This window comes from Protomyctophum bolini (assembly GCF_963924005.1).
Source record: "Protomyctophum bolini genome assembly, chromosome: 3".
NCBI lineage: Eukaryota > Metazoa > Chordata > Actinopteri > Myctophiformes > Myctophidae > Protomyctophum > Protomyctophum bolini.
In genome coordinates, this window is record NC_137864.1 from 30,990,441 (window position 1) to 31,134,619 (window position 144,179).

General features: G+C 41.0%; 10 protein-coding genes and 1 long non-coding RNA gene across 17 annotated transcripts in view; 10 read left to right on the forward strand and 1 right to left on the reverse strand.

Moving 5' to 3' along the window:
- The first annotated feature begins 1,451 nt into the window (after positions 1-1,451).
- On the forward strand, positions 1,452-11,351 carry psen2 (presenilin 2). The gene is made up of 11 exons (XM_080759416.1): positions 1,452-1,564; positions 1,914-2,083; positions 2,643-2,851; positions 3,756-3,897; positions 4,855-4,922; positions 5,255-5,475; positions 5,966-6,064; positions 6,670-6,738; positions 8,480-8,602; positions 8,753-8,868; positions 9,430-11,351. Exons 2-11 carry the CDS (start codon positions 1,949-1,951, stop codon positions 9,583-9,585), a joined length of 1,338 nt encoding a protein of 445 aa, XP_080615542.1. The 5' UTR covers positions 1,452-1,564; positions 1,914-1,948; the 3' UTR covers positions 9,586-11,351.
- A 632-nt stretch (positions 11,352-11,983) lies between these two features.
- On the reverse strand, positions 11,984-13,871 carry dpy30 (dpy-30 histone methyltransferase complex regulatory subunit). The gene is made up of 5 exons (XM_080759278.1): positions 13,760-13,871; positions 12,948-12,988; positions 12,771-12,818; positions 12,281-12,423; positions 11,984-12,168 (listed from the first exon to the last, which is right to left on the reverse strand). Exons 1-5 carry the CDS (start codon positions 13,767-13,769, stop codon positions 12,096-12,098), a joined length of 315 nt encoding a protein of 104 aa, XP_080615404.1. The 5' UTR covers positions 13,770-13,871; the 3' UTR covers positions 11,984-12,095.
- A 448-nt stretch (positions 13,872-14,319) lies between these two features.
- On the forward strand, positions 14,320-27,860 carry spast (spastin). The gene is made up of 17 exons (XM_080759247.1): positions 14,320-14,911; positions 16,686-16,769; positions 17,017-17,100; positions 17,833-17,919; positions 18,389-18,579; positions 18,825-18,955; positions 19,336-19,429; positions 19,791-19,865; positions 20,899-20,970; positions 21,825-21,900; positions 23,475-23,566; positions 23,890-23,969; positions 24,087-24,129; positions 24,316-24,395; positions 25,287-25,357; positions 26,345-26,385; positions 26,548-27,860. Exons 1-17 carry the CDS (start codon positions 14,548-14,550, stop codon positions 26,671-26,673), a joined length of 1,791 nt encoding a protein of 596 aa, XP_080615373.1. The 5' UTR covers positions 14,320-14,547; the 3' UTR covers positions 26,674-27,860.
- An 11,374-nt stretch (positions 27,861-39,234) lies between these two features.
- On the forward strand, positions 39,235-45,946 carry LOC308312771 (visual pigment-like receptor peropsin). Its single transcript, XM_080759481.1, has 6 exons — positions 39,235-39,500; positions 40,935-41,140; positions 43,424-43,523; positions 43,956-44,060; positions 44,587-44,810; positions 45,052-45,946. The coding sequence occupies exons 1-6, from the start codon at positions 39,368-39,370 to the stop codon at positions 45,550-45,552; spliced, it is 1,269 nt and encodes a 422-aa protein (XP_080615607.1). The 5' UTR covers positions 39,235-39,367; the 3' UTR covers positions 45,553-45,946.
- A 1,498-nt stretch (positions 45,947-47,444) lies between these two features.
- LOC308313514 lies at positions 47,445-48,427 on the forward strand. Its single transcript, XR_013963886.1, has 3 exons — positions 47,445-47,499; positions 47,607-47,682; positions 48,337-48,427. It is a non-coding gene; the product is annotated as an uncharacterized lncRNA (long non-coding RNA).
- A 1,654-nt stretch (positions 48,428-50,081) lies between these two features.
- Positions 50,082-56,156, forward strand: LOC308309647 (uncharacterized protein). Of its 2 annotated transcripts, XM_080755557.1 has the most exons (9): positions 50,082-51,111; positions 51,261-51,328; positions 51,744-51,807; positions 52,278-52,328; positions 52,506-52,726; positions 53,143-53,407; positions 53,590-53,686; positions 54,152-54,232; positions 55,402-56,156. In XM_080755557.1, the coding sequence occupies exons 6-9, from the start codon at positions 53,326-53,328 to the stop codon at positions 55,466-55,468; spliced, it is 327 nt and encodes a 108-aa protein (XP_080611683.1). In that variant the 5' UTR covers positions 50,082-51,111; positions 51,261-51,328; positions 51,744-51,807; positions 52,278-52,328; positions 52,506-52,726; positions 53,143-53,325; the 3' UTR covers positions 55,469-56,156. The 2 variants fall into 2 exon arrangements, 1 of the variants encoding a protein (XP_080611683.1); XR_013963423.1 differs by lacking the exon at positions 53,590-53,686.
- Positions 56,157-59,946: 3,790 nt separating this feature from the next.
- LOC308336781 (myeloid-associated differentiation marker-like protein 2) lies at positions 59,947-61,968 on the forward strand (the record flags this gene model as incomplete). The annotated part of the gene is made up of 2 exons (XM_080794333.1): positions 59,947-60,227; positions 60,953-61,968. The coding sequence occupies 2 exons, from the start codon at positions 59,947-59,949 to the stop codon at positions 61,602-61,604; spliced, it is 933 nt and encodes a 310-aa protein (XP_080650459.1). The 3' UTR covers positions 61,605-61,968.
- Positions 61,969-67,467: 5,499 nt separating this feature from the next.
- On the forward strand, positions 67,468-87,979 carry pycr1b (pyrroline-5-carboxylate reductase 1b). Of its 3 annotated transcripts, none has more exons than XM_080760268.1 (9): positions 67,468-67,631; positions 67,992-68,085; positions 70,529-70,599; positions 71,717-71,896; positions 72,418-72,525; positions 74,076-74,189; positions 85,150-85,242; positions 85,966-86,129; positions 86,708-87,979. In XM_080760268.1, the coding sequence occupies exons 2-9, from the start codon at positions 68,019-68,021 to the stop codon at positions 86,877-86,879; spliced, it is 969 nt and encodes a 322-aa protein (XP_080616394.1). In that variant the 5' UTR covers positions 67,468-67,631; positions 67,992-68,018; the 3' UTR covers positions 86,880-87,979. The 3 variants fall into 3 exon arrangements, with proteins under 3 accessions (XP_080616394.1, XP_080616395.1, XP_080616396.1); XM_080760269.1 differs by having other exon boundaries at positions 67,468-67,626; XM_080760270.1 differs by lacking the exon at positions 72,418-72,525.
- Positions 87,980-90,640: 2,661 nt separating this feature from the next.
- Positions 90,641-120,401, forward strand: LOC308312607 (transcription factor MafK-like). 2 transcript variants are annotated; one of them, XM_080759273.1, is made up of 3 exons: positions 90,641-90,743; positions 119,605-119,670; positions 119,918-120,401. In XM_080759273.1, the coding sequence occupies exons 2-3, from the start codon at positions 119,635-119,637 to the stop codon at positions 120,395-120,397; spliced, it is 516 nt and encodes a 171-aa protein (XP_080615399.1). In that variant the 5' UTR covers positions 90,641-90,743; positions 119,605-119,634; the 3' UTR covers positions 120,398-120,401. The 2 variants fall into 2 exon arrangements, with proteins under 2 accessions (XP_080615399.1, XP_080615400.1); XM_080759274.1 differs by lacking the exon at positions 90,641-90,743 and adding an exon at positions 91,093-91,478.
- A 7,654-nt stretch (positions 120,402-128,055) lies between these two features.
- On the forward strand, positions 128,056-140,897 carry cp110 (centriolar coiled-coil protein 110). 2 transcript variants are annotated; one of them, XM_080760305.1, is made up of 10 exons: positions 128,056-128,512; positions 128,877-129,002; positions 130,135-132,736; positions 133,181-133,263; positions 134,734-134,853; positions 136,000-136,149; positions 136,255-136,335; positions 136,427-136,543; positions 138,039-138,121; positions 140,000-140,897. In XM_080760305.1, the coding sequence occupies exons 1-10, from the start codon at positions 128,360-128,362 to the stop codon at positions 140,145-140,147; spliced, it is 3,663 nt and encodes a 1,220-aa protein (XP_080616431.1). In that variant the 5' UTR covers positions 128,056-128,359; the 3' UTR covers positions 140,148-140,897. The 2 variants fall into 2 exon arrangements, with proteins under 2 accessions (XP_080616431.1, XP_080616432.1); XM_080760306.1 differs by lacking the exon at positions 128,877-129,002.
- Positions 140,898-141,380: 483 nt separating this feature from the next.
- Positions 141,381-144,179, forward strand: part of sirt7 (sirtuin 7) — a 6,886-nt gene continuing 4,087 nt past the window's right edge. The window contains exons 1-7 of one of the 2 annotated variants that reach the window (XM_080759324.1): positions 141,381-141,508; positions 141,731-141,868; positions 142,967-143,071; positions 143,157-143,227; positions 143,371-143,443; positions 143,625-143,723; positions 144,168-144,179. The exon at positions 144,168-144,179 is cut by the window's right edge and continues 225 nt beyond it. In XM_080759324.1, the coding sequence (XP_080615450.1) occupies positions 141,404-141,508; positions 141,731-141,868; positions 142,967-143,071; positions 143,157-143,227; positions 143,371-143,443; positions 143,625-143,723; positions 144,168-144,179 (603 nt within the window). In that variant the 5' untranslated portion in view covers positions 141,381-141,403. The remainder of the gene's footprint in view (positions 141,509-141,730; positions 141,869-142,966; positions 143,072-143,156; positions 143,228-143,370; positions 143,444-143,624; positions 143,724-144,167) is intronic. The other variant, XM_080759325.1, reaches the window with a different exon arrangement.

A 144,179-nucleotide genomic window follows, 5' to 3' on the forward strand; every position in this document is an offset into this window, starting at 1 on the left:
AAATGGTAAATGGTGCATTTATCCAAAACGCTTTACAATGTGCATCCATAGTTACACACACACACACACACACACACACACACACACACACACACACACAGACAGTGGAGTAAACCATGCAGGCATCAACCTGCTCATCGGGAGCACAGTTCAGCATATAGCACAAAAACACTTCGGAGACGGCCATCAAACTGGTAACCTCTCTGCCCCCCGGTAGGCACACTGTCACAGTCAACACCTCCACAATAAGTCTTTTCAACTGCAAGTGTGAAGCATATGCTACACGCAAACACCACATTAACACACCTGCACCTCACCTACAGTACTAGTCTTAGCCTACTTAAAAATACCAAAAATCCTTAATGTGGTTGAACAGAGGTCTTTCTACAACAAAGCCCCATTTGATTGGAATAATCTTCCTCTATCTCTTCATCCTTCAGTCGCTTCAGGTCCTACATTCACATCAACTTGTTTATGTATCTATAGTGAATGTTAGCTAGGCTATTCGTCAAGGGGCTTAATAACTTAATAACAGCCCCCTGAGCTCTTGGGTCCCTGGCCCTGAGTCTCTGGGCCTGCCTCCCTTGGACTCTACTCTATAACAAAGGGCCCTGGACTAAAAGGGCCCCTTAAATATCATAAATGACATTTATTTTAGATATGTTTAGTAAATATAAATAATAACATTACAGTATTATCATAATGCTATCCTATGATTAAACCTTTGCAAACCTTTGCATATGTGTTACTCTACAAGCTGAACCCCTTTGCAGGAGGTTGGACAGGAAAATAGTAACGCTTATAATTTCAAATTGAAAGTGTAAAAAAATTAAGGTAAGAAACACAATGTAGCAATATAGCTACACAAATATAGGCTACTGCATTTTATCATGAGAACCAATAGAGTTAGCTTTATATCACAGAGAAATCTCTAATAGGCTACACAATGCAAATATGCAATGCCTCGCTCTCTCTTTCTCACGCACGCACACGCACGCACGCACACACACACACACACACACACACACACACACACACACGAGGTTAGAGGACCTATTGCAAATAGCTCCACCTTGTGGACATAATTATTATTTGAATTATTATTAATTCCAATAGAATCAATACGGAACTTAATTACCATTATAATGAGCCAGTGAATGAATTACAAGTGTACCCGTCAATTATCCATATTGATTTTAGCTTCTTCTGTGCGCCACGGCAGTAATTTACAAAAAAAAAAAAAAAATGAAATATGGCGAAAGGATACGAGTTTAGCTTTTGCTCGGTTTTGTGGTCGGCCTTAAGAGTATATAACGCGCACGGTGTGTTCGCGCCACATGACATCGTGCCGTGCACATCATGAGCAGAGATTTCTGGTCATGAGGTCTCAAACGATGTCATTCTCGAGTGATCACGTGGTCTATTCCAAATCAGCTGACACAGAGGCATCCGTCCCAGTCCCTTCCTTCCTTGTTGATCCTGTGTTTGTTTCTGCTTGCCGTCGGTGGAGAAATCCCAGTGATGTATTAACATTTTTCATGAGAAATAAGTGGAATTCGTGAAGGTAATTACTTTGTTTTTGGACCAAATAATTGGGGTTAGCACGTGACAATCACAGTAACACCAACATATTTCAGTACATGACGTAGCAGGGGATCATTCGGCAAGATTCACTTCTGTTGCTAGCGTGCTTCACGGTGTTTATTCAGTTACTCAGTTCTGATCATCCATCAGTTACTCAGTTCTGATCATCCATAAGTTACTCAGTTCTGATCATCGTGCTCCTTATAACATACTATAGTGTAGCTAACAACTGGGAAGTTGCAGGAATAACTTATTTTTTATTTTGGATCAAATGAATCAGGTCTAAACTCAAATGTTATGTTGCTAATGACGTGTAACCACCTGTTCAGGTCGTTGCCTTGGTGTGGTAGTGAATATTACACCCATGAATACATCAGACAGCGAAGAGGACTCATACAATGAGAGGACTGCTTTGGTCCCATCAGAGAATCCGGTTGTACCGCCTTACCAGCCAGACCCTGACCAGCCCATGCCCACCACGGATATGGAACCCAAAAGGGTAAGTTGTAGTTATACTTACTATACTTTGACTGAGCAACGTTCCTAACGGCAGCTACCGTAACTGACTAGATGCACTTTATTGACTAGTTGCACTTTATCAAGGGAATGTGTGCAATATCTCAGTTTTTATGTTAGTGTGTTTCATGGTGTTTTTATTTTCCTTCTGTGAATGTGTATTTGTTATTTGTATGCAGCTGTGACTGTCTCCAAGATAAATTTCTCCTTAGGGAGACAAATAAAGACAGTTGAGTATTTTGACCATGAGTACTACTACTTTGACTCAAGTTGTGGGGTTGAGTACTTTGTCCACCACACTGAGTATAATAGCCTGGCATGGCCAGACTAATATCACTGCGTAGATATTAGTCTGGAACTTCGGTGTGGAGATTTCTTTCCAAGGGGCGGTTACAAACCCACAACTCTGGGGTGAGCAAAATGTAATTCAAACTGAGGAGTGCCAGACCAATTTCCCCAGGGATTATTTTTCCTGTGGCAGAATCGTCTGGTTTCCAGGCTATGAGTTTAACCCTGTCTGCCCCCACCCACGTTCAATGCAGAGTCGGCCAGACGGAAGGGGAGAGCCTGCTGCTGGTGTGGACCACAGCACTGTGGAGCGTGAGCTAGACGTGGATGAGGAGGAACTGACCCTGAAATATGGAGCCAAGCATGTCATCATGCTCTTTGTTCCTGTCACCCTCTGCATGGTGGTGGTGGTCGCCACCATCAAATCTGTCAGCTTCTACACAGAGAAGAACGGGCAGCAGCTGTAGGTGTTCATTCAGTTGTTGCCATGCACATACGTTAAGTATCTGTGTGCGTTAATTAGAACACACTGGAGAGAGAAAGACGGGAGGAGAGTGTCCAGATAGTGTGAAGATTTTGGATATTAAATAGATGACAAAAGCTGAAGTTGTTACTTGAAATAGGAACCGTGCTGACAGCATGATAACTCATTGTTCTTTTTGGGGCCAGGACTAGGGAAAACAACAACATGTGCATCTTATATTTCCTTATATAACTTTGTAAAAGGACTCCTCCTTAGTGATGCATTACTGAAAGACACAGAGGTCTCCTATTCCATTTGTTTGAAAGAACTTGTCATAATAACTTAAAGTTTCCAGGTTTTATCACCATTACAACCATGATGTAGCCATGTGCCGTTTAGTGGTCGGGCCAGACCCCAAATTTCTCATTAATTTCAAATCATCCAATCCAGTCAACCAATTTAATGGTCATTGTCATGTCTGATAAGCAGCGAGCTATATACGCTTAGATTATTTTGATTTAAATTTGTGTGACTATGTAACAACAAAACGGAAGCGGGGAGGAGGCATCACATCTGCTTTATCCTCTAATCATTGTCAGAGCTTCCGTGCTCCAGACTGTATGACGGAAGCATTTGAAAATTGTGGGAGGCAACTGTCTGGCTCTAGGGATTAATGTCAACCTAACAATAACAACCTAATAATCAAAATAAGAAGAAACATTTGTAACCTGACATCATCGACTTGAAATCAGAGACCCAAAAGGAAGCCATGGCATTATTAGACTTTGCCTGGTGATTTTGTTGCACATTGCATTTCTCTGCATTGCGATAATAATTGTGCAGAACTGATAAGCCGGATGACTTGATGGCTCGGATGACACATTTTTGTTTGGTGTACCTGCAGGATTTATACTCCCTTCACAGAGAACACGCCATCAGTGGGCCTGCGTCTCCTCAACTCACTTCTGAACACCATCATCATGATCAGCGTCATTGTGGTCATGACCATCTTCCTGGTGGTCTTGTACAAGTACCGCTGTTATAAGGTTAGAAGGTTGAAACTGATCTGCTTGTTAGTAGGTGTGGGAAATGTCGGTTTAACAATAAGACATCCATTTTCATCTCACTAGGGTTTTGGTGGGGTGATTTTTTGTTGTTGCTGTTGGATACAACAGCATTTTCTTCTGTACTGGCCCCTACTGTATGTTCACATAAAGATACCGGTAGCTACTTTGGCATGTCTTTCAGCATTGACACTGAATACAGACTGACTGTTGGGGCTTGCAGCATGCACTGATTTCAATGTAGACAAATATCACTGATAAGTCTGTATTGTATGAGGGCCAAAGCACAAATATAAGAAACCTTTTCATATCTATTTTATCCAACAAGTACAATAAATATATTGGAATTGGTCTTTTGTGGGATTGCTACATGGGCATAGCTACAATTTATATACTACCAGTGCCAGTGGTGTATCTTTTCCACCCGGTACCACATGCAAACACGTGTGCACCACTGCGCCTACATGTGCACAGCACAGCTACAGTATAGTGTATGAGAGTGACAAATTAATTCAAACAACCATAAAACACCAGTAACAAGTTAACAACACACACTACCAGTCTACTACTAGTGTGTTAATTGTTACTGCTGTTAATAGCGCCATAATACTGTGTTGATAATCTACTGGTTCCTTAACTGGTCCTGGTACTTTAACAGATGACACATGGATCATTGTTCTGCACGAGTGTTTGTAGCTTTTTGTTTTATTTTTATTTTTTTTGTAGCTTTTGTAGCTTGTTAAAAGCTAAAAGCGAATGGGGCAGTAAATATTGGTACCACGCTGTGGTACTGCTTGCTACGAGCATGACACCACTGTATACTGTAACCGTACTACTTATGCACATTATTGGATCAACATAATATACATTAGACCATGAATACCTTTCTCCAAAATCTAAGATTTTAATTTATCATTGTGTATCACTTGTGTGTTTTAGTTCATCCATGGCTGGCTGATACTCTCCTCTCTTATGCTGCTCTTCTGGTTCAGTTACATGTATCTGGGGTAAGTACTGGATCTCATGTGAAACGGCTTACTGCATGCTATGCTGATACAGAATTACTCAGTTCACAGATCTAGTTAACATCCAGCACCTTCCTCCCAGTGGGGGCTCCTTACCAGCAGGTGTACCAGTAGGGTACAAGAGAAGTGGCTTTTTTTAACTATTGGGAGAAAAAGGAGAGGTCGTCTTATCTCTCTCTCAAGCCTAGTTGTGCGTGCACGCACATTGGTGTATATTTTAACTTCAGGTCTGAGGAAGGGCTGCGGCCCGAAACGTTACCACATTTGAAGTAATGATATAACTGGGAGCAGAAATTGATCTGTTATCTTCTCAGGGAGGTGTTTAAGACATACAACATAGCCATGGACTACCCCACAGTGGCCGTCATCGTCTGGAACTTTGGGGCAGTGGGGATGATCTGTATACACTGGAAAGGACCTCTACAACTCCAACAGGCTTACCTAATTATCATCAGTGCTCTCATGGCCCTCGTCTTTGTCAAGTACCTGCCTGAGTGGTCTGCCTGGGTCATACTAGGGGCTATCTCCATCTATGGTGAATGAATTGTGTTTCTCTACCACTGCATAATTGTGCTGATTAGTAAGTTACGATTCATGTTCAATACAGGAACACTAACACATGTTATGTACAGTATAAGCATGAAGGTGATACTGTACCATATCGGTAAATAGAATCCCTACCCACGGCAGTGTTTGTGCCAAATTCATGTAATTTGAACTACACAGTGTATGTAACCCATAACTAATGCCCGGGACTGCAGTGCCCACTGGTCCAACCTACTGTTAAGTCCGACATAACGTTTGTCCGACATCCCCTTGGTCCAACCACCTAATAGTCTGACTGGTTGGACTAAAGAGGTCCTACCACTATCCACTACAAATAATCCGATCTCCGATCTCTATTATTCCGACCCCTAGCATGCGCGGAGAGATCCCAATAAGTAGTTAGCCTGAATATGACTGGGTGTTGGGTATGACATTTATTTGTGTTCAAGTGCTTCATAGTCATGTTCTTTTGTTAACAGATTTAGTTGCAGTCCTGTGTCCCAAAGGCCCTCTGAGGATGCTGGTGGAAACAGCCCAGGAACGCAATGAACCAATTTTCCCTGCCCTCATATACTCATGTAGGTATACAATTTAGTTTATGTTCTTATCCAGAGTGAATTACAAATGGAACAGTATGATAGGTAATGTTCGAGGTCATCGCCCCAAGCAGCCAGTAGTGAGGAGAACACGGGTCAGAATTGTAATCCTGATTATCAGCTGCTCAGGTTGGTGTTCCAGTATACTACACTTTCATTCCATTCTGAAATGAAATGTTTTCAAAAGGTTGAGTGGTTAACCAGGCAATGTAATTTCAATATAGTGATGTATTTCCAAATGAAACGGTACATCATGGACGCGTGACATAACATTATTTAGGAGGAATCTGATTAGTGTTGAAAAGTAGTCGTGTCATAACAAACATGGATTACAGTACAATTTATAGTTCGATGTCATATTATTCGTTGAAATTGGTTGATCCAAGCTCAAGCTTATTTTACACGAAAAAAGCATGATTAGATTTTTATACGAATTTAAAAAAAAATCTTTTTTGACTTACCGTTAAATCGTAATGCCGCACAATATCTTAACTAGGCATTTTTCATTTCATCTCAACTTCAAGAATATTTTTCATATTCATGTTATTTCTCAAGTCAGCTGACCAACTCATGTCTTCAATTTCCAGCCGCCATGATATGGATGGTAGGAATGGCTAACCCTCCAGAAAACAGAGGGGCCGGTAATGGTGATACAGGTATGTTTTTGTGTTTTTTCAAACAAACCTTAACCAAATGAAGTGTTTAGTCTACCCAAAAGGCAAGAAAAATAAAAGGGAATAAAATATATATTTTTAAATATATTTAGGTCTCCTTAGGCTTAGATGAATGCTATGCTTTTTCTTAAAAGTCCATTGATTAAAGGCCCTTCCATTTCACTGCTGCGTATTTTCCTATTCGTTGTGGAACGAAGAATTCGCAGAAGAAAACCAAATTTAATCAATCAGTGAAAATGATGTTGTGTTCACAAAACAGAAAAAATTAAATAAAATATTGGTCCATCCACTCTGAGATTGTATTAAGGGCAAGGAGAGTTTCACCTGCTGATCCTGACATCAAGGAGCTGCAAAATTATCGTTTCAAGGTTGTTTTTTTTCACTGGCCCAGTTTAGTAATACAGAGCCACAATTTCTGTGACCAAGTTGATCCTGACCAGTGACTGGCACTAGGGATACATAGTTACATACACACTTCAAGAGTTTAATTGGCATCAAAAAAGTGTGATGGACTGAATCTGCAGATACTGTAGGCTATTCAGGGTTCAGCCGAAAAACACTTCTCAAATTCATCATCTCGTCTATATTTTGCAAAGACAAAAACACAGGAAATGGAGCCTGATCTGACATCTTGAATGACGGACAAAGGTGTCAGAGTCCCATTTGTTTTTTTAATGTGTGCCAATTGCGGACAACAAATACAGACTCTGTGTACATGCACATTCAGAGCCCATAGGCCCTCTGGCTAGTAGGTGAGTTTGCCTCTCTGTTTTCTCTGCCTTTTCATGTACAAACTGGGGGTATGAGATTTTAATTAGTTCAAAGTTGGTCTAGCACAGGGGTGTCAAACTGGCGATCCGTCGTCTTCTGCGGCCCGCCTGCCTCAAGCAAAAAAAAAGAAAAAAAAAAACTTTTTTTAATTTATTTTTATATCTTTTTTTTTTTAATAGCCAAAATATACTAATAAGTAATGCTGCATGATATATCAAACATGTACCTTCATCAGAGTGGAGAATATAAGTATAAATCAAGTTGAGCAAAGCCACTCTTCTCTGCCCCTCTCTCTAACAGACACAGTTAACGATCGCTTGTTAAGTGCCTGCCAGACAGACAATCAGATGAAATGAAGGCAGGTGTAGAGTAGAGTGTAGACTAGTGAACTGAACATGTTCTCTTTATATCTGAGATTATGGGGTGAATGAATGTGGCCAGACCCATCTTCTCTTTCTGTCATAGTGACATTGTCCTGCATCAGATCATGTCCAAATCAGGTTCTCCAATCTCCAGTAGCCTTCTTTTTTGAAGATTTTTTGAGTGGTGCAACCACTCCCTTACGGAGCTATGTGTGTGGCTGGCTGGGTCTGAGCACTATGTGTGTGTGTGTGGCTGGCTGGCTGGCTGGCTGGCTGGGTCTGAGCACTGTGTGTGGCTTGCTGGCTGACTGGCTCGGTCTGAGCATAGATAGAGAGATAGATAGATAGATAGATATTATAGCAGTGACTGACTGAGACATCGAGCGTGCGTCCGCAACTGGTTGTGGCCCCCATCAAGTGACCTTTTGACCAATGCGGCCCTCGCCCCAAGTTGAGTTCGACACCCCTGGTCTAGCAGAATGCCACACACATCTCTAGTGGTGATAAAAAGTATCTAACATGAGCACCAAAGAATTGTCAGATGAGGCAGGCTTTGACTCGCATTGCTCGCTGCTGTTTTTGTGACTCAGACGAGGAGGCCCATCAGAATGATGGCAGTGATGTGGAGCCAGACAGGACAACAGAGCCAGACCGCAGTGAGCCCTCAGGAATGGCCAGGTCTTATTCAACAGAGGAAGAGCTTGAAGAGGACAGTAAGTGATCATTTAATTGAAAATTCTTTAAAAACACAGTTTGTGAGTTATCAATGTTTTTGTCTTCAGGTAAAATATTTAGGTTTCAACTTATTTCACTTACAAACTAAATTCTAAAGGATCAACTGGACTTGTGTTTCGTCTCTCTAGGAGGGATAAAGTTAGGTCTAGGGGATTTCATCTTCTACAGTGTACTGGTAGGGAAGGCTGCTGCCACTGGTGGAGACTGGAACACCTTGCTAGCCTGCTTTGTGGCTATTCTCATAGTAAGTAAAAATTTCCAACTGATATTTTGAATGCAAAGGATTTTTTAACTAGATTTCCCTATAAAAAAAACACTGTTCCTATGCAGTACATGGTCAATACAGTGTTGTTGAAAACACTGAGTTTTGATATATGTGCATTTTTTAAGGGCATGCATACATGGTACATTATACTGAAAGAAATCGTGCCAGCACATGAAACGATGCACATTCTTTAACCCATTCTGACCTGGCACCCATTTTGGTGTTAGCATCATGTTATGCTTTAGCTATTGAAAAATAGCAGATCTACAAGCTCATATCGCGCCACCGAGTGGCGCGATACGAGCTTGTAGGTCTGCTATTTTTGAAAAATCGAAGAACGACTGACATTTTTAGAATCTGATCTCAGGTCAGAATGGGTTGATCAGACCAGTGTGTGTCCAGTGGAAACCTGGTATGAATCTGATCTCAGGTCAGAATGGGTTAATGTTATGCCTATTAACTTGGTGTCATAGATCAGATACACATTTCCTACCACTGTAGATTTCCATATTATAATTCTCTACCTTCTGTGTCATGCAGGGATTGTGCCTCACCCTTCTGCTTCTGGCCATTTTTAAGAAAGCTCTACCAGCCCTTCCCATCTCTATCACCTTTGGCTTGGTCTTCTACTTCTCAACAGACTACCTCGTCAGACCCTTCATGGAAAACCTTGCTGATCACCAGTACTATATCTAAGCTTCAAACCAACTCCTACTCCCCATCTCCAGGGATTTAGTTAGGGCTAGTTAGCTAATTTTGTGACCAATCTGCAAAATAAATGCTTACCAATAATAGCTTTCTTGACAAATGTGTTCATAAAGGTGTCTAAAGGTGTCTACTATCACCTCTCAATTTGTTCCAACCCAACTCCTCTTATTTCCTTGATGCTGACATCTCGTATTGTAAGAGCAATGTTCCATGCAGGTAAGATGTAAACATCTTATCACTCATCAAAAATGTGATGAGGTCATCACATTTGGAAGTGTCTATGGCAGTTTTTTGGGCCAAGAAGTGTTTTTCGTGCATAAAAATGCTTGCAATGGATTCAGAATCATGAACACCCTAGTTTGACCTGTCACATGCTACTTAAATTTTGCCTGCATATAGGTTGTTAGTGGTACCGCAACTTTCAGCAGCTGTCACAAACTTTCCCAAGGGTTATAACAAATTGAGGTGATAGTAGACCCCTTTATGAACACATTTGTGAAGAAAGCTATTGGTAGGCATTTATTTTGGTCACACATTTTACTAACTAAGCCCTAACTAATTTGTATGTTCAGCATTAATGAACAGATGCTTCTCTCCCATGTCATCTTTTGCATTATTAAGGAATGGGGTTTTTTTTCAACTAAAGCTTTGCATGGAAGCTGGGCAAAGGATTAAGAGCTTGTATTAACAAGCACAAATATGTTGAAGGCCACAATGTGGCGGTGTGGCCAATCAGCCTATTACGTAACCCATTCGTAATGCCAGTTGCATCGAAGACCATCTTGAAATTACCATGCCCATGCCATAAGGGGTAGTTGGAAAGTGGGCAGAGGATCAGGGATTGTTAGTTTCGTGTGGCCTTCTATGTGGAAGTTATGGCTACTAGCGTGATTTCAAGTGATGCAGGTTTATATTTTTCCAAATTTTGAAATTTGTAACTTCATAGCTTTTGAACTGAAAGTGTCTCTACAACACGTTATCACGATCTTACCACCTATATTTGAAATTGTACCCGATATGATAATGAAACTCACTCAATACATAAATGACTATGTAACTTTTATATTCATTTTTTTTTAAAGCCACAAAAGTGATATTTACCTGAACCTGGCTCATATTGTCCATGCGGTTAACCAAACTAGTGTTTAGAGTTCAAGGAAAATAAGTTACTAGTGTTTAGAGTTCAAGGAGAAGTTACCAAAATCTCTACCAAGATTACCACACGTCTTTTTTTTTAACCATAAGAGAAAATTCCAGTAAGATATTTATATTCAAGGATATTCCAGATAGACGTTTTAAATTAACATAATATATACTCGAGTGCCCTTTCCCCTTCTAATAATTAAGATGAATAGCATAGAACCCAATAAATCATTGATACAAATTAGTTATATTATCAATGTTGATTCAGGCTATTTAAGTTGTGCAAGTGATACAATAACTTGTAAACAATGGTGTGCCAATATCGTTCTGTCTCGTAAAAGGATTTTTTGCTATTCAGTTGCCATTTACCACATGTAACATTCTAGATGGGTAGACAAAATAAAACTGACTGGTTGGGGGACTTTTACTTGCTATGAGTATGTACTGTATTTAGTCTTTATATTGAAGATGTATATTTTATAGACTAAGGTGTAACATTTGATTTTGTAACTAAATAATGAAAATTAAGTGAATGTTCCCAAATGGTCATTTTTGTTAATTCAAATTACTGTTTCCATTGTGATGTGCAATAAAGTGGTACAATATACAAATGGCCTAGAGCTAGATAATGTAAGTATGTGTACTAAGTAGGCATGTAACGATATATCATATATCTATTAATCCTGATGAAATTTTCACCAACAAAGTGTGTGACACGAAATGTCACTTTCAGTAGTAGAGCACTAGAGGGGAGCTGTGTGTGTCTGCACAGGTGATGGTCGTTGATGCTCATCAAGGAAGGGAATTATGTTTCTGCACTGTCAAAAGTAATGCTACTTATTTTTCAATGTAGTTAAAAGAATCTCGGGGGGGGAGATAGATTATATAAAATTAAAGGTCATTTTTCTTTAAAATGTTTTTTAATATCGTGAAAAATCGTATCGTGAACCTCATCGTGATATGAATCGTATCGTTACATGCCTAATACTAAGCAAAAGCATCAGAATGCTGACCTGTAATAATGAATTAAAAACTTGTATTTTATATTTGATCAAATTCAATTATCCATTTAGAAACAAATGGTATGTGAAACAGCAAATAGCTCACTTAAAATGATACATGCTATTATTGGCAAAGACATGAGTTTATATTTTACATGTATTGAAAAATGTCAGATACCCAGCTATATTAAAATGCATTTAATCACTCAATATATATGGCAGATAATGGTCACAGAACACGATTGACAATCATAGTCACATCTTTATTCTGTAAAAAGAAAATCACTACTGAATCATTAGTAAACACATGAAGCAACTACTTTTCAAACACATGGGTCTCTCCAGTGTCCAGGTCTAATTTCGGTCCTCATACTGTGACTTGTTCTTGAGAAGGTAAGCTGCTAAATATTCTATTGGATTCGGTGGTCTGGAAGAGAAGAAATCAGAAGAGAAGAAATTACTTCAAATCAAGTGAAATGTTGACAATACATACCAACCAGATCCTAATATGAATGTCTAATGATCCCATTGAAGCCTACCTGTCCTTGGCCAGCACTGATAAACCTTGAAGCAGAATGGGTACCACGGTCTGATCCAGGTACGCCCGGGTGGGGAGGGACTGCAAGTCCACTTTCTGCTTGGAAATCTTCTCTGTATTGGTTTTCTCATTCTCCACTATTCTCTACAACAAGCAGACATTTAGATGTTTACATTCCAGATGTAAACATCAGAACAGATAAACCATCATCTTAAAACAGGAAGTGGACTAAGAAATGGGAGGAGCCAAATCAAGTTACTGTTTTTCACAAGAAAGGAGGTGGTGCCCCAGAGGCAAAAAAACACATGAAAAAAAAAAGTTCCCACCAAATGGGTTCCTCAAATTGAGAAATTAACCAGGATAACGGCATATTATTATTTAACAATTCTCCAATGTTAATTTAGCACACTAGGGGCACTTTTGAGGGTCTTCATGTAGGGACGTTGATGAATGTCTCTCTAGCCAACATTGTAGTGTAGTTCAATAGTTACCTGGATATTTTCTGTCAGACCATATTCAGCATGGGGGTTTTCAGCCACCTAGAAGAATATAAGACCCAATGTAACACCTTTAATAATATTATAATAATATATGTGTTCTTATAATATTAAGAACACAAAGTTTGACTCCATTTAGTTTTTTGAACAGATGCATCTTAGGCTACTTACTGGGGTATGTCCCTCCATGGACTGATCTGCATCTGTGTGGTCTAAACACGCACACACACATTACAAACTTAACTCATACATGATGTGCAGTTTTGTCATTATTTTCGCATTCTTTAATGTATGACAAAAGTCACAGTAAAATAGCAAATTGTAAACAAACGTGGTGTATGTCTAAACTGCTACAGTGTGGACTGAGGGCACATATGGGGCTATGTAGACATGGTTCACATGACGCCCAAGCCGCAATTAGTGTTGCAAATTGCGGCTAATGACGCCCATACTGACAGTTATGTTTCAGGGCTAGGCCTAGGGGCTATGTGGCATGGTAAGAATGGCATCTTCTGGAGTAACTTTTAACTTTTATTTCTGTGAGGGAAGTTAAAGCCCATTCTAATTTCTTCCAGTTTGATTTGAAGCAGCAGAGCCGTACAGTTCCTTCTGTTGTCTTTTTCTTGAATATTTTAAAACCAAGATTATTTTGGCGTCCCTTGAAATTTGTGGTTTTGAATGTTGCCTTGGATTTGATCGCATACCGTTATACCCAGCACCAAATCCAGCGTATCACAGAATGAATGAATAAAAAAATCGTATGTGAATCAGTGGCGGTGCGGCGGTAAGCAGCAGCTAGCTTAGCAACAATGTAGTGACACATACATTGTACAGACTAGCAATAACAAGAGAGACTTCAGAGTGCAAGCGTTAGTTGTGCGATATTAAATTATACAACACTATAGTGATAGAACAAAATAAAATAAAACATTGGGAAAAAAAACCCCAGATAAATTCAGTTAGACGAACAATGATTTACTTACCATCCGCCATGTTTGTTGTTGGTGTTTACGCAGGGCGCGTAGTCTACGTAAATTCTGCTTCATTGGCTACGCTACTACGCTAGAAATCTAGAACGCGTAAAAAACACTTCCTTTAATGACGTTTACCTCCAAATTAAAATATAATTCGTATTTCGCATAGGGTATTTCGTTTAAGAGTCACATACGTGTGTGTGTGTGTGTGTGTGTCAATCGAAACCTACGTGAAATTTAGCCCTAGAATGTATTCCATTCTATGGCTATTTGGAATCAGTAATTCATGCACGCATATTCACATAACATTCACTTTTATGCCATTTAAAAAAACTCACAAACATATATATATATATTTTTTTATGTGTACGTTTTTCTTCCAACATATTACTGGCACTGGCAGGATCTACACTAATAGTTTTTCATTGTAAATTCGTTACAAAATCTTCTAAAATATTAGTCAAAAGTCTTATTTTGAAGTCCCCCGGCCGGCCCTTATAAATTCAATTTATCAGCTATCTTTACCATTGGTGCGTGCCTTTGGCTTTTTGGCAGCAATGGAGTGGGCTGCATGGTAGCATGCTGGTGCAAATTGCAACACAATACATCCTTTCTCTTTTAAATGGTTTACGCCTAACTAACATTTGGTCGTTATTTATTTAATCAAGATTCAACGGATGACAGCATTAGAGGTAGAGAGAAGACAGTGGGTAAAACCCAAAAGCCAATAAAACAAAAAAACACAATACAAAAAGTCAGTTATTATGACATGGCTCGGTTCATAGGGAGGCGGATGAATGAGTATGAGTTCCACGGGAGGAAGGAGCAGCAGGAAGAAGCGAGGCGCCGCCGCCGACAGAGACAGCTGCGATCCGGTGTCGGCACTTAAGAGCGGTTTGCACATCATCGTCTCTCCGCTGCGGGCCGTGCTGTCATTGTTGCGTCTTGTCGCAGTGTACTGTGGCATTGTCCTCGCCTGGCTGTACGAGCGGTTGACCCGTCGAGGACGAGGTATGGATGAGAGATCCAATCAACGGACTGACGGTCAGGGAGACATCAAGGGAAGTGTGGAGTACAACGATGAAGAGCGGATCAAGAACCACCACAAACAAGCTTTTGAGTACATCTCTCTGGCACTCAGGATAGATGAAGATGAGAAAGGTGTTTGTTGTGCCGTGCCCTTCTGTTTCCCTATAGCCAGCTGTCAAGTCACTGTGTAATAATGTGAATGTGATTGTTGAAACTTGAACGTACAGGAGAGGAGACACAACTATTGGTAGACTATATAAGCTGCTGTTAAAGGTATGTCTAGGGCTCTAGGCGACAAGTCTAGTCATATCATATTATCACAATTTATCAGTTTCATTCCATACTGCAGGAGCCATTAAAATGTAATGGTAACCAAGGAAGATGGTAACCAGGAAGTTGGCTTCCTTCAACAAGGAAGTGTCCTGATCCGTTTATCAGTTGTCCAACTCGTCTCAACTTTTGGTCATTGACTATTGTCATCACAGGTTTATATGTTTAAAAAAAGAGTTTAGAGAAAGTCTGTGTAAAGTGATAGAGAAAGAAAGAAACAGAAACCAGATGTCAACATGGCAGTGATTAGCTCTGATCCATAGCTCTAATGCGTTACATTTACACATTAGAGCTATAGACCAGAGCTAGGCAGTGATCAGATATCAACATGGCAATTATCAATATGTTCTCATCTGTCATATCAGCAATTTCCCAAAACTTGAGCTTTAGTTTATTGTTGTAAAATGATCAATGGTCTGCATTTATTATATAGTGCTTTTCTCCAAAGCGCTTTTTCAATGTATTTCACATTCACACATTTGAATTATTTTATTTGGATCTGCACAAGAGGTGCAATACAATAGACCCAAACACTGATCACACACACACATTCACAGTCACACACCGATGGTGGAGGAAACCATGCAAGGCAATACAACCTGCTCATTGGTTATCTATTCGGTACTTAAAGATAAAAATGCATATTAAAGAACAATTCACAGCTCGGAAACTAATGAACAGTGTTTGAGATAAAACCTTTGTATACGCCTGAGAGCTTTAGACTTATTTTCATTTGTGTGTGTGTGTGTGTGTGTGTGTGTGTGTGTGTGTGTTACACAAATCATGTACAGTAGCGAACTAGCGAATCCAATAGCCTTTGTGTTTCAATAGAAGACTGTGCTTATAAGCTGCTGTGGGTGCCCTCTGGTGCTGTGTCCTGGTCAGAAGGAACAAACACTCGTATCATCAGACATCCTCTCTCTCACTGTAGCTCCATTGTTATTATGGCAGGCGGACGAATAGACAGGCCAGTGGCCCAACAAATGGCCTGTTTCACACAGCCACTCCAACCCCTTTGTGAGGGCTTTGTGTACTAAATTAGTTCTCGGGAAGAGTGGAAAATGGCACTGCATGAGTGGGAGTGCTATAATAAGCTTACTGTAGTACACAGCTGGTAAAGCACTTTCAGTACATGGACAGTACTAGTATCATCTTATGTATTATGGATCAACAGCAGTAAAGGTCTCTAATAATTAGAGACCTTTACTGCTGTTGATCCCAGAGGCTTTAAAATAGTCCCCGAAAAGAAAAAATAGTCCCTTGTATTTGTCTCTTGAAAGACACAGTCTTGATTTCTCTCATGCAGCACTATCACCGGTTCAGACATTTGTACTGGACTTTGCCAACCTCAATCAAGACAAAACACCCCATAATCTGCAACAGCAAATGGCTCTGGTATACCAGAGCTGTGCCAGTATACATGTAGCTGTATGTTCTACTTTGCAGAGAGATTATGGTTTGCAATGACAATGCATTTTTCTCCCCAGATAACTGAGTGACTTGATTCCTAGTGAATTAATGCACCTTTTATTTATCATTTCCAAAGGTCCTGACCAATGTGTTTATTTGTAATTAGGCCAGAAAGATCAAGCAGTGGAGTGGTACAAACAAGGGATTGCAGAGCTGGAGAAGGGCATTGCCATTAAGGTTCCAGAAAAAGGTGAGTTTGAATACAGAAAATGTATTTTTCTACTAGTCAGTGACTAGTAGATTGTGTCTTTTACAGATTTACCAACCCAAGGCGTTTTTTAGTATGTAACCTTTATGCCCTTTATAAAGTGTCTGGTAGAATCTAAAACAATATTTTTAAAACATCACATTTACCTTTTATTGTAGTAATTTGTCATGTGTACCGGTATTATATTTTTAAAGATTATGTCTAAAACTACAATTCCTGTCTCTTCCAGGAGAGAAATATGAGCGTGATAAACGCCTTCAGGCTAAAATGACCACCAATCTCATCATGGCCAAGGACAGACTAGAACTGTTAGGTAGAGTAAACCTCCTTTCCCCCTATGAAAGTTTCTGAAAGTTAAGGGCACTTCAAAGTGAACACGGAAAATAGCAGATCTACAAGCATACAACTTGTCCTGCAACACTTGCTTGTATTGTAGATCGTCTATTTCTGGTATAAATCCGGCTTTACTGCTTCCACCCTCCAAGTTTCTTACATTGGAATGGAAAGTCTACGAACGTTAGTTTGGGAAAGTATATGTCGAAAAGTCCAATTGCGATAGATTCATTGAGTATGTCCACATGCTTCTAATTTTAGCCTAGATGTAGGAAATTATGGCATTGTTCATTACTTGATATTCAAAGAAATGTTACTTTTCAAACAGTTATGCGTTCAAACTTAATATCATAGATGCATTATGCATCATCATGCATGATAATCCAAATTATTAATGGACATCTGATGCTTTATTCATTCAATGCCAGCATGAAGAAAAGGCATCCTTTTCTTATTTACTTCTTGCTTTTAAAATTCTTCTCAGTCAAATCTATGCAGCTCATGATGTTGTACTGTAGGCTACTTTAGAGAATTAGACATGACTGCTATCGTACTGTAGGCATTAATAATCTAGTCCGAATACTAATAATGCTCTCCTATACAAGCAAGCACTTCATATAATTCAATTGATTTCATTTATATAATATATCATCATAAATTAGGATTATTTTCTTTTTGTTTGTGTTGCTGTTTGTCCTTTGATGTTTCTTAGCCAAGGTGATTTCAGGACACACCACTCAGCGAGACATCTATATTGACAGCACTAATCCAGTTTACAATAACACTCATCTACGCTCAGGTAGGTCTTACCCTTGCATACTGCATTCAAAATAATTTATACAGTGCTTGGGTGGCGCAGGGATAAAAAAGTACCTGTCCACCACCACAGAGTCTACAGGTTTGTATCTACCTTTGTGCATCTGGTTTGGCTGAACGTCTATACGAACACATTTGGCTATGTCCAGGTGACGGAAGCTGGGCGAGTGATCTTTGTCATTGCACATATTCTTATGGGGTGGGTAGCACCTGTCAGTGTGAAATGTTGAACGGGAGGAGTAGGGCGGCGGAACTACATCCTCCCATTGGGGGCTCCTCACTGGCAGGTGAGCCAGTAGGGTACAATAGCACTGGTAACACAGAATGTTTTGGGGAGGTAAATGGCATAATGACTAAAAATGATTGACTACTTAAAGTTTATACACATTTCTTATGACTGTGTGCGTGCGCGTGCCTGTGTACGCATGCCTGTGTCTTTTTATTGTTTGTAGTAACTGGTGCTGTACCCAAAAAGAGGGACCACATAACTTCGTCTAGCCACTTGTTGCCACGACCAAAACAGGGCCCAAAGAGCGCCTCTTCCTCATCAGGAGGGCATGCCAGCCATCAGCGCACCTCCAATTATAATTCCCCCTCAAACAGTCACATACAGAGGCCAGCTGCCCATACAAACAGTAATAAGGTGAGTTTATAGTCCTACTATGAAGTGGGTTGATGTGGTTTTAAAGACACTGTCATTTCACATGTGAGGTTCTAAGGATACACTTCATACTGGACACTGACCGAGAAATGAATGATTAGAGAAGGATGACCTTTTCAAATAGGAATTGTATTTGTGAGTTTGCAGGGCACATCACAGGTTGAGGGAATCGAGCAGTTTTCCTAATCAGTGTGGGATTTTCCCATTGTTTGCTTTTTTCACTCAAGGGAAAAGCAGGAAACCGACAAAACAATAAACCCTCCACCACCCCAACATCACCACTGAAAAAGGACATGAAAAACCTGAAGAATGTGGACAGCAAGCTGGCCAACCTCATCCTCAATGACATTGTTGACAGGTGTGTGTGTGTGTGTGTGTGTGTGTGTGTGTGTGTGTGTGTGTGTGTGTGTGTGTGTGTGTGTACTTGCCGTGCGTGCTTGTATGTGTGTGTACTTGCCGTGCGTGCTTCTGTGTGTGTGTGCATCACATTATGTTTCATACTTTTTTAAATATTTAATTTTATAATGGGAGTCAAAGGGGCTGTGATCATACTGAAACCTTGCCCAAATTAGTCATATGTGATTGTAACAATGCTGTTTATAATTACATTTTTCTCCAATAACAGGATCCTAAAAATGATGCTGATTTGCATTTAAAAAAAAGAAAAAAACGTCTGCTGTAGTCTACCGTATATTATTCCTGGTCCTGTGGAATAAAGTGATTGTGATTGTATTCCAGTGGTTCAGCAGTAAGGTTTGACGATGTCGCTGGTCAGGAGCTGGCCAAGCAAGCCCTACAGGAGATAGTCATCCTTCCTGCACTGAGACCAGAGGTTAGTCATGATGTACAAACCTTAGAGAAAGCTATTATGTCGTTTTTATTTTTATTTACAATTTCAGTTCCGTTTATAAGAAATGCTGCTAGTGTCCCTGAATGCCTAATTAAAAGTAGTTAATTCTCAACATTTTACAATATATTTGAAATTGGGTCACATGATCTGCACTAGTCTCTCAAGACTTTTGACTCTAATCAAAACAGGGGTTGCTGTTTTTCCGTTATTTGCAGATGGGATTCTCAGATTACATCTACACCAGTCTTTTCAATATAATTATAGAATAAGATATCCTGAATAGAAATCTTTGTTTGGTGCTGTTGTTTACGTGCTTTGGTATATGCTATGAATTCTTCCCCAGCTGTTTACAGGACTGAGGGCTCCAGCACGAGGCCTTCTCCTGTTTGGTCCTCCAGGAAATGGGAAGACTATGTTGGTGAGTTTGTCATGTCAAATGTTACTGTATAGCAGAACACAATGTGCTTTTACACAGAAAGTACTATACAAACCAAATGCAATGCAACTTTATGTAAAGATTTTAGCAATAGTTAATAATGCAATAAATGCTTAAAAAAAGAAACATACAAGATGTAGACTAGAGTGTCTCAGGGCCAGGTGTACATGAGTTTGCAAAGTTTGGGAAATGGGAACCATTGCTCTATACTAGACTTAAGCATACATACATACACCCAAGAGTTCACATTAGATTACATAAAAAGGAAATGGGGAATAGTGGTGGATGCCCTCCTCCTTGATCCCAGTAAAGCCTGATTTATACTTGGTTGTATGATGGAGTATAAATTAAGCATAACGAACCCAGCAGGAGGTGATGAGTTGACAACCCTCTGGGTAAATTCTGTTCTCGGTGGTTTGACGAAAAGCATAAAATACTGGCAGAACATTGTAAAATTGGCAGAAAGTGTGTGTGTGTGTGTGTGTGTGTATATAACAGGTACACTAGATAAAGAGATTTATAAATCACTCCCATTTATACATTTATAGAATCATATATCGTTCCCAGGCTTTAGGTCTCTGCCAACCCCTATATCCACAAATATACCACACATAACTGATTACAGTACCCTACCAAGCAAAACTGCTCCTACAGTGCTATTTGACCTAGATTTTGTGCTAAAGCTCATTCTCCAGAACACTGGCAGTGGTAATAACGCAAATATGAGTTAGTCAGAAAAACAATATTGTTGTGGTACAGGAATGGATGAAGATTAAGGATAAAAGAGTGTCTGCTATATAAATAAAGTTTGTGTTTAATCTAATTGTAAATGATTTGCAATTCATTTGTTTTAAATGTATTTTATCTCAGACATACCACTGGCTTGTGGCTTTAATTGGAACCCTGTTGTCTGTTTTAACAACATTCTTTTCCCTTTTTTTGTCTGTTTTCTTTGAACATTTGACACCTCATCTTGAAAATAAACTCCTTGTTTGTCTTTTAATTTAAAACCCAGGCTAAAGCAGTGGCCATGGAATCCAATGCAACCTTTTTCAACATTAGTGCCGCCAGCTTAACCTCAAAATATGTAAGTATACTCTGAATTCTACTACTTTCCGAGACACGCTGTCCTTTTCATACATTCTATCTTTTGTTATGAAGAACAATATTTAGTAAAATTGTCTTGTCACTGTCAGCATACTGTAAACACCAAACCCTTAAAGGTGTGGTAGGTAACTTTGGACGAGTAATTACTGCAAGCTAGAGTTCCTTTGCTATACATTAATCCATGCTGGTCCATACTACAGATGCAAGAAATAATACAGAGGCTGTTTTTTCTCTCACCATTTCAATTACTCAAGCTGGAAATAGATGTTACTACAAGAATGCCGACTACAGTGAAAAAGTGGGGTGCATGACTGCATGTGTTTGGTCCGACATACTAACATACTAGTCCAACACCCTACCCAAAACCCAACCCTAAACCTATCCTCACAGTTTTAACCTGCCATGCATGTCGGAAGCCACGGGTGAGTTTTAACCTGGCCACGGGTTAGTTGTAACCAGAGTAATCTAGTAAGAGAGTAATGACACTCTCTCGTTGTAACAATGGAATGCGGAAGTGCTCATTCTATCTCAATGTAATAGTTCCAGCCATAGGAGCAATGTTTGGAACTATCGCCCAAAGGCACCCGCTTTGCGGCGAGATCAAAGCGTGTCACCACTCTCTTACTACATTACTCTGGTTGTAACCAGCCACGCATGTCAGGAGTGACAGTGTTGTCGGAGTAATGTCTGTCGGTCTGTTAGTATGTCTAACCAACATATGCAGTACTATGCACCCCGAAATAGTATAGAAATTGTAACTGAGACATGTGTATTAACTCTTGAGACATGCACTTTATCTCCACATTGCCCATCCTTTGTCCTCTATGTTTCCAGGTAGGAGAGGGGGAGAAGCTGGTGCGAGCTTTGTTTGCAGTCGCTAGGGAGTTGCAGCCCTCTATCATTTTCATAGGTAACAGTTTACTTTACTTTGTCAATTATATTGTGCTGTATAGAAGTCCCTTGACGGGTGCTACACCAGAATGCTGCGTGCAGTACTTAACATCAGCATGACTGTACATGTCACTAACAAGACTCTGTATGAGGGATTACCAAGTGTGAGCCAGAAAATAGCAGCCAGGAGAATGAGACTAGCAGGACACTGCCAAAGGCATCAAGAACTGCCAGCCAGCAAACTGGTGCTCTGGGAACCAACACACGGGCATCGATCACGAGGACGCCCCGCGCTAACATACGTGGATGTACTCAAGAGCGATGCAGGAGTGCAAATTACCAACGAACTGGCCGGATGTATGGAGAATCGGGATGACTGGAAACGACGATGGAGGGCTCATCTGAGGACGACCTAGAGATACATCATTTCAAATCACATTATCGTCTGTGATCTAACGCACATAATGCATTTTGTGTGTGCAGACAACATCATTAGGTTGCATAGTGGGATTTTAAGTAACCAATATTTTTCTTTAAAAAGATATTGTCTTTTTGTAGATTAAGTTATGTATGGCATCACAGACTTCTATTTGTTCCAAATTACATGTGTACCATTTGAACCACGCAAAGTTCGCCCTCAGGGCGCCAGTGGCTCAGGTGTAGAGTGACAGGATGGGAACCGCAAGGTTCCCAGTTCGAACCCGGGCTCCCCCAGAGTTGGTGTTGAAGTGTCCTTGAGCGAGACTCTGAACCTTAGCATATATATGAATAGAGAGACGTCACCGGATTTCTCCTCCCATCCACTTGCATTAAGTTGCTCAAAAGCGCATGAGGCGATTTCACTCCTCCTTCTGGGTAGGAACAGAGTGCATTCTGGGATGGATTTGCCCCAATAACATGAACGTGCTGGCCGCTGACTATCATTGCACGCGTTCTGGTATGAAACAGCGGCGTTCACGTATGAAACAGCGTTCACGTGTCATGAACGTGCACAATGATAGTCAACGGACCAGCGCGTTCATGTGTTTGGGCCAGTGCTGCAATACCAAATTCGGCCACTATGTCCATTTCGCCTCAGGGTTTCCTCCGTCTCTATTCATATATATTCTAAGCTCTGAACCCCTTATTTCTCTCGATGTGCAGGTTGGTGCCTTGCATGGTTTCATCTGGTATCGGTGTGTGAATGTGTGAATGTAATGCACAGTCTCTGTAAAGCGCCTTGGATAATGGCGCTATTAAATGCACCATTTATTTTAGAAGATTTTTTTTGCAGAAATACGAGTATGGTCTGACAACTGCAATAACAATAGTGACTGATATTACGTTTTGCATAGTCTCACATAACCAGACGATCCGAGATCTCTGCCCACTGATACTGTTAACGGCTAAAACTGGTAGGAAACGAATTTGGGGCGTTCCTTCATATGGTTTCAGGATTGGTTCCAATTAAAGCATTGGGTGTAGGTTTGTATCATAATCTGCCGGTCAAGCCCATTCATTGAATTTAGATTTCCCCTGACATCCCCTGGCAGAGATCTCTGGTCGTCTGGCTACGTGAGACTATTTAACTGAAGCCATTCACATTCCATACAGATGAAATCGACAGTCTTCTATGTGAGAGGAGAGAGGGCGAGCATGATGCTAGCAGACGACTGAAGACTGAGTTCCTGATAGAGTTTGATGGGGTAAAACGTTTTCTGTCTGCTTGTCTGTTTATTCAAATGCACTTCATCTCACCCACATTTCTTTGTTCTAGCAACCGAGCCAGGCTCTTATCTTATCTTCCTAGTTGAACAGAACAAGTAGGAACCTATAACAAAATAATTTGGCTAGGTAGATAAGGAAATGCCATGACAGCTACATCAGATCCTGCATCACGGTAAATGTAATGGTCTGTACATGTGTAACTATTGTTTCCGTGTGTGTGTGTGTGTGTGTGTGTGTGTGTGTGTGTGTGTGTGTGTGTGTGTGTGTGTGTGTGCGTGCGTGTGCGTGCGTGTGTGTACAGGTACAGTCAGGAAATGACGAACGGGTGCTGGTGATGGGAGCAACCAACAGACCTCAGGAGCTGGACGAGGCTGTTCTCAGGTCAGATCCCCGCATGGCTCCATTTTGGTTGCTAACCACTAGATGGTAGTCCAAAACCAAACAGCCCTGAGTACCCAGAGCTTTATACACTTACTCACTCTCTCTCTTTCTCTCTAGGCGGTTTGCTAAGCGTGTGTATGTGGCTTTACCAACTGAGGCGGTATGTTGAAGCTTGAACTTATGTATTATGATCCTACAATCCTACAATGCCTAACAATGTGTATGTTAGGCATTCAGCCTAAAATTTATGATAGATTATGAATTGTTTTTTTATTGTTTATTGTATTACTGTTTATTGCTGTTTGCCATCGACCTGAATGTGTTGTGCTTGTGTTGTTGTTTCTAGACCCGCTTTAAGCTGATGAAGAACCTTTTAGGGAAACATGGCAACCCTCTCACTCAGAAGGAACTGTTTCAACTGGCCAAGTAAGTTGATGATGATAAAATGTAATATTTGATTAAAACGTCTTTTTGAGTTATTTATTGATTCAGATTTCAGAATAGTCTCGCTAATATCTACCGAGAAGTAGCTTACCGGTCGGTAGGCAACACTCACTTCTGCTGTGGTCCGTCAATTAAATGTTTCAGCGCCGTCCACTTTCATTATAATATAAGCACAATATGTATCTGCGTTTTTCTAATGAAAGTGAAAGTAACGATTGGCAGAATAGTTATGGCCAATGTTTACTTCTGGTTCTTCCAGGGTGAATTTCTGGGTTTTCAGAATCGTTGAACATTGGCATGTATTCAAAAACACATTGTAAGCAGGGCCTTGAGGTGACTCATAGCAGATTACTCACTAACATTCTCATTCACATAACACCTACAGTCTTTTAGTGGAAGTGACTCATAAAATGACCATGGTGGTACTGGTAGCCTACTTTGCATGACGGTATCGCACTACCTTGGCCTAATTCTGATTGTTCAATTAGTCAGGCTGATGACGAAGCACTTGATAGGCAGGGAACTCTGTATATTATCACCTGGGGCGGCAGTGTCTCAGTGGATGGATGTATGTATGTATGATCAATGAATGTAATGCACAATCTATGTAAAGCGCTGTGGATGAAAGTGCTATATAAATGGCAACATCTACCATTTTTATCAATGAGAAAGGATTGGTTCATGCATCTCTTGCATTTTCTTTTTATTAGTAGTATAGTATCATTATTAAGTCATATGCTTTCATGTAAAACAAAATCTTGAAAATTATGAATTATTTTCACATAATAGTAGCACACCAGTTTGGCTTCAGATTGGAGATTCAGTGTATTCTACAGTAAATCCTCATGTTGTGTTTATCTATGTTTGGCTCAGAATGACAGACGGTTACTCCGGCAGTGACCTGACATCGTTGGCAAAGGATGCTTCGCTGGGCCCCATCAGAGGTGAGGAACACTTTGAGACCATACATCATTTATCACACGTACAGACACTCTCTCTCTCTCACACACACACACACACACACACAGACTTGGTGCATTTATAGTTAGATGTCTTTTCAACTCCGCTAGTAGGAACTCTCTAGTCTAGGTCGTCCTCAGACGGTTTTCCATACATCTAGCCAGCTCATTGGTGTTTTGCGCTCCTGCGTCATTCTTGAGTACATCCACAAATGTTAATGTGGGACGTCCTCGTGACCGGTGCCCGTGTGTTTGTTGCCACAGCACTAGTTTGCTGGCTGGCAGCTCTTGGTGTCTTTGAATCGATATCTGCATTACATGAATCAGTGTTTCACAAACATTAGGGAGTCCTTTCGGGACCTGTTTTTATGGGTCATCAGTCAAATCCAGTGTTTAACCTTTTCCTACAAAAGAAAACAAACTGTTTTTGAAATGGGGCTTAAGGGTACGGTCACACCGGCCTATGTGGCCTTCTTTTTACAATGGTTTTCAATGGGAGCGGAAAGAAACAAAACGATCCGTTCCCATGGACTCATTCATGGATTTTTGTACGTTTTGATCCTGGAAAGACTCATAATTTATCTGTAGGGTCTTGATTGTATTATTCAGTTCCAGTACGAGTCATAAAACAAACTACTGGCCCAGGATCAAACCCCCTCGAACCTTCTCTGTCCTTCTTCCCTCTCAACCTTTCTGTTGTCTTAAACAAAACTACTTTGCAGAGTGGATTGTAATGAAAACTCTATTTCCTTAGTTCTACAAAATAGTAATCACTTCATTCATTTTGACATTCAAAGAATGCGAAACATATAGATTATTGAAGAAAACATAAAATAACATCTCCATTGCCAGATTACTCGTTTGACCTTCCGAGGGAAGCTGCGTTTTGTTGAATCAGTTACCTAGCAGCTGTGTAATTAGATTGGGGCATTGCTATGAATGTCACATCCTACTTTGTTCCTACTCTGACAGAGTTGCGTCCAGAACAAGTCAGGCACATGTCTGCTAGTGAGGTGAGTTTATAGCATTGATAATTGGTAATAGATGTTATATTTGTTTTAGTAACACTGACGACAGTTCATTATATCATTACAACAGAATGCTATGATGTATGATGGCTGTCATTTAGATTTTCAGGTGTTCAGCAAATGCAGTTAATCGTTTGATGTTTGCAGGTGCGGAACATCCGCTTCTGTGACTTTGTGGAGTCTCTGAAGAAGATCAAGAGAAGTGTTGGACCACAGACTCTAGATCTTTACGTTCGCTGGAACAGAGACTATGGCGACACGACAGCTGTATGACAGAAACATACTCTCATACACACACTCAACCAAGCACCACTATTTAGTGGTCACAAAACGCACGGTTTGGTACGTATTGCGATTATGGGTCACATTTCAATACATTTTTGGTCACTTTTCTTTGTGACCACCGTGCTCTGACTCATGGTGCGTTACCCGTTCAAATCATGCAATAGAAATAACGGTGATGGGTCGCACACACCAATTACTGCTTTATTTTTTATTCTTGCATAGTGAATAACGTTTCGGCTTTCCAGCCTTCACACTGATGAAGGCTGGATTATGGATAGCTGAAATATTTGTCTATTATTCACTATGCAAGAATAAAAACTAAAGCAGTTCTTGGTGTGTGCGACCCATCACCGTTATTTCTAATACATTTTTGGTACAATAGAGAATGAAAACCAATTATAAAAATGCTTTCCATTGTTTGTTTTAGGAAACAGAGGTCCATGATGAACTGTATGTAGATTACTGAAGAACTAACAGACAACTGTGCATGGTCAATGATCAAATACCAAAATAATATTCCAATTAATTGCTTTAGCACAATCTGATTCTGCTCTGTGAAGCTGTCTAATGCTAATGCAAAACAATTCAAACAACAGTTGTAATTTCCCCCTTGCTCTGTTCAACCGACTAGGCTGGTCTCACACAAATCAGTAGGCTACACATTATTTCTGGAGTCATGTGAAAACATGTATCATTTTTTCCTTGTGCAATTGAAACCAAATTTTAATCACACATTGAGGTTCCCCAAACAGTTGGTCGGGACCCATCACACACACACACACACACACACACATACATACTGTACATACATACATTTATATATATATAAAAAATCTAATTGCATCCTTTTTTTTCTTCTCCAAACTGAATTTTTAAATTCCCTACTGTTTTCCTGTAATTGGAGTACAATATTAGTGCGAGGAGTCTTCTTAAAGAAATTGGTTATACACATACCACTAATAGTAAACACACCTAACCTGTGGTGAACAAAGTAAGGATTTACATGACATTGCATGGGAACAGACAACTTTATGGTGCTAATCAAGTTTACTCCAGCAGTGACTTTGCCAGGTTACCACACGACTGTTTATTCTGTTTGATAAATGTAGTTGGTTGGTAAAATCCTAAAGGAGGTGTATACTTGCCTGTATGGCTTGTGAATAAAAAGTGAGTCTCCAGCCCTGATGACATCACTTCTAGACAGTTTTTTTTTTAAGTTTTTAGTAGGGAACTGTGCCTTATCTATTCATTTCTGTATATTGGTGCTTCCCTATCTGATTCCTATCGTATCCATTGTATAACATTTCTACAGTAAAGGCAGAAACTACCCTGGTCCAAATTAATTCAGTTGCTAGTGCTACAGTAATTCACACCTTAAATCCTATTGTCCAATAAAGGTCTGCTATCGTTGGGATTTGAACCAGCATCCTCTAAAGCCTGAGTTATATTTTGCCACAGCATAATGTGGTGTGAGCTTATAGATCGGCTATTTTCATTGTGCAAACGCGAGCAAGCATAAATCAGGCATAGCCTTTAGGCTACTGGCACTGCACCAAAGTTCCATGATTTTTAAACCCTTAACTGCCTTTTTCTCTGATAGCTCATAATGTGTCACTGCAAGTCTGCGACTGTGATGTCTGACATTTCAGTTTTTCCTCTGAATAATATACTAGCATTTTTTCTGAGTAGTAAGATCACAAAGAGAAGAGTTCATGACTTTTATAATGTTGTACTGAAAATAGGACAAATACTCCCTACTTTTTGTTTCTCTGTAGATTTTGATATAGAACTCCTAGCTGGGATATATACTGGGTAATGGTTAACTGATGCCAATGAATGCTGGTTTATTTATGTAATGCTTGTTCTGTAGATATAGCTATATATAAGCCTGACAAGACTAATGTCTCATATAGTCTAATTGTTGTTGGAAGAACCAATGTAAAATGTAAGCTATTCGATAATGAAGGAGTGCATTGTCTCATTGATGAGCCCAAGGAGCCGAGAGACAGATGCACTTTAAACTAAACATAGTCCATTAAAAAAAGCATGCATTTGTGTGTGTTTTCCATGACAGCAGCATCACACTCACCTCATTGGCACAGATATTGTAATGCCTTTTCTACGCAGTTAGAGTATGTAATGCCTGAATGTGCACAACCAGCCTGTCCATTCTCGCAAAGTGGCAAAGGCTGTAGCATTGTCATTGATTGTTTCCATGACGTGGTCCATGGCTTTATGTTCTGTGCATGCTATTCTCACTGCAGTGTGAAAGACAAGTATCAATGGTTCAGTTCATTACATATTATTTACAGACCAAATGTTGGTTTCATTCCAAAATTATAAATGATTCCTGAACTATTTTATAATCGAGTTCATGAACAACAAATAACATGCTTTACCTTCATGTCAGGAGTGATTTATAAGCTAAAGGTTTTAGGTTTTTTTTTTGGGGGGGGGGGGGGGGATACAAATGGTGGATGTTTCATTTAGGAAAGAAACCTCACTGCTTTGAAAGCAGTTGGGATGAATCTGCTGTCTGTAGAACACATTTCCTAATTTTTAAGGAAACGATGCAAAAAATGACATGAGTAAGGAGACTTATTTGCAAGTATGCCAGTTGAATAAACAGTTTTCTATTGATAGCTTGTCAGTCTGAGTCTTCTGGGGTTTGTTTCGTTTCTAGGCTATATACAAAAAGTAAACATTTCAGAACATTCAGGACTATAACAAGCAAGGGGATGTAACACCAAATCCTGATCCCTGTAGTTGTGTTTGTGTATGATCTGTGTTTTTTGTGGAGGGGGGGGGGGGGTTATTTTAGAAGTAATTTTGAAGGGTTGTATACTGGCAGATAATAGTATATTGTTTATAAAAGATATACTTATATTGAACCATTTTATCACTTTATTATAAGGCTGGGGGGTGGGACACAAAGTGAGACAACCTACAGTGCTTCACTGGTAGTCAAATCACAACATGGGTGTGTTGTATGTCTCTAAAAACAAATTATACAGGGTTTCAATTTGTCCTATACAGTGTCTGTGAGGCTAACTATATATTGTTGGTTAAATTGGCCAATTACAACCTACAGTAGACGTTCATCTTATTAAGCAAATAGCATTTGGCTGCCCTGAGACCAGCATTCAAAAGCTGCCCTCAGGGCAGCAATTTAACATTGGTGTATAGCATTTGGCTGCCCTGAGACCAGCATTCAAAAGCTGCCCTCAGGACAGCAATTTAACATTGGTGTATGTATAGCATTTGGCTGTTCTGAGACCAGCATTCAAAAGCTGCCCTCAGGGCAGCAATTTAACATGGTCACATCTGCCCCTGGTATTGTGTGATCGTATTGGTGATAATATCACCTCATATTGGTGTTTAGAATCTAGAATCCTCTGGTTTCTATAGTAGCTGTAGTGTGGGCTGGAGAGAGAGAGAGAGGTTGGGGGGGGTCAAGACATGCAAGTTTCAGTGACGCATTTATATAGCAACTCACAATCCCTTAGGCTATACATGGGCTATACTCATTACATGAGTCATGACTCGTGAGTCATTTAAAGGAGCACTTCACCACTTTTCATCCTATCTTCATATAATAGGTCCTCCCTAATAATCATGAAAAAATGGCGCATTTCTTTCCTACTCTGTCTGTGTCTCATATAGGGCTGTGGGCAGTTCAGAAACCGTCCTCCAGTGACATCATCGATGGGGAATACAAGCTAATAGAAACTGCAGGCTTTCTAGTCCTGAGAAGTTGCAATGCGAAAATGGAAGCCATCGTTCTCACGATAATGAAAATCTAAACATTTTTGTAAAACAATATTGTTTAAAAATTCTACCTAATGATGATGTCACTGGTGGACGGTTTCTAAACTGCCCACAGCCCTCCTATAAGACACAGACTGAGTAGAAAAAAATCGTGCCATTTTATCATGATTATTAGAGGACCTATTATATGAAGATAGGTTGAAAAGTGGTGAAGTGGTCCTTTAAATGTAGGCTTGTATGAATGACTTGAAGCTTTTAATAATCTAAAATAAATAGTAGGTTGCTACTTTTCAGCCATTAATCAACTTAGGCTACTGATGAAGTTTCGATTTCATCGACTTTAAAGTCACCTAACATTTACAGATAGGCCTACAGTTCTTAAGAACCAGTTTCTAAGAATCAGACCATGCAGTTGTGTATATAGGCTGCATGGCATAAGGGCTTGGGCACTACCCTACCATCTCTCTATATCATTTGATAAAGGCATATTAAAAACAGGACTTGTACACCCAATGAAAATATAAACTTCACGGAATATATACCACTTCGAATTATAACAATCGTTTGAAGATTATCTGAATATCGCACAAGTAAAATCTCAACTTCTTCGCAAAGGGCCATTGCGCTGAGCAATGGCAGTGTTTTACCTATACTTTTGAGGGCCTCTGCTTGGATTCATGGTGAGTGGGGCACCGACGATCTGCAAGCTCACAACGCGCTGCATGTGGACACAACACACTTGGAGCTTGTATATCCACGGCTTCCGTGACAATTACCTAAACATGAGAAAGATGTGCCATATATGCGCACGCACGATGATTCCATTCAACTCTCTCTCTCTCTCTCTCTCTCCTCACAAAATTCTACCATGAAGTTCTATGACCTTTCGGGATGGTTCTATAGGCCTACTTTCTGTATTCACCACGAAGCGTTAACTTCCAGACAATATCTTTCAATATATATGAAGTAATCAACCATTAAAATAAACTTTTCGTGTTTATCGCAAAAACACAGTCAGTATAGGCCTACACTGGACAGTGTATTCGGCTACACAGCCCACTCTGATAAGAGTAGGCCTACTCTGTCCATGGTGCTGAAAGTACGCAAGTGGTATAAGTTTATCGTTCAGACTTTAGTTTGAGTTGGTTAGTTGTGTTGTTTTTCTTTTGTAGCCGTTTAGGCCTACTACTATTGTAGGCTATCTACTATTGTGCCAGCACGTGCACTTGACCTTTCTGCAGTGCTATAATACAGCCTATCACCAGCTGTGTATGTAGTACCTACAAGGATTGTGTTTGACATTACCTGTTTAAGTCACAGATGTTTACATCCATAGTTTCCACCACCCGCCAATAGGTGGCAGTGTTAGTACACACTTCACAGTTAGATGCCTTGTGTGGGGTCTCTCAGAGCGAAAAAGAGAGGAAGTTAAGTTTGAACCACGTTCTGATCGGTTCTGAATGTTTTGTACCATGTCTCTCCTGCTGTGAAAATAATAAAACGAAGAATCTTTGATACACAACGATCGTGTGCAAGACTGTATTGATCCGAGTGTAATATCTGGAGGTCCCACCGAGATGAAACGTTTTATTACGGAGGAGGACGACTTTTAACGCACGGAACTAACACTAAACTGCGGTGATCAAGACGGTTTATGGAAGAGCAGTGAAGCGAGGAAGCCACTGTCTTGCCAGAACCTGAGGGAGACACGTTGTTTACCAAGTGTTGAGTGAGTGTAAAGAGACAAAATGTCGGAGCACAGAGAAGAATTATTGTTTGAAATAGAACAAAAACTTTTTGGATTCACTGTGGAAGATTTGCATAATATTTGTAAGTACTGCAGTATCACAGGCGAAAATAATGCAGCCATACAACACAAGAGCCGTCGAGCCTTAGTGAAGCATATAATGCAGTTTTGTGAACGAGACGAAATACTTGAATTAGAGGACGAAGGCATGTCTATGCTATTGGCTTTGAATGACGCTGTGAATGCCGCGCGGGACGGAGACACACGCGACCACTCTAGCGACCCACCCGCGCTGGATTTGTCCGTCGGGGGACCATCACAAAGCGGGGGGACCCCACAGTCATTGACGCCGCACATCATCGCCGCGGGAAATGACGGCGCACGCCAGCAGCCAGACAGACAGACAGCCGCCGCGGGAGATGACGGCGCACGCCAGCAGCCAGACAGACAGACAGCCGCCGCGGGAGATGACGGCGCACCCCAGCATCACCAGCCAGGAGCAGCGCGGGAACTCAACTATAGGAGGAGTGACAATTTTGGAGCGCAGCATGGAGGGAGAGAATCAATGGGGAGCAACAGCTGCTGCCTTTCTACTAATGCTGCATACCGTCGTGAATTCAGGATCAACGGCCACATTGGTGAGTTAAATCAAAGGGATAACCTGAGTTTCAGTAGTCTTGAACACCAAATTGAAAGTGGGCTTAGGAAAGGATATCCAGAGATGGAAATTGCGGAGGCAGTGATTCGTGCAGTGAGCCCTAGTGCAAAGCTGAGGAGCTATTTAGAGGGGAAAATGGACCTCACCCTGAACACCCTTCGACACATTCTGAGAGCTCACTATGCAGAAAAAGATGCTACTGACTTGTACCAGCAGCTAACTAAAGCTGTACAGGCACCAGGAGAAACATCCCTTGATTTCCTTATCAGAGTACTTGATTTGCGACAGAAAGTTATTTTTGCATCGGAACGCTCCCAGTCTGGCCTGAAATACAACAGAGAGTTAGTGCAGAGCCAATGTTTTCAGTCCATCCTCACAGGTCTGTCAAATGACAACATTAGGGCAGAAATTAGGTTTTTCTTGCAAAATGTGGACAGTAGTGATGAACTTTTGCTGGAGAAAATGCAAATTGCACAGTACAATGAGAATGAGCGGAACCAAAAGATTAAAGTGATGAACAGAACCTCTAATAGAACCAACATTAATGTGATAGAGAGAGAGGATGATGACACTCCCCAGGCAGATCCAGTCTCTGTAAAACCCACTAAACAAACCAAAGATAATTCACTGTATGCGAAGATAGAGGAACTCACATGTCAAGTTGCATCTCTAGTGCAGACTGTTCAACGTGAGAGAGCCACCGTGACTAACCCCCAGACAACGCCAGACAATTCTGAATACAGGAGGCCAAACAGGCGCTGTCAAACGTGTCAGCAGCAGAACGTGCCCAATTGCAATCATTGTTTCAAGTGTGGCAGTGACACCCATTTTGCCTTGGGATGTAGAGTAGGGAATGCACAGAGAGGGTCGGGAAACGGGCGGAGGTTGTGACTGAGGGGCAGGCCATAACCTTAACAAAACCAATGTCCCAGATAAATACAGTAGTGCAGCAAATTTCATCAACAGGAAAATCTGAGAGAAATCCAAACAAGACAGCCCCCATGTCGTTCAATCCCTTCACCAAGCGAAGAAATGTTGCACAACTCATTGGTAGGAAGTGCCTTGTGTGGTGTTCAATGAATAAAATGAAAACTCAAGCACTGTGGGATACAGGAGCACAAGTGTCCATAATGAGTGAGGAATGGAAACAAACAAACTTACCTGATGTCGGGGTGAAGCCAATCAGTGACCTGCTGAGTGCAGATGAACTACTTAATTTGAGAGCCGCAAATGGCTCAGAAATACCATTCCAAGGGTGGGTTGAGGTTAAACTCAGCTTGTTTGATCCAAAGACCAAAACAGCAGGGTCAACTGAACTACTGGTACCCATGCTAGTGAGCAAAGCCTTGGTGGAGAGGCCCATCATTGGTTTCAATGCGATTGAGGAAATATTCAACAATGATAATGGCACCCATGGAGACAATGTGGCCATGCTGAGGAATGCATTGAGGATGGGGGCAGGCAAGGCAGAGACATTACTAAACCTAATCCAAAATACAGCCGATGAAAGTGATACTTTCCTTGTGAAGACTGGGTGGAACACCACGGTTGTCCCGAGTGGACAGTTAAAGCGGATCAGCTGCGCTGTCACAACAGACCTCACAGTGCCCACTGAAATGTTATTTGAGCCAGATGAAAGGCTGTCATGGGACGAAGGGTTGAAAGTAAACTGTCAGTTTGTGCATGTCCCACGTTCAGCACGCAGAGTAAATATTTATGTGAGAAACAGTACTAAACATGATATCTCCCTACCCAGTAAAACTGTCATAGGCAGTGTACAAAGAGTGACAGACCATTATCCAGTCCACCCAGAGGAAAGTTCCCTGCCGATTCCCGAACCTGAACTGCCCACTGATGAAAATCAAGCCCAATGCACAGGTATTGACCCACCAGTGAAACTGGACCACCTGACAACAGAACAACAGACAATTGTAAGGAGAATGATCAGAGAGGAATCCGGTGTGTTTGGAAAAAAAGATGAGGTGGGCTATATTCATAATCTGAAAATGGACATTAAACTAACAGATAATGTCCCTGTTGCCAAAACGTACAATGCAATACCACGCCCTTTATATGAAGAAGTAAAGAAACACATTTCTGACCTGTTAAACAGAGGCTTCATTCGCAAATCCAGTTCTGCATACGCATCACCAGTTGTGTGCGTGAGAAAAAAAGACGGAAGTCTCAGACTATGCATTGATTTTAGGGAGCTCAACAAGAAGACCATCGCAGACAGACATCCTATACCACGCATGCAGGAAATTCTGGATGGGCTTGGGGGACATGCCTGGTTCACAGTACTGGACCAAGGCAAAGCATACCATCAAGGTACTATCAGTGAGGACTCGAGACAGTTCACAGCCTTTACAACTCCGTGGGGGCTATACGAATGGAACAGGATTCCTTTCGGCTTGACCAATGCGCCAGCTGCCTTCCAGCGCAGCATGGAGGAAAGTTTAGAGGGCCTCAGAGACAAAATAGCTGTACCATATTTGGATGACACCTTGATTTTTAGTTCGACTTTTGATCAACATGTGGAGGATGTAAGACGTGTCCTCAAACAACAACAACAGCACGGTATCAAACTGAGACCTGACAAGTGTGACATGTTTAAAAATGAGGTTCGATATATTGGAAAAGTAATCTCAGCTGAAGGTTATAGAATGGATGAGAAGGAAACTGAAGTGGTGAAATCCCTGAAGACAAATACACCCTCTAATGTCAAAGAATTGAGAAAGCTGTTAGGTTTTTTGGGGTATTATAGAGGGTATGTCCGTGACTTTTCTCGCCATGCAAAGTGCCTGTATGACTTACTAGCCGGGGATGCCTCATCTGAGCGTAACAACAAGGACAGAAAGGGCCAAGCAAAAAGGGCAGGACAGTTACCACCACACACCAAAGTTATATGGACTGACAATCACCAGAAGGCACTAGACTACCTAGTGGATGTGTTAACAAACCCTCCTGTCATAGCCTACCCCAAATTCGAAGACCCATTCATTCTGCACATTGATGCCTCGGAAGAAGGGCTTGGAGCCGTGCTATATCAAAGACAGGAGGGCAAACTCAGGGTTATAGGTTATGGCTCACGTACGCTCACACCTACTGAAAAGAACTACAGGTTACATTCAGGAAAGCTTGAGTTCTTAGCTTTGAAGTGGGCAGTTACAGACAGATTTAGAGACTACCTATTTTATGCCCCAGCAGTGACAATTTACAGTGACAATAATCCCCTCACTTATGTCCTGACATCAGCTAAATTAAATGCAAGTGGGCACCGGTGGGTATCTGAACTGGCAGACTATAATATAACCTTGAAATACCGCCCTGGAAGGGTGAACATTGATGCAGACTTCCTGTCTCGCACACCCCGAAACATGGAGGACTACATGGGTGAGTGTGTGGAACAGTGCTCACCTGAAGTGTTAGCTGCAGTCATAACCGCAGTCACGACACAAGAGGATGTGAACTGGATCTCAGCCATCACTTGTAATCCAGCTATTCAAGAGATCATAACTACACAGGAACAGTCAGGGATACGAGTGACACGGCAGGAACTGTTACAAGCTCAGCTTCAGGACCCAGTCATATCTACAGTACTGCACATGAAAAATAAATTGGAAAAACCAGACCGACAAACACTGAGTAAAGAATCAACCAAAGTGAAATGCCTGCTACGTGAATGGAATAAGCTACTTGTCTCAAAAGAAGGCCTACTGATCCGTAAAACTGTGTCCCGTACTCAAGTGGTGCTTCCAGAAAAGTACAAGGATTTAGTTTACCAACAGTTACATGCTGAGATGGGCCATTTGGGTTCAGAGCGGGTTTTGAACTTGGCCAGAGATAGGTTTTATTGGCCCGGAATGCAGAGAGACATTGAGTATTTTGTAACCAAAGTATGTAAGTGCATTAAACAAAAAAAACCTACTGTTCAAAGCAGAGCTCCCATGGGTCACATACCTGCTACCGCACCATTTGAAATGGTATCTATAGATTATCTTCATCTTGAAAAAAGCAGGGGAGGGTATGAGTATATTTTAGTGATCATTGACAATTTCACCAAATTTGCACAGGCATATGCAACCAGAAACAAATCAGGCAAGACGGCTGCAGACAAAATCTTTAATGACTTTTCCCTGAAATTCAATTTTCCCACGAAAATCCACCACGATCAGGGTCGAGAATTTGAGAACCAGCTGTTCAAAAGACTACAGAAATATACAGGAATGACTAATTCAAAAACGACCCCCTACCACCCACAAGGAAATCCTACGGAGAGAATGAATCGCACCTTGTTGTCCATGCTGAGAACCTTGGACGAAGACAAAAAGCCCAACTGGAGTGAGTATCTGAATAAAGTAATCCATGCTTATAACTGCACAACGAGTGAGGCCACAGGTTATTCACCTTTTTACTTACTGTTTGGGAGAAAGCCCCGTTTGCCGATTGACCTAATCTTTGGGCTAAGTGAGGAAGAGGAAGGGAAGTCATATCAAGAATATGCACAGAAATGGCAGCAGCAAATGAAGGAAGCATATGATATTGCATCTAGGACAATCACAAACACTACAGCCAGAGGAAAAAGGTACTATGATCAAAGGAGACAGAGCTCAGTCCTTACAGCAGGAGACAGGGTTCTTGTAAGAAACATGTCTGAGCGGGGAGGACCTGGGAAATTACGCTCCCATTGGGAAGAGCAGATACATGTTGTAGTCTCCAGGAAAGGAGAGGACAGTCCGGTGTATGAAGTGAAACCAGAGCGTGGGCCAGGGAGAAGCAGAATACTCCACCGCAATATGTTAATGTCTTGCAATGCTCTGCCACTGGAGGAATCAGTGCCTGTTTCTGTAAGAAAAGAATCGCAGGTTCAACAGAGAAGCTGTCGCAAACAGTTGGAAACGAGAGAGATATCAGAGGACTCTGAGAGCTCTGAGGAGGAGGAAAGCCATTGGGCAAACAGGCTCAGACACTCTCAGCACAGACAACCTGTTGTCACTCCTGAAACTAGAACACAATTCTCACTCAATCCTGGGGTGGAGGAGTTCACATTCACAATGGAGAATCCGGTGCAGGAGCCTGTGGAAGAGGAAAGTGCAACGGAGACTGTGCAGCTGACAGGGACAGCGGAACTGGAAGACGACAGCAGTAATCAGGGACCAGCTCAGCCTGAAATGCAACGGCTGACAGGGACAGTAGAACTGGAAGGTGATAGCTGTAACCAGGAACCAGCTCAGCCTGAAACACAACAACGGAGATCTCAAAGAGAGCGTCGGCCCAAAGAGACACTGACCTATGACACGTTAGGTCAACCTTCTCACCGTGTTGTAGAACTGCACAACAATCCAGTGTATGTAGATGCACCAAGGCTAGCCAGTGGACAATATGGAGTACCCTGGGCAGTCCCATACTGGTGGGGTCCTCAGATGATACACCCCATATCGGTGCCTGTTGGATATTATTGAAATCTACTTACGGTGTGTGACCGGCAAAGGACTGTCTTACACAGAATATTCTGTATTACATATGCACACACAGCCTACATGGCTTCGGAGACTGTTACATGCACAGTGCAATCAGACATACGGAGGAATATGAGGCTCGCATAGCCTTTCGAACTGATCTCTGCATACAGTTGTATATGGAATAATGAGAACAGTAAAGTGTGGCACTGTGATGTGAATAGAAAGAAAAGAAAAAAAGGAGATGAAAAAAAAAAGAAAAGATAACTTGTTACTCACCTGTTATTGCAATGGTTTGAAACTATTTTGAAGCAATGGGAAGGGCTGTGATACTTGCCTAAGTGATGAAAATATTCGACGGTGAAACTGTAATTGAGTATTGTTGAAATTGTGATTGACAATTTGACATGGACATGGAACTTGAAAGAAAGAAATGACAACAGAATGTATATTGCTTTATTGCTTTAGAATGCACATAGTCACTGACTTAAGATCATTTGGCAGCTCTTATGCAGAGAATGCACATTCATGTTGTGGACAACATTTATTTTGCAGGGGAGAATGTAGTACCTACAAGGATTGTGTTTGACATTACCTGTTTAAGTCACAGATGTTTACATCCATAGTTTCCACCACCCGCCAATAGGTGGCAGTGTTAGTACACACTTCACAGTTAGATGCCTTGTGTGGGGTCTCTCAGAGCGAAAAAGAGAGGAAGTTAAGTTTGAACCACGTTCTGATCGGTTCTGAATGTTTTGTACCATGTCTCTCCTGCTGTGAAAATAATAAAACGAAGAATCTTTGATACACAACGATCGTGTGCAAGACTGTATTGATCCGAGTGTAATATGTAGTTGGATTAGAGTGGTCGCGTCACTCACGCCTCGGAGTCGGACACCCTACTGTCAGCACTGTAGACGGCATTTGCCGTGAAGAAACTTGGACGGTTGGACTCGGTGTGGCTTCTGGACGTCTTCTTAAAGGAACGACGCCCCAGACTCCCAGAGCTCGGCTTCATTCATGTCGGGCGGGTTGTGAGGTCTATACGATATGTCATTCACAGGTCCCTTCGAATCTGTCAACTCACAGTGGCGGAATAACAGTTTAACAAGGGATTTCAGCAGGGATCCACCTCTGTCCGAACAAGGAGAAACAATCATAGGAGTTTATCTGTTGGTGTTAGGTGGGTATAAATATGACGTATTCTTCGCACTTTTAAGATCCGTAACCACGTGCTTTTGACTGGTGAATTGTTGATAAAAGTTATTTATAAGCATAGACGTTCGTTCATTCCTTCATTCCTTCGTTAATTAATTAATGAATTCATTCATTCATACTATGTTGCCATAATTTCCAGGTTGTATTTAGGCCTACAGTATAAAGTCAAACAGATGAGCCTTGTGGTTGCAGACACATGAATGCATTGAAAGTTATTAGCCCACTTAATGGACGACGAGTAATATATTACTGACCCTATACTTGTCTTGTAACTAGTTCTTACAGTGTTGTGGTGGTGGTTTAGTGGGATTTGATTCTATTAGTGGTGCAGGACAAATCTCCTCCAAGCTTACCTCAATGATTGGATTCACGTTCAGACTTCAGAGATCTTCATTCGTGACATGATTTGCCTGCTGGCCTACTGCCTCACTTTTAAATGGAGAGTTATGCTTTTAAATGTATCCCCATGTGCTCACTTATTTGGCTGGTTCTCACAGTGCTCACATACTAGCTTATAGCCTATGTGTTTTGAAAACTGCTATGTGAGAAGGCCTATTTAATAAATGTAAACTAAATAATGACCCATTTGGCGTTTAATTTGAGTTATAAAGTTCAATGGATGTTGCGTACAATGTCATTCTATATCCAAACAAGAATGCACTCAGTCAGTAGTGTACAGACCACCACCAAGGCCCTGCACTCTTGGGGGCATGCCGTGCCCATTAGGCTACTTTTTTAGATCAAATATGTTGGCCACAGACAGAAACAGACAGGGGTGAAAGTGAAACAACCTCCTAGGCCGGGGATAATACAGGGGCTGGGTTCAAATCAGGATTAAAACCTATTTCACAAGTCATCACCACTCATTTCTGCTTCCTGTCTTTCTCCACATGTGCAGTTAAAAAGCAGACACAGAAAGAATGACTGGGTTTAAATACATAACATGACAAAATGAGAGCATGCTGATCATAACAAATTGTATTTTTCAATGTGCCCAGTTGACTAATCTTGCATACCACGCACTTTTTTGTGTTTTTTTGTAACTACATTAACCCTGCTGTCCCTATTATTTTGGTCATGTCAAGACTATATATATATATATATATATATATATATAGGCAAACATATATTTTCTTCCTCCTACAAGCTCACAAGGCGTGACATAGCAAAAAGGGAAAAAAAGAAAGAAAAAATAAAACACAGAGCTTGTAGATTGGATATTGTTGAATGGCCGAAATTAGGGTTTAAGTGTTAACATATATATGTGGGGGATTAGCCTATAGCTCCACCCTCTCTAGTTAAGAAGTAATAATCCAAAAGTTTGAGTAAAATAAAAATAAAAGTATTAAAATAGCAGATCTACAAGCTCATGCCCCCGTTACTTGTGTTTCCTCATCAGGATGGCTGTCATGGTTCGGCAACAGCATTGTACTCTTTGTTCTGATCAAGCAGCGATCGACCCTGCAGCCCACTGACTATCTGACCTTTAACCTGGCCATCTCTGACGCTAGCATCTCTGTGTTCGGCTACTCCCGTGGAATCATCGAGATCTTCAACCTCTTTAAGGACAACGGATTTCTGATCTCATCCATTTGGACGTGCCAGGTAGGAACACTGGGCTGAACGATTTGCAGGATGCTCCCATAACCTCTACTACTGTGCTGTTCAAGATTGTTGTGCCCAAGGTACACCAAAAGGAAAGTCAAATCTCAAAGCACACCTGTATTCATTGGGAAGATTGTGAGCTTGTTTGTTTGATTGATTGATTGATTGAAGTATGTATTAACAGATTGGAGAATTACAGTACATTTCAAGCACAACTCAATACAAAACTGTTAACTGTGGACGACACCATAAAGCATTACAGTTGTTTACAATAGGTTCCACCATGTTCAATTCATCATAACATTTAGAGACGTACAAAATCTACAAATATACACTTCTATATAGCCAAAAACAGGAAATAATCATCAGAGTGAGGTAAAAAAATAAAATATACAGTGAGGGGAAAAAGGGGTGGGTGGGGAATTTGGATTTTACAGGGGGCCAGTTTTGAATTGCAGCCGTCCGTAGGTTCCCTTTGAGAGCGGTTTTGAAGGAGTCAAGGGATTTGCATGTCTTAATGACTGCTGGTAGGGCGTTCTACATTTTGGTGGCATAGGAGCGAAAATAATTTAGTCCCTTGTTTGTGCCGAATCTGGGTTGCACATGGTTTGTTGAACTCCCTCAACAAAAGTGTTGTGGACTTGGTTGACATTGAAGAAGTATTTAGACAGGTACATAGTATCTTGGTGGTGTATCGAATCTTGTGGACCAGACCCATTGCAACACCCAATGTAAGTTCGCTTTAATTATTTGAAAACACAAAATAATTATTCTATGATTCTATATTTCTGCCAAAATGGCATATCTTTTTTTTCTCCATACACCCAAATGGCAGCACAAACAGTGTTAAATCAGTTTATTATTTTTATGAGACAACCAGAGATTAGAGTTCCAGTGACATATCTCTGTCTGTAGGCATAATTACGTCAACATGAATTGAATTTGTATATTCATGTATGGATCAGGGGCATCATTTGGGATTCCAGGGGATGGTAATTGCCACCCCCTTTAATTTCACACAGACACTTGTTTACATTCTGCAACCATACATTCATGAATCACTGAATCATGAATGATTGATTGATCGATCGATCAAGTCTTGTTCATACAACATTTATAAAACACTAGTCCCAGACAGATCTTATAGTTGAACTTACCAGTATGGCAGTATATTGTTTGTCAAAGATCATTAGATAAAGGTGTGAATGAAAACTTTGTGGGTGTGTAGACAGATAAACTCCAGGTAATAGGATCAACCACATGACTTAACATAAGCTCCTTGGTCATCAGGAAGCTTGACTTCACTGTTACAGTAGATACTGTCAACCATGTTGACCATTTCGTCTAAATGACTTATTGCAATCAGAATTATCTTCCAGAGCATCTGCAGCTAACATAAAGGCGTTCGTGTTAATGACAGAGCCATATTGACATGGACTTGTAGAGTAAATATAGTACATACTTGAAAAAAGGTATAGGATCCCCACAGTTCCTTAAAAACTGGATCCAAAAGATAATCAAGTGAAGAAGGACATTTCTGCACGTTATACTGCTCTCCCATCTTTTTTTATTTTAACCAACAATCTTGAATGTTTTGTCCACATAGGGCTTCATCAGAACCTGATGAAGACCTACACTGGCTTGTTGGTTAAAATAAAAAAGGGAGAACAGTACAGTATATTGTGTGCGGACATTTCCTCCTTCTTCACATACTGTATACTCTTGTGGACAGGGCAAGGGTTGAAACAGAATGTACAGCTAATTCTGTGATTTATTTCAATTTAGACAGTGTGATTTGAACAATTATTATTCTGGTCTTGAAAGAAACTCACTGAAAGTCACTGTAAATGCATAGAATACAAAATTTATCACAGTTTTTTTCCCTTTGCAGATTTACATTTACTGTTAATGTTAATCAGATTGATTGAAGGGTGATCGGGCCTTCGCCTTCCGAGCACCAAAGCTCTGGAATGAGCTTCCAGAATTAATTCGCCTCACTGACTCCCTCATACGTTTTAAATCCCATTTGTTTCAAAAAGCATTCCTATAAACTGTTTTTGTTTTTCCCTGCCTTTTACTGATCTTGTGTTATCTTGATTTGTTTAATGTTTGTGTATTTCTTGTTTATTACGTTCATTATGATAGATCATGTCACTTTCTTGTTATTATTCATGTGCAGCACTTTGTGGCTCATGCCTAGAAAGGTGCTATATAAATAAATTAAATAAAAATAAATAAGATAGTGTATTGTAATGTGACTGTACTTGTTGCTGTCCTTACCAGGTGGATGGTTTCTTCACTTTGGTATTTGGCCTGAGCAGCATTAACACATTGACCATCATCAGTGTCACCAGATACATCAAAGGATGTCATCCCAACAGAGGTAGGGCACCTCCCAGCCATGCAATTCACTTTCTTAAGCACTGAATTTGCTGGAAGGACTGCCTTTTATTGATGCTTTTGGGAGAACTGTTTTAATGTTTTTCATATTTTCTGATTGATTTCATAGTTGTTTCAGGGTTGTTTTTTTCTTTTTCGTTTTTGAACTGATTATCTATACTGACTAGTATAGATAGTGAGAAAGGATGACTAATTTAGTGAGAAATGATGGCTAATTTATACTTGAGGTTAATAATATGTCTTCTTTCTTTATAAAAGAAGAAAGTATTTTAGAACGTATTTTTTGTCAAATGGTAGCCTATACACCTGCCAGAATGGTCCGGCAATGGAGAATAGATAGCCTTTCATATCAACTGCGTTGGATAGATTCAAATCAAATGAGATAATTTAAAACATTTGGTGTTTTGTTTGCTAGCTCACCTCATCACCAATACTACCATTGTCATCTGCCTGGTGTTGATTTGGCTAGGAGCTGTGTTCTGGTCAGTGGCACCCCTGGTCGGCTGGGGCAGTTACACAGGTAGGAAAACCACCCATTCAACCAGTTTTCCCTCAACTTCTGCTCAGCTCAGTTCAGTTTAGTTTACTTTTATGTAATGTAGATGACTTAAGTTTTGTTTTAAAATGACATTAAAAGGTGATCTTTTTTTTTAACATAAGTGTTAAATAGCTCTAAATTCCAATAGCAATAGGAGTGTTTGTTTAGTAAATAGGGGTCTCTTATTCAGCTCTTATTCAACAAAAAATAGATTTTCAGGTCAGGATACCAATTGTATCCAATCAGGAGAGATAACTAATACAGGATGCAGGATAAACAAGTGGAACTGGAAGTGATGAAACAAATAAAAATAGCAGACAAAATTGGAACTGGAACACTATAATTATCTTTGTAGTATTTGTATTTTGTATAGAATTGGTATCCCTGTGTACAGTATTTTACTATAAAAAACGTTCACTCCCTTTAAGAAAAATCGTTAACAGTGAACAGATCTAACAGTAAATTGGTGTGTATACCTCCATGCCCTTTTTGTGTGTTTTCTCTTTAGATCGTGGCTATGGAACATGTGAAATTGACTGGGCTAAAGCCAGCTATTCCACCATCTACAAGTCCTACATTATCTCCATCCTGATCAGCTGTTTCTTCATCCCTGTGCTAGTCATGCTCTTCTGTTACATATCCATCATCAACACAGTGAAGAGGGGTAACGCCTTGTCTTCAGAGGGCGACCTGACGGACAGGCAGAGAAAAATTGAGAGAGATGTCACAATAGTGAGTAGCCTACTAATGCACTGGTTCTCAACGTCGGTACAGGTACCAGGGGTCCAAATGGACCATGGCAGATTTTAGAGTAGATTGGGGTTCCACAGATAACCCATTGTACACTAGTCTCTCAGAGGTGGTCTCCTGACCTATCGTTGAGAACCAGTGGCCTACTGGATTGGCTGCAGGATGATGGCACGCAAAAGTGGCCCAGGACCCATTTACTGAATTCTACTCCCTTTCCCTTCAGGTGTCCATAGTGATCTGCACTGCCTTTATCCTGGCATGGTCGCCATATGCTGTGGTCTCCATATGGTCTGCCTGGGGCTTCCACGTGCCCAGTCTCACCAGTATCTTCACCCGCCTCTTTGCCAAGTCCGCCAGCTTCTACAACCCTCTCATCTATTTTGGCCTGAGCTCCAAGTTCCGCAAGGATGTGGCTGTCTTACTGCCCTGCACCCGTGAAGCCAAAGACACGGTCAAGCTCAAACGCTTCAAGCCAAGGGGGGACGGACACGGGAATGCACGACATCATGGCACAGGAATCAAACGCAAGGCTCCTCCTCTAAACCAGACAGAGAAGAAGTACACATCTGGACACCTTCCCATTCCAGACCCAAGCCCAGACTCTGGCGTGGGGAGCCCTCCTGGCACACCTCCCCCCGTCAATAAGGAGATGTTCTATATTGAACAACCACATCCGGTTGTTCGGAGACTGAGTTTGGAGTCTGAGTTTGACGTCAGACTGTAACTCTTAAATAGAACCATTATTTGTGTTACTTTTTATATGTGAGTGAATAATTTGTTTTTCCATTCATACAACAGAAGCAGTGGCAATGAATATGAACATCACTCTCTCCATTAAGAGTTAATCTTTTATTGTGGCATTAAAAACATGAAATGTTGGTCACATAACAATTTCATGAGATAGGCCTAAAAAAATTAATTGAGTGTTGTGTATATTCATCTCCATTACTAAGACCAATATTCTACACAAGGAATAGGGCTGCATGGTTGTCAGCGGTGGTTGTGAAATACTAGTAATTTGTGGGGTTTAATGATATTTTTTTGTATTTAAAGCAATGTTGGTATTTTACTTTATTTTATACTGTAAATTATTTGAGGCAATTGTGACTCAAAATGTGACTCCCTCACTGAAAACACTTTGACTCACTTTAAAACATGACCGTCCAAAAGGCCTCACGTGGGTTTTTTTGGGCTTCTATTCCTCCTCATGGCGGACACAGGCTGGGGCGCTAACCCATACTGCTCATAACATAACATATCCGGGTATAACATATCCATTATCCAGTGAAAGAATGGAGGAAACTGATGGATGAAATTAACTCAAGTTTATTTTAACATGTTTCTGAACAAAGGCAGGGAAACAAACTGGTGAGTGCCAAATTAAAATACCATAAAACCAAAACTCTGTCAGCTGAAAAATGTAAATAACTAGACAGAACCAAAACCTGCTACACTAACAAACAAGCAAACATATAGAGGGTGGCACTCACACCTAACCTAATGTTTTTAACAGAAAATAAGAGTACCCCAGCAGCCCAGCTCTTACCTAGTTTCACTGAAAGAAACGTATTTATTGTACAGAAACAATATAGTGAAGGCTGACCTGAGACACATAAAGCAGGCCTGAATTTGACATAAAGTCTGTACACAACCAGAGCTGTCTCTGTCTGACATGGTGGAAGGGAGAGGTGCTTTTATTGGAAGGGAAATGGAGATGAGTATTATCATTATTGGCAGACCAATGATAGAGTTGAGCAATGATCACTGAAGAGCTGGACCTGATATTTAGGACACCTGGAAAATATGTAGAGGGGGAGAGAAACACAGAAAGCAGTGCATGTTCTAAGAGCATACACGCAAGAAATAAGATATCAGTTCATAGTTTGTAGAGCTGTACTGACCTCTGGTGGTTGTAGCGGTCACCTGTGGATGGCTCCAAGATAAGTTGGAAGCTAGTGGTGAAGTCTTTCACTGGGGAATTAGCTCAAATGGTAGAGCGCTCGCTTAGCATGCGAGAAGTAGCGGGATCGATGCCCGCATTCTCCATATAGTTTTTCAATTGTGATGCCGGAGAACTCGCCAGTTTACCAACTCGCCGCAGATAAGATTCTTCATACTAACATTGCCGCCGTCTTCATATGTAAAACTCACAGATGTTATAATTCATTTCCAAAGTCAAATTATTTTATGCAATTAAATGGTCAGCTAGATCATGGTGATAAAAAGGTGAGTACCGGTATGTGAATACCAATGATAAGTAGGCATACCATTTCAGCCAGGAATTAATTATGTTTACGGAATGACAGCTGGACTGAATTAATCAAAACTTCCTCTGATCGTCACAAAGTCATCACCAATTGACCAGGGAAGCACAAATGTTTGGGGCACACAATTGGCAGGTGCCTTGCATAGGTGCTGGGTAATTAATCACACCACCTGCCAGAGCCGAAGAGTTCTGATGATCCTCATGGGGGCTCCCCATAGAGGGCTCCCCAGTCATTATTTTGTTTTATTTCACATTATATTGGGAAAGGTAATTTGGAATTGCGTCACGTCCGGTGCCATGTCCTTATGTGGTGTTGAACCAGCGATGGCTCACAACATTGTTTGTCAAGCCTCCGTGTAGACGGAAGGACATGAATTGTTTGAGAGAAGCGTGTCATTAACCAAGGTTTGTTTGTTTGTTTCTGAACCAATGTTTTACGTTCTTTGTCAACATTTAAGGTATATGTTTGATTTGTATATGAGTTTAATTGATGCGATTTGTTTTTGTTACAGTTTGACCGCGTTTGTTGTTGTTCATATGGGTTTCCTGTCATTCCATTCCCTTCATTCCCCTTATGCAGCCAGTGAGGTAAATCCATGTGTTCATCATGTATGCATTATATTGTCATGTTCGTTATGTTTATGTGCTTTAGGGTCGATTCATACTCCTATTTTAGAGCCGAATAAAAGTCGGTTCGGCGCTGTAGAGCCTACAATTTGACGTCATTTGAGGTTCGGGGGGGCGGGTACCGTCCTAAAGTCGGCTCTTCGGTGCTACTGAAATTTTCTGACGAGCCGAAATCATTTCGGCACTACAGCGCCGAAACAGGAGTATGAATCGGCCCTAAGTTTGCTCATGTACTGATCGTTGTTTATTCATTGTGTGTTCATCAGTTTTGACGTTGGTCTATTGAGAGAGTGAGAGCTCAATAAAATCATCAGTAAACAGAAACGACTGACTTGTTCATGGAGGGAGTGACACTATCCATATATAGCTGAAGCCTGTTAGCTTCACTCACCTCAGACCAATAGACTCATTTCACACAGCCAGATTCCAGAGTGAGCAGAGGGAGAGAGCACCAGTGTGTGTGTGTGTGTTTGCACCAGACCACACGGTATGAAATGTTTGACTGTTTATGTGACTCTTATTATGTTTGTACTCTTATTGATTAAGCAGTGTTAAAGCCTGTGACATTTGCAGTTTTAGTGAATTTTAGTGACTGAAGTTGTCTATTGTCTACAGTGCCTGTCCGTCACACTATGTGTAAATGTGACCATCGGTGACTGTTGATGTGCCCTGAGGTTCAAGTTGGTTATGCAGCCCTTTAGCACCCTCATACCTGGAGTGAGGTATACATGATTATTTATTTGTCTAGTTTCCATTTGGAGTAGCCTATATCATTCATGATTGTATTTGTTTGGTTTTCGTTTGGTTGTGGTACTTTTGGTTATTGTGCATTTTCCTTGTCTTATAATTGAAATGACTTGAGTTTTCTATCACTGTATTTATAATTGACCATAAATTAACCATTTTTATTGTTGATTGTACTGCTGAAGTGACAAGTTTATTGCACAGATTTTAGTAGTCAAACTATGAGATTATTCGATTGTAACTATTTATTCTATATCCTTATAGTTTTCACGGTGTTGGAACAATAAACACACGCGTCGAGACCACCCAAACTTGTCATTCTTTCATCAATCGAGGGGCTGCAGTCATCATCAATCACCATCGACAAACAACTACAAGTGAGTAAACAACAAGACGCCCAAGTCCCAAAGTGTGAGCACGTTGTTGAACCGTATATCTCTGGTGATAAAAGAAAGGCATGGCAATGTAGGGCCAATGCCCTACATTCAAGTTGAAATCTTCACTCTGATACGGACACAAGTATTGAAATTGGATCGATTGGAAGGATCTAACCAAGTAACCAGTAAAAGATTATATGAAAGAAATAAAATATTTAACTGGTTTATATTTTACAATTTTAGTTATAGATGGCAAGTATAATGTTAAGGAATATTTGTCTTATTAGCCAGAGATCCTTTTAAAATGTTTCTATTACTGTGAGTGATATGGTCAGCTTCTGATGTCTTTCTTTCTTTCTAGATGTAGATGGAGATGACTGTAGATGCTGCTGGAACACTGAACCTGGTCTCCTGTGTGAACCACCCCATCCTGGCTGCTGTCCATGTGGACATTATGAGTGTTTGTATAGAGAGAAGCATGGCTGAAGAGCTTTGCATATCAGTCGTTTCTTGCTGCTGCCAAAGTCAAATTGTGATATCTGTAGTGTTTAGTTCATGGCCGCTTATGAGATGTAGATATAAGTACACCTGACTGGTGGAATAGCCTTGTGATACATACTGGATGTGCTCTTTGGTCGTTCACAAAACAAACAAACAAAAAGCTGCACAAAAATCACACAAATCAAGGGATGTCCGACAGTCTGTGTTGGATATTGTCCAACTCCTAATTGCCAATATCAACAGATACCGATATATATATTATATGCAGGCTTTTTCCAGTGGTGGAAACATAACTCAAACTTTTTACTTAAATAAAAGTAGGCAATACTGCAATATAGAAATACTCCGTTACAATTCAACATGTACTCGAGTAAAGGTACAAAGGTTTTGGTATAAAATGTACTTAAAATACCAAAAGTAATTATTAATAATGACTCATTATGCAAAATGTCTCATCTAAAATGATCTAATCTCTCAGCTCAAGTTTTCAAATGTATAAAAATATTTTGAAAATAGCAGATCTACATTGTATTGTGAGCTTGTAGATGTTTTTAATGTAAAATAATAAATAAAGTAAAATTACAAAGGTTTGCCGAAAAAATGAAGAAATTACAAAAAATACGTTTCTTAAACATCTTCTGCCGTATGTCCATAGAACTTCAGCTCTGTTGCAGCAAGCCAGTACAATGTGTCATTGTCTAGGTCACCTAAGCCACGATCACCATTCGGTGGCCGGTTTGGGGCAAATGGTCATTACGTGTTCCACAGTCTGTAGTGGATCCTCGCATTCACAGTGGGCACTGTCCGAGATGTCCCACTTCTGCTTTGAGGGTTGTCCACTCCTTGCAGGGGAGGTGCTGGCAAAGAACATATTTGGGGTCCTCTATGTATTCCACTGGTCCCTCTGTCTTGCCTTCACCCAGGATGCCTTGGAGGTGTCAGCTGGTGTTGTGTGGAGCAGTTCCTGGGCCTGTGTGGTAAAGGGGCATAGTGACTTGAGGCACGTGTGCTGTGGCAAAGGTCGCCGTGACTTGGTGTGTGTGTGTGTGTGTGTGTGTGTGTTGTGGCAAAGGGCACCGTGACTTGAGGCACGTGTGCTGTGGTGTCTCTGACGACCTTGTGGAGGAGATGGCTGGGATTCACTCAGCTGTGCCTTCTCAGTGAGGGCCAGCGTGGCTGCTTCTCGTCTGACCTCTGTTGGAGTGATTCCAGCGAGAACAGGCAGGCAGTTTGTTTGGGGTGGCCCATCCGGTGTTGAGGGCAGCATCCAGCTTCTTGACATGAGAGCTACGGCTCCAGACTGGGACACAGTACTCGGGTCGTCTGCATAGCCAGACTTCATTGATGTTGTTGCAGGGAGGTCATGGATGTAGCTGTTAGTGTTGAACAGCAGTTACTGGTGTGGAACCGAAAAGCTTCACAAACATGCCAAAAAATTCTAGTTTTGAACCTTTTTAATCTAGTTTATTTTCAAATAAATTTGTTTTTACTGTTTTGTGAAGCAACTTTGGGTACCTTGAAAAGTGCTATATAAATTGTATGTATTATAAAAAAAACAGACACGCAGCAATTGTCGCCACACAGACATCACAAATTCCTATTGGCAGCAGCAACAAGTGAGTGATGTGCAAAGCTATTCATAGAATATAACCACCATGTCTTCATTCCAGATGCTGCGAGGCTCAACCGGAGCCCCATACAGGTGGACATCTGCAGTTCTCGCTGTCCATGGATGAATCTGCATGGGGGGCTCTGAAGGCGGCTCAAAGTAAGAAACCACTTAGACTTTTCTATTACTGCGAGTGGTATGGTCGGCTTCTGTTTTAAATGTTCTCTATACATTTTGTGTATGATGTGAAAGGACACAATGTATGTATATCTGGCTCTTGGTCACTTAAATTAATCTTTCTTTCTTAGGGTGGATGGGTCGTGGTAGACGTCGTGGAAGGACAGAGATCCGTTCCTCTGAGGACTTCTGATGAGCTGTGAGTAGGAATATTTCTTGTTGGGATGGATATCTGTTGTACTGTTATGGTACGAAGTATAGCATGGCAGTATGATTCCTCCTAGTGGCACTAGTTGAATGTCTGTCAGCTCTCCAAGCTAATCAAAGTCTTAATGACACTTTTTTTTTAACCACTTCAACCCCAGCATCTCTATTCTGGGGGGAGCGTTCAGCCAAATTAGCAGATCTACAAGCTCACACCGCATTGCAACGTGTTGTGAGCTTGTAGATCTGCTATGTTTGGCAAATCAATTTGTGTAGAGTGAAATCGGAGCATATACCAAATGCTCTCTTTAAACGTCTGTTTTATCAAATCTATAGAGGGTTTAAGTGGTTCTGAATATGCAGCTCAACAAAACAAAAGCTAATTTAGTCCTTATTTCTTTCTTTCTTAGGACGGAGATCTGTGTAGATGCCGGATGACTTTGGACCTGGGCCTGCCCGGTGAGGAACCGCACAGTAAGAACCGCTCTAGGCCTTTCACGATTATGAGGTTTCTTTTTACTGGACGATTATTGTCGCTCAATTAAATATTTAAGTGTGGCCCGGATGGTTAGCTCAACTGTCTGGGCACCTATGCTGCCAAGCCAGCCAGATGGTGTGCTGCGGGTTCGACTCCCGACGGCCTTTGCCGCGTGTCACTCCCCATCTCTTCCCCCTTTCCTGTCTATATACTGTTCACTATCAGTAAAGGCATAAAAAGCCACAATTGATCACGTCTAGGAATTTCAACAATTTAGGCAGTTCTCACATCCAGAGTGACTTACAGTAAGCAACAACACATAGTAATGCATCAAATTCATAAACAATTGTCATCAAGAATAAGAAGTATAGACTATCCAGACTATTGGCAACAACAAGGGAGTGATGTGCGAAGCTCTTTTCTATGAAGCCATTCATAGACTATAACGGTCATGTCTTTCTTCCAGATGTACTGCAGGTCTCTCCAGGAATCTGCATTCCTCTGAAGACGACTCAAAGTAAGACCCTGTTAGGCCTGTCAAAAAGAACCCTAACTGAAACGTTTATTACTGTAAGTGATATGTTTAGCTTCTGTTTAAATGTTCTCTATAAATAAACGTTTTATGTATATATGTTGTGACAGGATAGAATATATATCTGGCTCTTGGTCACTCTAATCAATCTTTCTTTGTTAGGATGAAGATCGCGGTAGACGTCGCTGGAACGCGGCTGCTGGACAGGGAGTGCACACACACACACACACACACACACACACACACACAGAAAGGCTAATTTGGTGTGTGTTTTTTTTCTTTGTTAGAATGGAGATATCGATAGACGATCTGATGTTCCCTGGACAGAGATCCGTTCCAAAGCTCCCCCCCCCGGGGGCTTCCTCAGAGGACTCTGATGAGCTGTGAGTAGGAATAGTTCTTGCTTGTTTCTGAGGATGGATAACTGCTTTTGTACTGTTATGGTACGAAGAATGGCATCATTTACAGTAATCCAAATGTTTTAAATATTTTAGGATAAATCTAAATCTGCACAATAGTTTGAGAGTCAATATCTCATATCATGAGCGTGCCTCTTGGTCTTTGTAACAACTTGAATACAAATTACAAAAGATGTTGAGGACTGTACATGTGTTGATGCCTCCTAGTGGCACTCTGGATGAATGTCTGTCAGCTTTCCAAGCTAATCAAAGTCTTTGACACTTTTGTTAACCACTTCAACCCCAGCATCCCTATTCTGTTCAGCAAAAATAGCAGATCTACAAGCTCACACTGCAACGTGTTGTGAGCTTGTAGAGCTAATGGTTTCTTTCTCTCTCAGGATGGAGATCATAGACACAGCTGGAGGCTGGAGCCTCTAGAGATGGAGATCTGCAGGTCTGTCCATGGATTGGAGGATGGAGATCTGGGTAGACGCTGGAGGACTTCGGACCTGGGCCTGGATGGATGGGAGGACTGAGGACAGATCTGGGTAGACGCTGGAGGACTTCGGACCTGGGCCTGGATGGATGGGAGGACGGAGGACGGAGATCTGGGTAGACGCTGGAGGACTTCGGACCTGGGCCTTCTCAGTGAGGAACTCAACGGTACGAACCGCTTTAGGGTTAGGGCTTTTTTAGGCTTCATAAAAAGCCAATAATCGTCCGTTGCCGATAATTGGTCGATCCCTATTCTTAAACGTTACTGTAAGTGCATGTGTATGTTGTGACAGGACACGTGCACACACAGCAAAGCTAATTTGGGCTGTGTGTCTTTCGTTCTTTGTTAGAATGGAGATCTCAGCCGATGCCTGAGATCCGAAGCTTTCCCCGGGTGTTTCCGCTGAGGACTTCTGTGTCACTGGGAGGCTCGGACGGAGCTAGAAGGTTCGGTAGACGCCACTGGAACCTGTTTAGGCCTGTCAGAATTTAAGGTTTTATAATGGCCGATTTTAATTGTCGCTCAAATAAATTACAAGTAACAATTTAATTGCGTCATACTAACATTCTAAATAAAACTTTGGCTTTTGTAGGCTTTGTAAACAAAAAGATGCACATGGCATAATTCAATAACTTTATACACTAAAAAAAAGAGACACAAACAAAGTGACACATTTAGAGCTTGTAGATCGGTTGCTTGCATTATTTCTTTAAAATGTTTGACAATATATGAACATTTTCAACATGGGGACGATTATGACTCTAAAAAAGTATCTCAAATACTTGGCGATTAGGTAATTGTGACAGGCCTAAATCCTTCTAGTTGTGTTTTTTTATATCATGTTCTGTAATCAGTTAGGGTTGACTATAGACTTTTTTTAGGAATCATCATGGAATCATCATTTTTTTTAGGATCATCATGCCGGTGAAGAGCACGTTTCTAGCCGATGGAGCAACTATTTCTGATCACCTTTGGAGTTACATCACAGCAAGGTAACTATACAACACACGCACACACACTATGATCATGACATGACATCAGCTTGTGCCTGCAACTTGTTCCTGTTCGCAGATGACTCGGCACTGCTAGTCTCGGACAGGAACAAACTGCAGGTTGAAAAGGCCCTCAGCTCTGAACTCGGTAGAATCTGCACCTGGCTCGCTGATAACAAACTATCTTTACACCTGGGAAAAACTGAATCCATTCTCTTTGGATCTAATAGTAATCTCAGCAAGGCAAATTACTTCTTGGTTAGAGTTGGTGACAATGTTATCACACGTAAAGATGAAATTGCCTACCTAGGTTCCATCCTGGAGGCTAATCTTTCCGGTGATAAAATGGCCACCAACGTAATCAAAAAAGTCAACCAAAGAACAAGATTCCTTTGCAGGATCTGGTCAACAAAAACACCTTGAAGACCTTAACAGGAGCCCTCGTACAAGGTTTCTTTGACTATGCATGCACCTCCTGGTACCACAGCACCTCAAAGGCCCTTAAAACTAGGCTCCAGACCTCCCAAAACAAACTTGTCAGGCTCCTACTTGGCCTCACCCCCCGAACCTACCTCACTCCTGCCCACTTTGACAGGCTGGAATGGCTTAGGGTCGACGACAGAGTACAGCATCTTGCAATGGGTCTGGTCCACAAGATTCGATACACCACCAAGATACCCATGTACCTGTCTAGATACTTCCTTTATGTTAACGAAGTCCACACCCACAACACCAGAGGGAGTGCAACGAACCATGTACAACCCAGATTCGGCACAAACAAGGGACTAAATTATTTTCACTCCTATGCCACCAAAATGTGGAACGCCCTACCAACAGTCATTAAGACATGTGAATCCCTTGACTCCCTTTTTCCCCTCACTGTATACGTTTATTTTCCCTTTTTACCTCCTTTATGATGAATTCCTGTTCTGTTCTTTGACTATATAGAAGTGTCTTATTTGTACGTCTCTATGTTTTGATAAATTGAACATGGTGGACCCTCTTGTAAACAAGTGTAATGCTTAATTGGGTCGTCCACTTACAGTTAACAGTCTTTGTATTGAGTTTGTGCTTGACATGTACTGTAATTCTGCAAACTGTTAATAAATATTTCAATCAATATTGTTTTATGAACAAAGTAGTAATGAGCATTTCTTTCTTTTCTTTAGGACGTTGCTGGTCTCCTGTGTGGCTCCATCTGGAGGTCACCAGGGTTCTGAGTCACTCAGATCCTGACTGGTAGTGGTGATATGTAGATGTGATCAATCAGGGCTCTAAACAATAAAATAATAAACCAATATAAATAACTAGATAATAATATAAATAAATGGATAAAACGAACGATAAAAAAATAGATTATAGTAAAATAAAAGTAAATTAAAATAGTAAAATAAAAGTAAATTAAAATTAGTAATACATAAAATAAAATTAGTAATGGCATAATAATGGATAAAATAAATATAATTAGTAATATAGACAATAATACATAAAATAAATTTAATTATCAATATAGTAATGCATAAAATTAGTAATAACAGTAATACATAAAACAAATAATTTTTTTAATGCATGAAGTAAAATTAGTAATAACATAGTAATACATCAAATAAATACAATTAGTAATATAGTTATACATAAAATTAGTAATAACATAGTAATATATAAATTCAATTACTTTGTGTTGTTGTTATAGAATGACTTAAAAAAACAAACAAAAAATATCAATCACATCTACATATCACAACCAGGCTATATTGCCAGCAGGCAGGTGGACTGTAGACTCACTACAGCTGTCACAATGTGGTATACTTTGTTTTGACCCCAACTGGCCTCCAAGGAGAGGCGAGCATGGAGCCGGACATCTGATGATACACGAGAGAAGACGCCATAGTCAAAAGAAATTGTAATAAAAGTAATATGTTTCATGTTGATTGTAATTTATGCATGATTATTTTCTTGTTAATAAATTATTGCATTTATACCCGGGTGTCCGTTATGTGTCCATTACCCTTAGATCGCGCCGCCGTGGATTTATTTATTTCCCAAATGGTCTAAAAATGAGTTATTTAGCATACTTTTACCAATGAATTAGCCTATACACAGACAACGACTGATTAGCCTATTTTGGACGATATGGGTCTTTTCTCGAGTCAGTGTGTAGTCTCACTATAGTCTGTGTAGATTACCCGGCGGTGTTGCTGCCCCTCCCGGGAGTCGCGGCTCATGGCTCTTCACAGACGGCACAGAGACAGCAGTCACTCCGCTGAACGTGTCAGTGTTGCTGCAGTGGTGTGAACCGTGCGGGCACTGGTGGTGGTGCTGAGTTCTGACAGCCGAGTCACAGCTTCTTCTTCTGAATTACTTTATCTTTGCCTTGGAAAATACATTTTGCGTTTTGCTAGTTTCCCAAAACAAACCAGCGCGCGCTACTGTTTGCTACAAAGCGACTGGAAGCGGACGAGGTTTACAGACATACCAATAGTAGCCAATCATATGCTGATTAGGCCAGTTGCTGTATAGCCTACCTACCCGATCACCACACACAGCAACAACACACACACACTACACACACAATAGCCTTCTATATAATGCTGCGCACATATATTATATATATTTAAAAAAATACCCAGCATAATTTTTGGGAAGGCTAAGCCTTCCCTATAGCCTTACACACCCGCCGCCTATGGGCACTGTACTGTAGGCATATAATACCTGGCTAGGTGAAAACAAAAGAAACCTGATTAGCATTTGAGTACTTTTAACACGTCTGAACTGCCGGCGGAGAGGTTCACATTTTCGGAATTTTCGGAGTCACAGAGGGTCAATAATTCCCCGAAAATATGTAACGTTAATATAAAATGTCCACGAAAATCTTCATGGGGGCTAAAAGGGGCTATTTAATTCTTCATGGGGGCTACAGCCCCATAGCCCCCACAGACTCGACGTCGTTGCCACCTGCCAATTGTGTGCCCCAAACATTTGTGCTTCCCTGGTCAATTGGTGATGACGTTTGTGGTAGCCTAATCAACAGGAATTGTTGGTAAATAAATTGGCTCGAAAAAGTGAAGATAATTGACCAAGATAAAAGTTTTGTGCCAGAACTTTCACATAGATGGGAAACTAGAGGACAATATCTCACTCCACGACTTTGGAATTATTTAATGGGTGAGTAAAACGGAGCATTTATCACGCCAAGCATGTTTTATTGCAACCAGGAGCAACAGAATCCTGTGGTTAACTTGGCCCATGTAATGTTAGGGCTCAGGGACAAGTTGATCTATTAAGTCAAGGGCCCGGGGTTTGATTGATTGATTGAAATGTTTATTTACATTTAGTATGGGTACATTTCAAACGAAGGTACAGGTCAATACAAAAACGGATTGACCCAGATCTGATATTCAATATGTTCAAGTTTAAACAGGTATAGGTAGTTAAATAAAAATTATCCATTTATCAAACACAATTCAATAACATATTTTTCCCATATTTATTGTTTGGTCTATGTTCTTAAATGTAATTTTAAACAACCAACCAAATATAGGTTAATATTCAGAACCTTTTCTTTTTTGCAAGTGGTAAAACGAGATGAAAACCAAATTAAATGTCAGTCAGCATATAGAAAAAACCCATAAAGAATACCATAACCGTAAAAATAAAAAAAAGAAAAGTGAGCGAGAGAGAGATAAATGATTTGCATGAGAAAGAATACTTTCCACTTTCAACTTCACAGGCACAGCCTGGAGCTATACATATACCATTATGATGGGTGATTACATTACTTACTTACTTACAGGACATTGACAGGAAACAGGGGAGGAAGTGACATGCATTCAGAAATCCACCGGGCAAGTCCCTGTATGCTGTATCAACTTGCTGCTGTTTTTCTCAGATAGGTTGAACGTTCACGCAAAGCAAAATCCTCCCCTGTGTAGATAGATATACAGTAGGTAGGTCTACTCACAGACATCACTGCCCAGCAAGGCACCATGCAGGAGCTGTCAAATCCCCCACACACACTTCAAACAACCTCAGACCCAATAGTGTTGTGCCTGAGCAGTTTTTCTTTTCTTTCTTTACTTTACGTTTGTTATTATGTTATTGTTGTGTAATGTCTGTTTGTTGTCCTTAAATTTGTTAAAACCAATAAATATACTATAAAATAAAAAAACAACCTCAGACCCGGTTGAGGACCACATCGCCCTCCTGCTCTCGGTTTTCATATGTATATCTCAGTTCTGCTACATTGGCTTTGTTTGGCGATGTGAGCTGGTACCTTTGCCTGGCAGAGGACACCCCCTGTAATGTAATATAAAGTAATGTAATCTCTATGTGAAGTGGGTTAGGTTAGATTCTCATCCCATTCCTTACGGTCTTAGGTATGCACATGTCTGCATATTTGATCTTGATCCCCCCTGCCCCCCCCCCCCCACACACACACACACACACACACACACACACACACATTCCTCCGAGAGAGAGAGGGGAGGGGGGGGATGGCAGAAATGGCATTTGGAGAGCTACTTCAAGCCGCCACATGGCCTCGTGGTTCAGTGTGTCAGTGAGAATGGCATGCCTATATAGTTGACTCTACCAGATAGAGTGATAGAAGAACGGAGTAGTGAGCACGCCAACACTAATCGGGATCTATCTTGTTTAAGGAATGGAGTGGATTATATCCATATTGTACATAGAAGAGGTCAAGGGCTCTGTTTTGGTTATATGTGACTTCAGTGATCTTGCCACTTAACAGTCTGGATTTACTGCACAACATATCATCACAGGGGGAATTCTTTGAAGGTGATTTTTTGTTTTGTTTATCAAAAGGTACTGTGAATGTCAACCTGCCTTGAATGGTAATCATATGCTGAGATTAGATATTTACTTTGTATTCTTTGATCCAAAGGGATGAGTCAGTGCGGTATCTAAGTTAAGAAGTTACTGTGTGATTATACTGTACATAGATTATAGTGTCCGCTCACACAGCTCGCATATGTGTGTGTGTGCAGAAATCCAGGAGAGTTTTCCCCCCATGTCGTCAACTGTGTTTTTGACATATTTTGTTTGTGACATGCTCTGACTCACCCACACAGAAATAGAATAGCAGAAAACACTCACAGTCCTCAGCGACGCAACAAACACAGTGTAGACAGAAGAGGGCAACACTGGGGCGACAGCCATATGCTGAGCTTATTTACAACACCCACACACATACAGTACTACTCACACGGTCCGAACACTGATCATCCAGATATACAGTATTGTCGAACACTGCTCCAGGGCACCACACGCTTCAGAGACCCAACAGTACAACTGAGAATTGACTTTTCAGATGAATAATAATTGGGAAACATGTACCTGTAGATTGGACACAGGATTTTGGACACATGATCAGGTGTAAAAGGTTGTCCAAAACCTCAAAAACAAGAAAAACAGCACTTCAGAAAGGTCCTAAAGAACTTTTTTAATACAACTATTGCCTCTTGAGATGTATGTGGCCACAAGTATAATAGATAAACTTACATGCTACAGAAAACAAGGACTCAAGTCAAATTTCCAAATTACAACGCCTGGACTCAACTCAATCTTTTACTACCAGTGAGTCTTGGAACCGGCCTGGAATTGGAATTGGATTTCTGTAACTTACATTGCCCCCTGAGGTAAACCATCTGGGCTATCTGTGGGAGTTCCCTCTCGAGGTACAGACTTGCAAGACCATGGACTCACAGGGAGGTCCGTATCTCAACAAGAGTGCGGTTTGTTCGCCTCTTGGTGCTGCTCGCCTCTCTCAATTAGCTTTGGGCTGTGCAGTTGTTGCCATGGTGACTCACAGTGCTGGCTACAGCGGATCATATGGTGTGTTCTGCATGGCGGTATGGTGTCTCTGCTTTGCTGTGACAACCCTGGTGTTCTTCTTGGATGCCACTCGTCTCTACAGCTGCCTGCGGGTATCCTGGGACAACCTGACTGTGGCCTTTGCTGCCCTGGCGACGCTCATGTAAGTATTGCTCCGGTCAGTCATGGACAAAGTGCTCAACCCCAGTAATTCAGTCCAAGTATACCTGATCCAGTGGTTCCCAAACTGTGGTGCGTGCACCCCTTGTGGTGCGCCTCTAGGGGGTGCGTGACATGAAAAGGGTAATGGCGGTTTTATGGTGTTAGTTAGCACAAACCAGTAAACCACTGTTGTAAGGAGATGTCTATAGCAGCTGCGGGAGTATACATCAGTTGCATGTCTCTCAGTGCAGTGACATTCTGTGATTATTTGCCATAATCATATTAAAAAATGTATCATCTTCCACCAAATACAACGCGACTTAGCGTCAGCTATAGGTCAGGAGGTGCACGGACAAATATGTTTGGGGACCGCTGCGTGTATACTGTAGATAATCCTGGTCAGGTATTACTCAACTACAAGTGAAAATGTCCTCTTCTACCCCGGATTTGAACCCGGTCTCCTATGGATGTGCTGACATTTGTTTTACCATTGAGATAATAGAGCCTTGTCTGCTTACTGGTGATGAATTGAGCAACAGTCACCAGGCTGTGAAATCAAGTAAAACTCTATAATTGTAATTACATAAAATATATGGTATATTAAAATAGGGGTGGCATGATAGTCTATAGACTCTATAGACCGTTTACACATGAAATGTCTGGTTAAACAACAACTTCTTTCCCATCCACTTACCCCAATACTTACTTCTCTGTCTTCAACCGCAGGTATGTGACAGCCTCTGTGGTCTATCCACTCTACTTTGTCCGCACCGAATGCCCTTATGCGGGTTGTGAGGTCAGAGACTTCCGCATCGCTGTCAGTGTCTGCTCCATCGCCGGTTCCCTGGCCTACGGAGCTGAGGTGGTCCTATCCCGAGCCAGACCGGGCCATACGGTAGTGGGCTACATGGCCACAGTCTCCGGCCTCCTCAAAGTGGTCCAAGGCTTCGTGGCCTGCATCATCTTCGGAGCGTTGGCCAACGGGAGCGAGTATCACCGCTTTGCTGCCACAATCTTCTGCGTTGTCGTCTATGCCCTCTGCTTCGCTCTGACTACGTTGGTGGTCGTCCTCACTGTATGCGGCAAGACCACGGCTGTGCGTTTCCTGCCGTTTGAGCGCTTCGTGGTGGTCTATACCCTCCTGGCTGTTTTGCTCTACCTCAGCGCATCCGTGATCTGGACAGTGTTCTGCTTTGACCCCAAATACGGCTCTCCATGGCGACCGTCATCGTGTCCCAGAGGCAAGTGCCCATGGGATAGTAAGGTAGTGGTGGCGGTGTTCTCATTTGTTAACCTGGGGCTGTATGTGACAGACCTGATCTACTCCCAGAGGATACGTTTTGTCTCCTCACAGACCTCTGCTCGGCCACGGGTATAGCAACAGTGAATGGGAAACAGTTTCCCAGCGTTTGGCATCACAGGGATAATGCATAATGGAGTGATTTTGTTTTTATTTACTTTATTGTTTATTGTATAATATCTTTAACAGACATAAAGGCTCAATCGTAAGGACACCACTGGACCCAAATACAGAACAATTCAGACCTGTTACTTCCTCTGCCATACCACACCCCAGGGAGGTATCTTACCCATTGAACTTTGCCCGCCCTAAAAATACATGCAGACAAATGGGTCTGCCCAGCCAGCCACACCCAACCAGCCAGGGGCCCCACTGGCAGTTGAAGCCATACACACCCACCTTTCCAAATCTGAGGTTCTACCCCACGCCACCCCATGCACGCACGCACGCACGCACGCACATACTATAATAACCCCTGCATCAATACACACAGCACAGCAACAGCTTTGGGGCTCAAAAATTAATCCAGGACCATTTGACCGCTCTTGTACCCAAATCTGGAGTTCTGCCTGAAACTACATAGCATGTCACTCTTGTATTTGCTTATGTTGCATAGAATAACCTTATTAAATAATCTGACAATTTCTACACACACACACACACACACACACACACACACACACACACACACACACACACACACACACACACACACACACACACACACACACACACACACACACACACACACTTTTTAGACTATTCCTTGCTTTCCACATGTGTAACCTACAGTCTAATGGTAAATATCCTAGACCACTGGTTCCAAAACACTGAGTCAGGACACATTTGTGCCTCTACAAGCTTACAACGTGTTGCGTTGGGTCTCGAGCTAAAAAGTTTGGGAAAAACCCCTCCACCCTTCAGAAGTAAAGAAGAGAAAGTGGTCCCAGTAGCTGCCAGTTGGTTGAAGCCCCTCTGTCAGCACTATCTACTCAGGGACAAACAGTAAAGAGAGATCTGGCCAGATCAGCTCCATTGTCACCTCTCTCTCCTTCCCCTTATCCTTCCTTCCTTCCTTACCCCCCCCTTGTCTCCACCAGGCCGAAGGCATGGGGAGAGAGTATGTTTTGCACTCCGTCCGTGTGTCCGTTTGTGTGTCCCTCCGTGTGTTCGTCCGGCTGTCTGTCCATCCGTTACCAGCTAATCTCCTGCATCATCAACACACACAGCACAGCAACAGCTTTGTGGCTAAAACGATTATCCAGGACCATTAGGCCGCTCTTGTACCAAAATCTGGAGTTCTGCCTGAAACTACACAGCATGTCACTTTTGTATTTGCTTATGTTGCAGAGAATCTGACAATTTCTATAGCTGTAAATAAACTGCCTTTGTTAATGAAGACATTATTTTGTGTGTGTTTCTCTTTCTGTCTGAGGTCTCTAGGGAAGAGGGCAATCGTATACAGTAGGTACATACTACGTGTGTGTGTGTGTGTGTGTGTGTGTGTGTGTGTGTGTGTGTGTGTGTGTGTGTGTGTGTGTGTGTGTGTGTGTGTGTGTGTGTGTGTGTGTGTGTGTGTGTGTGTGTGTGTGTGTGTGTGTGTGTGTGTGTGTGTGTGTGTGTGTGTGTGTGTGTGTGTGTGTGTGTGTGTGTGTATCTTTTATGATAAAATGTAGTCCCAAAAAATAGCTCCTCTATAAACTATAAGCTCTAACTCCACCACAGTACATGTTTCTCTCTTTCTGCTTGCAGTCCGGACTCCTGAGGTGTATTTAACCTCAGCGGAATATGACAGAGCTAAGAGAAACCTTCCTCTGGCAGCCATATATCACAGAGAAATCGTTTCTTCCTCATGAGACGTCTTCTCTGGTCCAGGCTGTGACTTGACCGGAGAGGACATTCCATGAAGGAAGTTCAATTCAATTAGCAGCCTATAGCTGTTTGTGAATTCCTACTCCTTTGTCTGTATGACAGACTGTCAAACCTGTATAGGATTAGACTGGCACCTCTAATATATATATATATATATATATATATATATATATATATACAATTGTTGTAGTATTTGTTAGATCATTTCTGACATTACACGTCATGTCAAGTTGGCTACTCCATCATATTCTGTTGGTCAGCACAGACAGAACTTTAGCCCAGACCGTGTTCTATAGGTCATATTTGGTCATCTTGCCCTTTTATCATAATTTTACCCGTAGTCTACTGCCTGTTTACACAGCGTTGTTCCTCTTATCCTATTAATGTCATGTCATCATCCACGTGCCTAATCATCTCAGCCCTATATTATCCTTATATGCTCACTGGGAGTCAGGGAGTGTTTTTCTCTGCCGAAAGTTCACTGTGCAGAGAAAGTTATCAACAAGTTGCCTGGCAACGCCTGCCTAGACGCTCTCCCGGCTTTCCATGGGCATCGATGTGCGGAATAGAGGAGATGAATTCTACGTCTCATCATCTATGCGGTGGACCAATGAGCGCTCGACACCCAGCGCCACCATACCATGGGATATTACGGAAATTAACTATTTACCAGCCAATGAACTTTATATCAACAAAACTGATGTAATCTTCAGTATTTATGGCTGGAACATACTGTGAAGAGGGTGGTTCAATTCAGATTCCATCTTGGAAGTTGGAACCATTGATTATTCTAAATTATATTGATGTAAATTGTACTATCATCTGAACCATGTAGCACATTCTCTATGTAAATTGACTTTATACCTACTAAAAAACCTTAAAACCTGAATCCTTCCTCTCAGAACTTTATTTCCGTCTCCAAATTCTTTTTTAAAGTATCTTTAAATTTGTTATGGTACAATGGCTGTCATTCAAGAGTTAAAGGGCTACTCACTCATTTTTAAGGTAAATACAGCACGGTATTTGATCTCCCGACTGGGTTATTGAAGGTATAGATTTACAGTCCTTTCTAATTAGCATTACAAAATAGATATAATTGATTTTTTATCAATTAGTATTCTCTTTCTGAATGGAACATGGTTTCTTTCTCTATGAGACAGACAGGTGCATGTGGGAGTCCTTGGTTTAGCAGTCTGTTGGTATTCTTCGCTTTGGTATTTTGCTTCTCTCTCTGTATTCTCTTCTCAGACTGTAGGGAGACAGATGAACTCCTGGAAGAGATTCTCTGTCTAGGCATTAGGTGCACAACTTCTCACAAGGCTGCCTCCTTTCTCACTCCACACACACACACACACACACACACACACACACACACACACACACACACACACACACACACACACACACACACACGCACGCACGCACGCACGCACGCACACACACACCTATAGAGTATGTCTGGGCGGCTGGGCCCTAATCACTGCAAGCAACAAATCACTGTGTCCACAGTAGACCGTCTTCCTTCTCTATGGTGAAAAATAATTATGCACTTGGCTGGCGTTTTTAATATATGGGGGGTTTGTAAAAATAAAAAATAAAGTGCTGTCACGCCTCGCCACACATGCAGAGTCTGAGTGATAGATAGCACGGAGTCGGAGGCAGTGAGTGGTAAATTGACTTTGTGTGTGTTGTGTGTGCATATACAGTATATGTCGATTTGTCTGTTGCAAGGATATAATGCTGAAGTTTTCAGCTTACTTGAAGATTACAAAACCAACAGTATTCTCTGAATGTCACCAGAACAAGAGGAGACAGTATGGGTCCTCTCTGCTCACTGAGCTGTTGTTTTGCTCTTGGCAACATCTCTATTTTCCCCAACAACATGGAAAACATGACAGCTAGCAGCTATGACTGCCCTTTTCCATTGATATTCATTAAATAAAAAAAGAAAATGCAGAAGTCAATAGAATTGTCTGGGCTGGTTCAATGGTTCAAAACTATGAAGGCTTAAATCATATGTCACTACTCCCAGCTGACAGAAAAAGTGCAGTATAACAGCTGGTGTGTTTGGAACGTGACCCCAGACCCCATACATTCTGCTGTATATATAGACACTGGTCTTTGCAATCCCTCAGTAGGTATTCCTGCCCAACAGAGGAAATAAATGGAATGTTTCTAATGGAGTGTAATTTTAGCATGGCATGGCATGGCATATAGCATATGGGGCCGAGCATGGGCATTAGAGATTGAGACAGACAGATAGGGAGGGAAGGTGCACAAGTCCATTAAAATGTTCACATGGCACATCTTACCATCAAACTGACAGGCAGTATAGGCTGAGTTCCTGACAAATTTCAAGAGCATGCATTAGAGAACTACCTAGGGATAAAATATGAAACCAAGCTCTGTTCAAATTCTGTGCCTCATTAGTGTACTCGCTGGTCTAACTTATTTAGATTCTGTCAAATCAAATGAGAGAACAAAAACATTTGGCTACACAGAGCTTTTTGAATAGCATCATTCAAATACATGGTCCCTGTCCACCTCTGCTCCCTTCAAATGTTTTATTGATTTTATATTCAAATTGCTGAATTTGCATTGAAGTTCATCAATATTGAAATATGGGCACTCATCACTGAGTTGGAAGACCTTTCTTTGTGTGTGCTGCAAGTACAGTGATATACTTGCAATAGTCAGTCTATCCTTGTGCCTGCACAAGAATAGACTTACTATATTGACTTGGTGACACATAATGGTAAGCACCTAACTAAATAGAATCATAACACCTTCCTCAAACTGTGGTATTGCACTGCAATATACAGTATATCAAATAGATCTATTGCATTAATTGTTCAGATGCCATGTGTTCCATTATTCATGCTATATTATACTGTGTTAATGAAACCACAAGAAAATGGATGGAAATATTTTACAAACCACCATTTATTTATTGTGGATTCTAATATTATGGGCTATTGTACATGTGCGTGTGGTGTTATAAATTAAATTATATATAATTACTTAATTTACCACCCAGGGCAGAAAGTAGGAACTTTTAAATATAATGTATCCATTCAAATCTAGCTCTCATTTATAAATATTTGATTCATCATCATCATCATCATCATCATCATCATCATCATCATCATCATCACCTTTATTTAATTTGATCATGACCACAAAGGCACCACTACTGTATGTCTTCAGGCATCTGACTTCCATCCTGATACTATGAGTATCTGTGCATTTTTTTCAACCGAGGTTCACTTTCGTTTTAGGGATTTTAGCTGTTTTTGACAGGGGGCGGGGGCATTCGAGCATGGGGCTAAATATGTATTTTTTAACTAAATGTTATAGTGATTTATTTTTTATTATTATTTACTATAGTCCTACAAAAGATCACAGGGTCTACTGAATGTGTCAAACTGACATATTGAGCCTATGACACACATAGTGTGGCTTCCCCCCAGTAGGCCTCCTTCACATTCAGTAGATCCTGTGATCCTCTGTGGCCAGATGTAAGGTCCTGGGGTCTATTAGGGAAATAAATCACCATAATATATACAAAAAATACATATTTATGCCCATGTTCGAATGCCCCCCCTAAAATGAAAGAAAGCAGCAAATAAAACAAAATTAACACGCATCTTTTACTTTCTCTAACAACAACCTAAAACATGAACCTTGGTTGAAAAAATAAATAAAGTTGTCCTTTGTGTGCATAAATAAATAATAATAATACTAATAATATAATGTAAAAAATGGATGGACACACAAAACAAAAAATCTTTGACAGCTCATGTAACTCCTAGTTTGAATATGAGTTACGTGAGCTTCCCTTGCCAAAATAAACATAACCCACTTATAACGTTCATGGTCATGGTCATACTCTTGACCTCAGACCTACATTTTTTACTCAGCTCTGCTGTTACTGATGCAAAGGAGGAGTGGTGGACTACAAAACCCCGCCCAAAGCTAGAAGAGTGACTTGCTATTGGCCACGTGCAAGCACTGTATCTTTGGTGATTGGCTAACCTCCCATCGATCACACTTGTGAAAATGTGCCTTGTGGATGGATCGGATGAAGGAGGAAGCCACGTTGACACAGAAAGTGGTGGTTTGTTTCATCATTCACAGACTGAACAGCGGTAGTAAGCGGTAACTACTCCAGTACTCCAAGTCGACCAGGAGGCACAAAGAGTTGGAACATCTGGGATCAGCCGAGCAGGTAAGGTAAGTTAATCACCTTTACGTAATTTACAATCTTAAAAAATATGTGCTGTACTGAATTCAAGCTAGGTTAGCATGTCTGCCGGCCGGGTTGGTGGCATACTCTATGGTTGGTGGTCACTGGTGGTCAAAATGTGCTTAGCAAAGTGATTTAGTGATGCTAGCAAACTGCTAGCATCACTAAAGCATTGCTTTTGATGTTACATTAGCTGCAATCAAACCGTTAGAGTAGTAGCCTATTGGTATCCGGCCAAAGGCCACGTGAAAAGCAAATTCACGTTTTGTTTGCATAGCGGACATGTGGTTGACTCTTTGAAATGTATGAATGACAATGACCTAGTCCTTTTTTAATTTGCATTGTAGGGAAAATAAGTCACACATCCCAACAAGATGAGCGTCGGTTTCATCGGAGCTGGCCAGCTGGCTCACGCACTGGTGAAAGGGTTCACTGCTGCAGGTGAGTGATCAGTGATGACTGATCAGTGATCACTCACACCCCGCTGGAGAAATCCAACCAAAATGAGAGATGAGATGTACTTTATTTATCCCCACAGGGAAATAGATACGTACATATACACTCATACAGTAACAGTACCACCAGCATCATGACAAATGACAACACATAAGACAGTAGCATCACGTGAATACAATAAAGACAGCAACAAAATAAAGGCTTATCAAAGTCTTGAGTCTGACTGTCATTGTGGGCTCGCTACAGCGAGCACACACTAGTTATTGCCAGCCTATATTTATTCTTTATTTATTCCGCCGCTTTTTTTTGGCACCCTACTACTTCCACATACTTTATGCTAGAAATTTAGTTCAAACTTCAAACTGTTCAGCTCTTTGCAGTGATGGGTGCTTGTATTTTTATTTTTACAAAGTTTTATACTTTTTATACTTTTTAACTTTTTAACTTTTTTTAACATCCTTTATAATGAGAGTCGATGGAAGAAAGGTCCCATTTTTCACAGTTAACTTTTTTGAGCTCTTATTACTCCGTCATACTTTCACTTTGAAACTTCATTCAAACTTTATAATGTTCATCTATCTTTGAACTTTCATTGGTGAAAAAGTTGTTTTGAAAAAGTTTATACTTTTTAAAATATTTAACTTTATTTATAGTTTTTTCCTGCCATTGACTTTGTATGGGATTTATCTCTAAATCAACCTCACTTTTGCAGCCTCATTACTCTGGCATACTTTGTTGTAGAAACGTGATTTAAACTTTAGAACGCTCACACGACTCTGGACTCTGGACGGTTCAAACCGTATTCGAATACGTTGAACGGTTTTTCCGAAATCGCAGTTCAATCGCAGGCCGTTTCGCATAATTAGTGCCATTTTAGAGTGCGGGCCTTTTTGACTAGAGTGTGGAGACTGAAATTCTTTCCTTGAAAATTTACCAAACAAATTGTCGTCCCGGCCAAAGTATTCATTTTACACGCATGTTCTTTTGTCATTTTGTAGCCACACATGTCCTCTTTCACACAATGTGACCACCAAAGCACAGAGACATACAGAATGTGAACTACGGCCTTTTAAGTGACACAAAAACAGTCAATCTGCTCATTGACCTCCATTGTATAATTCTTACGAGGAAATTATCGCGCTGACAATTCTTAACTCGCTCTTATAACCACATTTTCAATCGTACCAACACCACAATCGCACATGGTGTACCTCAATATCTCAGGCCACTCACAGCGAAAAAAATATTTGCATTCGACTTTTACTTTTTGCGATAGAGCAATTTGTTCGGGGCATAGTTTCCCCCCATTCACGGCCATTATAATCTCCCAGTCATAGTACTGGCATAGAACTTGGAAGTCTTTTACGTCCACAGCTGAGACATATAAGGGCTTAATTACAGGGCTGACATTAAAGTTACAAGATCTCAATGAGTTGCTCTGCGATACCTTGTGAGCTTGTAGGTCTGCTATTTGTGCAATTGGCTGGCCTTTACACAGCTCTCGCAAGAGCACGCACACACGCACACACACACCCTGTCTTCCTATTGGCTGGCCTTTACACAGCTCTCGCAAGCGCACGCACGCACGCACGCAATTTTTTTTAAAAAAAGTAATTTTTTGAAAAAAAGTATTTTTTTGAAAAAAAAGTATTTTTTTGAAAAAGAAGTATTTTTTTGAAAAAAAAGTATTTTTTTGAAAAAAAATGAAATTTTTTGAAAAAAATGAATTTTTTTGAAAAAAATGAATTTTTTTGAAAAAAATGAATTTTTTTGAAAAAAATGAATTTTTTTGAAAAAAATGCAAACTTAAAAAAAAAAAACTTTAACCTTTTTTTTTTTTACTTATGAAAAAAAAATATATATATTTTTTTTACTTAAAAAGAAAAAACTTGAATTTTTTTAATAAAGATTATTTTTTTTACATTTAAAGAAAAACTTTTAAAAACACTTCTACAGCTTCCACATACTTTATTCCGCTTTATGCAGTTATTTATGCTTAAACTAGTTTTTCCAAATGTTCATACTTTTTTTTTACTTTTACTTCAGCTTTAATACATTTTCTACTTTTGTTTACAATATGCTACAGTCCCGAAATATTGATCACTTCTACAACTTCCACATACTTTATTCCGCTTTATGCAGTTATTTATGCTTAAACTATAGTTTTTCCAAATGTTCATAGTTTTTTAAACTTTTACTTCAGCTTTAATACATTTTCTACTTTTGTTTACAATATGCTACAGTCCCGAAATTTTGATTATGGATTTAGACCACCAATGGGAACACTATTACTCCGGTCCCCGAGTTTCAAACTTGACACGGCAAAAACTTTATACATTGCAATTTATGCGAGCCCACGCAGTTTCTACAGGAACTGCCTTTCTAGTTATTTTTAATCTTCCTCTCTTCTCACTTCACCTCACTCTAGGCGTCATAGCTACGAACAGGATCACAGCCAGCTCCCCAGACACAGACCTGCCTACGGTAGCTGGATTAAGGGTGAGAAGATACGTTTATGCAGGATGTGTGTATTCTTGTTCAGTCCATTTGTTTACTCCTTTCTTTGTTTTTATGGTTTATGCACCATATACATGTGAGTATAGCCTATATTGGGGTGCATACTTACTAGTTTAGACTAGTTATTGGTTAGACATGGGTTTAGGTGTGCTGCTCCGTGGGAGGTGAGGGTTTGAGATAGGTTGTAGTTGTAGGACTAATGACTGGTCTAACCAATAACTAGTCTAAACCAAAAACTGTCTAAACTAAGTACTTCACCCGCCTATATTTTGATTTCATGGCCAGATGAACCAATCAACTTCATGAAAGATTTGCACTGCCACAGACCTGGCTTTTATTGCTCATTATCCTGAAAAACATGCGTTGGCATGAAACTAATGCTGCAACATGTTGTTGAGAAATCATTACGCACACAGCCACAGACAAATCTGTGTTTGAGAAGCCTAAAGTAGATTAGATAATGAATCTTTTAGCAAGTTGAAGCTGTACATTTCTTTCCCCATAGCCTTCTCCTATACACCAGCTCAATGACCTTGCGCTTAGCGTCCACCCTGAGCTTGGGGGTTTGGGGTTTGATCCCCAGGTCATAAAGTGCAAAGACACAAAAAATGGGACCCAATGCCTCTCTGTTTGGCACTTGGGGGGTCAGTCCCTGCGACATACTAGCGTCATGTCCAGCTGCCTCACGCTACAGTAAAGGGAGAAAGGCTCCTGCCCTATGGGCTTTGTGGCTCGGCAAGGCTTATACCGTTTACATTCAAGAAATGTTCAGTCTCACATTGGATACGCCTATGCACCTGCTTGTCATTCATGCATTGAAAATGATTGTCTGTTATTTTTTATCAGACGCTATAAACTGTTACTGAACTGTAATCATTCCATGATGGCCAGGAGTTTAAAACCTAGTAGTGCAATCTCCAAGATGGATAAACTGTATCTATGTGTTTTTCTTCTTGGTCTATCTCATCGGAGCACACATGAGAACCTGTCATCAAGACGATGTTGCTGTGGCTTGATGTGATCAGCCTGACAGAACTGAGTTTCCCAAATAAAGTTTCTGCTGCTGATTCTACGATACTCCTTCTGTCAACATGTGTAGAAAATGGGAGTGAACCTGACCACGAGTAACAAGGAGGCAGTCTGTAAGAGTGATGTGTTGTTCCTGGCTGTGAAGCCCCACATCATCCCCTTTGTCCTGGATGAAATTGGACCTGACATTGAGGACCGCCACCTCATAGTATCCTGTGCTGCAGGAGTCACCATCAGCTCCATAGAGAAGGTCAGCTTCAACTGTTACCATCTCTACTCTTGTCTTCACTTTCTCAGCCATTTTCTGGCTTACACTATCCCTCCCCATTTCTCTCTCTCTCTGTGTCAGCAGCCTCTGTCTTTCTTAGTCCCTCACTTACACTGCTGAAATGTCACAAGTCTGGTGGCAGAGATATGAAGAAAATAATACTTGGTGACTGTTGTTCTTTGTTTGTATTTGTTAAGTCACCATTTCCACAATTGCTCAATTCTTTAGCAATTTGCATAATTACCCTATCTGTTGTTAGAGACTGAGCCACACAACAGCTTCCTGTCTCCTTTTCAGGCTTCTCTAACTCCCTATCGACATGTTTGTTTTCTCCCTTTTACTCCCTCTCGATATCATGTTCAATTCAATTAAAATTGTATTGGCATGTGTCCAAGAGACGGCACTGTGCAGCAGTGTTCTGATTAGGCCCCATCTCGGTAGAGTAGAGGTACTCTCGGTTCTCATTCTTTGTCGTGTTTATCTACCCTGTTGTCATCTCACAGAAGCTACTCCAGTACCGTCCGAATCCTAAGGTGATGAGGTGTATGACTAATACTCCAGTGGTGGTGAGAGAGGGGGCTACTGTCTACGCCACAGGAACACATGCAGAGGTGTGGAGGGAGCGAGGGAGGGATAGATGCTGAAATTGGGGTAATGATGAATGATTTGAAAGACACTTTACTTGTGTCTGTCTCGGCAGCCAACCGATCACTTTATATAAGGGTTGTCCCGATCGGATCGGGTAATTGGAAATCAGTCGATTTTCAAATCGAGCCAAAAAACGTATTCAGGACATCCCTAGTATCAAAATTATATCCATATCATATTAGACTGGAAATTGTCTGATTTGGGATATTGTACTATTGTGATATGACATAAACGTGTTCTATAAAATATAAATATCGGACCGGTAAGAATCAGTATCGGCAGATGCTCAAAATCAAATGATTGGAATCGGATCGGGAGCAAAAAAACGTGATCGGGACATCCCTATTTTTTTAACAAACTCATTGACAGGTCAGCTGGGAAATGATGCCTGAGGAAGGCTGTGTGTCACTGAAACGTTGCTTTAAATAAATTACCGGTATCCTACGTGTACTTTGCAAGTGATGGATTATGTTTTATTCACCGTTTCACTTAATGCTTTTAGACGTTTAATCCAGTTGTGTGAGTCGACAGATGGGAAATGTTTCTTTTCTTTTTCTTTTTTTAACAATTTTTTTTTAGCATTTTTTTTTTACAAACAGACAATACAACAAAACAATACATAATACAGACAATACAATACAATTACTTAAAATGAAAACCAAACAAAAAACAATAACATACAGTACATACATATGTAAGTACAGTATAATAAAATAATGGCACTTGAATGGTAACAACAGAGTCAAACAACAAACAAGACCAAACAGCTGCAGAGAATACAATTAGACAATTTCAGTTTCCACCATTAAATAAGATAAGTCATTAACCGTAATATATTATATTGTATATTATATATTATTACATTTCCCATATCTTAAGATGGGAAATGTTAAATGTGTTAACCAATCACATTGCATTGTGAAGGTCATTGTTATTGACAACTCCGTTGGAATAAGAATATCGCAAGCTAATGTCCTTTTAGTGGAAGCCTATAATCATGAATAAAAAGTAAGTAAATGAGAACCTACACATAAAGTCCTACAACATAATCCTCCTACGTATTCCCATATTAATATAATTATATAAATACACTTCCTGCCACCCAAGTGCATCATGGTAAATGCACATATTGACCTTCAGTGGGCATGCGTTCAGAGCAGAGAAAATACTGTTCGTTTAGTTTTTTAAAGCAAAATTTGTAACCTTACCAATGTTTTTGTCAATCAAATTTGACTGGGTTGTGTTAATTAGTTACACATTATTCTGTGGTGTGATGAACTGGTTTCATCACACCACATCGAGTACGAATTGCTTTGTATTGGGTGAGGGATTTCATCTACTGTAGGAATTGCTGATATTGTGATATGTGATGGTAGACTCATAAGGCACCATAGCAGTGGTGAATGACAATGATTGAATTGTCACCACTCACCTCACAATCGGTCGAATCATGGGTAATACAAATGACAAAGGTTTTCCTACTTTGTTAAATTGCTTGTCTCCCATCCTCTAGGTGGAAGATGGCAAGCTTCTGGAGCAGCTGATGTCCAGTGTGGGCTACTGCACTGAAGTAGAGGAGGACCTCATTGATGCCGTCACTGGACTGAGCGGCAGTGGACCCGCCTATGTAAGTGACTGTCTGTATGACAGAAACAGGGAATAGGGTCGCCTATGTCTTCACTGTCCTGTCTAATTAGAAACAGAGATGCCTCCGATCCAGCTTAATTCATGTATCAGAGATCGGATTTGACACCACCGATACACGCTCCGATACAGGAGGGGGACACGTGTTTAATGTTTACTACAGTCCGTCCTGCACAGACAGTGCAGTGAGCGAATCCAACCTCCAGTATGTACAGACTGCAAACAGTTTATAGAAAAAAGCCCCACTAAGGTGCAATATGCAAGAGAATGGAATTGCTTACAGACTTAACAGTATTAAAAGTATAAAGTTTACCCGTCGTCGCACGGATCAGTCAAGTCACTGCATGCGCAGTTCAGTTGTGTGGTGGAGCCCATCATCTATAGCTAGCTGCGTTCTGACATTGTTGTTGATGAGATTGCTCTTGTAATCCATTCTTCTGCTATATATTAACTGCACACACATGCTGTTTAGCGTGTGATTAAATATTTGTAACTTTATTATTGCCATTGAAAAGAAATGCTGCTGTGACGATGAGGATGACGATGAAGAATAAGCATGCGTCGTCGTCGTTAAATCCGTCTTTATATAATTGGCTCAGTTAACAAACCATGACATTGTTGTCAGAAGCTCAAATATTGATTCAGATTGTAAGTTTAGTGCAATTCTTAAGACAAAGACAGAGTTTGCAAACTAAAGTAGCAACACAACACCAGCGCCATAACAAACGTCCTGAGGTATTTTTTTTCTCCCAGAGTTATGTCGGTAAGGCTCAAGGCTTTTGTCACATGATAGCGCAGCTGATTCCAGGCATCACATTAGGGGTAAAAAGGTACCACGTGTATATAGCAATAATAATAATGACTTATTATTAATAAACCATAGTATTAATTAACAGGTTACATGCAGGCATCACTTTAGGGGTCAAAATGTACCTTTGCACATAATAATAATAATAAACTATAGTATTAATTAACAGTGTTGTGGCTGATAATAATTTGCCGATAAATTACTCATGCCGGCAGGCTAAGCCTGGGAGCTAAAAACAAACTGTAATGACGCGCGACAAAACAACGATAAAATGATTCATTTCCAAACAAGCTCAAAGTTTAAAACGTTTATATAGCTCAGTGCACAAAATATTACAATACAATAAATAAATATATATATATGCAATAAATATGTGCAAAGAATCTAATAAATAACAGTCAAACAGTGAGCAAACAACGTGAATGAATCAAACTATACCAAAGTGCATTGTGCGGTCAACAAAATGTATCCTCCCAGCTCACCCTGCCTCCAAGTTCAAACAGCCTTAGGAGTGAGCTGGTTCAGACACCCAATATTTGTTGACTACCAAGGGCCACCCACAGAGACGCTCCCACCAATAACGGAGCGTCAATGCGGTGCCCACACCCATCACCAACCAAGTGACAACCACTAAAGCTAAGCACTCTTTGGCTCCTACATTCCGGCCCCTAATTAAGCCTTGCATTAATTAACTATTATCGATTATGTAGGAGCCCTTAATTAGCCTTAGCAAAGTTACAATAATTCACAAATATAAAGTCAATGCAAATTAATTCGGAATAATGCGTCAATATTCTCCATCGATAGGATCTCCATTCCTCCATAAACTCTCCATCTGCAAAAAATAGAGATAAAGGGAGGATTCGGAACATGAGAGACTTCATGGCTCCTCTGCTTCTTGAAGAAGACACACTTTAGTAATGGGCCTGTCCAGGCAGCTGGTCTTCGTCTTCACGCGAACCTGTCGCACCAGACCCTTCTTATCTGGAGTTGCCTGCACAACTTTTCCTGTCAACCATGTGTTGCGAGGTGCAGATTCATCCACCACGATGACCAGATCTCCAGGAACAAAGTTCCGCTGGATGCTCTGCCACTTCTGGCGCTCTTGAAGCTGTGGGAGGTACTCCTTCACCCATCGCTTCCAAAACAGGTCAGACATGTATTGTACCTGTCTCCAACGGCGCCGCACATAGAGATCTTGCTTGACGAATACCCCTGGTGGTAGTGAGGGCTTAGACCTAAGAAGCAGAAGATGGTTGGGCGTCAATGCTTCCAAGTCATTAGGATCAGTGGAAGCTTTAGTTATTGGTCGGCTGTTCACAATAGCCTCAGCTTCACAAAGGACCGTATGGAGGCCTTCGTCATCAAGATTCTGGGTCTGCAAGATGGAATTCAGCACCTTCCGTACGGATCTTATCAAGCGCTCCCACACTCCGCCATGATGGGACCCATAGGGGGGATTGAAAACCCACTTGATTCCCTTCTGCAGGAGCACGTCACTGATCTGAGCCTGGTTCCACCTTCCAATTGACTCCCTCAACTCACGTTCACCTCCGACAAAGTTTGTGCCGTTGTCTGAACGCAACTCCAACGCCTGACCACGCCTTGCCACGAAGCGTCTAAGAGCGTTGATAAAGGAGTCAGTGTCAAGAGACGCTGCTACCTCAAGATGCACAGCTCTTACAGCCAGACAAGTGAAGATGACCCCGTACCTTTTTACTGTACATCTTCCTCGCCTAACTTCGAAAGGCCCAAAGTAATCCACTCCAGATCGAGTGAATGGCGGCTCGTCAGGTGAAACCCTGTCAAGAGGGAGATCTGCCATACGTTGACGTCCTGGTACTGCATGCAGTCTACGACAGACGACACACTTGGACAGAGTCTTCCTTATGGCAATGCTGGCTCCAGGGATCCAATATCTCTGGCGCAGATTCGACAGCATGTGGTTACGTCCCCCATGCCCTGTCACTTGATGAATGTGACGTAGTAGAAGGTCGGAAACGTGAAGGTCCTTGGTCAAGATAGCAGGATGTCTTGCCTCCTCTGGCATAGCTGCTCTACCAAGCCTACCCCCTACTCTCAGAATGCCACCTCCCAGAATGGGGTCAAGCCTGTAGAGATGACTGGTCTTCTTCACACCTTCCCCTTTCTGCAAGCTACTTATCTCCTCTGAGAACCTTTTCCCTTGACAAAAGCAGACAATTGCAGTTTCTGCTTTGTCAAGCTCTTCAACTGAAAGAGGACCCTTAGCAGCTTGAGCTCTGATGGTCTGCATCTCCTCGTGCACCTTCTCATCCTCCAGACCAGACTGGACAAGAAGCCTCCTCTTCTGAGCCAAATCCGACAACAGTCTCCTAAACCTGAGAAACCAACCAACCATCCTTCTCAGGCGGAACCAAGACGAGAAGTGGATAATGAACTGCGTGACCAAGTCTGCCTGCTCATCAGCTTGGATCGCATTCACAGAGGCCACCATCTTAACTTCAGGATCCTCTAGAGAAACCTTTCCGGCAAGATCAGGCTGTGCCGGCCACTCTGCTTCAGGTTCAATAAGGAACTTGGGTCCTGACACCCAAACATCAGACTTCAGGAAGGATTCCACTCTGGTCCCTCTGGAAGCCAAGTCCGCTGGATTACTCAACGTGTCGATGTATCTCCACTGAGAAGGACTGGACATTGAAAGTATCTCAGAGACACGATTTGCCACAAATGTCTTGAACCTTGATGTTTCATTCCTGATGTATTTCAGTACGGAGGTACTATCCGTCCAGAACACTGACTCCAGTAGTGGCATTCGCAACTCCCTTTTCCAGAGCTTATCCATCCTGCTTGCCACCACTGCCGCTGTTAACTCCATGCGAGGGATGGTGATGGATTTCAATGGGGCAACTCGTGCCTTACCCATTACAAATGCGCAGTGGGCTTTCTTGTGGATGTTATTCAGCAACAGGTATGTGACCGTGCCATACCCATCCTCGCTAGCATCCGCAAAGTGATGCAACTGAGCGGAAGTGACTTCTCCAAACTTAGGAGGTTTCAAGCACCTGCACATGCGAAACTCTTCGATGAGATGAAGCTCCTCCAGCCAGACTGTCCACTCCCGGACAGTGCTTACTGGCAAAACATCATCCCAGCCCAGCTGATCCCTGCACAGGCGTTGAAGTAGCTTCTTGGCGCTCAGCACCACAGGTGCAAGAAACCCCAACGGATCGTATATGGAGCTAACGGTGGACAAGATCCCTCTCCTCGTCAGAGGTTTGTCCTTGAGTGTGATCTTGAACCTGAAAGCATCCGACTGGACACACCAGTGTACGCCCAGAGCCCTTTCCACAGGCAAATTGTCATTGTCCAAGTCAAGATCCTTGACATCCACCGCTCTTTCCTGTGGAGGTATGGCAGCAAGCACAGCGCGTCTGTTGCTAATCCACTTTGTTAGCTGGAAGCCTCCTTTAGCACACAGAGCACGAAGTTGGTGATATAGTGACACTGCCTCCTCTTCGGTGCCAATAGACACAAGACAGTCGTCCACATAGAAATGATGCAGAACTGTGTCCGCAACCTCTGAACCGAACTGGTCCCGGTTATCCTCTGCACATTTCCTTAATGCAAAGTTTGCACAGCTTGGAGAAGATGTTGCTCCAAACAGGTGTGCCAACATCCTATGCTCCACCAACTCATGGCTGTGGTCACCATTTGGCCACCAAAGGAACCTCAATAGGTCAGAGTCTGACCGTGGTACTTTGACCTGATGGAACATGGCTGCGATATCAGCCATAAGAACAACTGGCTCTTTTCGGAACCTGCTCATGACACCAACCAGTGAGCTTGTCAGATCCGGGCCTTGAAGAAGTTGCGCATTCAAAGAGGTTCCTCGGAACGTAGCTGCGCAGTCAAATACGACCCTCAACTTTTTCTTTTGTGGGTGGTATACACCATGGTGTGGTATGTACCACACCTTGCCATCAGAACGACCCAGATCCTCAGTTGGCACCTGCTCAGCATAACCACTGGCGATGATCTCGTTCATAAAGTTGGTGTAGTCCGTATGGAACGAACAGTCCCTGTCGAATCTCCTTTTGAGAGCCAGGGTACGCTGCTCAGCAACCTTCCTGTTGTTCGGCATTCTGACATTATCTTGTCTCAAGGGTAGGCCAATGTGGTAATGACCATCAACTAACTGTACAGAGCCATTGACAGACTCCATGAAGTTCAAGTCTTCCCTAGACATTCCAAGCTGTTCCTCCTGAACACATTCAGGGAAGTCTGCCTTCATCTGCTGCTCCCACAGCTGGTCTAGTCTTGCGACTGCAATCCGATTGACGGTTACGTCATGGCTCGTGTAAGTGGTATCAGTAGGGCAGTCGCCCCTAAGAGGACCATTCACGGTCCAACCCAACATGGTTCGAATGGCGTAAGGACCGCCATTCTCACTTCTGACCACCTCCCATGGCTCTAGAGCCTTGGGGACGTTGGTGCCAATAAGAAGATCCACTCCTGAGTCGATTGCTGTGATGTTGATGTGCTCGAGGTGCGGCCAGTTCCGCAGATCTTCCTGCCTAGGAATATTACCTTGGTGGACAGGCATGAACTTCTGCGTGAATATTTCAGGCAGCTCACAGAAACAGTCTGTGTCCAGCCCAGCTACCTCCAAGTCCATCACAATGTGACTGCCCACCACCTTCTCCTGACCCATTGTCCGTAGGAGGATATCTGACCTTCGTCCTGAGAGGTTCAGCCGTTTCATTAGCCCTTCTGTACAGAAAGTAGCCGAGCTTCCAGGATCAAGGAAAGCATAAGTGACCACTGTTTTATGACCCTTCCTAGACTTCACTCGAACCGGAAGTATAGCAAGTGTGCACTCACCATCTCCGGCCCCAGTAAGACCGCTGGACTGAACTGAGATCAGAGCGCTTTCATCTGCTGTTCTCTTTTCGCCTTTGGCCTGCATAGGGCCTTCCCAATCTTTGGAATAGATATGCAGCATGCTGGGATGTTTCATACCGCACACCTTGCACACCAGGCGTTTACGACACTGTTTGCTTTGGTGCCCAGTGCACATACAGCCAAAACACACCCCTTTCTCTTTCAAGAAGGACATCTTATCGATGTGTGTCTTCCTTTCCAATAAAGAACACAGGTCCAAGGTGTGACCTGCTCCACAAAGCAAGCAAACTCCAGGTGAGCTCCTCTCTCTATTCCATCCAGTGTCCTTGTCCCCTTCGACTGTAGCGACAGTGGTCGCAAAGCTACTTCCCCTGGGTTTAGAAGAGGACTGGGGTTTGGTAGTTCTCGATACTGCCAGGGAAGAATCCTGTAAGTCTCCAAACAGGGGGTCGCTTGCAATCTTCACCTGCCATTCAATGAATTCAACGATGTCGCGAAAGGTGGCTCTGCGCTGGTTCGTCTCCTGCAAATTGCAAGCGACATCTCTCCACTTATCCCTTAGCTTATAGGGTAGCTTCCTAATAACAGTCTGCATATTAGCAGGAACATCCAGCTCATAGGTGGATTCAAACTCTCCCAGAGCATTGAAGCAGGACCGCAGCAAGAAGCTGTAAGATTGAAGCGTGTTCACGTCCTCAGACTTTAGCGCTGGCCACAAGAAGACCTTGTCCATGTATGCCGAGGTAATCTTCAATGAGTTGCCAAAGTGTTCTTGTAATAAGGATTTGGCCTTGGCATAGCCATTTTCGGAAGACATATGATGACAGCTCCGAACCATGTCTCTGGGCTTCCCTTTGGTATACTGCTCGAGAAAGTACAAACAATCCTTGGCACTGCGAGTCTTCTCCTCAATGCAATGCTCAAAGGCTCTCATAAATGTTTGGTATTCCAAAGGATCACCGTCAAAGGCTTGAATGTCACGGCGCGGGAGAAAGAACAATGACTGCTGTTCAGCCAGCAAAGAGGTTATCTCGTTTTGTTTCTCCAAAACAGAGATCAGCTGACCATGATTGGCGCTGCCTTGCGATAAAGGTGCAGGATGGTGTGACTGCAGCTGCGGCTGGGGATGTACTTGAGGGTTATACCCTCCACTTTGTTGCACCCTAACCGTCTCTGGCCTTGGCTGAGGCTGGTATACTGCAGCGTGAGATAAAGGTGCAGGATGGTGTGACTGCAGCTGCGGCTGGGGATGTACTGGAGGGTTATACCCTCCACTTTGTTGCACCCTAACCGTCTCTGGCCTTGGCTGAGGCTGGTATACTGCAGCGTGAGACTGCAGCCCCATGTTCTTCACATTAGGTCGAGAATCCAATAAAGGTGGACGCGATACTGGCTGCTTAGGCCTAGCGTCAAGCAAATGGGAACGTGACTGTGGTTCACGTATTGGAGTATGCTGAGATGGATGCCTCCCTGACACAGGCACAAAGGTCTCAGCATCCGCATCCAACAACGGAAACCTTTCTTTCCTTTTCTCAATGTAGGAATTCATCCCATCTGCCCTACTGGCTGCAGCACCAGACACTCGAGAGCTGCCAGAAACCTTCAAGACACTTATTCTAGCTGCAGATGCTGCTATATCAGTCTCCAACTCTAGCCGCTCTTTCTTTCTTTTGAGCTGCATGGCTTGCTCTCTGACCTGCGCCTCTTGCGCTCTGACCTGCGCCTCTTGCTCTTCCAGATCCTGTTTCTCCTGGAGCATATTCTGGCGAACGAGAAGATCTGCCAAGTCTGCTTCTGCCATTACACGTGCAGATGCAGTAGTTGAGGCGGTGGTACTAGTGGACCTACACTTACTACCTGCAATGCTCCTTTCCCTTGATGCTTCAACTGCAACATTTGAAATACTATCATCAGGGTCAATGTTATCAACAACTGAGGATACCACCTCATCTTCACCGCCTTCTGTAACACAAATAACATCATCGTTATTTACTTCATTCAATGTTACAACATGAGGTGTGTGTGACTGAGTAACTTCCTGTAACTGAGCTGCACTTTGAAGTGGGCCATTTATGTCTGAGAGCCATTTATTTGCATTTTCAATGAAAACAACCTTACGTCTGTGTATGTTCGAAAACCAAGTATTTTGTCTCTCTTGTTCTTCCAAAGGAAGTAATGGGATGACAAGATCATGCAGATGGCTCGCTTCATTGTACAGTGCAGACACAGTGTGAAGATTAAATTGAACGGTTTTTGCATTGTCAGTGTTTTGCATAAGGTCAGTAATTGCTTTTACAAGACCATCAATTTTATTAACCTTAGCTTTTCGTTCCTTTTGAAGTTGTTCCATTTTGTGTAAAAATGCTTTGGCAGTGGGCTTTGATTGCCTTTTCAGTTCACTTGTACTGGCACTAGAACCTGGCCTAGATGAATTTAATTCCATTTCGAATTTGCGTTAAATGAATCAAAGTATCAAATCCTTTATCCAACTCAAAGGTCAGCATACACGTTGCACAGTGACAGCCCTAAACAGTAGCATGTGTGTGAAAGTAACTGTAGTATATTAAAAGAAAGCTATTGCTCCCCTCTAAACTTCCTGAAAAATCTAAACTATCAAAGCAGACCCTATGTCTTCAGCATGTAACGATGGGTATTTATGTGCCTATATATCTCAATTAAGAGACGACACTCCCGGGCCACCCGGTCAGCGGGTAAATAAAGCGGGCCGATCCGTTCATACGCAGGAAAAACAATAAACAATAGCCTACAACCGGAGCTATAGGCTAAAGCCGCTTCACCTATAGAGGAACAATAGAATGTGTGTGTGTTTGTGTGCGCGTGTGTGCGTGCAACAGCTGTTTGGGCTAAGCCGCTATGCGAGCGTGCAACGTGCCGAGTGGACTCGATATACGAATGGATTAAACAAACGATAGCGGAATACAACATATACTGCCGTGGTGCACACCAATGCACGTTCCGTTGTATAAGCGTCGTGGGAAACCAGGTAGGCTACACGCCAACTTCCCGACACCAACACCAACAAGATACAGGTTTGTTGACAATGTTGTGGCTGATAATAATTTGCCGATAAATTACTCATGCCGGCAGGCTAAGCCTGGGAGCTAAAAACAAACTGTAATGACGCGCGACAAAACAACGATAAAATGATTCATTTCCAAACAAGCTCAAAGTTTAAAACGTTTATATAGCTCAGTGCACAAAATATTACAATACAATAAATAAATATATATATATGCAATAAATATGTGCAAAGAATCTAATAAATAACAGTCAAACAGTGAGCAAACAACGTGAATGAATCAAACTATACCAAAGTGCATTGTGCGGTCAACAAAATGTATCCTCCCAGCTCACCCTGCCTCCAAGTTCAAACAGCCTTAGGAGTGAGCTGGTTCAGACACCCAATATTTGTTGACTACCAAGGGCCACCCACAGAGACGCTCCCACCAATAACGGAGCGTCAATGCGGTGCCCACACCCATCACCAACCAAGTGACAACCACTAAAGCTAAGCACTCTTTGGCTCCTACAAACAGGTTGCCAAGTTTTACAGGTTAAACACTTCATATTCTTATTTTTACAGGTTAAACACTTAACCATAAACATCCCCTCTTTGAATTTAAATGTAAGGCATTTGTACAATTAATAAATGGCTTATTGAAAGTTAATGCATTTTTTTGTATTCATTTGTTTTGCTATGTAGCCTACAGCAAATATCGGATCGGCAAATATCGGATATCGGGAAATTTAAAAATGTATATATCGGATCGGAATTGAAAAATCAGTATCGTTGCAGCTCTAATTAGAAATACTTCCCTGGTAATCCCCAAAATAATGAGAATGTGGGACAGCCAGACCCAGGAACGAACGAGGGATAAATGCGTTATCTCCGCCATGCTGGAGGTGGAGTTTATGTTTTTCACATATGTGTGTGCACAGCTCATATTTCAAACCGATGGAACACATCAGCATTTCATGCCCACTCCACCGCAAATGTCTAAATGCATGGTGGTGGTGCTATACCGGTCAGGCCTGCTTTACATTTTGGTCTAACTCTTAAAACTGTAGGTCGTGCAATCAAAATGTTTCCCTGGATTCCTTGGATCATGACGCGTCTCCCCTTGTAGACCACTCCCGTTTCAGCCTTTCCAGATTTTCCACCGTTTTGCTCACCCAAATTGCTACACATTATCTCTATCATACTGATTTTCATTACATTCCAGTTAGATAATTGATTTTACATTGCCAATAACTTGCATTACCCAATCGAAGTTTGGTAGCTCTTTTCTTTTTATAAAAGTGTTTGCATTCCTGTGTTATACTCTGCAGCGGTTCTCAAACCCCTATTACCTCCTGACGTAGCTGTGTGTGTGTGGTGTGGTCTCTGTCTGACTCACTCTCACACACATATTGTATGTGCTGGCCAGGGGAGGGAACTTTGATACATTTGCAAACTCCTTCTCTTAAAGTGAACGTGGATGGTGGCACTGGGAACTTCATAAATGCTAATAGCTAGCCGGCAGAGAAATAATTAAGACAAACAAAAGCAACATATAACAAGTAAATTGTTTAGGCTTAATCATCAATAAACAACGCATTGTGATCTGCACTGCACACGTGCATCTGCGAGAACATACATTTAATTGTCCATTCCACATCTGAGCTACCTACCTATAAAGCCACTGGCCGCTTGGGCTAAGCCTTTGTTTTTATTAATACACAAATTAATAAATTGACCCAAGTGACAACAAAAATATTTTCTTGCTTACGGTAATGAAAGTATTCCAAAGTTGGTCCTGCAGAGTGCATCAAGTCTCCTCGGAAACAAGGAAGTGAGTGTTTATCAAATGGAATCCATTTTCGTGTACTGCATCGTCTATTTCTCGCTTCAAATGTTTCAAAAACATTCTTGAAACCATGTTTAGTTAAATGACATTGTGTTTTAGTATTCATGGCTGTCATGTTGGGTACATCATAAAACCCAAACAGCACAGCGGCTGCAGCAGGGTGCACACGCAAATCCGACACACCAAAGGTCCGAAGTGCGGGGACATGCGATGGTGCGACATGCGCTGCTCCCGTGCTTGCGCTTATGGTTGGGTTAGGGATTGAGGTTTCGGAACTAAAGCCTGTACCCGAGAAATGACACAGCTAATTTGGCGATTGACCAATCAGAATCAAGCATTCAACCAAGCCGTGTAATAATCATTGTGTTGGTATATGTTGACAGGCTTTTACGGCTCTAGAAGCCCTTGCCGATGGAGGAGTGAAGATGGGCCTCCCCAGAAGACTGGCAATCAGACTTGGAGCTCAGGCCCTTCTGGTCAGTTTGTGTGTGTCTCTTGCTGTTTCTGTCTGCACTGTAAATATTAAATTGCATGCTACCAGTTTGTCAGGTGGTAATTGCTGGAATTTGGTCTGTAAGTAAGTCAGAGAGGCTTATTGTCTGTATCAACCGGGAGTCTATCCCCGTTTCAATGCGCTAGACCTCTGGGAGATGGAATACAGAGGTGGATCGCAACACCTACCATCGTCTCTCAGTACTTTCCGCATGACTTCAAGCTGTGCTCCTCATACGCTGAGTTGACGGTGCCTGGAATCGAACCCATGACTGAAAGACTGTGCTACGTGTACACAAATGTGGTCTGAAAATGTCAATTTAAACCTTTACTGTGTGTAAAATAAATAAATGTATTTGTATTTTTTTAATGTTGAAATATGAAATTTCATCCCTAAATCATTCGATAAAATGGTGTTCCCAGGATCAACCACTATAGGCTAAAGTTATTACAATCGTATATTTTGTTCTTAATATATTTATATCCATGAGATCCAAGGAGTGTTCAGTGTATTCCTGAATTTCCCTTGGATACGAGGTTTCCTTAGTTAGCACAGAACCTGGCTGATTCTACTTAACAAAACGGCACGGTATCAGATTAGGCCAGTTATACTGTGTCTGATGTATTCCTGACTCCTCTGAGATATGTGACTCAGTTAAACTAACCTCTTCTTGTCCCATGGTTCACCCCACCCATTCTTTTTAAAGGGAGCAGCTAAGATGCTGCTGGACTCAGATCAGCACCCAGGCCAGCTGAAGGATAATGTGTGCTCCCCTGGAGGAGCCACCATCTTCGCCCTGCACACCCTGGAGAGTGGCGGCTTCCGTAGTCTGCTCATCAATGCCGTGGAAGCTTCGTGTATTAGGACACGGTGAGCTGAGAAATTCACGTTACTATGATTTGGACATTTAAAATTATACTGTATATCTTCTAAGAAGAACTTGGGTGTCAAGGCGAATCTGAAGAGGCAAAACTTGACATCACAGATTTAACATGCTATCTTGAGCTGACTAAGGTGCACCCAAAGTACTGTCTTGGTATCGGCAAAGTCATTTTCCTACAAACATCTTCCTTTTCAAGAATTACTTTCATTTCTATCTTTGTGAGACAAGACACAAAGATGGGGCTGAAGAACAGAAGAGGTCAGGAGCCATATTTAAAAACTATTATCGTTGCTTGGACATGCCTGTAGTCCTTCCTTTTGAGCCAATCGGTGTACAAGTTTTGTGGGAGAGGAAGGTGTTGGGGCAACTCCATTTTCCACATGAAACTTAATGTGGTTGTGAATATAAGGGGCAACCCATCGGTGCATTGAGGGCACTTCATCTGAGAATTTATTTTGATCCTTTTTGAGACTTGGTCAATTCAGTTCTGTTTTATTTTGGTCTTAACAAGTAAAACTCATGATAACTTCCTCAACCCTCACTTTTATTTGTATTTGCTTATTAGTGAGCTGCAGTTTCTGGCAGACCAGGAACGCATCTCCCCCGCAGCCATCAAGAAGACTACATTGGACAAGGTGATGCAGCAGCCTGGAGTCACTGTTTCTGACGCGGCTAATGGCAGGTCAGGCCTCAGCCTCTTCAACAACCGCAGCCCTGTGGTCAAGAAGAAGAACTAAAAGGATCAGGGAAACACCACACTTTGAAAACTACAAACGACCGGAAAATATATACAAACCCAGAGTTGGAAAGTGAAGAGAACAGACCGTGTTCTGAAATTGCATCAGAGAGCCCTACACCAAATACTGCTGATTGTATTTGTATATTATGTAAGTTGAAATTCAAATTGACCTGCAACCTTCCTCACAACGCGCACACACATTTATATCCTTAAGGCGTGATGTAGGATTGTGCTGTCCACTCAATAGACGCACACTAGTGAGCAAAAAGGCATTTGCAAATCCTCTGTCTACCTGTTTGGTATAAAGTCTATGGCTCTGTGTTAACTATTCATTGATAATGGCCCAGTGAGCCATCTTGGAATTCTGAGGCAGATGGTGACTGATACCATTTCTAAGGGTAGGTGTTTTTCATAAAAACAATATAAAGCCACAATTTGCTTTGTTTTGATTACACGCATGTTTTGATAGTATAATTTTCATTGTTCATTGGCCAACAGTATTATGCCCTTAATGAAGAAAATTATATAGACTGAAAAACGTTATTGTTTTGATCTTCATACATAATTCAGATACTTCTGATAATTGTCAGCCTTACTGCAGTCCAGCCTTTTCTTGCCATTATTTACATTGTGTCACCTTTGACCCTTTTTGGTCATGCGTTTCACATGTCGCGGTCAACACAAGTTTTATTACACTTTTGCCATTGGTTTCCTCAGGTCAGTTACTTCACTTATTAGACTGGACAGTCTTTGTCAGGACATTACTTGGGTCTTGGAGCTCATAACGGTACTTGAGTAGGTAATCATTTTTTCTTGTTTTCTCAAAGTGCTGTATCATTTCTTGAAAGTGCTAGTAGAAAACAATCTATTATACGAAACACTTTTTGTTTGGTATAATACTGAAGTAGTCATCTCTATATTTTGGCACTTAAAATATTTATATCTGAGAAAAGCCCAGTCTGTCCTAATGATGTAATTTGTATAATTTGCTTATATTTCTACGTTCATAATGTTACATGTTGTGTGTGTTGGCATAACTACTTCTGTGGTGGTCTGTCTGTCTGTCAAGAATACGTCAATATTAAATGTGCTGCAGAATGAGAACATTCTGTTAAATACCCTTTTTTTCTACCCCCCCCCCCCCCACACACACACACACACACACACACACACGTATTCAGTATAGCTCTGAATATGCAGTCTGGCTCTGAACAATCTGTCACGTCTACTCTTGAATTTCAACGTTTATATTTCCCCAGCGTTCAGTTTGTGTAGTCCTTCATGAGGAAGTGTATCTATAGAGGCCAGAGATTAATTTGGGGCAAGAGCTATCTTGAAAAGACAGACCTGAAGATGGCATCCTGAAATCAAATGACGTTTAAGTATCAGTGTGACTTCTCTGATCTCTACATACCAACCTGAACCAGCTCGGCGTGTCTTAAAAACCATCCCTGAACTGATTTATATTATACTTCACTCAGAATAGATTCACAATCTGTGAATGTAATTAGCTTGTCATCACTGAACTAGACTAAATGGTGTAATGTTTCACCTGTAAACGCCTTCAACTCATCCGCCCAAACTGCCTTGTTTTCCCCTGACCCGTGTCCCTCACAATTTCAGGACTTCAAAGAACTCACTTCCTCTGTTGTGCACATGGAGTGATGCATGTAGGCCATAAATAGACATAAATATGTTATTCCTCATTGGCCATGAAGTGGGTTGTGATTGGTTAAGAGGAAACACGAGTCCAATTTTAGAATGTTTCTGTCAGCAGGACATATGACCAGAGAGTGAGGTCATGATTTGGTCTCTAGGTTGAGTTCAATTTCCCAGTTCTCCACTCCTCCACACATTATTACTCCCATTTAGTCAGAAACATGAGATTGGTTTATGGGTATACTAATCTCTGATGGGTTCCCACTTCCCAGATTGTGGGTATGCTGGTTATCAGTCGTTTGGAAATGTGTTTGTGGTAATGGGGGCAGAGTTTAAGTGCACCTCTATGAGATAGGATTATAAGGAAATTAGAAAAGTTGAAACCGTGAGTTTGAGATTGAAAACTATTACAATTCTACAGTAAATATTTTAGTCTGCACACTCACTCCTGGCTGCAACAGTTGGGGGATTAACAGTGGCATATGGGTCCACTTTGTGGTAGAATGAGATAGGGCTAGATATCTATTCAAGCAACACACAGGCAAGCAGTAATAGTCTTGGGAAATGATGGCAAGAGTGAGTTTGTTAGGAGCCATGTCCTCATTATAATTGAACAATTTCCCACCGTTGTAGGATTAGTTTATTTGCGTTAAACAAATATACCAGTGTCCCTTGATTAAACCTCTGCAGGCATACTCCAAAAGCACTCTGAATGTTTATTTGTGCGTGCAATGGTTTTTACCCCACTGCTGAAGTGACTAGGTAATCCCTCTTCGGTTATTTTAATGTTATTCTCTGCTAGCTCCAGTTGCTGCCTGATAAGATTAGTCCGTTCCTGGAGTTTTCCATTTGCCACTCATTATAGGCCGTCATCAGCCGGGTGGCTTTCAGCACCCCTCTTTTCAAGTACTAGTGATGGGCACTGTCTATAAGGTGTCAGTTCAGTAGCAGCTGATCATCAAAGTTGGTGTGTGTTTCTCTGAAAGATCGAGAGGGAGAGAGACGGTGTGGATGTTATGTGCCAACCCAGCACATAACATCCTAATATTTGTCTAAACTTGGAGAGACATGCTGGAGAGTGGTGTGGGTGTGCAGGGAAGCCTGTATGTTTATCTCCTTTGACACATGGACCGTGGTGCACGTTTCAGTGTGTGCTGTGTGTCTGATGCAGTTGATTGTGATTTCAGTGCTGATGTCTGGTCAAAAAGCAACAGAGGAAGTTGGTTACCAACTTACCACACAGTGAGTGTGAAACTGAGTATGCAGTACTGGCCTCCTTTTGGCGCTCGGACTAAAGTATATGTGTACTACTACAGACTGCCTGAGTTGAATTGTGCCCCTCAGCCAGTAGAATTAAACGGGGAACATATTAGGTATACGGTAGGTAGTGATTAGTGAAGCTAAATGGAGATCAGATAACATAGCCTATCTGAGGTGCATATTTTCATATAGGCCTACATGTATATGTTTATACACCACCCGTGTCTAATGTGATTGTGTGGATCAACTTCCTAAATGGTGACTAGTTCTGTTGATTTTGGGTGCAACTCACCTGAAGGGCTACTAATTTTGTTTCTGCTTTAATATAGGCTAATCATGTTTACTAAGGGTGTCTGTCTGGCATTGGAACGGTTGCATTTTAAACCCCTATACTAGTTCCCCTCCCTACCTTGAGTTAGTATAAAGCAGGTATGTTTATACTGGAGCCTACTACCACACACACACACACACACACACACACACGGTACAATGCAGGTAACTAGTCTGACTACCAGTAGCCTTAACTGAAATGGACAGTTCTGACATAAGGAAAATAACACAAGGCCGGTAGTATGGTAGCCCTTGCCTTGGTCACACTTTACAAAATGCCTATAGTGAATTAGTGATTGTTACCTTGCAATAAACAACCTATTATAATGTAGTCATTTGTAGTGTCTCGTAATATACGAGTCGTATATTAGCCTATCTCTTTAAATGCTAGTCGCGTAGATCCTTCATGAATGAAACCATGTGATCCAAACATCATCTGACGTCTGGCGCTTCCTACCATAGACTAAAACAAGCGAGGAAGGGGTGGATAGATCCGCGATCTGCAAGAAGGTGTGAACACCAACTGTCGCTCTGAGCGCCGGCTCGGCATTCAGCGGTAAATCAAAACCTTTGGCGGTGCGGTGGGCGCAGGAACCATCTCACTTTTGGTCGGGTAAGTTTGTACGGTTTAGTTAGTAGCCTACTTGCAGTATAAATAAATCATTGCTGATCTGCTCTATATGAAATGCTGGATATAGATATATATTGTTTTGCTGACTGTGTACGCCACCACTGCCTGCCACGCCGCTGTCGCCGTCTCCCGTCCCGTCGGCGTCCCGGTGCGGTGTGTGCGTGCGTGCCACTGCGTGGTGGTGGTGCCGTGCTGCTGTTATGTTATGCTGACTGGATCACAGCCCAAAACGAGCGACATCATACCAATGAGGCGCTGTTTAAAGGGCTAGCCTCCCCTGCTGAATCATCACCATTGGGCCGTCAAACACAGCAGGCAGCCTTGCGCTCCAGCGGTCGCTGCTATCGCCACGCCGACCGACCGACCAACCGGAGCTTTCAGAATCATAAGAGTAGACAGTATTGCCTGTAGACAAAGAGGGCGGCCGCTGTGTACACTTTCACTATAGTGTCCACTGTCCAGGCACAGAGCAGGCATGTCGGAATTGATCGGGGTAGAGTTTGAGGAGGACAAGTAGGTAGAGGTATGGAAAGAGTTGGGGATTCCCCAATTTTGAGTGTCTGTCAGACTCGATCATGTTATGTAGACAGGTGAAAGCCGTTTGGGAGTTGTTGAGAGACGTGAACCGGAGCGAAGATAATTGACCCGACTACTGGACAGTGGAGTGGACACAGCGAGCACTTGCACATTGATTATAATCTGTTGCTTCGTTCTGAGGTAAGGTGGCTATAATAGCTTTACTATCTAGTCAGCTGTTCGCAGATGTAATTGGTGAAAATATAGTTTCCATATTTACTCACTCATCATGTATTTACTCCCCCTCCACCTGCTTACTACTCGCATGTGGCATAATGCAAACCCCTTAACGCAGTAACAAAAATAAACAGACCCCATGACATTATCGCCTCTTTGCGTAACTAAAGCTGGCAAAGTGTCAAATATTTGCCACATGAGCCAAGAGGGTATAGGGAAAGGGTACAACTGTGGCAATACTATATTTATTTAGTATTGCCATTTAATGAAATTACACAATTTGCTTTGTGGCCTTCACTTGTCTCGTGGATTAATCATGGTCTGCATGACGTAAAGCCTGTTTTATTATATTTCCTCAGAGTCAATCAGACTGACTGGCCATATTGAGATGCTGATTCATCACAAGTAGCCTATCTGAACGTTTGCGCGAGCAGAGCGGAGGCATGAGGGGAGCCATGGCAACATGAAGTTATACTGACATTGGTGGCATATTGAATTAAATTAAATGTATTCCCAATATTCCAGGTTTATTATTATTATTGCCGATTTAGCAGTTTTATCGCTGCCTCATGTCTATTCGCTTGCTTTATTACGCGCAGCGCGTGCATGGTTGGAAGGTCACCAAAATACTGGGGTTTGGTATAGGCAATTAGCCTGCCTATATGTTACATTCACGTAGGATGCTGCATAATGATATGCTGTTTCATATGCTAAATTCCTAATTGCTATTATTGATAACGGTGAGATTGGTTCTTGCTGTGTAATTTCAAATCAAGTAAATTACCTTGCCGAGATCGAGTTCTCGCGCTGGAGTCTCATGATTCGATAGGTTACTAAATTCGCTACAACAATATGGCACCGGCGGACAAAGGTCTGGGCGCGAGCGAATGAGATCTGTTTATTAGGCTAGTCTTTGAAATAAATATATGCTTGTAGCCTATGTATAATGTGACGGGTCCTATCATAGGACCCGTATACACAGGACGTGTGTGTGTGTGTGTGTGTGTGTGTGTGTGTGGAGAGACACGACTGTTTCAGCTGGACATTTAATTGTTTTTAGGGGAGCTTTTGTTATTTTGGTGAACACGTGAAATAAAGGTGGTAAAATATCAGTTGAACAGCCTATTGCTTGGTCTGCTTTTGGCTTAATTGGTCACCACCACAAGGACAATGAAAGTGATATTCCTGGCTGTTAAGGTGGCTAGCACACACACACACACACACACACACACACACACACACACACACACACACACACACACACACACACACACACACACACACATATATACATATATATATATATATTGTCCAGGCACCTTGGCTGGTACCTTGGCAGTGTGCCGCGGGTTCGACTCCCGATCCCGACGGCCTTTACTGCATGTCTCTTCTCCTCATTTCCTGTCAGCCTACTGTCTGTCCCTCCATAAAAAAGGCGAAAGCCACAATTTTTTTTAATTATATATATATAGCCTATATATATATATATATATATATATGGCAGTCCCATCAGAATACATTTTTATTGTCACTTCCTTAATACATAGCCTACACATAGGTATACAAGGGAGCAAAATACAGTTTTTCGCGGTATTCGTTTTCCATGGTTGGACACCAAGTAGAGAGACGGCAGACAACATTGGTAAAAAATAATAATTAAAAAAAAGTGCTGATGAATTTAAAGTGCAATACAGTATTATCCATGGCAGTTTCTGTTGAAAGGCCAGTGTTCATGAACTGTGCAGAAAAAACACCAAAACTAATACCAAATAGTACCAAAATGAAACATAAACCTCACAAGGGTATGGTCTATACCACGCATTGATGCCCTTTAATTGATCTGGCTGAAGGGCCATTATCTTTTGGCTATAGTAGCAACCTTGATGAACACCGTACATCTTAAACACTGAAGAGTAATAGGGAAGCAATATGGGCTGAAGAGAAACAGAAACTTCACCCTCTAATGACTCCATATCAGCAGCTTTCGTTGGAGTCAGCACTCTACTGAGTGTATCAAAAGTATGTAGTAAGCAAGTTGGCAAGTACTGTAATAGAGGGCCATAATGATGAAACACTTGTATCAGTACTAGAATTTCGAAGAGAGGAGTGGCCTCTCTTTGCCTCTCTTCTTTCTCTCACTCTGTCCCCCTTTTCTACTTCCCGCTCTTTCATACACACAAATGCTTTCACCATTTCCCCCCCTAGCACACCCATATAGACTACTTTTCCCATCAACTCCTCAAATGTTGTGCAATGCACACACACACACACACACACACACAGTCACATGTGCGCACTCACACACACACACACACACACACACACACACACACACACACACACACACACACACACACACACACACACACACACACACAAACACACACATAGACACTCACACACCCACAACCTAGGGGCTAAGCTTTTTTATACATGGTATCAGTATTTAATCAGTGCTTGAAGTGCATTTCTCTGTCAAGTACTTCCCCATCCCTCCCTGGTGTTCACAGTAATTGAACGCTGACCAATGCTTATGTGTGCAACTTTGCTGATGGTGGCAGTGCAGCGAGGCGCAGAGCGAGGGATGAAGGAAGAGGGAGAAGAATGAGAGATGGGATTTGTGGAGAGATTGAGAACAAGGACCCTTTTGTCTTCAAGGCATTCCCCCCAAAAATGCTGAGGCAAAGCAAATGCTCTTATGCTTGACAGATGGCGTTTTCACTTGTTACTTACCACAGCTACTTTCTTTTCATTGGGGGGGGGGTGTGTGTGTGTGTGTGTGTGTGTGTGTGTGTGTGTGTGTGTGTGTGTGTGTGTGTGTGTGTGTGTGTGCACGTGTGTGTGTGCATGCACATGAGAGAACGAAGAGAGAGAGAGCAAGTATTATAGAACACACCTGCAAGATGCTAAGATCTAGAGGGGAGTAGACCTAGGATGTACTAGTTTGTATGTCCTATAATATGTCCTATAAGATCTAGAGGGGAGTAGACCTAGGATGTACTAGTTTCTATAATATTCAGTAAGCACACAGGTGTGTGTGTGTGTGTGTGTGTGTGTGTGTGTGTGTGTGTGTGTGTGTGTGTGTGTGTGTGTGTGTGTGTGTGCTCGCATTGCGTGTGGCTGGCGTCTGGGAAATGATTTTTCAATCTCCCTTACTTGGAAAATGTTGCAGTTGCCACATGAGACAGTTGGTGCTTGCTGTGAGCAATACATATTGCATTACCCTCTTCTTCAGCATCAATGAAATAAAACATGATTATTGTGTGTGTGTGTGTGTGTGTGTGTGTGTGTGTGTGTGTGTGTGTGTGTGTGTGTGTGTGTGTGTGTGTGTGTGTGTGTGTGTGTGTACTGTAGTAATGAGTGCTTACAGTATGTGCACCTACAATGTGATGAAACAGTATGCAAGAGCTCCATTAGGTATGTCAGATGATGATGAATCGGACAGGAGCTATTAAACCAAGAGGCGTTTGCGCCGATGAAACGAAGGGCTACACTGATGCAAGTACTATCAATTAGTTCTTTCGGTTAATGTTTTATTTTCCATCGTGCTGTCTTTCCTATAGGCTTTTGTGTGATAGAGATTCTTTAAGTGCCCTGTGTGTGTATGCTCACAATCTTGTTTACAACTTTGAGATGTGTTTCAGAGACGTCTGTTGAGTTAACAAATGTCTCTGCAGAAATGTAACAGCTTGGAGGGAGAGGGAGAAAGTGAGGAGTGAGGCTGACAGAAGGGAGGGTAGACAAAAAGCATAAAGGAAATTCAGGTAAAGGAGTAAGAGAGGAAAAATGGGGAAATCAGAAGAGGGAGAGAGTGGGGTAGATCAATATTTGAGTGTTTTTTTTCTCTACAGTAATGATGAAATATGGTGTAAGCAGATCCGGTGCATAATCACTGCTGTGCTCCACTGTTCTTCTGCTTGACTGCTTCCTTGTGTCTTTGACATGGTGGTCGCAGAGGGAACTCTGTGTGTGTGTGTATGTGTGTGTGTGTGTGTGTGTGTGTGTGTGTGTGTGTGTGTGTGTGTGTGTGTGTGTGGGAGGGAGGGGGGGGGGATGCACAGTACATGCACAGTACATGCTTGGCTGTGTAGTATGTTTGTGCGCATCTTTGTATCTGTGTACACATGTGGTCCCACATATACAGTATGCTCCTTATTTACAAGATAATGAACAAAAATAGCCTACAAAGAGATCCCATTACAGCATAACAATATTGCATCGTCATCAATAATGCAATTGACAGCGACTCTTAGTTTTATGCTAAGTTGCTCAAATTACTTTTAGGGGCTAACTTTGTCTTACTATGTTTCTCGTGGTATTTTACTTCACACGGTTAACATGATCTCCATGCTTCTTTGCCATATCGATAGCCTCTCTTTTTGATCACCAGGCATGATGTCAAGCTCTCATATTTGGCCCCTCAGGACTCATCCAGCATACAAAAGTTTATTTGTGTTTTTTTGAGAAGGCTTGAGTGTAGTAGAGAGTACAGCACATGTAAGAGGACACTACCACATCTCCACACACACACACACACACACACACACACACACACACACACACACACACACACACACACACACACACACACACACACACACACACACACACACGCACATGTACACACACGCACACGCACAATACAATACATAAGCCCCAATAGCAATGCTTTGTTTTTACATGATGTCTTGGGATACTAAGAGCGGGTTGTAGCTATAGATAAGCAAAGCTTCGGTAACCAGAGTATCCACGCCAGGGGTTGTCTTCCAGTTGCATCATCTTTATGTGCCAACTTGCCGCAGTTTTTAACTGCAGTGAGACGATCCGAGACTTGTGGTATGAATTTCTGAACCATGTTAAGAAAATCACAAGGGATCAGTGCAAAGAGTGAAGACCAGGAATCGCACACACCAAATATTACCTGTATTTGCAAAACGGATCCCATATTGCAGTGGTTCCCAAACGTTTTAGGTTTGCCCGGAACCCAAACTAGTGAAAATAGGAGATCTACAAGCTCACAATAGTAGTATGATATGGTGTCTGTTCGGTACCTTTTTTGGCCACTGGTGGCGCTAGTGAGCAATTAATGCATAATTTGCATAATTAATTATGCAAATTAGTAATTAAACATTCCTTGAATTCCATAGATATAATTAGCATAATCATAAATAATAAATATCCATAAATATAAATATCCATAAATATAATTAGCATATAATAGTTTATAATTAAATAATAATAAAAACTAATAATAGGTTATTTATAAATGCATGATGTATGGTCCCTGCGTCACCATTTGCCATGTCCCCAACATGTAAATTTTGTCACTGGGGTTAAGGTGGGGGGGATGGTCGCTAACCTCAGGCAATATTTATTTAGGGCAGGGGGGTCACTGTCTTAAGGGGGGATGGGCTCTAACCATGGGCCAGGTGCGACATGCAAATTAAATGAAGCGAGGGGGTGTGGTGGGGGGATGGGCACCCCCCTCTTTGTGGAATGCTAGGTGCCAGACATGCAAATTAAATGAAGCGGGGGGGTGAGGTGGGGGGATGGTATCTAAACAGGTGCAAGTTAGATAAACAAGGGGGTGGGGTGGGCTCTAACCAGGTGCTAGTAGTAAAATGCAAATTAGATAATCACAAAGGTGGGGGTCCTTATCTTTGAAGTGAATTGTATGCATAAATTAATCAAGGTAGTATTTAAATTCCTTACATACATTGACAGTGGGTGTGTGATTCCACCTAGTGGTCAATATCTATATAAATATTTACACTGCAATACCATTTATGCCCTGATGTGATCTCAGTCATCTAGGGAAATGTTTTTCAATCATTGGTCTGGGGACCACCAGTGGTCCTTGAATGTAATTATTGTGTAAGTCAAGGATATCCCCCTAGTGTTCAAGCTCTATATAAATATTTACACTGCAATACCATTTATGCCCTGAGGTGATCTCAGTCATCTAGGGAAATGTTTTTCAATCATTGGTCTGGGGACCACCAGTGGTCCTTGAATGTAATTCTTGGGTAAGTCAAGGATATCCCCCTAGTGGTCAATTTCTATATACATATTTACAACTGCAATACCATTTATGCCCTGATTTCAGTCACCTAGTGCAAATGTCTTCAAGCATTGGTCCGGGGGCTACCGATGGTCTTTGAGAGGGTTCAGGTGACCCTCCCCCCAGCTAAATCATGGAGAGTTGGTAACCAAATAGTCTCCTTATAGATCTTTAACTCTATACTTTTCAATTTTTTGTGTTTTTGAATTTTTATGTTTCATGGTGTCCTAAGGTGTATGGTTTATTGTCTGTCTTGTATTATTTTTGGTGTTTTGTGTTGTGTCTTTGAATTTTGCATGCTTCATGTGGTACTAGGTGTTTGGGTTATTGTCTGTCTTGTATTATTTTTGGTGTTTTGTGTTGGGATCTTTGATTTTTTTATGTTTCATGTTGTCCAAATGGGGTTGGGTATTGTAAATCTTGTATTATTTTTTGTGTTTTGGGTTGTGTCTTTGAATTTTGCATGCTTCATGTGGTACTAGGTGTTTGGGTTATTGTCTGTCTTGTATTATTTTTGGTGTTTTGTGTTGGGATCTTTGAATTTTTTATGTTTCATGTTGTCCAAATGGGGTTGGGTATTGTAAATCTTGTATTATTTTTTGTGTTTTGTGTTGTGTCTTTGAATTTTGCATGCTTCATGTGGTACTAGGGGTTTGGGTTATTGTCTGTCTTGTATTATTTTTGGTGTTTTGTGTTGGGATCTTTGAATTTTTTATGTTTCATGTTGTCCAAATGGGGTTGGGTATTGTAAATCTTGTATTATTTTTTGTGTTTTGTGTTGTGTCTTTGAATTTTGCATGCTTCATGTGGTACTAGGTGTTTGGGTTATTGTCTGTCTTGTATTATTTTTGGTGTTTTGTGTTGGGATCTTTGAATTTTTTATGTTTCATGTTGTCCAAATGGGGTTGGGTATTGTAAATCTTGTATTATTTTTGGTGTTTTGGGTTGTGTCTTTGAATTTTGCATGCTTCATGTGGTACTAGGTGTTTGGGTTATTGTCTGTCTTGTATTATTTTTGGTGTTTTGTGTTGGGATCTTTGAATTTTTTATGTTTCATGTTGTCCAAATGGGGTTGGGTATTGTAAATCTTGTATTATTTTTTGTGTTTTGTGTTGTGTCTTTGAATTTTGCATGCTTCATGTGGTACTAGGTGTTTGGGTTATTGTCTGTCTTGTATTATTTTTGGTGTTTTGTGTTGGGATCTTTGAATTTTTTATGTTTCATGTTGTCCAAATGGGGTTGGGTGTTGTAAATCTTGTATTATTTTTTGTGTTTTGTGTTGTGTCTTTGAATTTTGCATGCTTCATGTGGTACTAGGTGTTTGGGTTATTGTCTATCTTGTATTATTTTTGGTGTTTTGTGTTGGGATCTTTGAATTTTTTATGTTTCATGTTGTCCAAATGGGGTTGGGTATTGTAAATCTTGTATTATTTTTGGTGTTTTGGGTTGTGTCTTTGAATTTTGCATGCTTCATGTGGTACTAGGTGTTTGGGTTATTGTCTGTCTTGTATTATTTTTGGTGTTTTGTGTTGGGATCTTTGAATTTTTTATGTTTCATGTTGTCCAAATGGGTTGGGTATTGTAAATCTTGTATTATTTTTTGTGTTTTGTGTTGTGTCTTTGAATTTTGCATGCTTCATGTGGTACTAGGTGTTTGGGTTATTGTCTGTCTTGTATTATTTTTGGTGTTTTGTGTTGGGATCTTTGAATTTTTTATGTTTCATGTTGTCCAAATGGGGTTGGGTATTGTAAATCTTGTATTATTTTTTGTGTTTTGTGTTGTGTCTTTGAATTTTGCATGCTTCATGTGGTACTAGGTGTTTGGGTTATTGTCTGTCTTGTATTATTTTTGGTGTTTTGTGTTGGGATCTTTGAATTTTTTATGTTTCATGTTGTCCAAATGGGGTTGGGTATTGTAAATCTTGTATTATTTTTGGTGTTTTGGGTTGTGTCTTTGAATTTTGCATGCTTCATGTGGTACTAGGTGTTTGGGTTATTGTCTGTCTTGTATTATTTTTGGTGTTTTGTGTTGGGATCTTTGAATTTTTTATGTTTCATGTTGTCCAAATGGGTTGGGTATTGTAAATCTTGTATTATTTTTTGTGTTTTGTGTTGTGTCTTTGAATTTTGCATGCTTCATGTGGTACTAGGGGTTTGGGTTATTGTCTGTCTTGTATTATTTTTGGTGTTTTGTGTTGGGATCTTTGAATTTTTTATGTTTCATGTTGTCCAAATGGGGTTGGGTATTGTAAATCTTGTATTATTTTTGGTGTTTTGGGTTGTGTCTTTGAATTTTGCATGCTTCATGTGGTACTAGGTGTTTGGGTTATTGTCTGTCTTGTATTATTTTTGGTGTTTTGTGTTGGGATCTTTGAATTTTTTATGCTTCATGTTGTCCAAATGGGGTTGGGTATTGTAAATCTTGTATTATTTTTGGTGTTTTGGGTTGTGTCTTTGAATTTTGCATGCTTCATGTGGTACTAGGTGTTTGGGTTATTGTCTGTCTTGTATTATTTTTGGTGTTTTGTGTTGGGATCTTTGAATTTTTTATGTTTCATGTTGTCCAAATGGGTTGGGTATTGTAAATCTTGTATTATTTTTTGTGTTTTGTGTTGTGTCTTTGAATTTTGCATGCTTCATGTGGTACTAGGGGTTTGGGTTATTGTCTGTCTTGTATTATTTTTGGTGTTTTGTGTTGGGATCTTTGAATTTTTTATGTTTCATGTTGTCCAAATGGGGGTGGGTATTGTAAATCTTGTATTATTTTTTGTGTTTTGTGTTGTGTCTTTGAATTTTGCATGCTTCATGTGGTACTAGGTGTTTGGGTTATTGTCTGTATTGTATTATTTTTGGTGTTTTGTGTTGGGATCTTTGAATTTTTTATGTTTCATGTTGTCCAAATGGGGTTGGGTATTGTAAATCTTGTATTATTTTTTGTGTTTTGTGTTGTGTCTTTGAATTTTGCATGCTTCATGTGGTACTAGGTGTTTGGGTTATTGTCTGTCTTGTATTATTTTTGGTGTTTTGTGTTGGGATCTTTGAATTTTTTATGTTTCATGTTGTCCAAATGGGGTTGGGTATTGTAAATCTTGTATTATTTTTTGTGTTTTGTGTTGTGTCTTTGAATTTTGCATGCTTCATGTGGTACTAGGGGTTTGGGTTATTGTCTGTCTTGTATTATTTTTGGTGTTTTGTGTTGGGATCTTTGAATTTTTTATGTTTCATGTTGTCCAAATGGGGTTGGGTATTGTAAATCTTGTATTATTTTTTGTGTTTTGTGTTGTGTCTTTGAATTTTGCATGCTTCATGTGGTACTAGGTGTTTGGGTTATTGTCTGTCTTGTATTATTTTTGGTGTTTTGTGTTGGGATCTTTGAATTTTTTATGTTTCATGTTGTCCAAATGGGGTTGGGTATTGTAAATCTTGTATTATTTTTTGTGTTTTGTGTTGTGTCTTTGAATTTTGCATGCTTCATGTGGTACTAGGGGTTTGGGTTATTGTCTGTCTTGTATTATTTTTGGTGTTTTGTGTTGGGATCTTTGAATTTTTTATGTTTCATGTTGTCCAAATGGGGTTGGGTATTGTAAATCTTGTATTAATTTTTGTGTTTTGTGTGGTGTCTTTGAATTTTGCATGCTTCATGTGGTACTAGGTGTTTGGGTTATTGTCTGTCTTGTATTATTTTTGGTGTTTTGTGTTGGGATCTTTGAATTTTTTATGTTTCATGTTGTCCAAATGGGGTTGGGTATTGTAAATCTTGTATTATTTTTGGTGTTTTGGGTTGTGTCTTTGAATTTTGCATGCTTCATGTGGTACTAGGTGTTTGGGTTATTGTCTGTCTTGTATTATTTTTGGGGTTTTGTGTTGGGATCTTTGAATTTTTTATGTTTCATGTTGTCCAAATGGGGTTGGGTATTGTAAATCTTGTATTATTTTTTGTGTTTTGTGTTGTGTCTTTGAATTTTGCATGCTTCATGTGGTACTAGGTGTTTGGGTTATTGTCTGTCTTGTATTATTTTTGGTGTTTTGTGTTGGGATCTTTGAATTTTTTATGTTTCATGTTGTCCAAATGGGGTTGGGTGTTGTAAATCTTGTATTATTTTTTGTGTTTTGTGTTGTGTCTTTGAATTTTGCATGCTTCATGTGGTACTAGGTGTTTGGGTTATTGTCTGTCTTGTATTATTTTTGGTGTTTTGTGTTGGGATCTTTGAATTTTTTATGTTTCATGTTGTCCAAATGGGGTTGGGTATTGTAAATCTTGTATTATTTTTGGTGTTTTGGGTTGTGTCTTTGAATTTTGCATGCTTCATGTGGTACTAGGTGTTTGGGTTATTGTCTGTCTTGTATTATTTTTGGTGTTTTGTGTTGGGATCTTTGAATTTTTTATGTTTCATGTTGTCCAAATGGGTTGGGTATTGTAAATCTTGTATTATTTTTTGTGTTTTGTGTTGTGTCTTTGAATTTTGCATGCTTCATGTGGTACTAGGTGTTTGGGTTATTGTCTGTCTTGTATTATTTTTGGTGTTTTGTGTTGGGATCTTTGAATTTTTTATGTTTCATGTTGTCCAAATGGGGTTGGGTATTGTAAATCTTGTATTATTTTTTGTGTTTTGTGTTGTGTCTTTGAATTTTGCATGCTTCATGTGGTACTAGGTGTTTGGGTTATTGTCTGTCTTGTATTATTTTTGGTGTTTTGTGTTGGGATCTTTGAATTTTTTATGTTTCATGTTGTCCAAATGGGGTTGGGTATTGTAAATCTTGTATTATTTTTGGTGTTTTGGGTTGTGTCTTTGAATTTTGCATGCTTCATGTGGTACTAGGTGTTTGGGTTATTGTCTGTCTTGTATTATTTTTGGTGTTTTGTGTTGGGATCTTTGAATTTTTTATGTTTCATGTTGTCCAAATGGGTTGGGTATTGTAAATCTTGTATTATTTTTTGTGTTTTGTGTTGTGTCTTTGAATTTTGCATGCTTCATGTGGTACTAGGGGTTTGGGTTATTGTCTGTCTTGTATTATTTTTGGTGTTTTGTGTTGGGATCTTTGAATTTTTTATGTTTCATGTTGTCCAAATGGGGTTGGGTATTGTAAATCTTGTATTATTTTTTGTGTTTTGTGTTGTGTCTTTGAATTTTGCATGCTTCATGTGGTACTAGGTGTTTGGGTTATTGTCTGTCTTGTATTATTTTTGGTGTTTTGTGTTGGGATCTTTGAATTTTTTATGTTTCATGTTGTCCAAATGGGGTTGGGTATTGTAAATCTTGTATTATTTTTGGTGTTTTGGGTTGTGTCTTTGAATTTTGCATGCTTCATGTGGTACTAGGTGTTTGGGTTATTGTCTGTCTTGTATTATTTTTGGTGTTTTGTGTTGGGATCTTTGAATTTTTTATGCTTCATGTTGTCCAAATGGGGTTGGGTATTGTAAATCTGTACTTCAAAATATTATTAATACAAACAGGCGGCCTGTTGTATTAATATAATATTTTGAAGTACCACATGAAACATACAAAATTCAAAGATCCCAACCCAAAACACCAAAAATAATACAAGACAGACAATAACCCAAACACCTAGTACCACATGAAGCATGCAAAATTCAAAGACACAACCCAAAACACCAAAAATAATACAAGATTTACAATACCCAACCCCATTTGGACAACATGAAGCATAAAAAATTCAAAGATCCCAACACAAAACACCAAAAATAATACAAGACAGACAATAACCCAAACACCTAGTACCACATGAAGCATGCAAAATTCAAAGACACAACCCAAAACACCAAAAATAATACAAGATTTACAATACCCAACCCCATTTGGACAACATGAAACATAAAAAATTCAAAGATCCCAACACAAAACACCAAAAATAATACAAGACAGACAATAACCCAAACACCTAGTACCACATGAAGCATGCAAAATTCAAAGACACAACACAAAACACAAAAAATAATACAAGATTTACAATACCCAACCCCATTTGGACAACATGAAACATAAAAAATTCAAAGATCCCAACACAAAACACCAAAAATAATACAAGACAGACAATAACCCAAACCCCTAGTACCACATGAAGCATGCAAAATTCAAAGACACAACACAAAACACAAAAAATAATACAAGATTTACAATACCCAACCCATTTGGACAACATGAAACATAAAAAATTCAAAGATCCCAACACAAAACACCAAAAATAATACAAGACAGACAATAACCCAAACACCTAGTACCACATGAAGCATGCAAAATTCAAAGACACAACCCAAAACACCAAAAATAATACAAGATTTACAATACCCAACCCCATTTGGACAACATGAAACATAAAAAATTCAAAGATCCCAACACAAAACACCAAAAATAATACAAGACAGACAATAACCCAAACACCTAGTACCACATGAAGCATGCAAAATTCAAAGACACAACACAAAACACAAAAAATAATACAAGATTTACAATACCCAACCCCATTTGGACAACATGAAACATAAAAAATTCAAAGATCCCAACACAAAACACCAAAAATAATACAAGACAGACAATAACCCAAACACCTAGTACCACATGAAGCATGCAAAATTCAAAGACACAACACAAAACACAAAAAATAATACAAGATTTACAATACCCAACCCATTTGGACAACATGAAACATAAAAAATTCAAAGATCCCAACACAAAACACCAAAAATAATACAAGACAGACAATAACCCAAACACCTAGTACCACATGAAGCATGCAAAATTCAAAGACACAACCCAAAACACCAAAAATAATACAAGATTTACAATACCCAACCCCATTTGGACAACATGAAACATAAAAAATTCAAAGATCCCAACACAAAACACCAAAAATAATACAAGACAGACAATAACCCAAACACCTAGTACCACATGAAGCATGCAAAATTCAAAGACACAACACAAAACACAAAAAATAATACAAGATTTACAACACCCAACCCCATTTGGACAACATGAAACATAAAAAATTCAAAGATCCCAACACAAAACACCAAAAATAATACAAGACAGACAATAACCCAAACACCTAGTACCACATGAAGCATGCAAAATTCAAAGACACAACACAAAACACAAAAAATAATACAAGATTTACAATACCCAACCCCATTTGGACAACATGAAACATAAAAAATTCAAAGATCCCAACACAAAACCCCAAAAATAATACAAGACAGACAATAACCCAAACACCTAGTACCACATGAAGCATGCAAAATTCAAAGACACAACCCAAAACACCAAAAATAATACAAGATTTACAATACCCAACCCCATTTGGACAACATGAAACATAAAAAATTCAAAGATCCCAACACAAAACACCAAAAATAATACAAGACAGACAATAACCCAAACACCTAGTACCACATGAAGCATGCAAAATTCAAAGACACCACACAAAACACAAAAATTAATACAAGATTTACAATACCCAACCCCATTTGGACAACATGAAACATAAAAAATTCAAAGATCCCAACACAAAACACCAAAAATAATACAAGACAGACAATAACCCAAACCCCTAGTACCACATGAAGCATGCAAAATTCAAAGACACAACACAAAACACAAAAAATAATACAAGATTTACAATACCCAACCCCATTTGGACAACATGAAACATAAAAAATTCAAAGATCCCAACACAAAACACCAAAAATAATACAAGACAGACAATAACCCAAACACCTAGTACCACATGAAGCATGCAAAATTCAAAGACACAACACAAAACACAAAAAATAATACAAGATTTACAATACCCAACCCCATTTGGACAACATGAAACATAAAAAATTCAAAGATCCCAACACAAAACACCAAAAATAATACAAGACAGACAATAACCCAAACCCCTAGTACCACATGAAGCATGCAAAATTCAAAGACACAACACAAAACACAAAAAATAATACAAGATTTACAATACCCAACCCCATTTGGACAACATGAAACATAAAAAATTCAAAGATCCCAACACAAAACACCAAAAATAATACAAGACAGACAATAACCCAAACACCTAGTACCACATGAAGCATGCAAAATTCAAAGACACAACACAAAACACAAAAAATAATACAAGATTTACAATACCCAACCCCATTTGGACAACATGAAACATAAAAAATTCAAAGATCCCAACACAAAACACCAAAAATAATACAATACAGACAATAACCCAAACACCTAGTACCACATGAAGCATGCAAAATTCAAAGACACAACACAAAACACAAAAAATAATACAAGATTTACAATACCCACCCCCATTTGGACAACATGAAACATAAAAAATTCAAAGATCCCAACACAAAACACCAAAAATAATACAAGACAGACAATAACCCAAACCCCTAGTACCACATGAAGCATGCAAAATTCAAAGACACAACACAAAACACAAAAAATAATACAAGATTTACAATACCCAACCCATTTGGACAACATGAAACATAAAAAATTCAAAGATCCCAACACAAAACACCAAAAATAATACAAGACAGACAATAACCCAAACACCTAGTACCACATGAAGCATGCAAAATTCAAAGACACAACCCAAAACACCAAAAATAATACAAGATTTACAATACCCAACCCCATTTGGACAACATGAAGCATAAAAAATTCAAAGATCCCAACACAAAACACCAAAAATAATACAAGACAGACAATAACCCAAACACCTAGTACCACATGAAGCATGCAAAATTCAAAGACACAACCCAAAACACCAAAAATAATACAAGATTTACAATACCCAACCCCATTTGGACAACATGAAACATAAAAAATTCAAAGATCCCAACACAAAACACCAAAAATAATACAAGACAGACAATAACCCAAACCCCTAGTACCACATGAAGCATGCAAAATTCAAAGACACAACACAAAACACAAAAAATAATACAAGATTTACAATACCCAACCCATTTGGACAACATGAAACATAAAAAATTCAAAGATCCCAACACAAAACACCAAAAATAATACAAGACAGACAATAACCCAAACACCTAGTACCACATGAAGCATGCAAAATTCAAAGACACAACCCAAAACACCAAAAATAATACAAGATTTACAATACCCAACCCCATTTGGACAACATGAAACATAAAAAATTCAAAGATCCCAACACAAAACACCAAAAATAATACAAGACAGACAATAACCCAAACACCTAGTACCACATGAAGCATGCAAAATTCAAAGACACAACACAAAACACAAAAAATAATACAAGATTTACAATACCCAACCCCATTTGGACAACATGAAACATAAAAAATTCAAAGATCCCAACACAAAACACCAAAAATAATACAAGACAGACAATAACCCAAACACCTAGTACCACATGAAGCATGCAAAATTCAAAGACACAACACAAAACACAAAAAATAATACAAGATTTACAATACCCAACCCATTTGGACAACATGAAACATAAAAAATTCAAAGATCCCAACACAAAACACCAAAAATAATACAAGACAGACAATAACCCAAACACCTAGTACCACATGAAGCATGCAAAATTCAAAGACACAACCCAAAACACCAAAAATAATACAAGATTTACAATACCCAACCCCATTTGGACAACATGAAACATAAAAAATTCAAAGATCCCAACACAAAACACCAAAAATAATACAAGATAGACAATAACCCAAACACCTAGTACCACATGAAGCATGCAAAATTCAAAGACACAACACAAAACACAAAAAATAATACAAGATTTACAACACCCAACCCCATTTGGACAACATGAAACATAAAAAATTCAAAGATCCCAACACAAAACACCAAAAATAATACAAGACAGACAATAACCCAAACACCTAGTACCACATGAAGCATGCAAAATTCAAAGACACAACACAAAACACAAAAAATAATACAAGATTTACAATACCCAACCCCATTTGGACAACATGAAACATAAAAAATTCAAAGATCCCAACACAAAACACCAAAAATAATACAAGACAGACAATAACCCAAACACCTAGTACCACATGAAGCATGCAAAATTCAAAGACACAACCCAAAACACCAAAAATAATACAAGATTTACAATACCCAACCCCATTTGGACAACATGAAACATAAAAAATTCAAAGATCCCAACACAAAACACCAAAAATAATACAAGACAGACAATAACCCAAACACCTAGTACCACATGAAGCATGCAAAATTCAAAGACACAACACAAAACACAAAAAATAATACAAGATTTACAATACCCAACCCCATTTGGACAACATGAAACATAAAAAATTCAAAGATCCCAACACAAAACACCAAAAATAATACAAGACAGACAATAACCCAAACCCCTAGTACCACATGAAGCATGCAAAATTCAAAGACACAACACAAAACACAAAAAATAATACAAGATTTACAATACCCAACCCCATTTGGACAACATGAAACATAAAAAATTCAAAGATCCCAACACAAAACACCAAAAATAATACAAGACAGACAATAACCCAAACACCTAGTACCACATGAAGCATGCAAAATTCAAAGACACAACCCAAAACACAAAAAATAATACAAGATTTACAATACCCAACCCCATTTGGACAACATGAAACATAAAAAAATCAAAGATCCCAACACAAAACACCAAAAATAATACAAGACAGACAATAACCCAAACACCTAGTACCACATGAAGCATGCAAAATTCAAAGACACAACACAAAACACCAAAAATAATACAAGACAGACAATAAACCATACACCTTAGGACACCATGAAACATAAAAATTCAAAAACACAAAAAATTGAAAAGTATAGAGTTAAAGATCTATAAGGAGACTATTTGGTTACCAACTCTCCATGATTTAGCTGGGGGGAGGGTCACCTGAACCCTCTCAAAGACCATCGGTAGCCCCCGGACCAATGCTTGAAGACATTTGCACTAGGTGACTGAAATCAGGGCATAAATGGTATTGCAGTTGTAAATATGTATATAGAAATTGACCACTAGGGGGATATCCTTGACTTACCCAAGAATTACATTCAAGGACCACTGGTGGTCCCCAGACCAATGATTGAAAAACATTTCCCTAGATGACTGAGATCACCTCAGGGCATAAATGGTATTGCAGTGTAAATATTTATATAGAGCTTGAACACTAGGGGGATATCCTTGACTTACACAATAATTACATTCAAGGACCACTGGTGGTCCCCAGACCAATGATTGAAAAACATTTCCCTAGATGACTGAGATCACATCAGGGCATAAATGGTATTGCAGTGTAAATATTTATATAGATATTGACCACTAGGTGGAATCACACACCCACTGTCAATGTATGTAAGGAATTTAAATACTACCTTGATTAATTTATGCATACAATTCACTTCAAAGATAAGGACCCCCACCTTTGTGATTATCTAATTTGCATTTTACTACTAGCACCTGGTTAGAGCCCACCCCACCCCCTTGTTTATCTAACTTGCACCTGTTTAGATACCATCCCCCCACCTCACCCCCCCGCTTCATTTAATTTGCATGTCTGGCACCTAGCATTCCACAAAGAGGGGGGTGCCCATCCCCCCACCACACCCCCTCGCTTCATTTAATTTGCATGTCGCACCTGGCCCATGGTTAGAGCCCATCCCCCCTTAAGACAGTGACCCCCCTGCCCTAAATAAATATTGCCTGAGGTTAGCGACCATCCCCCCCACCTTAACCCCAGTGACAAAATTTACATGTTGGGGACATGGCAAATGGTGACGCAGGGACCATACATCATGCATTTATAAATAACCTATTATTAGTTTTTATTATTATTTAATTATAAACTATTATATGCTAATTATATTTATGGATATTTATATTTATGGATATTTATTATTTATGATTATGCTAATTATATCTATGGAATTCAAGGAATGTTTAATTACTAATTTGCATAATTAATTATGCAAATTATGCATTAATTGCTCACTAGCGCCACCAGTGGCCAAAAAAGGTACCGAACAGACACCATATCATACTACTCACAATGCATCGGTTCGAGCCGCGTTGTGATTGACTATTTTCACTACTTCTTAAACATTTGTTTTCTAATTCATGGTATTGTAATGATTTTGTCTTTTATTATCTTCGTGAAATTACTGAAAAACATTCATTGAATTTGTCATTCTTGGCCAAGTACTTATTTGACTTCTTTTTCACAAATAGCCTCCAGGCCAAAGACGTTTTTTACTTCTTTTTAAAGGGGCTTAAATTTATAACATTATAATCATGATTTAAGACAAATCTTACAACTCTCGTTCTAAAGAAATGGAACAAATATATATTGGCCTGTGCTGAACTATTGATACTGCCATTTAGCGGGAATCATTTTTGGAAGAAATTAAGAAATAATAATAATTAAAAACAAAATGTAGGAAACAAAAAATAAAGGGACCCATTAACATTTGTCCGCAACCCACAAATGGGTCTCAACCTACTGCTTGGGAAACAGTGCCATATCCAACCATAAGTCTTCAAGGTGTCCCCGGGCCGGGGAAGAGCTGGAGATTATTGTTTGGCCCTTGTGTGTCTGTCTGTGTTTCCGAAGCTAATCTTGCAAACTACAAGAGCAATCAGTGCCAAATGTCTGGACCACATTGAAAAGTTAAACCGTATGCCAGAAACACTGGCATACACTGGTTCCTGCAGCCTCCACTGGTCCTGACGGCTGCAACCCATGACTTGCATCAGTTTCTGCGCGTGCACACACACACACACACACACACACACACACACACACACACACACACACACACACACACACACACATACACATACACACATAGTACGTACACACACACACAGACACCTACTACGCTTGTGTGTGCACCCCACATAAAAAGATAGAGACATACTGTAATCATTACAGTGTAATGTACAGTATGTAACACATGTGTGCCCGCACATAAACAGAGTGAGATACAGTGACACCGCAGCTATGACTTGTGTGCATGTGCTTGCGCACTCGACAGTTAAGTTCAGTTTTTTGGTTTGACACACTAGGGGTGACTAGGCACATAATCCCTGCCAATATCACTTCATGGGATACATCACTGAGGATACGTCCCAGGTGCATCCATGCGATGTATTTTTGTTTTAGTTATTCTATTTATAGTGACTCATAGGAATAGACTACGTGAAAACCAGGAATAGTCTGGTGACCACCGGAGAGACGGGTGGCAGCCGGAATGTAGACGGCACAGCCTGTGTCTTCCGTGAGGAAGAAGACCAACAACCCACGGTGAGGCCTTTAGGAGGGCCATTCAAGCCGCAAGTGGAGTCTGCGGCATCACCATGGGCCAGGTGGAGCCTGCAGAACCATTGTGGCTAGAGAATCCACCACTCCTGAATGAAGTGCCTGGTGCTGGGAGTCTGGTGCAACGCACAGGGGCTGGACCTGGTGAGAGCAGGAGTGGACCTGGTGAGATGTAGGAGGGGCCGGACAGGAGTCAACCTACAGAGCCTAGTCCTTCGCCTTCCACACGCCAGATTGATGCGATCCTCCCGCATACCCAGTCAAGGCAGAGTAGTTCAGGAGGAGCGGATTGTGTAGCCCTGGTTTTTCCCTAATGGCTCTGATCGAGGGTAGCTACTGGGACGTAAGTCGGGACTTGATCACCCCGGCTGGGTCACCTGAGTGAGGGGTATGATGTTGGGAGATCCGAAACCCTGATGACCGTGGGATACATCACTTGCTAATGGCATGCCACCATTAGCAAGTACCTTGTATCTAGAAATCCAGAGGCCCCTTTAGTCGATCAGATTTGGATTTAGGCTGTTAGAGACATAATTTGATTAACCATTCCTATATCTCTTACTGATACAATGTTTGCTCTTTGCTGAGTTATTTCTACTCTCACAGATTAGATATCAAATCCCAATGCTGTTTTTTGGTTTGTCCAAAAACTGTGGATGTCCAAAAAATATGGACGAAGGCACCCATTGGTTTCTACAAATGGGTGAAACCTCTAGTTCAGTAAATTCAAATCCACCATCTTTGATTTCCAGTTGCGAATGCAACCGTAAAAAGGATGCGGGTGGGAAGAGGAGCGACCCTTTATAATCTATTTTACGCATGTCAGTATTGATGTGTGCACTACTCGTGTGAATGCGCGTGCCAGTCATGCTATACCTACTATGAGACACAGGAACTTTGCCTCCATAAAGAATAAAGATTGTCACCACCTGGAATATCTCCATGCCACTGACCACCGGTTACCATGGCATACAGACTGGTACCAGCCTACACATCACTAAACTCACTCTCGCTTCTCCATGGTATCTCCAGACTACAATACAAGGCCTGTCTATGGTGTCCTTTTTAATATGCACAAAATATGATGTCACTGCTTCTGGGTGAATAGATTGGTTACAAAAGTAGGACTTTTAATGTAACTTTAATCATTATTCCTCGTAGAGTCATCCTATGCTCACCTAATGGCACAACTAGATGCTGAGAGCAAGTCAGTTTTTGTTTGTTTCTCTACCTTTATTTTTTTTGCTGACCTGGGATGTACTAAGTCTAGGGGAAATAAACGACATGCTAGCTTAGCTTATCACCGTCTCCCTTGCAGCTCTTTGTGTTCTCTATCTCTCTCACTCTCTCTCTCTCCCTCACACACACACACACACACACACACACACACACACACACACACACACACACACACACACACACACACACACACAAACAAACACCTACAGAGAGAGAGAGAGAGAGAGGTGGTGGGGGGAAACCAAATTAACCTACAAGGTTTCTCTTCACTCAAAAAAGCCCTTACGAAATACAAAAAAAAAAGAAGGAGCCAGCGCTCAATTGCCTGACGATGCTGTTTTTTTGCTTGTGTTGGGAAATTTGTCATCACACTTCGACTTACTACCTGGAATTGGGAAAAACGTGTCGACGCCAGGACTTTTTCTGTTCTTTAATAACACACACAAACACTGTCATGTGCACACTGAAACGATACACACAATAGATGTTTTTGTTACCTTGAGAAGAAATGTCTGAAGTGATAGTTTCTTTCTCCATATTCTCTGCACTCTCTCTTTTCTCTCTCTGTCTCTCTGTGTGTTTGTGTCTGTTAGCATGCTTATTTCACGCTCTGTGTACCTTCTAGTTAATAGCTCCACATGGAAAACTTCAAACTCCTGCCTCCTCTTCTTTTACTTCCTACACTTTCTATCAGTATCTCCCTCCCTTGATTTTCCCACCCCTCTTTGATTGATTGATTGATTGATTGATTTATTAACAGTTTTCAGAATTACAGTACATTTCAAGTACAACTCAATACAAAAACTGTTAACAATTACACTTGTTTACAATAGGGCATTTAGAGACGTACGAATATACACAACTATATAGTCAAAAATTCATCATCATAGGAGGTAAAAAGGCGAAAGAAATATATACAGTGAGGGGAAACAGAGGTGGGTGGGGATTCAGATTTTACGGGGGCCAGTTTCGAATTGCAGCCGTCCGTAGGTGCCCTTTGAGAGCCGTTTTGAAGGAGTCACGGGATTTGCATGTCTTAATGACTGTTGGTAGGGAGTTCCACATTTTGGTGGCATAGGAGCGAAATTAATTTAATCCCTTGTTTGTGCCGAATCTGGGTTGTACATGGTTTGTTGAACTCCCTCTGGTGTTGTGGGAGTGGACTTCGTTGACATTAAGGAAGTATTTAGACAGGTAAATACTATCTGTCTTTCTTTCTCTCTCATGACCTTTCCCACCCTGTCTGTCTCTCTCTCTGTCTGTTTGTCTGTGTCTCTCTCTCTCTCTCTCTCTCTCTCTCTCTCTCTCTCTCTCTTTCTCTCTCTCTCACTCTCATATCTCTGCTGTGAGACTGTGAGGTTGCCGTTATCACTGATCAGATTCCTAATTCTCAATTAGCCACTGCACATGCACATTGCTCACCGTTAATTATTTACTGGCTCCCTTAACACCCCCAGCCCATTTCCTTAAATCTACAGTATCTTCTTCTGTGATAAGTGAGTTCACCTATGAGCTATGACCCACACTACTTGACAGCACTAGCGCGCTCTCTCTCTCTCTCTCTCACTATACCCTGAAAAATTCACAGGTTTTATTTAATAAGCAAACAAAAAAGATGGTTCCAAAGTCATTAACACTGGATTTTTCAATGCGGTTGTGGTATAGTCGGCTCGATCTTTCACTCGAATCAGACTTGTCCACAAGTGTGTGTGTGTGTGTGTGTGTGTGTGTGTGTGTGTGTGTGTGTGTGTGTGTGTGTGTGTGTGTGTGTGTGTGTGTGTGTGTGCGCGCGTGTGCGTGTGTGAGTGCAAGAGTGAGGGGGAGAATTTAAAGAGAGAGAGTGAAGAGGGAGTCAGGGAGAGAAAGAGTGGCAGCAGTTTTGTTGCATCGGATCAACTCCAGAACTTTTTCTAATTGGAGGTTTTAGCCGTGGCCGTTGCTGAGTTCAGTAGATTTTTCCCCCTTCTACTCCCTCCTTTTCAACCCCCCCCCCTATCCTTCCATCCCTCTATCCCTTCCTTTCTACCCCCCATACCCAACAGCTAAGCTCTTACAAATGTGTTGAGGATGCATTTTCACCCAAACACTCTCCCACCCCCTCATCCTCCTTCACTGCCCCCCCTCCCTCCCTCTATCCCTCCATTCCTCCTTCCCTCTCTCTCCCACCCTTCTTATTGCTCCTCATCAGCCTCCCTCTCCATCCTTCTCTCCCTGCACCTCTGTCCTCTCCTCCTCCTCCTCTCTCACTAGCCTATGTCTTTTTTCTTCTATCCCTCTTTCTCCCCTGTCATTTGCCCCCTCCACACGACTCTGTCTTCCCTCCATACTCAGCGTTTTTCCCTCCGCTGTGGGTGTGATGTCTCCGCTGTAACGCTGCTAATCAGCTCTGGAGACGTCAGCAATTCTTTCAGCTCCCCCCCCTCACTATATTTTTTCTCTCACACCCCCCTCCTTCCCTTCTTCCTCCTTTTCTATTATTTCATTTTCTCATCTCGCTCTCTCTTTCTCCACTTCTGTATTTCCCACTTCTTCGCTACCTACCGTTCCTCACCTCCTCCTTCTCCTCCATGCGTCCTGTCCTGTTTGTGTGTGTGTGTGTGTGTGTGTGTGTGTGTGTGTGTGTGTGTGTGTGTGTGTGTGTGTGTGTGTGTGCGCGTGTTCGTGTGCTTGTGTGTTGTCTCTCCGCTGTAACAGTAAGCAGCTCTGCTCTTGAGTTGTCAGCGTTCTTTCAGTTTGCTCCATAAAAATACAGCCTGCCACAGCAAAAAAGAGAAAAAAAGTCTGTTGTAGCAACACAGTGGCTGTGGCAGTGACCACACTGTGACGGCCACGCATGGGGTGGCAAGGACACCTTTGGTGAAGCATGCGTTTGTGTATGTATATGTGCAGACCCATGATGAATGGACATGCCTTCGCTCAGCAGATGATCCTAAAACCTGGCTGACTCGCCTGACACTTAAACACGCGGTCTCAGGTCATTGTGTGTACAAACATGTGTACGCACGCACGCACGCACAGTGCAGTGATACTGCTGTGCTCCAATTAACTGAGTGCATTTTTGTTTAGAATGCGTAGCTCTACTGGGAAATAAAGCCCTAATGCTGTGAGTGTTAAAGTGCCATGTTCAACCTACTGAGTTATACATGGTCACCTCACCTCACCGCCATGTTCTGCCTATTGATGGATTGGAACCGTTCCAGCATTGTTACTCTCTACCCAGAATAGTGCGTATGCGGTTGTACCATGTTTATGTTTGTAACAAAGACAAACATGGTATAAGTGACTAACTCTGACGAAGAGCGCAAGTGATCCAATTAACACTCAGGAGTTTGCAGTGTTGTTCAGTGACTGACAATGTAATTTCCATGACATATTTACATGTTTCTTGTATGCTTCAATTATGTACTCCCATGTTTAATTTAATGACATTTACATTTCATAAAATTTGCACCCCACTTGCATGGAGGTGCGGGAACGGGTCTGTGCTTGTGTTTGTTTTCCTGTATGTTCGTTTGTTTGTTTTTGTGTGGAGATGGGGCATGAGGGGGATGGGGTGATGCCTGGCAGGAATCCTCCTCTGTCTTTTCCCATCCCCCCCAGCCACCCTCGCTCTTTGATCCACCCCATTTTGTGACAGCGCACCCCCATTCTCAGAAAGGGGTACACTGACTGCAATCCAGATAGCAATAGATACAGTAGGTAATGAACACATAGTGCTGGGCACTATATAGATTTTTTTACCGTTTATTGTCTGTACATGTTATCCGTATTGTGTTTTTTCATTGCCTTGCGATACACAATGTTGTTGTCTAAACTAAATTCATGATAAAAAGCAAAGAGTAAGTCTGTTTCTTCAAAACATCTCTTCAAAATATTCCATTGAAAATGATATGGTATCCCATGACCACAAGGTCCATTATGATGCCTCATCGATGAGATTGATTACAGTATGTGTTATTTGACATGTGAGCACACACTGTGATGTTCATCAGTATTAGTATATATAAATAATAAATCATATTTTATTAAGGCCATATAATAGATTTTCTCACATTGCCCAGCCCTAGAAGACATTGATATGGATATGTGGTACAAATAGGCATCTTCTTACTAAATGCAAAGTAAGAAAGACTTTTCTTTTTGTTTTCATTGTAGTTGAACCCTCTCAACAAGCGCTTGAAGAATGGATGTAGGGTTTAATTAGTCATGGGTTGGTTTTGAACTGATGTTTTCTTTGTTTGAGTGGAAATGTTTTGGTTGTGTAAATTGTGATAATTACGAGTTAATAGAGTTTACACAGGTGAGAGTATTAAGAGGATTAAGTTTACACTTCATCCATCTCCTTTTTAAACATTGTTGTTTTGTTATGCTTGGTTTTTTCTGTTTTGTATTTTTTTAAATATTCAAAATAAACAAATAAATTCTTTGATTCATTGTTTCCAACAGACCGAAGGCGTGGCTGAGAGACTATGAAATTGTGCGCGCACACACACTCCCTGGAGGCCAGAGCAGAACCTTCGCCCCACATCGGCCTGTATTTCGTCACCAGGAGGCAGATTTTTGCAATTTCTTTATTTTTATTTGTATGAGTACTCCTACAGATTTTTTCCCAACGGCACGCAAATTGGTACACATTATCTCTATAGTCCTGCTCCTTCCGCCCAACACTCCCTGCTGACAGCCTAGGTGCCGCCCCAACCTGTAGGAATATGTGCAATGACAATTTTCACCCTCTCCCGAACACGGGCCAATTGTGTTTGTATACAGTAGTAGACGCTCGACAAAGCCAGATGCACCACGGCAGATTGAAACCCACAACCTCCACGGTGGTGGCCAGAGCCAGTTGCACTACCTCACACTAGGTTCAAACTTATAGTTATAGCTTTAATTACTTTTAAGTTAAGACTTATGCAAGTTAGAACTTGTGAGGCTGTGAGGTGGTGCAACCTAAAGTACTTTACCCCCTGCACCACCCGAGCACCTAGAATGTTATGTCTGTGAGCAAGCTGAAGTCAAGTGTCTAGTCGCATCGTAGGATGTTGTTATTAAGAAGATTAGTTCTTGTGGAGTTGTGGGAAGTGACACCATCATATGGAATATAATTAATGGAATATAATATAATGCGCAGTGTCAGGGAGCTGCCATGTTTTAAAGTACCTAACAATAATAAACTGATGAATAGCCTAGCACTGCTCTTTTCCTTTATCCTTCACTTAATATGCATACATTTGCTACATTTGTAGTAAAAGGATGCTGATGTCCTATGTGTTTGGTGTACATAGTGTGTGTGTGTGTGTGTGTGTGTGTGTGTGTGTGTGTGTGTGTGTGTGTGTGCGTGCGTGCGTGCGTGCGTGCGTGCGTGCGTGCGTGCGTGCGTGCGTGCGTGTGTGCGTGCGTGCGCGTGCGTAGCATAGCATCTCGCCCCATTGACTTGTGCTTTATTTGTCTTTGATCTAAGGCTATTTATAACTGTAGACATTGTGGCAGGAGACACACACACACACACACACACACACACACACACACACACACACACTCACTCACTCACTCACTCACTCACTGAAAGAGACTGCACGCTAATTAGAAGCAGATACAGAAAGTATCTCCTCATCAGAAGAGGTCAACAAGAAGGCTCTTTCCCTTTTGTCACTTAGCAATAGGCATCACTTCCCTTCACTTCCCTGACAAGTTCACTGACTAAAATCTCTGAGTCATGCTAATCATATCATATTCATTCATTTCATAATGAAATTTCATATGAAATCAGCTTGAGGCATCTGCTTATTATCATGAATATTATTGTTATGATTACGTTTTCAGCTTCACCTAGCTGAAGGACCCCCTCGAAAACAAGGGTTTATCCTTTTAATATAGTTATACTATATATGATATAAGCTCAGATGGTTATGACACTTGGATATATAGATCAGGTCGGGAGGTGAACCGGTGACCTTATTAATATCACCTCTCTATGGAGGGTGGCTGTAGTTTAGAATATAGTGTTTTGTTGGCTGGGCTGCTCCAATGAAAACAATTGGTTCGCAGCCAGGTGGAAATGTGGGTGGGGATCTGCCACCTCATCAGCAGCAACTCCTACAGGTTGGTCTGAGCACCTGTTCAGCAGAGGTGTGGAACTCATTGTGATGCATTGTGAGCTTGTACATCTGCTATCTTCGGCAAGTATAAATTACGAATAACCTTTTCACGGTCCTGTAGCTATTTTTGGGCTAGTCTCTCACAGTTTAAATGGGGGTGTATAGGGAATATGGGGTTAAGAGGGGGTTCAGAAATGGGAGATGAAGAGTGATAAAGGAGAGCAGAAATGTGAGTGGAGGGGGAGGAGAGAGGGGTGAGTGAGATCAGGAATCTGCTGATTCATCATGACTGGTCTCATGATGATCGCTCAGCAGCAGCAGCAACAATAGTTGTCCTTCATCTAACGCGTGCACGCTCACTGTCGCACGCACGCACGCACGCACGCACACACACACACACACACACACACACACACACACACACACACACACACACACACACACACACACACACACACAAACACACTGATCTTAGCGATGAGAGTGAGACCAACAAGCAACATAAAGCATCCCATTGTGGAGCCTGCAGTGAAGATGCTCATCGGTGGGGCTGTAGGCTCGAAGTACTGATCTCATCTTTTGTAGCCTACTCTTCTTTGTTGACTTGTGATTAATTTTATTTCGTAGCCTCTCTTGTTTACTACTCGGTGGCAGGCATGCCTACATATGGTTATGACATATATAGTTTTATTTGATTAGAATGTAATAGAATAAAATAATGTGTGCGCGTGTTATGACTGTTAACAGTTGGTTTTCCCCTGGATTCCTTCCCTCTATTTCCACCACTTCCTCTTTTTCTGACTCACTGCTCTCCTATTGGTTGCGAGCCAACCAATAAGAGCTCTAGATATAATCTAGCTAGTGGGCACTGTCAGCCTAACCACAAGGAAACAGGAAGTCAGAGACATTCTTAGAAAAGGTGTGTTTGCCTCACTTTCAGCCTTACGGAAGTTACACGTACTGCAGGATACATTGCAACATGATTATGTGTAACTGTGCTACTTGATAACTCCATGCAATGATGTGTATATCAGTCCTGGAAGGTGTCTGCCCACAGAGACCAAAGGTGACTTAACCACATGAACTATAGCATCCCTATTCTGAGGCAAATATTCTGCGAAAATGGCCAATCTACAAGCTCACGACTCGGTGTGAGCTATTTTTGGCAAAGATATTTAGTGTAGAGGTAAAACAGGAGGGAGCATAGCAGGATAGACCCTTTGTTGACTCCTGTCAACTAAGTATGTGGGGTTTAACTGGTTATAAAATGTTAAAAACTTGACTTGCTGTCTGGTCAAATAGGCTGACTTGTTTGTTTCTCCTCCAAAGGTCTGTTCAGAAGAGCGAGGCTCTCGTGGCATGACGACCACTAACAAGGGGAATAAAGCCTTGAAGGTAAGGGGTACACTGCATTATTGTACTGTGAACTATCTGAACATATGTCTGATGCTTTAATGGTAATGAAGTCAAACCTTGCAGCCACTCACGCCTTCACTGTAAGTTTGAACTCCACCTGTATTCACCCTCACCTGCTATGTCCTCTCTCTCTCTCTCTCTCTGTCTCCTTCCTTTCTCTACCCGTCTTTTTTCCTTCAACTCTTACATCCCTCTTTCTCCTCCTCCTCTCCCCTCTTAACCCCAGGTGAAGCGGGAGCCGGGGGAGAATGGCACCAGCCTGACAGACGACGAGCTGGTGACCATGTCAGTGCGGGAGCTCAACCAGCACCTGCGGGGTCTCACCAAGGAGGAGATTTTGCAGCTGAAACAGCGGCGCCGCACGCTGAAGAACCGCGGCTATGCCGCCAGCTGCCGGGTGAAGCGTGTCACCCAGAAGGAGGAGCTGGAGAAGCAGAAGGCTCAGCTTCAGCAGGAGGTGGACAAACTCGCCAACGAGAATGCCTCGATGCGTGTGGAGCTGGATGCGCTCAGGTCCAAGTACGAGGCCCTGCAGACCTTCGCCAGGACTGTGGCACGGAGCCCGGCAGTCGGCGTCGGGGTTCGGGCTGCCGGCGGAGGGGTAGGGGTGGCGTCCTCAGTCATCGGGCCGCTCATACCGGGGAAAGTGTCGACGGCAACGAGCGTCATCACGATAGTGAAGTCAAAAACGGATGCACGGTCTTGAGGGGAGGAGGCAGATGGTTGGAAGTTGGTGGTTGGGTGTGGTGGGGATAGGGGGATGGGGTGCAGTTGCCTCTCTACTTCATCATCTCTCCTCTATGTGCACTAATCTACAAAAGAGAGAGACAGGTGCAAGCTAATCAACCCCTCCTCAGCCATGTTGGCTGAGACCTGTCATCTCCCAGTACAGATATAGGAAAGGAAGGAAGTAGAGGAAGCTTCTTAGACTATGATGCAGTCCTTGGTCAGTGCATGATCATTGAGCATAGAACAATTGGGACAAATAGACAGGGTTCCTAGATGTTTTGTTTTCTAGGAATGGATTTATTTTATTTTATTTTAAATGTATGTATATATATATATATATATATATATATATATATATATATATATATATATATATATATTTTTTTTTTTAAATAACATAAACAATGCCAAAATTGTCAAGACTACTGGTAGATCTGTATGTAAGTAGACGATTAAGTAATTCAACTCTCTCTCCATGTTTGACACACCACTTTAAAAGTGTTAGTTTGTCCAAACCAAGGTGCGGTACACTGAAATCACATAAGAAAAACTATATATGTTCTTTTGGGAGAAAATTTGTTATTGATTAGTCATGGAGTCTTGGGATTTTAAGTTACAAATAAGATGTAGGAACCCTGGTTTTATGTTTCCAAAAGGAAAGAGGTTTCAGGTGACACAAATTTCACTGTCTGCAAAGAAGGAAGAAAGTTCCTTATAGTGCTCCACCAAGCAAAGAAAAACTGAACTTTTTGAGAAAAATACTGTAGGAAAAAATATATCTTACTCAACGGTGGTAACTGTACTGTATTTCTACTGTTTTGTACTGTGTTGTCATTCACATGAGGTCCGAAGTGTATTCTCTGTGTGTGAATTGTTATGTATCAGGAATTCTGTGAAATTCTGTGGTGTGGTTTGTTTTGGTATTGCTATATTTAGTTGTCTTTTTCTACAGTATCTCACCTTTAACTCTTCACCCCCCCTTCTTTCTCTCTATATTATTTTCAACCCTAACAGACTATTACATGTATTCTACCTCTGCAGAAAGAGGAAACGATAGCAATTGATACTACTCAAAACGTTCACCACAGGATGGCACTTTTATCTGAAAGCAAATTGACATTAGTTCATGGCACTTGTATTAGTATGAATATACTCTGGAAAGGATGTGTTGGTCTATTATGATATGTACTGAGAAGGAAACAAGAAGAACTTCTGGAGAGATGTTTGAGATTCAACCCAGGTGTCTGTTGACCTACTGTATGCTTACAGACCTGTGCTTAGTGGAATGCACTGACCAATCAGGAATCAGGTTGTGACGGCAATTAATGGACAACCATCGCTGTGTAGTGTTGTGAGAGCCGTGTAGTACATGTACAGTACTGTAGATATCAGGATAATAATAACACCCATTTATGTGATTTTGGTGTTTCTCCAGTCATCGACCACTGAAGAAGACACTTAGGCCTGCATTTAAAATGTTTTGAAGAACAGGGCTTTTTCCTCTTCTGTTACAAGCTACTTTGTGGCAATGTAATTAGATTTTCAGTTGGAAAGGGTTCATGTTGCTTAACTTGCTACTTGCTTTCTGAATTATTGATTTAGTTCACTGGTGAATTTTATTGGCTAATGGTTCAGAAATGTAGGTTACATCGACTTTTTATTTTATTTATTTAAACATGGAACCTAGTTAGCCACTGGCTTTCCCCTGGTCTTTAACCGTTGAGCTCACTTGTGTAAATGTCAGTAATTTCAATATTAATGATTTTGAAAATATTTGACTGAGTTCCCAGTCACACAAATGGATGTAATTTACTCATGAGCTTTACCATGAATCCAGTATTATAATATAAGTGGTGTTATACCCAAAAGGATCTTTGTCTATGTATGGTAGGGTCTGGACTTTTATAAAGACACTCTTATCTTTGCATTGTTTATAAAAAGAAAAACCTTTGGGGAAAAAAGGTGTAACAAAAATTGTTTGATATCTCTCTCTCTATTTTGCAATTGTACCAAAAGTGGCTTAACTATTGAAGTCAATAGCTTTGTTTTTCTCTAGTAACTAGGCACGTGTGTGTAACCGTGGGCTAGCGTGTGATGTGCCGTGTTGGTATGTAACGAGGTGTAACTGTATTGTTCACTATTTCATGGATGTGATGTTTGATCCTGTTTGATTTTGGACCAGAGCAGGTGATGAAACCATTGGTAATTGGAATCATCATGTATTCATAGAAAGCTCAGTTCTCTCAGCATTTAGCACTATAGTAGTGGCACAGATCTTAATTAAATAATTACCTTTAAATCTAAAGTCACTAATAATGATTTATAAGGCATCGTAAACTTATTTTATTAGATATCCATATCTCTTATCAGAGCATTGGCTCCTGCACTGCAGCATTCATTCTGATATGACCAGGTATTAATTAAAGAAATTGGGATGAATAACTTTGTAAAGCCTGAGGATCTTGTGAGTTCAGGTAAACTGCAGGGTTGTGTAGCTGGGTAGAAGAATACCCACATATAAGGCCTCTGGCTGCATCATCTCTGCTCTTCCAGTAAGTGCTGTGTGTTTTAGATAACATTTAGTTTCTTCTGTGTATGTTTTCTATTGCTATGTATGTATATTTAATGCTGGTCGTATTTGTTTTTATTTATTTGCTTTTGTACTGTTCCGTAAATTACAGGAAAATGAAACCGTTTTGTAACTGTCCGTGCTGTTTTTTATAAAATAGAAGAAGCAAAGGGTGGTTCATCAGTCATAGAATGAGCTTCATATCATTCATTCAATCACCTCAAACACATTCTGCAACCTAAGAGGAGTGTGACTTCAAAAGAATGGTTTGTTGTAATAGAATCTACAAAGATAAAACAAACAGTACTCAGCTTCCCAAATTTGACTGGAGCTGCTACAGTACTTTCTGTTCATAAGAAATGTGTGGTTCGTCAGCCTACTGCTGTGCAGTTATTTCTTAATTTGTACCTCATAACAGCATCAAACTCATCCAGGTAGCAGGGACAAAAGCAGGGACAATGGGAGGTGGGGGGTAAGGAAAATGTTAATATACCACAAGTCAGTGTACTGATAAGTGATAACCAATTGCAGGTCCAATCAAGCATGAAACTAGAGAGCTACAAATGTCTCAACCCTTTCCTCCTGTCTCTCAATACATACCTGGCATTTAGCTGTGAGGAAACGCATTGGCACCACTTGCGCACATACATAAACACACTGTCTGTGTGTGTGTGTGTGTGTGTGTGTGTGTGTGTGTGTGTGTGTGTGTGTGTGTGTGTGTGTGTGTGTGTGTGTGTATATATAACTTTTTTTTTTTTTTTCCCTATCTAGGCTGCACAGAGCGCCTTTCTCTGATTGGTGGTCTGTGAAATTGCTCTGATGGAAGTTTTCCATGTAATCTCATACGAGCTTTGTCTCTGATCGCTTTCTGTGTTTTTTTGTTTGTTTGTTTTTTACATTTGCTTTCTAATTATGTTATTGTTCCGTCATTTGACTGGCAAGTTCTGTGACAAAAAAAAAACATGGCTTTAGAAGGTACACAAACATGAAACAATGACGTGCTTGTCACACATGAATGACATGATGTGCCACCGTTCAGTTGTACCAATGTTATTGCTTAGTTTGAGATTATTATTATGTGTTTACCCTTCCCCTGTTGTCTAGCAAGGATGACTTGTGAGTGAATACAGTATGTGTGTTGACTTCCTCTAATTATGCAAACTGTGTAGGGCCTGCCTCTGAAGGGGCAAAGTTAGAACACATGTACTCCATACAGGAGAAGTGATACTATAGATGTTGTCTGATGTTGTCGTCATCATTATAACTGCAGGTACAGTGAGAATAAGTGACGAGGTCAGTAGCTTTTTATACAGAGTATTATCTTTGGTTATCAAATGTCAGTTTATCTCTGCCTTTAAATGTGGCATATTGTGGAGGGACTTCCCTTACGTTTTCTAGTGTTGCAAATAGGGTTGGATTAAAAATGGAGATACTCAATAATACTGTACTACTTTTTAATCCCCTGTTTTGAGTTGGGAAGAAGATTGGATGCAATCTAGCTTTCATGTTTGACTCCCAGTCAACCCATAAGATTCCCATGGTTTTGTTCTTCCATGCTAAGATTTACTAACATGGTTTATTTCTGCATGTGATGGAAAGGGTTTCAACCCTGATTCCTCTATTCTGCAGACAGGATTCAGTGTGTAGTCATACTGTAGGTGCTATATCCATCAAAGGCCTGCTTTCTCTCACTGTCCACAGTACAGTAGGTGAATGATCACAGAAGTGTCTGTTATTATCTCTTAGCAGAAGTGGTCAACTGACAGTGATCAGTGGCATTTATGATTTATGTTTATCTGGAGTGGTTGGAGTCTTGAAAGCCTTTCCTTTTTTAGATGTGTATTGGACAAAATGACTGACCCAATGTATTAGACTAATACATTGGGTCAGTCATTTTATCCGATAGTCATGATACGTACAGACTAATACTATTAGTCTGTACGTATCATGACTATCGTAATAGAGATTACACACTCATGCCCTCAGTATGAAAAGCTATTTTCATCATAAATCCTTTTGGCAACTTGTAAAGCGCCTAGCTGTTCAGAAATTATTTACAGTAGCTGGAAGGAGAGGTTAAGACATGCCTGATGATAGATCTTAAGTAATTTCCCACTCACCATATACAGTATACACACTTTACACAAAAGTCCACGTTATAGGGACTGGTGTTAACTTTTCGACTACCTTGCCCTTCCCCAAACAATGTCTGGCAGTCTGCCTATTCTAGAAAACGCAAATCATTAACTCCTTATCTTGATGCTTGGCCAATCAGCCTCTAGTCATTGAGTTGTTTTTCTGTCTAGTGAATCACGCCACCAGATTCTAAAAGCCCTTTCACCCATCTCTGATGACGATCGATGAAAGTAAATGAACCGAGAGTTCCTTTGATCGTTTTTGTTTGGTGTGTTCATCAATAACACTGTTTATTTGTCTCCCTTCTCTGTCTTTCTGTACTCAACTCTCCCTTCACACATAGGCACGCACAGTCTATCTCTCACACACACACACACACACACACACACACACACACACACACACACACACACACACACCAACGCCCATGCACAGCCGCGAGTACACGCACACACACACACACACACACACACACACACACACACACACACACACACACACACACACACACACACACACACACACACACACACACACACACACACACACACACACACACACACACACACTCACACTCACACACTCACATGCGCACACACACATACACACCCTGTAATGGAAGATATTAGTCAGCATTTAGGTGTCCTATCACAATTCTTCATTCAGCTTTTTATTCTTTCCATATTTCTTTGCTTTTCATTCTTTTAATTTATTTCCCCTCCCCTTTTGGTAATAACTCCATCCACTCTCATCTCTTTCTGTTATACCCCCCACCAAACCACATGGCATCTAATGGTGAGCATGTGACAAGGTTCAGGTTGCTAATGGAGAGTTGGATATTTTCGTCTTTCTAAAATCTAAAGTATACATTTAATGGTCAGTTAAAAGCTATAGAGAAGTAGTTTGTGTGGATCTGGCATATTCAAAAATGACCTTGTAAGATTCTGTGTTTTGTAATATTTCTGTATGGGGTGTAATAAGTTATTCTACCACACTACTTTATATTGGAAAAAATACTTAAAATGTGACAGTCTTTGTAAGTATTTATCATCAACAAAATTATTGTACTTTTTTCTGTTGCAATTTGTAGATATACGTAAGTGATGATGACAATGTTGGTAATCATACAATTAACTGTTTCATCACCAAGTCTGGCACATCTTTTAATTTATTGATGTATTGTATATACTGTATGTTTGTTGATAAACAGCTTACTTTATTTTGTATATGACCAATAAACCTGTTTTAAAACAGAGCTATAGTTCGTACTCTTGAGTGCAATACATAACTGATTGTTGAATGAAGTTGTTTAATTACATTTAAAATCAAGTGCTGAGCATTTTAAGATTAAGGACAACATATAGCCAATGGATAATAGATAAGTCTAGATAAGTACTAATTTGTTACCGCATCAGACATTGATGCCTCTTTAAACAATCTCTTGCAATGGGTCTGGTCCACAAGATTTGATGCACCACCAAGATACCCATGTACCTGTCTAGATACTTCCTTAAAGGACCACTTCACCACTTTTTAACCTATCTTCATATAATAGTTACTAATAATCATTAAAAAAAAATCTACTCGGTCTGCATCTCATAGGAGGTCTGTGGGCAGTTCAGAAACCGTCTTCCAGTGACATCATCGATGGGGAATACAAGCTAATAAAAACTGCAGGCTTTCTAGTCCTGAAAAGTTGCAATGTGAAAATGGAAGCCATGGTTCTCACGATAATGAAAATCTAAACATTTTTGCAAAAAAATCTTGTTTAAAAAATAATCTGCCTAATGATGATGTCACTGGAAGACGGTTTCTAAACTGCCCACAGCCCTCCTATGAGACACAAACTGAGTAGAAAAAAATCGTGCCATTTTACCATGATTATTAGTGAGGACCCAAATTATATGAAGATAGGTTGAAAAGTGGTGAAGTGGTCCTAATGTTAACGAAGTCCACACCCACAACACCAGAGGGAGTGCAACGAACCATGTACTGTACAACCCAGATTCGGCACAATAAGGGACTAAATTATTTTCGCTCCTATGCCACCAAAATGTGGAACGCCCTACCAACAGTCATTAAGACATGCAAATCCCTTGACTCCTTCAAAACCGCTCTCAAAGGGCACCAACGGACGGCTGCAATTCGAAACTGGCCCCCGTCAAATCTGAATCCCCCCACCCCTTTTCCCCCTCACTGTTATTGTTTCTTTTCCCTTTTTACCTCCTTTATGATGAATTCCTGTTCTGTTCTTTGACTATATAGAAGTGTCTATTTGTACGAATGTTTTGATATATTGAACAAGGTGGACCCTCTTGTAAACAAGTGAGTTAACAGTCTTTGTATTGAGTTTGTGCTTGAAATGTACTGTAATTCTGCAAACTGTTAATAAATATTTCAATCAATCAATCAATCAATCAATCAATCAATCAATCAATCAATCAATCAATCAATCAATCAATCAATCAATCAAACATAGCTCAGAGGGACGGTGCCGCTGGCTGTAGGTGGAAAGTCTGGTGACGCGGGGTTTAGTGCCGCTATTGGTTGACCGTTGTCAGGGAAACAAACAGCCAAAGGGTGGTAGTGTAGTAGTAGTAGTGTTGTTGTTGTTGTTAAAGTTAAAGTTCGCGCCAGGGGACAGCGCCCCGCTCCCCTTATGATTGGGCGCGTTCGGAAATAGCGCACTGAACGCACTGTGCAAACTAATAGGCGAGTGCGCTCCGGTGCGCTAATATTGTATTCATAGGCGACCATTTCCAAGGGTGCACTCGTTTTACTTCGCCGGCTACTACGCGCCGAGTTGCCGTTGCCACGGTTGCCATGAACGCCTCACAGCGAACTAGCCAATGCCAGCTTGAGTGTCCATCCAGGCTATGGAATCTAGAATTTTGCTAACTGTCATACTCTCACACAGGCGGGTAGTTGTAAACATTGGCGGCAGACGTACTGTGTTGGTAATGTAATAGGTATAATCTCTTAAATTAGACCATATATTTATATTATGCTATGATATTTGACCAGGCATCTCTGATTCATCATCGAATGTGTTGTTTCCCCGTTGCAGTAGTTTCATGAGTCACTTTTTTGTGGCCAGTTGTTGTTAGCTCTGTGTGGCCACTGGCTAGCTAACACTAACTAACTAACACAAGAGTTTTCATATTGGCTATCAAGTGAAACCATTGCAGTAAACCCTGCACCGTGTTGAATTTGAAAACGGGTCGTCCTACCAGAATGGAAGATTATGAAGATTTTGTACAGCACCATCTCTCACAACTGAGACAAATTGAGGAAAACAGACCATCGAGAAGACCTGCTATGAGAAGTTGCAGTCGTCGGTCTCCTTCTCTTCTCAGCTTCTATGGTCAACCCATCCTTCCACCTTTGGTATGAAAGCAGCTAATTCATAATTACAGTTTGGTTTCTTTCTAGTTCCTAATGGTACCATACCAGCATAGAGGCTTGAAACACCAGCAGTCACAGTTGGTCCTAAATTCAATATAATTATAGACCCTGTTTGTTTGATGTGCTTAAACGTACTGAACACAGTTGTAGAAGAGTGTGATGAACAAATAATCTTAACATCATTCAGTATTATTCACCTAGCCCTGGTCCAGCACTTTGGTGAGACTCGCTATAAGCACTGGACCAGGGTACTATTCAGTATTCACCCAGGGGGGACAAATTACTGTTGCTGAACAAACTCTGACTCACCACTAAATCTTTTATGCTATGTATGTTATCTCAATAGCTGTCAGAGCAACAGAGAGAGGAGGTGCACAGAATTAGAGAGGCATTACAAAGGACCACTGACCAGAGAAAATCAAGAGCTCACGCAAGGGTGACCTATGTAGAAAACATTCTAAACAGTGTTCAGGTATGTCACGGTCAGTCATGACTCTTCATCTGCCCTCGAGGCCCGTTGGGTGCTCAGTTAACGTATTATAACTGAGAAAGCATATGCGTTAGGGTTGGGTGACGATGCGAATATATCACCATTATGCGTCACAACCTCCCAAAACAAACACAAACAACAAACAAATTAGACTAATTCTCGGCCTGAGGCCCATGACCCACCTCTTTTTAACCTATGTTGGCTCTGTGTAGAAGACAAAGTTGTGATTGTGTAAAAATATGGCTTTGACCTCAGTACCCGCATACCTGACTAATTACCTAAGAAATGTGAGGGACAGCCACAATACTAGAGGGAGCGAGACATTTTTTTTAATCAGATATTTGCTTCTCGAGATTCCTGGAACAAAATATTTTGAAATGCGGGGTCCGCAGGCAAATACATTTCCTCTGGACCATTTTGGCGGTCCTTGACATAAGAACGTTTGAGCACTACTGATGCAGAAACATACGTTTTTCAGAACTTTTATTAGGATTTAGCTTTAGAAGACATTTAGGATACAAAAATGTATCCTAATGTAAATAGAAATCTTCTAAGAATATATAGCTTGCTGCTTAGCAGAAATTGAAGAAAAAAAATTAAGCTCTAAAGATATTTTAAAACATATTTTTGTGAACGGAAATGTCTTCTTCCTTACTCGGATTAGTGTAGTTCCAGACTATATAGCATTCAGAGATTGTGAAATAATTTCTCTGGCTATGCGAGACTCGACAGACAGATGGATACACAGAGATTCTGTGAATTTATACATACTGCATAGCAGATTTACCAGGGAAGATCTGAACGTTTCCCTTACAAAACAAACAGTTTTGATCCTACTATGAATGTAACACGTCTGTGTGTAGTAGGTCTGTAATCCATGTAACTCGAGAACCGTTCGCACCACCGACTTCAAATTTGACACACATGTTCCACACCACCACAGAGAGTGCAACTTACATCGTAACTGACTCTCATTAAATACACCACCAGCATGTACAGTATGTTCATAAAGACATGATATTGATTTCAGCATTATTATTTATTGCTATGTTCCATTGACATTTGTCAAATGAGGAAACTAACGTTGACATTTATTGTTATCATTTCCTTATAGGCTTTACCGCTGAGGAAAGCACCTACAGTGGACAAGTTCTTTAATGAAGAACAGGGCCTTATCGAATCACAATCTTCATCTTTCCACATCAACACCAATGTGTCAATGTCTCAGAGTGATGATGTCATAGAGACCAATGACAGTTTGACGACTTTGCCAACATCTAGCCTAACATGTGATGGCATGGGTGTTGTGCATGTTCTTCCTGTGGCATCATCCTTATGTAGTGCCTTTTCCCCACATAACCTCACACCACATCAACATTACCAGGAAGACTGTTCTGTTGATCACAACAAAAATAAACTGGTGTCAAAACTAGCTGCAGAACCCCTAATTGATATAAGCCATCAATCAATCTATTCAGGGTATGTGAATGAAGGAAGTACTACCAGCCATTCTGGTGGACTTGAGAGAAGGGGAGAGAGCCATGGGTTCAGTTGTGAGGAGGAGGCCAATGGCTTTTTTCTTCACAATACTTCAAACACAATCACCAATATGCAAGATATAATCAGCCACCCTCCCATAGATGGAGAAGAGTTAGAGAGGTGTGCCGAGGTATCCTCCGTTTATGATAGTTTGCTAAAGGATGTTTGCAGCATCTCACCTTTTCACGATTCTATCATACACGCTCACTCAGCAGAGTTTGCTTCATCACAAGTACGAAGTTCTCCAACAGGAGTGTCTAAAAGCACTCTCATGTTAAGTCCAGAGTTGAAGGACATTGCTCTGTTTACCCAAAAGAACAAAAACCAGGATGGAGATGAATGCCCAGTCACTTCAGTAAAAACAAGCTCTCCGTTAGATAGTCCAGAATCTTCAGAGACTTTCGTCACTCACTGCCCTTCAACTGCACACCAACCTCAGGTTCAACAAATGGAAATGGAACCACAGGATGACCAAGTCAGTAAAGCAGAAACAACATCTCCAGAGGAACCCTGCCCTCCGAGCCTCCAGGTCCTGCTGAAGATATCTCAGGAGTATCGGCGGTGTCAGCGGATGCTAAGGAACCAGGCCAAGAATACCAAAACCCAGGACAGATCCCAACAAGTGAGAAAAGGCGAGGAGAGAGATAGCCTCTCTGATAAGGAGAATGATGAGTTCCCCCACAAAGGAGCATTGGCAACAGAGGGAAGAAAAATAAGAGAGAAAGGGGGGAATAAGGGAAACCAAGTAAATGTTTCCTCATCACTAAAAACCTCACCAAAAGGCAAAGTGGGGGTTGTAACAGAATCTCAGGAACTAAGTGCAACATTTAAATTAGGTAATGTGCACTTGATTGGAGTTGAAGACACTGAGGTATTGAGTGGAGCACAGGAAGATGACACCTCTGGAAATACTCAGCTCCACTGCAGAGCTGAACAACCATGCAACACCTTCAGCATATCTACTGATAATGGTGTTGGAAAGTTTCAGACTGTCCCCATCCTTCAGTTCTGTATGAGTCCAGTTCACTGTAAAAGTAAAGCCCAAGTTGAAAGAGCGATTCATGAAACCACTGTTCCAAAGACAAAACCCCCAGCCTCTACAAGCCATAATGTAAATGATAATACTGAGCTGAAAGTAATTTTGGGACAGGAAAACAATGAAGCATTGAGACCTCCAACTTCTTCCATCTTGTATTTAGCAGAGGAAGGTGATGTAGAGCGAATGTTGTCATCCAGGAGAAGTTCAGATCAGGCACAGCAGATCGATCAGCTTGAGTTTAACCTCTCCAGCCTTAAACTGCTGATCACAGATCTGGAGGCCACGATTACAGAGAACATGGAGAACGGGTGTCAGATTCAAAATGGCAATTTTCTGGGTCACTTCATTGGTAAAGACATGGCGAACATTAACAAAGGCCAACTTGTTCGGGTTGGACAAAGTGATTATGACAGAAACTGTCAAGAGGAGAGGGATGGTGAGTGGCAAAGAAGACCATTAAAAGAGTTTAAACACAAAGATATGGAGCCTGAATCAAGCCCCAATGTAAGATGGCAAGAGACATTGAATGAGGGAGGGGGGAAGCTAATGAAGATCACAGCTACACAGAAACTGGAAGTCAGAGGAGAAGAATCTGCATCTGGCCTGGCCCCTTGTAGAGTCCAGTTGTCTGATAGAGTACCGCTAGCTACCGACCTTTGCATGATCAGTTTTAGAAAGCACGAGACCTTCAAAAAACAGCAGCCATGCATCACCTCAAGGGCACAGAGGATGCATGTTCCTGATGTGTTCCGAAAGGTGCCTTCTGAAATCGAGGTTTCACATACAGGCTCAGTGCTACTGGACACCAGTAACCAGCAAATGGAAAGGAAAAGTGAGATGATGGTAGTACTAGAGGGGGAGGAATCATCTCACTCCTTGTCCCTCAACCAATCATACGATGTGGACACACCTTCCGGGCTTTGGTTGCAGCTGGGGTCTGGATCAGACTCACGATCAAAAGGGCACAATGTTCAAGGTAAGAATTTGACCCCAGACAGCGGAGGGGAAGGTCATGGAGGGATATCCAAGGCCAAACGGAGGCTCCTCATGCATGCGACAGAGGGAAGTGAGGACAGACCTAGAGATGGAAGCAGAGGAGCAGTATCTATTGTAAGAGCTCACTCCAGCATCTCTAAAGGTAGGACTGACTATGAGTACGTGCAAAATAACATTCAAAATAATATAGAAAATAAACAAACTACAGCTGTTGATGAATCACAAGAGGTATTCTCAAATTACATACAGTCAAACTGCTGGTTTGCAGAATACTACTTGATATATTTACAAAATAAATGATTGTCCACTCATCAACCATAGCAAATCCAAACAGCATTTTGTTTTGCCTTGGTTTACTGTTTCCGGTATTATATTTTATTTGCTGACTGCTGAGCAATACATTGTCCAGGAACACCAGTATTATATCACATGTCCAGTTTTAATCAAAATCCATTTGTTGTCAATATTAAATTGCATCCGTAGTCGATCTTTCTACCCATATAAAGACTGCTGCTATTCTTGATAATTTTCTTGTGCCAAATCTGCCAATAATTTGTTTTCTCAAAATCTGTGCGGTGGCATGAAGGCCACAGTGGTCAAGAGGATGAGCAGCAGCTCAAACCAGCCTACGAAACACATGACCAGAGGAAACAGCTAGAGCTGCTACAGGTGAGATGTACTGATGACACAAGACATGTACATGAAAAGGAATTGGTTTAACAATGGTTGTTTGGGTATTTTGTGGGGCAATGGTTGCTTACTTGAGATAGACTCTGATTAAAATAATAAAGCTTCAACTGAAAATGTAATAAAACAATAGTGATAAATAATTACTAGTGTGAAATTTCACAATTTTTTTAACATATGCAAGGTGTAACCTTGACATGCACTTTCATATTTATACTTCCCCTGCCACCTTTTGCATAACACAGATACCCCATTATGTAAATGTGGTATATTTATTATGTATATTATATTTGTGGACTCCATCCAAGGTCAGTAATAATAAAAACGCTTCTTGACCTTTTAACAGAGAAGATGATCTCAATTTAAGAACTTCCCAACTGATGATATTATGTTGACGGCAAATAGTGCCAGACCTTTGTAAAACACTGGCACTGCTGCCACTCACGCACAGAAACACATTTCCCCTACCTGTTATAGTGGGATTTTAGAGACCTGTGTGTGGAAAGACTACAGAAATGTGCTCATTATAACAGGACCTTCAAACTCTCCCTAGTAAAGAAGCCCAGGGATTCTCCCATAAATGTTTCATTGCATCTCTAAGAGGCGAGCTGGCATCGTGGTCTTGTGTCTGTTCCTGTGTGTTTTCCCAAGGACACCCACTGTTCATTTGGCACCCAATCTTTGTTTCTTCCCGTGTGAGCACAGCACGTGTGTTGGCGCTTGTGTGTGTTTGTTCTTGGGCAGTGTCCTTGTCCTATTAATTACAGTCTCTTGTTTAATTTATGTGTCTCTAACAACAATATAATTAACATAAGCTGTTTAATAATAGGACCTTTGTCATTTTTCTTTGCTGCCTGGCCTGCTCCATCTTGGGCAATGTGGCGAGGGTAAAAGGATGGACTGTTTGGAAGGGTAGAGGGGATGAGTGGAGTGAGGGAACTGACACAGAAAAGCAAACGATAATTTTGTTTAATTCATGAGCGTCGGTGGTTAAGTGCCAACTCGTCCCTCTATGCTCCACCACTAATGCCCCCCCTCTTTGTCTCCATGGTGTTCAGTCGTTTTCTGTCTTTCTTCGTTCTCCCCTTCCTCCATCCATCTCTCGTCTCATCCCCCTTGCATCTGTGCCCCATCTCTCCTCCTGTCTCTCTCTCCACCCTCAATTAATTTCTTCCTCCTGCCTCATTTGCCATCCTTTCCAATTCAGTATTTCCCAATATCTCCCTCTCTCATCCCCATGGGTGTGTACTACAGTGTGTGCACGTACCACACACGCATGCACCCTCTTTTCTTTCATTTCTCCACCCTTAACGCCCTAGTGCTCTCTTTTTTTTCTCCTTTTTTCCCACTAGATCTTGCCATCATGCTCTCCCTCTCACTTCCCTCATCTCTTTCTTGCCTCTTCACGTATTTCTGATCAACCCACAACCCTCCTCCCTCTGTCTCTCTCAGGCGTTGGCGGTGCGTTACCATCTCCTCCAGAGCGTGTCCTTCCCTTGCCCTCTCTCCAGCTCCCGTCTGGGGGACGTCTCCATCTCACCCTCCCTTCTCTCCAGCACCTTCTCTTCCCAGGTAAAGTTTGCCATGTTCACTTACTATTGTCACCTAAGTAAAACGTTTTACCTTCCCTTCTCATTGAACATAATGCCTTGAGTAATATTTTTATTACTCATTCTTTACTGCCTGAATATATCCACCAATGTAGTATAATCACATCTTACACTGCTACATGCTATAGCAGAGAACGGTCACACATTCGGGATAAGTTAGGGATTTAGTATCTTGGTCAAGGACATTTAGACACTAACCCATGGGGAGCTGGGGTTCGAACTGCCGTTTCCCAAGCGGCCAGCCGGCAGCGCTATTTTCTGAGCCACTGCCGGATAGTTCTTAAATAAAGCCTCGCACATCTTAATGTGGTACTAAGTTCAGGAGAAAAATGGTTCACTTCAGTTAACTTTGCTAAATCATTGTGTCTGATGAGCCGGTTGATGCCTTCCTCCGCCGTCGGTGTGAATGTGTGTTTGGATGAATGTAATGCATGAATAAAAATGGTATAAATGCACCGTTTACCGTTTAGTATCTTGATATCACTACTAACTAAAGTTTGTACAGGAAGGCCATGCTGTTATTTGACTCAGCAATAAGCTGGTGCACTCGGCCAAAAGCTACTCTGTGTGGAGTTTAATGCAGGAGCTAGCAAACTCTTGTCATCAGTACTGAGATTCCCAAGTATTGTGAGACAAAACCATCATTTTATATGTGATGTTCCTGATGTGGGTGTGTCAGCAATATCCCACTGATTATGTGTAAAGACAGCGATATCCAAATGGGAAGCTGGAGAACCTTGTTGACTCAACTTGACTGGATGGGGGACACAAACTGTTTTAATTTGGTGTGTAATCTGTACCAAATCAGACTTACAATCCTTTGTATTGTGCTGCCTTTAATCAACAAACTTGCTCTACTTTTTTTTTGTTTAATAAAATGTCTAGGCCTAACAGTTTGTCGTCAGTTAAATTGTGTTATTCCAACCTCTGTCATGTAGCACGTCAACGGCTGCAGTCGTATTACATCCTTTTACAATGACTGACGACCACTAGGCTCTAAAAGGATGCCCAACTTGAAAAAGACCTTGAAAATCCAGGCGGGAAATTAATTGGTCGTCATTGATGGAATTGGTATTCTCCTCTCTTTCCCTGTTCTCATTACTCACAGCTCTCATCCCAGCAACCACCCCCCACCCCCCAGTCTCCCAGTTCTGTACCAGACTGCTACCGCCCCCTGGTGTTGGCAGCAGTTAAAGGGTTCCTGACTCGCCGGCTTCTGAAAACTGAGAGAGTGGCACAGCTGCTGCGCACCATCAAGGTGAGCTGAGACAGCAGTGTCATGTCTGCCTATGGCAGTACTCCCACTTTTCAGGCCTCAATAATTGTGTGTGTGTGTGTGTGTGTGTGTGTGTGTGTGTGTCAGGACACTAGACAGTTCCTGTTGACCTTCCAGCCACAGACTAGCAGACAAGACATTTTGCTTCTTGAGAGAGTCACACTGCAGGTACTGTATAAGCACATTTCTGAGTATTTCGGTTGACGCTCTCATTGTGAGGATTAATTTAAGTCTCCCCCTTTTCTCTGTTCTGCTTCAGCTGCGCTCTGCACATTACGAGCTCTATGACATATTCTTCAGCCTGTCTGCCAGGGAGAGGATGCAGCTCATCAGCTGGGACAGGGAGCTGGTCAGAGAGAGGGAGCGGCGACGACAGGTAGCCCTTTTTTTCAATATCTCAGTTACTTTTAAGTGCTGTGTCTGTATGGGATTCCCTGAAAACCAGGTGATTCACACAGGGACAACCCTGTGTTGTCGTGTGTCGTACACGCTTTATTTTCTGCTCACATTGGATTGTCTTGTCAAGCTATGCTAGCAGAACCGTGACTTAAAAGGTTTATTAACCTAATTCCTCATGTGAAATTGTAACTTCAAACCGAGATGAGAGCGTCCATAGATTAATAGATAGAGAGCATGCCTGTGAAGTAGAAGTTCCCAGGTCCGAATCCCAGCCCTGGCAATATTCCCTGAGCAAGACAATAACTAAGTTCTCCCTCCTGTTCCCCTCTGTGGACAGCTCTCAGATGTGTGAAGCTGAAAACTGTTTTTTCCCCACCGGATCAAATATGTCTAATTATTATTTATTTTTCATTTTGTTTCTTTCAGTTTACAAAGATAACACTTACGTTTTTGCGCCTTCTCCTTGTAATGTTACCGTTTTAGCTTGGTCATCAAAACATTAGCATAATATAGTAGATATGTTGAATGTGTTCTCCCAAGGCCTACTAGGGAGTGCGTGCAAAGTTTCACACCAATCTGTCCAGCGGTGCCCGAGACTGACAGACACACTGAAACACAATCCCTGGCCATTCTGGCATGGCGAAGTTAACGAATTAACAAGAATAAAAGACTTGCTGGCCATCCTGATCCCAAATGTCATTCACTAAAGAAGGCTTAGTAGTACAGGCATTATATGGGAAAAAAGGGGTCAACCTCAAACTAATTGCAAAAAACCCAAACTCAGCTGATTTTGTATCTTACATACCGGTATGTCCTGAATAACATACAAAAAGTTGCCTGAAATTGTCTGAGGGGAAAGTGTTGAAAATGGCCTGTACAGTATGGCCACCATAGACATCCTATATAAGGCAAATATTTTTTTTTCCTTTTTGTGCTGACCTCATCACATTTGTGATGGCTATGGCCGTTATTAGCCCAAGGAGTGTTTTTATGCAAAACTAATGCTTGGAATGGACTCAGCATCATGAAAACACCCTAGTTTGACATGTCACATGCTACTTAAAGCAAAAGGAAAATTTGAAATTATTTGCCTTATATAGGATGTCTATGGTGGCCATACTGTACAGGCCATTTTCAACACTTTCCCCTCAGACAATTTCAGGCAACTTTTTGTATGTTATTCAGGACATATGTAAGATACAAAATCAGCTGAGTTTGTTTTTTTTGCAATTAGTTTGAGGTCAAGTTACATTATTACTGGACTATAGTGATTTTTCACTAGCTTGTTCCTGCTGTTGCTGAAGTACTATATTTCCTCTATTGATGTACTGCATTCATTTGTTTATGGATGCTTGTGTGTGTATTTGTAGTTGTTTGTGTGGTAAACTACTGGACTGGGTACATGTAAAGTGGCCAATAACATTATGCAATTGTTTATATGGTTGTGTGCAACTGTGGATGTGTGTTTTTAGAGTGGAGACGCAGTCAGTGCCAAGGGAAAGACTTCTTCGTCTCCTGCTACGCAAAAATCCTTGGAGAGGAAGAGGGGTGTGATGTGAGTATTAAAATCCCTTCTTTTAGGTCTAGTGATGAAAGCTGTTGACAGATAATAATCTGAGTGAGGCTATTCAAATAGCCAAAAAGACCAGATACCTCAACCTTATAAATCTTCACTGGAAAAGTGAGAACCCAAAGTATCAAAAACCCAAAAGAGGAACTATAGTGAAACTTAGTTAGAGTAGTGCAAAATACCTGTTCTTAAAGTAGTTCTCTTTAGTTAGTTTTTCTTCAGATCCAGAGCGTGTACAAATGTAAAGAATAGCGGAGAGAGAATTCTCCTAAGTGCTCTGAATAAAAGTCACATCATTTTGCACAAACATATATACTGAAAAACATGTCATAGGTTCAGAATTCAGCTGTCACATTTCAATAGGTGGAAAGGTCCCATCAGAGTAAGGTGTCATCAAGCTGTCATGGGCGTCCGATCGCCTGAATCCTGTTTTTTACTTTAATCACGTTCCGTGATTAGGATTCTGTTGATGAATCTTTATCTCATGGGGTGAGAGTGTATGTTTAGCCTCATCTTTAAGACAACAGTTGTTGTCATGTTGTTGTCCATTTCATCTTATTTCCCTTTGGTACAACGGACAATCTGGAGTGGGTGACAGCTGATAGTGGAATTAATACACACGCATATATTGATATGACATCACTGGGTGACAGGGCAGTCCTGTGCACCAGATACAAGAAGATTTACAAGGTCTTTTTTAACATAGTAATAAGATGTGAACATAAAATATGAAGCAATAAATCATAATTAATAAAATACCCATCAGCTGTCACACAAGATTTTAACTGTTCGGTGCACTTCCGGTCGGCAGCCACTCATTCACTGTGCCACTCATTCACTGTGAACGTATGGTTGTGATTTTCTAGGAATAAAGTTCAGTTCTTTAAACCACATTATTTCATTTGATTATGTGATGGCATAGTTACTATTGCAGGTTGCGTTTTTTTGGGCTTGTTTCTAAAGTGTAGTTGCTTATTTTTTATTTGTATAAAACAAAAAATATTTAGGAAAATATCAGATCTACAAGCTGACACCAACGCATTGTGAGCTTGTAGATCTGCTATCCTCAAGTAGCTGCCGATGTGATCGTATTGAACTCATTGTATTATTTTCACTGGATGATTCCTCCTCCATTGTTGCAGTCCAGTGTGTCTGTCCACTCGTCTCAGTCGGACTGAAGGACTTTTTCTCTCCGCCTACCTATTCTCCAGCTGTTAAACACAGCAGTGTTTGTATTATTTGTGTTTTGCGAGTTCTTCCACTGCTGTTTCAAAACAAACACAATGGTAGGAGCGCACACCAAGAGTAGGGAGGTGCTGAGTCTGACCACGGGAGACAAACTTTATAACAGAAAGGAGAGGTCGCACAACGATGCCAAAAAATACTTTTTATTTACCAACGTTTCGACAAGCTAGTTGCCTTCTTCAGGGTATAACAATTATTTTTGTATATACTGTAAGTAGGTTGGGTAGTTGACTTGATTAGTGCTGTACTGAGCCAGTAATAGCACACTGTCTTTTAGGAAGTGTACATAGGAAGTAGAGCGGGTTCTGGTGGGATCCAATCATAGGTCAATATGGCTGTTTACAGCACCAGTGTTAAAAGCATGCAATTACTAGATGACTACAAGGCACAAACACAGATTTTAACTAACCCTCCGGGGTCCTCTGGTCATTTTGACCCCCTTTTCAATTTTCAACATCAAAGAAAAGTAGTATGTTAAAATTCTTCACTTATTGTGCTTGGCTTATTTACTGTACTAAACATTAGAAAATGGTACATTTCGTACATTTGCAACCGCTTCGTGCAGGAGTCCCATTGTCTTCATCAGCAACTTACATTAATTTTGTCTCCCTCCCTCAGGATCCAGAAGAAGGCAACAGGGAGCCACAGCGTGGCTGTGAATAGGGCCAGACACAAGACTGAGCGGCCATCAGAATCCAAGCGAGGACAGTTCAAAGCAAACCCTCAGAGGGTCCCCAAGACCACTTATTCCTGTCGACCCAGATGAAGCTTCTCTCCCATATGTCTTAACATAACTACTTGTAGCATTGAGTTTCTTGGGGTTTGAAATATAATATTGACACATAAGGCGATGTCTGTATAATAAGAGAGGGATAGGACAACATAACATTGTTTTCGATGTGTTAACCAAAATGACCATGCTAACTGTCCATGCTAATTAAATAAAGTCACCTTTTTAAGCTATTGATACAGTAACAATCAAGTAGCCTAATTAACACTGAGTCAAACTCAAGTCGAGGTCGCAGCACCACCATAGTATTGAATGTATTAAATATACACAACTGTGATTGATTGTCATCTGGATGCACTGATGTGAAAAACTTTATTGAAAGTAAAAAATGCTGAGGTAGCAAAACAAGTGTAACTTAAGTGATGCTTAATTAATGCTGGATTTAAGACTGAACATCTGCATTCCACTTCAAATGTGAGTCCAGGGGAGAATGGGGTCAATACATTCCTGTTGCTACCAAATAGTTGCTTTTTTATTTTGTTTTTTACAAATAGTTTGAATTTTTTATACAATAATTGAGCCTAACAACCATTAGACCTCTATCTGACATTTCCAGTGGGTTTTTATATTGTTCACTTCAAATCTTGTAATTTTTCACTAGTTAGGCTATCGTATACTTAATTTATGCCAGTATATCGGATAACAAAGCCGCCAAACTATATTTAACATTTGTATCATTTATACATTTTCTATTTATTTCTACGTGTTTTTTAATAAATGCTTGTGTTAAAACCCGGGTCGTGTTTTTCATAAATACATCGGTACACACTAACCACAACAAGGGGCACAAACAAGGGACAATTATTTTCGCTCCTTTGCCACCAAAATGTGAAACGCCCTACCAACAATCATTAAGACATGCAAATCCCTTGACTCTTTCAAAACCGCTCTTACCACCCACACCCTTTTCCCCATCACTTATGTTTTCTTTGGCTATATAGAAGAGTATATTTGTACGTCTCTAATTGTTATGAATTGAACATGGTGGGCCCTATTGTAAACAAGTGTAATGCTTTATGGTCTCGTCCACAGTTAACAGTTTTGTATTGAGTTCTGCTTGAAATGTACTGTAATTCTCCAATCTGTTAAATTCATCAGTCAATCAAAACCAGGTAGGTCAGCAGGTGGCGCTGTTTGCTGCGCGGCTGTATTTTTAGCATCTGCATTCGCTGTCGTTGGCTCCAGTACGTTTGTTTTCAATGTTTGGAACCGATTTTGGATCATAGCTGAGAATGGAAGAATGCACTGAGACCGGTGTATCTTCACGTGCGGAGAGAAAGGCGCTGGAGAAAGCTAAGATCCTACAAAGAGAAAAGGAGAGGAAGACATTTAAACAGGTAAGATAAGAAGGTCCAACTCCAGTTCATTTGGAGCTTGTAGTAGACTTGTGTTGTGAACTCTCCTCTGAGTGACTGGCTAAGCTAGGTGCCGTGGCTATTTGGCTAAAGTTAAAACTTGTGAGACACTAAGGTTTGCGTAAGATGGTTATATGTGGTTAATGAACAGTCGTTACTACTTATCAATACAGTTAAGTTAAAACACGGTTCTTATCTGACTAGATCGCGAGGATCCTGAAGAAACCAAAAGATGAGAGGTCAGAAGAGGATACCTCGACGCTACTTCGGCATCAAGACACTGTGGAAGAGCTCGGCAAGAGACAAGTCCGCAGGAATGTTCTCAAGAGAAAGCAAGAAGAGGTAGGGGGTTAAACTGTAGAATATAAATAATATACTGTACTTTAGCTACTGTGTGAAACAAGCGTTTTTTTGGTCTTGAAAGCATTTTGTTCGCCTTGGGAAGCTTCTCCCTGTTGCTTTGTTTTTTAGATCCACTACGCCTAGAAGAACCGTTGATTGACTCAATAACACCGATCCGGTCAATGGCATGTCTCACATGAGCAGCACAAAAAACTGTACATGGAATTCACTAAAACGTCTTTATATTAATATTATATTAATGACTAAAGGTTTCTGATATTATGTTAAGTATAATTGATCGTATCCATAGAAAATCTAATGGGCTACTCAAAGATAGTGGAAGATCTGGGTATGCAACATTACGTTTGATCATGTGTTGATCTGTGCAGATCTCTATCCTTCTAGAAGAAAGAATGACAATTAACGACTATTGATGCTAATAGATAAAAAGGAAAAGGATCGAAGACCAAATTAATGGATAAATTACTAATTCAGGTAATTAATAATGGTAATTAGAAAGGACTGTATATTTTAACTTCGTTAGCAGAGCAAGAAACTCCTGAAATGTAAAAATACTTTTGAAAGTAATCAGAGAACAAAAAGTACCCTGTACCAAAAGAATAGATGAGTCCACAAAAGAAAGGATTGTCCAGTCAGAGTCGGGAGCATATGTTTCAGCCAGTTCACTTTAGTTCGGAGAGCACAAAGAATGAATCCACATACAGCCAATTACAAAGTGTCTCTCTTCGTGTCACCAAATGGACACGGTTATTAATATAGCATTTTAATCAAGATTGGGAAAACCATGAAGTCTGCCTTGCTACAGGGTCAAACAATAGTTTCTCACAGATACAAATGTAATCTGTGGCAAACAATTTTATCTACACGCTGGCTAAAATCAGTGTGACAGTGTGACATGAAGATATACAAAGGCACCTGATTAAGTTATAGGGCATATGATTACGACATCCACAAACAATTAATATCTTAATAATTCAAAATTATCCATCAGATGCAATAGTTGAATGAGAGGCCTTAACTGAAATGTAATACAAGGTGGTCTGTATGTGACATGTTGGTCATTTATTGATATTGCAGGTATTTGATGATGCTGTAGAGCTGAGGAACAAGGTTAGCCAGCTGGCTGAGGAAATTAAACAGGCACAACACCTGGTCGTTTACACTGGAGCTGGTATCAGCACGGTAGGCTGAAGTTGGAGATCTTTAGGTTTCATTATGTTCGTGCTGATCGTGACTGGGCTAATGCATTGTATGCATTGTATTTCAGGCAGCATCTATCCCAGACTACAGGGGCCCGAATGGGATTTGGACGCAGCTACGGCAGGGCCGGGTTGTCAGGTTAGAGATGCTTTCTCATCTTGTGATGTTGGCTGCATTGTTGCACTAAGGGTTGCACCACATTTCCTATGTTGGGTGTGAGCACACAGGGATGGGGTAATAGCATTTTACCTATAAGTGACTGTCTTTTGTTTAATTCCCAGTACATCTGACCTGAGTGATGCAGAACCAACCCTCACACACATGTGCATCAGAATGCTGCATAAAGAGAAGCTGGTATGTGAGGAATCCTTGGCTACGGCGTGTGTGTGTGTGGGTGTGTGGGTGTGTGGGTGTGTGTGTGTGTGTGTGTGTGTGTGTGGGTGCGTACACACATACGTATATATATATCTCTTAGATTGAATGTTTATAAAGGGGGAGGTTGATTTGTATTTAATTTATTTATCCATCTTCAAAGGTGCAGCATGTGGTGTCTCAAAACTGTGATGGACTTCATCTACGAAGTGGGCTTCCTAGACATGCCCTATCTGAGCTCCATGGAAACATGTTTATTGAGGTGAGGCAGAAACACATGTAAGGGCTCAGTCAGACAAGCAGCAGCTTCTCCATTCATTTTCAATATGGGAATATTGGAAATGAATATTTACGCGTGCTTATGGATACCACTGTGATTGGCCAGTAGTCGCTGTGATTGACAATTCAATTGACAATTTTTTGCAACTATGCCTAAACCTAGCCTTAATCCTAACCTCAGTCAAACTATGCCTAACCTTAACCTCAGTAAAACTATGCCTAACCGTAACCTCAATAAAACTATGCCTGCCAGGGAGCCAACAGTTCGACAGTTAAGTTATAATGTTGGTGGAATCCATAATAACGCTATATTGACAGGTGTTTTGTTAAAATATATATCCAAAACCTCATACCCCCTTGTTAACAATAACATCACCTGGCCATTGTGGGTAAGTTATGTATTGTAAACAACATCCTGCTTCCCCAGGTGTGTACATCC

Excerpts from the sequence above, each read along its gene's own strand:
- pycr1b (XM_080760268.1), top strand. The coding sequence starts at position 68,019 with ATGAGCGTCGGTTTCATCGGAGCTGGCCAGCTGGCTCACGCACTGGTG. Across the intron at positions 72,526-74,075 it reads CCACAGGAACACATGCAGAG|GTGGAAGATGGCAAGCTTCT; the intron begins GTGTGGAGGGAG and ends CCCATCCTCTAG. Across the intron at positions 86,130-86,707 it reads GCTTCGTGTATTAGGACACG|TGAGCTGCAGTTTCTGGCAG; the intron begins GTGAGCTGAGAA and ends TTTGCTTATTAG.
- cp110 (XM_080760305.1), top strand. The coding sequence starts at position 128,360 with ATGGAAGATTATGAAGATTTTGTACAGCACCATCTCTCACAACTGAGA. Across the intron at positions 132,737-133,180 it reads TCACTCCAGCATCTCTAAAG|GCCACAGTGGTCAAGAGGAT; the intron begins GTAGGACTGACT and ends GGTGGCATGAAG. Across the intron at positions 136,544-138,038 it reads AGAGGGAGCGGCGACGACAG|AGTGGAGACGCAGTCAGTGC; the intron begins GTAGCCCTTTTT and ends GTGTGTTTTTAG.
- spast (XM_080759247.1), top strand. The coding sequence starts at position 14,548 with ATGAGTATGAGTTCCACGGGAGGAAGGAGCAGCAGGAAGAAGCGAGGC. Across the intron at positions 14,912-16,685 it reads GATAGATGAAGATGAGAAAG|GCCAGAAAGATCAAGCAGTG; the intron begins GTGTTTGTTGTG and ends ATTTGTAATTAG. Across the intron at positions 25,358-26,344 it reads TTCGCTGGGCCCCATCAGAG|AGTTGCGTCCAGAACAAGTC; the intron begins GTGAGGAACACT and ends CTACTCTGACAG.
- LOC308312607 (XM_080759273.1), top strand. The coding sequence starts at position 119,635 with ATGACGACCACTAACAAGGGGAATAAAGCCTTGAAG. Across the intron at positions 119,671-119,917 it reads AGGGGAATAAAGCCTTGAAG|GTGAAGCGGGAGCCGGGGGA; the intron begins GTAAGGGGTACA and ends TCTTAACCCCAG.
- psen2 (XM_080759416.1), top strand. The coding sequence starts at position 1,949 with ATGAATACATCAGACAGCGAAGAGGACTCATACAATGAGAGGACTGCT. Across the intron at positions 3,898-4,854 it reads ACAAGTACCGCTGTTATAAG|TTCATCCATGGCTGGCTGAT; the intron begins GTTAGAAGGTTG and ends TGTGTGTTTTAG. Across the intron at positions 8,603-8,752 it reads GGAAGAGCTTGAAGAGGACA|GAGGGATAAAGTTAGGTCTA; the intron begins GTAAGTGATCAT and ends TCGTCTCTCTAG.
- LOC308312771 (XM_080759481.1), top strand. The coding sequence starts at position 39,368 with ATGTCATTCACAGGTCCCTTCGAATCTGTCAACTCACAGTGGCGGAAT. Across the intron at positions 41,141-43,423 it reads CATCCATTTGGACGTGCCAG|GTGGATGGTTTCTTCACTTT; the intron begins GTAGGAACACTG and ends TGTCCTTACCAG. Across the intron at positions 44,061-44,586 it reads CGGCTGGGGCAGTTACACAG|ATCGTGGCTATGGAACATGT; the intron begins GTAGGAAAACCA and ends TTTTCTCTTTAG.
- LOC308309647 (XM_080755557.1), top strand. The coding sequence starts at position 53,326 with ATGGATGGGAGGACGGAGGACGGAGATCTGGGTAGACGCTGGAGGACT. Across the intron at positions 53,408-53,589 it reads TCTCAGTGAGGAACTCAACG|AATGGAGATCTCAGCCGATG; the intron begins GTACGAACCGCT and ends GTTCTTTGTTAG. Across the intron at positions 53,687-54,151 it reads GGCTCGGACGGAGCTAGAAG|GATCATCATGCCGGTGAAGA; the intron begins GTTCGGTAGACG and ends CATTTTTTTTAG.
- dpy30 (XM_080759278.1), bottom strand. Across the intron at positions 12,819-12,947 it reads CCATGGAGGGACATACCCCA|GTGGCTGAAAACCCCCATGC; the intron begins GTAAGTAGCCTA and ends ATATTCTTCTAG. Across the intron at positions 12,424-12,770 it reads GTCTGACAGAAAATATCCAG|AGAATAGTGGAGAATGAGAA; the intron begins GTAACTATTGAA and ends TGCTTGTTGTAG.